This window comes from Musca autumnalis, unplaced genomic scaffold (assembly GCF_047663935.1).
Source record: "Musca autumnalis isolate F117 unplaced genomic scaffold, ASM4766393v1 scaffold_3, whole genome shotgun sequence".
NCBI classification, from domain to species: Eukaryota; Metazoa; Arthropoda; class Insecta; order Diptera; family Muscidae; genus Musca; species Musca autumnalis.
The window spans coordinates 76,922,820-77,066,998 of NW_027411866.1; the positions used below are offsets into that span (position 1 = coordinate 76,922,820).

Consider the following 144,179-nt stretch of genomic DNA (forward strand, 5'->3'; position numbering starts at 1 on the left):
TAACCATTTTAATAAGTGAAATGAAAAAGTAACTCGCCTCAAAATCTCTGTATAAATTTGAATTGGGTTTCCTTTAGTTCTACTGGCTGTCACAAACGCACCCTGTGTACAGACACATGGTGTTTCAAAAATTTGATTTTATTTTTACTGTACACAAAATTCTTTAAGCAAAGAGGTTCGTCTCCTTGCTTAACGAATTTTGTGTCAATGTGGTTGTTTTATATACTAAAACGACATTTTAATTCCACAACATTTGTACAGATGTCGCCCAAACCGATATTTATCCCAGCAAAAAGTTTGCATCCGCAGATGCAATTGAATCACTACAAGTGTACAGTACAAGTGCCCTTGGAGTACATCTATTTCTATGAATTCACTTATGAATTTTACAAGGGAGCGCGAAGCTAGGATGCACTCCATTTTCGATCCAAATTACAGCTTTTGATGTAGTCCTTTGGATTGAATTTAAAGGCACTCTTCGGATTGTGTTTTAATCAATCTAAAGATGCAGTAAAAATGCAAGCTATTGCGAAATATCCAAGAATAAATAAAATGCATTTATTATTTGTATAAAACTATAATGCAAAGAACTTTATTATATAAAAACAAATTCAAAAAAGTTTCCATTAAATTCAATCATATTTGAGTTTACTTCCTCCGTTCTCCATTTTATCCAAGCGCATCTGATTTTGCTTCATCATCCTAAAGGTTTTTTTATGTTGCCTTCCCATCACTAGTTCAGGGGCTCAATTCTGTTTCTATGAAAATGTGAAATGAAAACTTTTATAAAGGAGAAAACTGTCAAATGAAAAAAATTATAAAGGAAATATTATTCATTTCAAATTTTCATAGAACAAGAATCCAGCCCCAGCTTTCGACTTCCAACTGGACTCCACTCCACTAAAAATTTCCGTGTATTACCGCAAAAATGTTCGCAACTTAAGTTTTTATTTAATAATTTTATAACAAATTCTTAGAAATGTATACACTATCTCTTATTTTTAGAATAAGTAAATGATTTCGTCAGCGGCGGGTAGGGATCAACCAACTGTTTTTGTTTTGTTTTTTTTTTTTTTTTTAGTAGGGATCTCTAATGCAACTGCTTATAAATTGTATCCAACGGAGTGCATTTTTCTTAACTCCGTGTGTAGTACATCCAAGGGTGTTGTGAAATCATAACTCCATTTGTACAACTTCCAAAATTTTTTGCTGGGTATGTACTAGGGTTTTGGGTTTTCCCGGTTTTTATCATTACCGGGAAACGGGAATCAAAAAATCGCCATTCCCGGGAATCCGGGATTTCCCGGGAAATTTTAAAATACGAGAGTGGAAAATGGAGAATGGAAAAATGCACCTTGTTGCCCGGATTTTGCACACACTGACCGTTTTCATTATTCAAAGCTAATGAAATCGCTCTATGGATAGTGATTTGGCTCAAACAATGAAGTTAGCGGACTTGCCCTCCCAAAAAAGTTGCGCCGTCGTAACAGGGCCTACAAGTAGAACTTTTTGGAAATAATTTCAAAACGATTCGGGATGAGCTGTTAAACTGCACTTTTCCTAAATTTTGTGTTGGAGGTACCCGAAGGGCTGGACCGATATAGTCCATATTCCAACCTGATACATGACTAGATGAAATAATACGATATGCAAAGTTTGGACCAATCAGAAACTTCCTGCGGGAGTTATCTTGCCAATTTTCCATTTTAGTTTTTGCCGTGAAGGTTTCTTGGAGCTTGTAAGGCATTATCTCAATAAGTATGTGCACCAGCCAGCAAGCCGGACCCTCTTTAGCCCAATGGTTGAGGGTATAAAAATGGGACTTTAAACTAGAAAATATTCTTTCGCACTTAAAGAAAACAGAATAAAAATCCGCCGTTATAGTCCATGTTTTGGTACGGCTCTTATAACTTTTTCCCTGAAAACACTTTTGTAGATAAAAGTTATTTCCAAATCTTTTCTAATTTATTGATTCTGTAAAATCTAATCGAATTCTGATTCTATGGTAAAAAAGTCATATATATTTAATTCATTCAATATTAGTTGTGATAAATATAAAAAGATATTTCCCGATTTCCCGGGAAATATTATTTTGTTTCCCGGGAAAATCGCGTAACCAAAAAACCGATAATTCCCGGGAATTCCCGGTGCGGGATTTCCCTGCCCAAAACCCTAGTATGTACCCAGCAAAAAGTTTGCATCCACGGATGCAGTTGAATCACTACAAGTGTACGGTACATTTGCCGTTGGAGTACATATTTTCCTATGAATTCACTTATGCATTTTACAAGAGAGCGCGCAGCTAGGATTCACTATATTTCGCTTCCACAGCACACAGCTAGGATGCACTCCATTTCGCTTCCACAGCACACAGCTAGGATGCACTCCACTTTCGATCCAAATCACAACTTAAGATGCAGTGCTTTGGATTGAATTTATATGCATTCTTCGGATTGCATTTTTAATCAGTCTAAAGATGCAATTAAAATGCAAGCCTTTGCGAAATATCTCAAAATAAATAAAATGCATTTATTATTTGTGTAAAACAAGAACACAAAGAACTTTATTATATAAACACGAATTAAAAAAAGTTTCCATTATATTCCCAGCAAAAAAAATTGGAAGTTGTGCAATTGGAGTTATGATTTCACATCTTTCGATGTAGTCCAACAGAGTTATGAAAAATGCACTCCGTAACATACATTTTATAAGCAGTTGCTGTAGAGATCCCTACAGAAAAATACAGTTGGTTGATCCCTACACATTTCTTCAACAAAGATGTCAATATTATAAGATAGGAAAAGTCAATTGTGAAAAATTAACTGTAGAGGGAGTTAACCTCTGTTGCTATGATATCATAGCAACATTCTGTTAAACGAAAACTGTTACTCATTGGAATATTGACAAGAAAAACATTAAAACTGGAATTTTACGGCGCTGACTTTTGTTTTTTTTATTAAATTAAAAATAAGAAATAGTGAAGAAATAAATTTCAGCCACAAAACACGATGTTCATGTTTTCTGCCGCGAGAAATGGGAATCAAAACGATTGGCATTGCTGTTATCAATTCCAGTGAGTTGTGTAGCCATCTGCAACCAAAATGTGGAACTATTAGCATATGTTTTTGGAAAATGCATTTGTTCGGGTCTTTATTGCTATACGTCTTTGTCTTCAAAAGACAAACTAGAGTGTATACATTTCGGAGAGTTTGATATAAAATAAAGCAATAAAGTAATAATAAGTAAGTAATTCACGAGACGGAAATTGTTAATGGAGTGAAGTGCAGTTGGAGTCCATTTCGAAAGCTGAACTAGTGATGGAAAGTCAACATAAAAAACCTTTAGTATGATGAAGCAAAATCAGATGCTTTTGGATTAATTGGAGAACGGAGGAAGTAAACTCAAATGCGATTGAATTTAATCGAAACTTTTTTTAATGTGTGTTTATATTTTTTGTATTATTGTTTTACACAAATAATAAATGCATTTTATTTGTTCTGGGATGTTTCGCAATAGCTATTTTTTCTGCTCTTGAGATTGATTGAAAACACAATCCGAAGAGTGCCTTTAAATTCAATCCAAAACACTAAATCAAAAGCTGTGATTTCGATCGAAAACGGAGTGCATCCTAGCTGTGTGTTGTGGAAGTAAAATGGAGTGCATCCTAGCTGCGCGCTCTTGTAAAATTCATAAGTGGATTCATAGGAAAATATGACTCCGCGGATGCAAACTTTTGCATCCATGTGCCATGGTTTTTATGCATTTAAGAGTGAATTCAGTATTTTCATGGTATAATAAAGAGGTAGATTTAAATGGAAAATATCTATAGAACCCTTGTTTTTCCTGAATTCCTAAAACATCAAAATTAGTAAACACAAAAGCAACAAGTGGATTTGTTTACAATACCAAAGTTGAGCATTTTATAAAAAACACGAAAAATTAATGAAGGGCCAAGGTTCCTCCACATAATCGAGTTTGTGGATACGATAAAATGTTTGTTTCAATGAAAAGCTGACAAATTTCTTCCATACAAATATTCTGAAAACTATTTTAAAACCCATTGAATTCGATTGTTTTCATGGTTTAATAAGAAAGGTTAGCCAAAGCTTTTTGTCAATTTAATTTTTTTCATTCGAGTATGCCTAAAACTTCAAAACAATATAACCAAACTGTGTATGTGTGTGTGGTGTTTGAATAATATGCCAAACAATTTTAAAAACAATCGAATTCAATGATTTTGAAAATTGTTTTTAGACCATTTGTATGGAAGAAATTGGTGAGATTTGCATTGAAACAATCAGCTTATCATATTCACAACTCGATTATGTGGAGAAAACTTAACTATTCATTCATTTTTCGCGTTTTTTATAAAATGCTCAAAAAATGGATTGTAAACAAAGCCACTTGTTGCTTTTATTTTGAAGTTTTAGGAATTCATGAAAAACAAGGGTTCTATAGATTTTTTTCATTTAAATCTACCTCTTTACTTATACCATGATTGTTTTTAAAATTGTTTGGCATATTATTCAAACAGCACACACACATACAAAGATTGTGTATATTCCCTGTAGGAACCCTGTAGGAAATGTCAATAGTGAATCTATACTGACTTACTACTGACATTGTCAACAGTACTACTGACAAACTGTAGACAACAAATGTAATTTCCTATAGACATTTTGTATGAACGTGTCATTCGAAAGTCAGTACTGACAATGGAACTAGTATGTCAATAGTAAGTCAGTAGTTCCTGAGGAACCATGTGTTGACATTGGAGGTAGTGAGTCAGTATAGACATTGGAGGTAGTAAGTCAGTAGAGACATTGGAAGTAGTGAGTCAATAGAGACATTGGAGGTAGTGAGTCAATAGTACATAAAGGGTCATATGGAGACATTGGTACCAAATTATTCACTATTAAGTTTTTTGGCCTATTTGAAACTTTTTATAGATTAAAAGGCTATATAGTGTGTTTTTAAGTAGTATATTTTATTAAAGAATAACATATAATTATGAAAATACTAAAAAGTACAAATTGCGTATTACAGTCTTTTTATCTTTATAAAGGGCTAAGCCCAAGATTCCACATAAGCACAAAAATAGTAAATAAAGCCAATGTTTTCAAGATAGACTAACCAATAATAAAAAATCGTTTTCATTGTCAGAAATATCATCGTTCATGACCATAAGAATTGGTGTGATTTATCTGCTTAAAATATTTCTTCTTCTGCTGCACTTCGCTTTTTATTAGGCGATTCACTGAATATTGAAATAACTTCTAAGAATTGAAAACAATAAACATGTATAAATAAGCATAAATAAACAAAATGTCCTTAAATTTTCTTACATTATTGCCGTATAAACATTGCAAAAATCTCGCAATCAATTTTTGCCAAATAACCCTTCAACATTCTAAATCATTATTATGCCGTGTCCAAATATCAGGTGTAAGATGCGTTCATCATTTCCAGCGAGACGGGACAATATTCGTCATCTTCTCTAAAGATTCCATAAAATGTCTAATAGTCGAAGTTTCACCAGTTTCACCACAAATTTTGTCAGCCGCCTCAGAACCTGCATTTTGATATAGAATTGTCTAATTTTTCACTTGTCTGTTTATTTCCTTTCCTAATTTCCTTTGCTCATACTTGTTGTTATTAAAATTATATATTTTATTGATTTTTCACAAAAACACATTATTTTAGGCCAAACAATTAAGAACATAAAGAAAAAAAGATGCTTCGTTGGGCTATCAGTTTTCACTATAAACAATGCTTCTTCTTATTAAGGTAAAAGTATCAATTGTTGACAACCTGTTGACAAAGTGTTGACATTGTCACCATAATAGTAGAAAAAGTGGTGACATGTCGACACATGTCCCCATGCTTCCTACAGGGAAGTGTGGGGTCATGTGTTGACATGTCGCCACTTTGTCTACTAATATGGTGACAAAGTCAACACTTCGTCACCAGGTTGTCAACTATTGATACCTTTACCTTAATAAGAAGAAGCATTGTGTATATTGACAGATGATAGCCCAACGAAGCATACTTTTTTTAATTTTCTTAATCGTTTGGCGGTTGTTGAAAAAAGTGTTTTTGTAAAAATCAATAAAATATCTTGAAAACATAAGGCATATAATTTCAATAACAAGTGTGAGCAAAAGAAAATATAAAAGACATGTGAAAAATAAACAATTCTATAGCAAAGTACGAATTCTGAGGCGACTAACAACATTTGTGGTGAAATTTCGACAATTAGACATTATGTGGAACCTTTAGAGAAGATTGTGGAGCCTGATGTATATATTGTCCCGACTCGCTGGAAATGCTGTATTACAATGTTGAAGAATTATTTGGCAAAAATCGATTGTGAGATTTTTCCAATGTTATACAGCTGTAATAGGCAAGCAAATTTAAGGACATATTTTTCATTTATGTTTATTTATACATGTTTATTCTTTTCAATTCCTAGATGTTATATCAACATTCAGCGAATCGCCTGATAAAACGTTAAGTGCAACAGAAGAAGAACTACTTTAAGCAGACAAGTCATTGGTGCGACTTGGCCAAGAAAATAAAACGAAAACGTTTTTTATTATTTATATGTTGAAATGTTTAAGCAGCCTTGAAAACATAGTCTTTATTTACGAATTTTTACTTATGTGGAATCTTTGGCTTAGCCATTTAAAAAGATAAAAATACTGTAATACGCAATTTGTACATTTTTAGCATTTTCAATATTATTTGTTTTATTCTTTAATGAAATATAGTATTTAAAAAAATGTGTAGCTTCATCTTCTTATTAAACGTACTATATAGCTGTTTTATCTATGAAAAGTTGCAAATAAGCTAAACATTTTTAGTATTGAAAATCTGGTACTATTGACTCACTACCTCCATTGTCTATACTGACTCACTACCTCCAATGTCTATACTGACTTACTACCTCCAATGTCTATACTGACTCACTACCTCCAATGTCAACACATGGTTCCTCAGGAACTACTGACTTACTATTGACATACTAGTTCCATTGTCAGTACTGACTTTCGAATGACACGTTCATACAAAATGTCTATAGGAAATTACATTAGTTGTCTACAGTTTGTCAGTAGTACTGTTGACAATGTCAATAGTAAGTCAGTATAGATTCACTATTGACATTTCCTACAGGGTTGTTTTGACGTTTTAGGAACAGTCGAAAGAAGCTTTAGCTAACCTTTCTTATTAAACCATGAGTATTTTCACTCGAACAGCAAAAATACATCACACGACCACTGTTGTAAAATAAAATAATTTAATAATTTAGGTTGGTTTGGTCGAAAATAGCTCAACTAGTTCCACTATGCTCTCAGTGAATCGATCAGTTGATTGTGTTTTCCCATGTCTCATTCGTAAACAAAGGGAACCGGCCACTTTAGAACCCTGGTTCCTGGAGAAGTAACTTTTTCAAATTATTAACCCCTAACGTGTTGTGTGTCAAAGATGTCAATATTATAAGATAGGAAAAGTCAATTGTGAAAAATTAACTGTAGAGGGAGTTAACCTCTGTTGCTACGATATCATAGCAACATTCTGTTAAACGAAAACTGTTACTCATTGGAATATTGACAAGAAAAACATTAAAACTCAAGTTTGACGGCGTTGACTTTTGTTTTTTTATTAAATAAACAATAAGAAATAGTGAAGAAATAAATATCAGCCACAAAACACGACGTTAATGTTTTCTGCCTCGAGAAATGGGAATCAAAAACGATTGGCATTGCTGTTATCAATTCCAGTGAGTTGTGTAGCCATCTGCAACCAAAATGTGGAACTATTAGCATATGTTTTTGGAAAATGCATTTGTTCGGGTCTTTATTGCTATACGTCTTTGTGTGTGTTTTGGTTATTGTTGTTTTAATGTTGAAATCAAAGGTTGGAAAAGGTCAACAGTTCTTACGTTTTTATGCAAATATGGCAGGAGGACTAGCTCTGAAGGATGTTGTAGCCAGCTTGGAACAGTTTGCCCCATTGTCCTATGCAGAGAAATGGGATAACGTGGGATTGTTACTAGAGCCATATAATCAAAAGTAAGAAATGAAAATTATGAAAATTAATGAATTCCCAAGCAAAAATATGAAATATGTATAACATTTATAACACTGTACAACATAAAAAATAATTACAATTACAAGATAATTCGACCAGATTGTGAAAGAGGGCCGAAAAAAGGAAGACACGTGCATCGACGTTTTGAACGTTTACGTCGGGAAGTAACCTAAATAGGCGTGACAAGTTCCGCCAATTCCTATAGGTTTTGAAATATTCGACATCAGATTCCTTGGAATCCTTGCATTTTATGTACAAAGTGTCTTTGGCAATATTACTGACAATAATGCGAGGTATCTTTTTATGAAAAAATTAACCCTCACTCGAGTCACTAAAGGGGTCTTTTTGGTCAATTTTTTCAAAAACGTTTAAAAACTCCTTTATAATGAGATCGTATCAGATCAAAATATTCTACAAAATTATTTGTCATAAAATTTTACTATAGGTCCCCGAATACACCAAAACTCTAAATCGCACCTAAACGCCAGGAATCTGCCAATAGTAAAATCACGTTTAGGGTTAATGTTGTACTTTATCCGAGTTTATTAAGTTTTGTGCCACAAAACTTCATTCTAGATGGAAGACGTCAAAGACAATAATGATCTCCATCAAATTTCAATATAAGTCGCCGAATAAATGAAATATGTATTTGCAATATATATCAAGAGAATATTTGATGTATATATTCTCTTGATATATATTGCAAATACATATTTCATTTGCCAACAAAACACCTAAATATTTTGTAATAAATTTGGCATGAAACATGAAATTTAGTTCTAGATAAAAGGTGTTAAAATAAGAAATATTCTAAATAAAATTTCATTGTAAGTCCTAGAACAATCCAGATATCTGAGTAAAATACTTTATTAAGAAAATGACGTTACAATATTAGATATTATAGGTAGAAATTATTTGTTAAACTTTTAGAATCTTTATTAACATTTATTCCATACTGAGTCAAAATCACCTTAAAAAATCTCACTTTTTGGGGGTTGTGCCAAAAGAAGAAATTTTCCAAATCAAATTTCATTATAGCTCTGTTCCTTTACGTGCAAGAATCTTCAAGTTTTACAACTTTTTACTCGAAAAGCGTTCCTTTACTTCAGACACCATACAATTCATATGGAACCAGATTACAAGTTTTGCTACTTTTGCCGGTTTTACCACTTTCAAAAGTAAAGGAACAGACCATATGAGTCTCTAAACAAAAGAAATTTGTATCTATAAATTTAAAATCTCCAGAAGCTTTCGCTTTTCATATATGATTTAGGACCATATTCTACCGTTTTTATTCACATTTTCGTTATTTGCGGTCACAAAATATATATTTTTTGAAGTTTTTTTGATAATAAATTCTTTCAGAAGATTATGTGTGCTCGATACAAACTGCTTTTGAAATATTTATGGTGAATATATATAGGGAAAATATTGATAACCCAGATCGGACTTTGAAAAATTACGTATTTTAGAACTATAAACTAAAATAACATCATCAGGATAAGTCATAGGTTCTTGATATTGTATGTGAAAATGCGGGGATAGTCCACGGCTACTGTTCTGTGAATATGACATACGAGTCCTAACGTCCATGGTTTTGGCATGCGAAAGCTTCTGGAGATGTTAAATGTATAGCTACAAATTTCTTTTGTACAGAGACTCATAATGAAATTTGATTTGGAACATTTCTTCTTTTGACACAACCCGCAAAAAGTGAGGTTTTTTAGGAGATTTTGACCCAGTATGGAATAAATTTTAATTAAGAGTCTAAAAGTTTAACAAATAATTTCTACCTAAAATATCTAATTTTGTAACGTCATTTTCTTAATAAAGTATTTTACTCAGATATGTGGTTTGTTCTAGGACTTACAATGAAATTTTATGTAGAATATTTCTTCTCTTAACACCTTTCGTCTAGAACTAAATTTCATGTTACTTTCATGTTACATGCATCAACTCGAAAAAAAAAACAAAACAAATTTATTCAAAAAATATTTGAATGTTTTGTTGGCAAACTTGATGTATATATTTTCTTGATATATATTGCAAATACATATTTCATTTATATTGACATTTGATGGAGATCATTTTTGTCTTTGACGTCTTCTATCTAGAATGAAGTTTTGTGGGACAAAACCTGTAGAAATGGGTGGAACTTGCCACGCCTATTTACGACGTTAACTTTCAAAACGCCGATACGCGTGTCTTCTTTTTTCCCTCTATCATAATCTGTGTGGGGTTTCTTGTAATTTTAAAAAAGTTCGATTTTGTTGTACAGTGTAATTATTATATTTATAATTATAAAACTGTGTTACCTTTCTAGGCCAGTGGAGAAGATCATCCTTACAAACGATTTAACTGAAGCTGTTATGCATGAAGCTATTGAAAAAAAGGCCAATATGATTCTGTCATATCATCCACCAATATTTGCTGCCCTTAAGAGGATAACACAAAAGTAAAATCTCATAATAAAGTGCTGTTGTAGTCGCATTTTTTGTTATATTGGAAAATTAATTTTTGCAGAGATTGGAAACAACGTATCGTATCCATGTGTTTTGCCAATGCAATTGCAATGTATTCGCCTCATACTGCTTGGGATGCTACGTTGGGAGGTGTTAATGATTGGTTAGCCAGCGCATTACCAGTTAAAGATATAAAGCCCATACAGGTATTTATGAAATAAGTAAAAATTATACATTATAGGTATAAATAATATATAATGTATAATAAAAAAGCGGGCCAATCAAAATAGGGTTAAGATTCACTGGCTTAAAATAATAAAAAGTCTTTACGAACTTGACTCTTATTGGAAGATTGTTTATTGTAAAATTCGAATTGGCAGAATCTACGGCTGGACCGATTTGGATAATTTTTTTTTTGTTTTTTTGAAATGTCTGTCATAACCCAAATTATTTTTATGCAAAAAAAAAAATTTGACCAAGCCCACGTTTGTCAATTTTCAATCTTAATCTTTTCTTTCTTAATCTGTACAGGGATGAGCCCCGGTGACAATAGGCTACATATTTTGTTGAATTTCGGAAGGGGCGGAGTACTTGCCCTATAACGTATTTCTTTAAAAAATGCTATATATCTACAAAACTACTGAACCCAGTTGAAAACAGTCTGCATATTTTGTTGAATGTTTAAAACACCTGCTAACGAGGGTATATACACTTTCATACGTGCAAAATGTGCCTCATCGAAATAATGGTTTTAGGCCCCAAGTATGTTCGGACGAAATCCATTTCAGTCGATTTAGCAATGTCCGTCTGTCTTTGTGTCTGTCTGGCTGGCTGGTGCGCACGATAACTCTCGAACGGATTAACCGATCTGGTCCAAAATTTGGCTTTCGTAATATTTTGTCCAAACTTAGTTTAAGTTCGAAGATGGGCCATCTGATGTGGTCCACACATTGCACGTCGTAATACATAGATATATTGCGAATATGGAGTATATCGGTCCACTCCTTTGGGTACCTCCCCCACAAAAGTTGAAAACTTTTCGCTAAAATGGTGCGCACGGTAACTCTCGAAAGCGATAACCGCCAGCTCAGAATATGGACTATATATCGTCGGTGTCATGCTTAAGTGTTCCATACGCCATTTGCCAGTTTTGAGATAAACGCATTTTAATGAATTTTTACTAGATTTACTAGTAATAGTATATAGAACATCTATGCCAAAAGTTAGAGGAATATCAGTTGGAATATAAAAGTTATAGACATTTTTTTAAAAAAATAAAATGCAAATGCAAAATTTTGTAAATCACATGGAGCAATATCTCAGCCAGCATTTTTTGAAATTTTTAATCAAATTCGAGTCTTTTTTGATCTGACTGCACGATTAAAAAGCTGGAATACGAGCTCATTTTCTGATCATAAATGACTCCTTTGTCGGGAGGAAAACGTAACATCGGGCGACTCTTCTAAACAAATCACAAATGAGTCTTCCTCTGCATTAATTTCGAGCAATTTTTGCCCATTTTCTGATGGCATATAAAGTCTTTTTCGAGTCGTATTTTCTTCTTTGTTTTTGTTTCTCTCCTTTGTTTTGTTTTCTTTTCTGCTTTGTTGTGACTTTTAATTATCACTATAGTATACTGTTTCTTCATTTCACTTTGCAAAACCTGGATATGTGTTGTTTTTTCCTCACTACTCATAACATTATACGTTATATTTATATCAAAGTTTTGTAGAAAGTGTATTGAGAATTATATACAATCAAACCGTTATGTTTGAAAAAAAAAAACAAAACAATCAGTGTTTAATCACCTAGCTGTTCAAAATAGGATCCGAAGATACATGTATCTAATCACTTTTCAAACACCTGCATAACCCCTTTTTTGATTAAGCATTTTTCAATCTTTAGAGGATAAATATGTGACAATAAATAACGAAAACAAGTAAGAAAAGCGTTAAGTTCGGTCGGGCCGAACTTTTTATACCCTCCACCACAAATTTCAACCATTTCGGTGGATTAATGTGGCCACAACCTTCAAAATACCAAAATTCGGAAGGTACCGTTCTATGAGGGCTATATGATGGCGTAGACCTATACCTACAAATTTCTGGGGGATGGTTTTATACGCCTAAAGAAGACTAAATACCAAATTTCAGCGATATCGGTGTGATAATGAGGCTAAAACGTTCAAAATATCGAAAATCGGGAGATATTGTATTATGGGGGCTATATCAACACGTGGACCTATATAAACATTTTATGGTAGAAATGTTTCTTAGCCTCTGGAAACACAAAATACAAAGTTACAACCGATTCTTTGGTCAAATGGGTCTAATACATTCAAAATATATTAAAATGACGCGTACTTTATAAGGGGTCTTATGTGGGGACTATACCAAAACGTGGACCTATATAACCCAACTTTGGTAGGAATGTTTTCTGGCCTCTGAAGACACAAAATACCAAACTACAACCAATTCTGTGGTCAAATGGGTCTAATACATTCAAAATATATTAAAATGACGCGTACTTTATATGGGGCCTTATATGGGGGCTATACCAAAACGTGGACCTATAGAAACCAACTTTGGTTGGAATATTTTTTGGCCTCTGGAGACACAAAATACCAAATTACAAACAATTCGGTGGTAAAATGGGACAAATATCTTAAAAATTCCTTAAAACGACGACGCGTCACGCGTCATTTTGTATGGGGGCTATACGAAAGCGTGGACCAACATAGCCCGCTTTCATTACCAAAAGTCCTACGTACAAATAATAGATTTTCCCAAAATTTCATCCACCTACGTCAATCCGTTCGGACGCTAGAGTGATTTCCACAGACGAACGGACATGGCTATATCAATGTAGAATTGCACACTGATCAAGAATATATATCACCAATATTTTTGAAAATTTAACATAGCTGAAGCCAAGGTTTACTGTTTTAGAACACGCGACTCGTGATTGTATATTATACAAATTAAATGCTTTTGGATAAAATGAAATGTTTTTTTTTACGTGGCAAAAAATATTGGCTTTAAAAGATAATTTGCGTGGAAGCTGTGGCTATATTTAATTTTAACAACTGTTATTCGATTTCTTCGTACTTGATTGCACATTTTAGTTTTTTACGTTCCTGATCCAATAAATCAATCCCCGTGAAAATCCATCTACTAAAACGCGAGTTACAAAAAATTCCAAAGTAGAAAAATCCACTGCAATGAAACAACTAGTGCAGCATCTTCGTTTTAGCGGAAACAGAGATTTGAAAACTTCACTGCTAAGGAAGCTACATTCATTTTATCCCAAAAAATAGTGTTTGATGCTACATCCACGGTTCTTGATTGATCGCCATGAAATAGATATATATCGATATCGATTTTCATGGTGAACGCTGAAATCGGATGCGGACAAAATTGTATGCACTTTGCGCAAATTAGCGATATTTTATAGGTTTTTTAATGCTTGGATGCAGCCGATGCTACATCTTAGCCCCCAATGTAAATTTCGAAAAATATATATAAATTAAAAGATATGGTCTTGCTGTACATGAAAATCAGATGCGGACAAAATGATTTTGATATTTACGCGATTTACACGTATTTTATAATGCATATAAATTAAAATGGGTTATTTGACCTCTGTTTCCATTTCAGAAGCTTTGGGATATATCCTCATCAACCCAATTACCTTCCCTAATGGGAAAGCTTCAATATGAATGTCAATAAAGCAAAATCCGTCTATTTTATTGGAAGATTTAAACAAAATGAAGGAAGCATTCCTATAGATTTTTCAAATATTTTCTACTACATAATGCATGTGAAAAAATATTTTTTTCAAACAAAAAATTCTTCTTTGACCAAAATATGTGCTTATTTTGGCTGTAACACCAAACCTATAACAACAATCTGTATGATTGTAGTCTCATTTGATTCCCCGTGAAGTTTTGATCCACAACAAATTTTTATGTAATTTTATGACCACTAAATGGGCCTTAATTTTGAAAAAAGTTTACTTATATTCAATAATTTATCAATTTTATGTACATACCGCGAGTTCTGTGTAACATTTTGCGAGTTCTGTGTAACATCTACTCGCTAAAGTCACTGCGAGAGAACTTTTTTGTAACAATTGGGCTCATTAAAATAATTAGCGTTTTTATAATATTTTCTTTTTTAAAATCCGAAATAAAACTGCCATAACTTTTGTCCGCAACAACCAAAAATTGGCTCGCGACCATATTCGTACTGGGAATTTTTTTCTTAACCTACATATAAAAAATCATTTATCCTTTTTTTCTGAAATGGAAAATGAAATAATGGACAATATTCGTGATATACTTTGTGGGGTCTACAACGATTACTTCGAGTAGTTACAAACGTAGGGACAAACTTAATATACCCCCATCCTATGGTAGAGGGTATAAAAAATAGTCACATAGTCAACGCATCAATGATTTATTTGTGACTGCTACACATTTGTTGTTGTATTTTAAATTGAACGAGTCCCTCTGATCATACAATCGACTTAATTAGTTTTTGATCACCAAAAGGACTCTAGTAGACTCCGCAATGTGATTTTTGAAAAAAAAAACAGTCTTCCAAATGCTGGCTGGAATGACAAAAAAATATTTCTCATATTTGCCTCAATAAATTCAAACCTTCTAAATTGAAAATTAAAGTTTTTGGAATGTATTTTTAAAATTGTAAATTATTAAAATATTTATTACATACCTGAAAAAACATATCTCGAAAACTAGAACTATAGGCCTATTCTGTAACTTTTATCGATTGAAAAGTTGTTAAAATTTCTTTTGTTTTTGTAAAAACTACAAAACAAACAAATGAAGTTGTTGTAAAATGAACAATGAGTAAAGTTGTTAAAATGTTACAGAATAGGGGGACAGTAGTGCGATTCTCTAACTCAGTTTTTGAGTTACCGATAAATGTCGGTAACATTAGAACAGACAAATATGAATGAAAAGCTCAAATAAAAGTTGACAACACTCTTGCTGTCGGTAGAACTTTACGACTGCTTTTTATTCGTAGCTCGGCAATTACCGAAATTATAAGCATTTTAATTTTACCGACAATTGTCGGTAACTACAGATAGGAAAAAGCCGACCAAATATTAAGAAAGAGCATACGCGAAAAAAGTAAAAAATGGCGTATGGAACACTTAAGCATGACACCGACGATATGTCATCTCCTTCAAATAATTCCCACACCAAATTTCGGAAAAAATGCAGGTTAGGTCCCTTCTCTAATAGTTTTGATTTTTCTTGCAACAGGTTGCACTCAAGGCCCCTATTACGATGGTACAAGTTTTTTTTTCAGTGGCAAGTCCATACTTCTTGAGAAAATGACCCGAAAACTGTAAAAAAAACCTACGGTTAGCATGTGTAGTGGCTGGTGCGATGTCCATATCGTAATATTTCGTCGAATATTATATAAAATTCGAAGATGGTGCTTATAGCTCAACTCCTTCCTCTAGCTTCCCCACAAAAATCGAACCGATTTGGTCCAAACTTTGGATCTCGAATTTTTTTCTAAACTTTGTTAATGTTCAAATGATCAAAATTTTTTTCTGTATTTTAAATGTTTACCGAAGGTACTCCTAGAAATTCTGTTTACAACGATATCAAGTTTTTGGTAGGCAAATCCATGTTTCCATAATGGTCGAAACGAGAAAAATGACTCTCAAAATAAGACACACTTTCAAAATGGACTATGTCGGTCCATTCCTTTAGGTACCTCCCCAGCAAAACTTTTGAGATTTTGTCCTAATCCATATGGTGTTTCAATTCACACAGATGAAAACACATGAAAACAAAATTAGCTTTTGGATGGAATCCGATACATAAAGCTAAAATACGTACTCTCACAAAAGTTTAATGGTCTGTTTCACTAAGACGATTCGAATTCAAATTCGTTCGAACTACTACCAAACTTCTGTTTTATGAAAAATATTTCATTCATTTTTTGTATTCAATCAAACAAATATTTATTAAAATAACAGGAGTTTGGTCGTGATTCGAACGAATTTGAGTTCGAGTCGTCTTAGAGAAACTGGCCATAAGCTTCTACGTACACATATTTTTTGAAAACTAAGCAAAATAGTGATCTATATAGTCATTGATCTTTGCAGCAAGCACCGAATTTCGTTAATTACCGAAATTATAAGCATTTTGGTTGAAATTATAAAACAACAACAATGGGACTAAGCCAGACTATTTTGAAAAAAAAAAAAAAAAAAAATACTAAAAATCTCATGTCATATAAGATTTGCAGGTTGAAAAGGGAAAAACCACTCTCGTCGTTGCAAAAAACACATTGCATTTGAAAAATTAAAGTTCGATACCAAACTCTCTCAATTAAAATATTCGCAGTTTATTACAATAAATTCGGTATACGTACAAGATTCGAAGCATTTCCAAGAGAAGCCACTACCTACAACAAACGATGAGCTAAGTAACTAACACCGAAACCGGTAGCATAAATTGATGGTTGTGTGGGAATCTCTCCGGCTTTCCTTTTCCATTTGCAAAAAATCTTCGATCATTCAGCTCAACTCCAACGAGAAATTAATAAAAATTAATATTAAAAATGTTCTTCGCCCTAACAGGCAAAATTACAAAATAAAGAATCTTCTGATAACTGTTATATGGTGCAAAATTATGACTTCTGCATGTTAGGGAGGATACATACAGAACAGGAAGGCTATAAGTTTGAAATGTTTTAACACAAATGCAGTCGATGATTCTATAAAAAGGATTACATACGTCGAAATCGATTTTAACGTAAACGTTTATAATGACAAATCGGCTATAATGACGAGATTCTAAAGTCCCAAATTTCTGCGGCCTTTATAGTCCACACAAAACGAATATCGTTTATAACGACATATCAGTTATAGCGACCAATTCCGTCATTCCCTTGGCCGTCGACTGTATATGCCTAGTGTCGCGAGTTACTGCGGTATTGGCGAAGCCACAACACAAATGGCACGAGTGGTCGTCGGAAACTGACTCTCAGGACTGATTGTGGCGGTTAGGTGTCAATAAACTGATCTAGGCGAGTAACTTACGGATACACGTTCGTTGAAAATTATACACGTGGTTTTCCGTACCAGAAACTCGGGGCAACAAGGTTTCTTTGTCAGTAACCCTAAGCGCTTCCGGCCAGCGACTTGAGAACCTTGTTCCTACTTCTGATCTGGTCGCAAATAACTGTGGAACGAACGACTTAAACATGCTATCGAATGTTACTCCCAATATTTTGTGGTAGTTACTGGTCGGGATCAGGACAACATCGAACAATGTGTTCTGGCGGAGCGTCATTTCAGGCGACAAAATGGTGAAGAGTGTGGCAGTTGATTAAGGGCTGATATTTTCATATTCCTCAGATGGAAGAACTGCACTAGGTCAGCTAAGTAGACATTTAAGCTATCACAGAAATCATCGAATGTAGGGCCCGACGCCAAGTTCGTACCGTCATCCGCATACAATACGATCTCTATGTCGTCTGGATGGTGTGAAATTTAAGAAAGACAGAGACAGAGGTGAATCATTTCCGGAGATATCGCCCCACCTTGGGGAACTCCATGATTCACTCCATGGGTATTAGACTTCTTATTTCAGAATTCTACAAACTACTTTTTTTCCACACATATAGTTGATTATTAAACGTTTCTAACACGGCTAGAGAGAAGTCTTCTCAGTGTTAAGTGCCACCATAACTGTTCGGTCGCACCACCACTGGTGCAGTTCTCGATGATATGTGTGGATTTTTTCCGGAATCCATGCTGATGTTGGGCAATCTATGTTAATGGCGGCAAGAAGGAAATCGGCCTATGCTGGCATCTTTGTCTGGCTTCAGTAGCGGCACAACACTGTCAACATTCCGTTTCTAACACGGCTAGAGAGAAGTCTTCTCAATGTTAAGTGCCACCATAACTGTTCGGTCGCACCACCACTGGTGCAGTTCTCGATGATATGTGTGGATTTTTCCGGAATCCATGCTGATGTTGGGCAATCTATGTTAATGGCGGCAAGAAGGAAATCGGCCTATGCTGGCATCTTTGTCTGGCTTCAGTAGGGGCACAACACTGTCAACATTCCAGGGATGTGGTACAATATGGGTGGTTAACGGTAGATTGAGGACATTCGTTAAATACTCAACCACGGTTCCATCCAGTGGCTTAAGAATTATCATTGAGATACCGTGTGGGCCCAACGCTTTGGATGAATTTGCTTTTCGGATGACGTCTGCAACAGCGCTCATCGTAAATTGTGATTGTGATGGTATCCCCTTTTTTTTACATACGGCGTAGCACACTAATCTTAGCCCTATCACTCTCGAGGTGCTCTATAACTTCCTGTTAAAATAACACGCGCACCTCTTTGGGCCTCCTTTCCCTGATTCAAGCGTGATTTAATCGTTGCTCACAATTCACTTAATCCTGTACAAGTGTTTCATTGCTGATATTGTTGATATCAACAGTTTCCACGCTTCTTACAAGTGTTGTGTCATTTTTTAATAACCTCATGTATCAACAAATTTGTAGTATACTTTTAGGCGTATTACAAAATTAAATTGCATTATTTGATATTCAGTTTTTTTTTAATCTATAAAATGCGATTGAAACGGTAAAGCCGGTTGCAAACAGGAAATACATCGAGAAATAATGTGTTCACAGGATAGTACTTGAAAAACCTCTCCGCCTAATATTGTAAAAAATGACATGATGTGAAATTCAAAGTACCATGTAGTTGTCGTTCTGCACCACAATCAAACACCTTCTTCCAGAACCTGTATGAATAAAAAATGTTGGAAATTTTTTCAAGTTTGTCCTTTATATATATCAAGTTTTTGTGTACGGGAATCGACTCCCTGTTGTACCATGCCACATTCATTCTATACTGATTGAAAAAAATTTCAACGTTTATTTTGTGTAGACTGCTAATAGAATAAGAATTACAATAAACTTTTAATCTCAATTATTATTTTCTAAAAATTTCACCGCTTAACACTTAAAATTTTACTATGTATTTTCTAAAAATCTGCATATTCATTCTACATACATACGTACATACTCCCATATTTATTATTATAATTTATTTATTGTTATTATGGGTCAATACTGCCTTAAAACGTCTAACGCACGCGGAAAACAATGCCAATTTTCAATGTTAAATAACAACTCTATTGCTACATTAAAAAGAACAACAAAATACTGATTAATTAATCAATAAGCAAAAGAAGTGGCCATTAAACAATTAAATGCCAATATAACTATACCACCATAGTCTGCAGATATGACTCATGTTTACATGACATGACATTTTAAGTGCATTGACGTACATTGTATATGAATTGAATTTTAAAGAGATGAAATGTCATGTTTTTGGTTCTTTTGTTAATTAAAACTATAGCCGATATTTAATGGCACCAACAATTACAAAGCAAGATGCCGTCCTTTTCTCAAATAGCCGACTAACAGGCCTTGAATGCTAATACCTACATACATACATACGTAGAAAATGTCTTTGTTATGTCTACATTGGATTTAATAACTTTTAGTATAGATGCAAGAAAAAAAGAGAATAGAATAGACCGAGGTTAAAAGAAATAACCTTGGCAAAAAAGATGATCGGACATCTGTCAGATTGTGACAGATCCGTAGAGGTGCGCGGGCTATTGAGCACCCCGACAGCGACCCGGGGAAGATAAGTTGTTTTACGTTGTTTGCGATCTCTTCCTGCCGAGGAGATATGCAGACATATTAGTCGAGGTCTTAACCAGAACCGGACGTGTCACAGAACATTGGTGGTAACATTGGAAGTGACAAAAGCATTTGATATGGTCAGTCGAGCCAAGCTGTTCGAAGATATCGTAAATACTACCATTCGACCTCGTTTCAAAGTCATACGTGAAATTCAGAAACAAGAAGTCCATACGCTGTAGAGTGAAACAGAAAGTTCTCAAGAAGGGTGATATCTCCGGAACTGTTTAATCTTTACCTTCCAATTCCACGCCCTCCCAATGGCATTATTAGGTATTTGGAAGATTGTACACTCATGGCGTCAGGTCTCACCGATGATAACATTTGTGTCAGGCTAAATGTCTATTTCATTGATCTTGTTGAGTTCTTCCTTCGAGGAATATGGAAATAATCGCCAATAAGTCACCAGTCACACTGTTCACCACATTGACTGCGAAAATGAAGCTCCCACTGAATGTACATGTCGATGGGTGAATAATTTCGACCATTATTTACCTAAAATTTCAGCGGTCTATGGTTGAGTCCTCGACAAATATGTGTGTGCTGCTTGCGGAATCCATGCTGATAATCGGCAACTAGATAGCTGTTTCTGACACTGGGGAGGACTATGGCCTCAAGGGTCTTTGCTGCCGGCGACAGCAGCAAACCACTCTGCCCATTTTCCAGACTTCGGGAGAACTTTAGTAAGATACTACAGTCCCGGCTCTTCCAGCTGTTTCAGCATTACCATGGACATTCGCAACCTCATCCATTGTAAATTTTGGTGGTTCATCCTCAGCAGGAGATATCTAATGCGACGTAGTACTCTTCCCTGCGCCATGTCAGTCTAAGGTTACTTCACAAACTATCGATTAAAATATCTTGCACAACTCTTCCGATCAGTCATCGTAACGTCACCAAACGTGACTGAGGCCCCATCTTCCTTCTAACCAGGGATCGAGAATGGCCTAACCGTTGCCCACAATTCACTTATTCCGGCTCCAATGTTGCAGCTCTTCCACTTGTTCCGCTTATGTTCACAGACCAAACTGACAACTTCCAGTGTCAGCTCCCTGACTCTGGAGTCACTAGAGTTTGCACGACGAAGCTCACCACGCTTATTTGATAATCCCGTTACCTCTGCTGGGAAATTTGTTCTCACTTCGGGTATTCGACTAGCAGGTATGTGGCGAGCGGCTGCAGCAGTAATTATGTCTTGGAACATCCTTTTTGCTGACCGAACATCGGGGGGTTGAGCAGTTCTCTGAAGCGATGATTGGTGAACTCTCTTAAACTCGGCCAATAAGCTTTCCTATGATTGACGAAGGTGTGGCGTTCAGAGGTGATGAATTTGGCTGATGGAGACGATTATGGGGAAATGGTCTGATCCAAGAGAAATGACGGGTTGCCAGGTAAAGTCATTTGTCAGACCGAGTGACACGATATCTGGCGAACTGTGACACTCTCCGCTAATTCTGGTAGGTCCTCCTCATTAACCGTGCAAAACGTAGCGTTATCAATCCGTTCAGCCAGCGCTGAACCCCTCTGGTGATTTCCGAGAATCGATTGCCACAACTCATGATAAGCATTAAAGTCCCCCAAGACCAGACAGTTTTGTTGGGAATATAACATCTATCATTCAGCGAAATGTGTACGTTAAGCAACTATACCTCGACAGTACCACACCTGACTGCTACCCCAATACATTCCATGTACGTATGGGTCTTCTGAGCATTCTCCTTGCTCCAGTCTAACCGTGCACAGGTCACCATTTCCGTAATAGCGTACAATGATAAGATTTAAGCTCGTCCTACCTAAAATAAAATAAAAACCAGTAGTGAAGTTCTACCGATGGCAAGAGTGTTATCAATTTTTACCACTTGATTTTCGGTATTTTGAAGGTTTTACAAAAATATCGGAAATTTTGCATTTAGTCTTCTTTGGGCCTAAAAACTTTCCGCCAGAAATTTGTGAAACGATACCTCCCGAACTTCGGTTTTTTAAAGGTTAGGCACATTGTTTTACCGAACTTGCTGAAATTTGGTATTTAGTCGTCTTCATAAGCCAAAGAAAACTAATTGTTCCATTTTACTTCAATACAACTCGTGATGGAGGGTATAACAAGTTCGGCCTAGCCTTAGAAGGCTTTAAATGGTTTTCTGTTATTTTAAGATGACCTCTAAAGGGCTTGAAAGACCTAAAGAAGTCGTTTATTGACCTAAGAAGGCATCAAGAGATCATATATTATCCTAAGAAGATCCAAAGAGGTATCCTGTTATCCTTAGAAGGCCTTAAATGGTTTTCTATTGTCCTAAGAAAATCTGAAGAGATCTTCTGTTGACCTTAGAAGGACTAAATACGGCATATGATTGTCTTTAGAAAAAGCAAAGAGGTCTTCTGTTGTCTGCAAAAGACCTGACGTGGTCTTCAATTGTAGAAGAGCCTCAATGTTTTCCTGTTGTCATAAGAACATCAAAAATTATTTTTTTTTTTGAAATTTTCAAATTGGCAATGAAAAAAACCTACATATTTATGTATTTACATTGGATCTTTCGTTTAATAACATTGAATTATTCGACAATTACTCCCATCGCCAGATAAATGTCACACTCTTTTCTATATTCAGAGATAAGGCATTCAAGTTCATGTGAGATTTGCTTCATTTAACTCTTTATTTGGGATATAATAAAAAAATTCCGGCAGATTACAACCTCTCTTTTATGATTTGTTATTTTTTGATTTATTTAGCGTTCGTTATTTATGGATTGTGAAATGCTTCAACAATCAGTCTTTGAAATGATAGCCGGCCATATAAATTTCGCTGTTATTTCAATTTGTTTAGGGTAAATATTACCATTTATTTTTTACAACTATTGCATTCTTTGTAAAAATAACTAAGTAGCACATAATATTTTCTATATAACTTATCTATAAATAAAAACATATCTACAGTAGTACATCACTTCTGCTCAAGCATTATTTCCTTTTTCTCATTAATCAGAATTGCTTCGACTTCTTGATATTTGATTTTATTCTTCTTTTCGTCATCATCGCCACCATCATCTTCAACTTCTTTTGTGCGGAAAAAGATCTTCTTTATGACATAAAGCAATAGCAATGGTATTGGTGTCATCATGGAATTGGCCACCGGTACGGCACTGGTCATATCAGCCTGTGGTTGTGGCAGTGTGAAATTCAACATAAACATGGCAATACCGGTATTTTGTATTCCCGTCTCAATGGCAATTGTGATCGCATCTTTTGCCGATTGACGAAATATAATAGCCATTATCCAACCAATTAAATAACCAATCCATGAAAGAGCACTACTGGCTATAAGAATCTGAAATTGAAAACAGAACATTTATTGTTAGAATGGGTTGAGATTTTTTTGAAGAAAAAGTAAAATTGTGCGTATTGTCAAGGAAGAGGTTTTCCCTCTAAAAAAAACATTTCGTTTTTCATTTGTGCTCGGTATGTTATATCCGCATCTTCACCCATATCCAACCTTCGGTGAAATGCAATAGATGTCATCTAAGGAGTTGTTCTGCACTTGTCCACGTGAGGGACTACGACAGGGACTATGTTGCTGCGTGAACGCAGTCCCCAGTGAGTCGTCATCAGATTACGAAACTCCCTCGTCATCAGATTACGAAACTCCCCCGCAGTCCCCTCGACAGCAACCGCACACGCAGCATTTAACAATAGGCGTTGTTGTCCCAATCCCAGAAAATGCATCCTTTTTGCAATTTAATTGCAATGGACTTCGAGGAAAGATCAATAAAATAGTGAATTTTATGAGTCGGAAGATTATCATGGTCGCGGCGGTGCAGGAAACCAAGCTTAACAACAACTGCAGCTTACACTGTTGTGATGGTTACATGTACTGAGGAAGGATCGCACCGGAAGTGGGCGTGGGGGATTAGCTTTCCTATTGCACCCGCCTGTTCAATACAGACCTATCTCGCTCGACCCCGCCTCTAATGACCCTTACATGAAATGTATGGGGGTAGCAGTCAGGCGTGGAACTGCCGAGATAGAGTTGCTGGACGTAAACATCCCGCCGATAAATAACTGTATCTCAGATTACAAGCCTAACATTAGCACGCCTTTGGAATGTCAATCATCTAGTCTTGCGGGACTTTAATGCGCATCATGAGATGTGGCATTCGGTCCTCGGAAAAGACCAAAGGGTACAGCGCTGGCTGAGCAGATTGCTCGTTCAGTTAGGACGCGCCTGTCAGAATTAGAGGAGAGTGTCACAGTTCGCCAGACATAACCATCGTGTCACCTGGTCTAACAAATGACGTCATCTGGCAACCCGCCATTTCTCTTGGATCAGACCATCTCCTCATAATTGTCTCCATTAGCAGACCGCCCGATTTCACCAATTCTGAACGCCCCACTTTCGTTAATCATGGGAAAGCTGATTGGCCGAGTTTCAGAAAGTTCACCAATGATCGCTTCAGAGATCTGTCCAATCCTTCTGTTGTTCGGATAGCGGAAAGGACGTTCCGAGACATCATCACTGCTGCAGCCGCTCGCATATACCTGCTGGTCGAATACCCGAATAGAAACCAAACTTCCCGCCAGAGGCGACGGGATTCGCAAATGAGCGTGATGAGATTCGTCTTCGTGCCAACCCCAGTGACCCCAGAGTCAGACACTGGAAGTTAACATTTTGGTCGGTGAACATAAGCGGAACAATTGGAAGGGCTGCAACATTGGAGCCGGAATAAGTGAATTGTGGGCAACGGTTAGGCCATTCTCGAACCCAGGAAAGAAGGAAGATAGGACCTCAGTCACATTTGGCGACGTTACGTAGACGGAGCCGAAGAGGTGCGCAAGTTATTTCAATCAACAGTTTGTCGAGCACCCCGAGAGTGACAGGGCGAAGAGGAGAGTATTACGTCGCATCAGATCTCTTCCTGTCGAGGATGAACTACCACAGTTTACAATGGATGATGTTGCGAATGCCATGAGGAACGCTAAATCATCCAAAGCGTTGCGCCCTGATGGAATCTCCATGGTAATGCTGAAGCAGCTGGATGAGCCGGGAGTGGAGTATCTCACTAGAGTTCTTAACTTGTCGCTAGCCACCCTCATTGTTCCCGAAGTCTGGAAAATGGGCAGGGTGGTCCCGCTACGGAAGGCAGGCAAGGATGCCAGCAAAAGTAAATCGTACAGGCCGATTTCGCTTTTGTCGCCCGTAGCAAAGACCCTTGAAGCCTCAGTCCTCCCCAGTATCAGGAATAGCTATCAAATTGCTGATCATCAGCATGGATTCCGTAAGCAGCACAGCACGACAAAAGCGCTGCACGCCATCTCCTCATATATTTGTCAAGGACTCAATTAGAGACAGCCGTGTGATAGAACAGTGATGGTGGCACTTGACTTATCAAAAGCCTTTGATATAGTCAGGCACTCCACGCTGTTTGAGGACATTGAGCAGACAACCCTCCGGCCAAGCTTGAAATGTTGGATAGTCAACTATATGTGTGGACGCCAGTCGTACGTGGAATTCAGGAACAAGAAGTCCAAACCCCGTAGAGTGAAACAGGGAGTTCCCCAAGGTGAGGTGATATCTCCGGAACTGTTTAACCTCTACCTCTCCTGTATTCCGACGGCATCGAGAAATTTTAGGGGTCACATTCGACACTACTTTCAAGTCATGCGCGCACCCCACAGCTATCTGCGACAAACTGAAAATAGGAAAAGGTCCTCAAGTCCCTAGCCGGCAGCACTTGGGGTGCTGATAAAGAAACCTTGTTGACCACATATAACGCGATAGGTCGGTCTGTGGTAAGCTATACGGCGCCAGTTTGGTCCCCCGAATTATGTGATACGAATTGGAAAAAGATTCAAACCTGCCAGATTGGATGATTGGATGTTACCGTGAGAGCCACCCCAATCACCATTTTGTGGCTTGTGGCTAGGCCCGACACCTTCAGGCATATCAGAAAGGATATTCATGCTGTACAGAGGGAGGTCCAACAATATAGGAGAGAACTCCTAGATCAACAGGCATATCAAACAGGTTTAAATAGTATTCACACGGATGCAGTTGCTAAGGCCATAAGCAAATATAGTGTGAATAAAGTCCTCGAAATACATCCCCCATCTATCGCAGCTGAGGAGCGTCAGCTGCCACGACAAACTAGAGTAGTTTAGGCTCAACTACGCTCGGGATATTGCAGTCGCCTAAATTCTTATTGGGCGGAAATCGACCGCGACGTGCAAGACATCTGCCCAGTATGCGGCATGGACCCGCACTACACAAAACACCTAACTCCAGTGGATCTGTGGTTACATCCCATCGAAGCAGCCACTTTCCGGAACTGGAGTTAGATCCAGAGCCAGATTGAACAGAAGAACGTACATACAAACATAATAATAAACACTGTTACAACAACAACTAAATCTACGGCCACTCTGTTCACCACATGTACGGCGCAGATTGGAATAGAGTAGAATGTGTCGACATTACGTTCAGTCGTCCGCGCATGCCGCAGCTATCTGCGAAAAACTTAAATGTAGGAACAGGATCCTCAAGTCTCTAGCCGGCAGCACTTGAGGTGTAGATTAAAAAAAAACCTTGTTGAACACATATTACGCAATAGGTAAGCTATGCGGCTCCAGTTTGGTCCCCAAGTTTATGTAATACGCAATGGAATTCAAACTTGTCAGAATGCCGCCCAGAGAACAGCAACAGGGTGACTGCTCAAGTCTTCAGTGGACCATGCACATGAGGAGGCAAAGATTCTTCCAGTACAGCAACACAATGAGATGCTTCCAATGCTGTACTTGCTCGGGTGTTACCGTGAGAGCCATCCCAATGACCATCTGGTGGGTAGGCCCGACACGTCCAGGCACATCCACGTTCTGGAGGAAGAGGTCCAACGATACAGGAGAGAATCCCTAAATCAACAGTTATATCAAACAGGTTTAAATTGCATTCACCCGGACGCAGTTGCTAAGACCATAAGCAAATATAGTGTGAATAAAGTCCTCGAAATACATCCCCCATCTATCGCAGCTGAGGAGCGTCAGCTGCCACGACAAACCAGAGTAGTTTTGGCTCAACTACGCTCGGGATATTGCAATCACCTAAATTCTTATAGGGCAAAGATCAATCGCAGCGTCCAAAACATCCGCCCAACATGTGGCATGGGCCCTTACAACACACTGCACCTCCTGCTATTCCTACTAATCTAACTCCAGTGGATCTGTGGTTACATCCCATCGAAGCAGCCACTTACCTGGAACTGGGGATAGATCCAGAGCCAGATTGAGCAGAAAAACGAACACACAAATATAAGCACAACGCGATGAAAAAATATTGAAACCTGCCGCCCTTAGAACTGCAACAGGGTGCCTTCTCATGTCTTCCGTGGACCATCTACATGAGAAGAGAAATATTCTTCTAGTATAGGAATACAAGGGCGTGCCGTGAGAGCTATCTTAATCGCCATGTGATGGATAAGACTTCCCCAATAAGGCACGTCAGGAGGGATCTTCATGATCTAGAAGGAGAGTTCCAACGTTACAGAGAACCCCCAGATCAACAGGCCTATCAAGCAGGTTAAAAAAGCATTCACATGGATGAAGTCACAGATACCATCAACAACTATCGTGTGAATGCGGTCCTAGCATGCGGCACAGGCCCGCACGTCACACTGCACCTTTTAAGCTGTCCTGCCAAACCTACTAAACTAACTCCAGTAGCTTTGTGGTTGCAAACTATCGAAGCAGCTACATTCTTATACCTGGATAGAGAGTCAGATTTTCGGTGTTGCTACAGTGATAGCCTCAATATTCCACCGTTATGGCTGAAATTTATTACTTAGTCTTCGTTGGCGTACTAAACTTTCCACCAGAAATTTGTCGGTATAGGTTCACGCCACATAGAAGATCCCTCCCTATTTCTGGTATTTTAAAGATTTCAGCGTCATTATCAAATCGAAATGAATGACATTTAGTATTCGATGGGAATATAAAAATTCCAGAAAAGAATTATTGGTATAGGTCCACGTTTTCATATAGCACCCGTATAACCGTTACTCCCGATATTCGGTATTCCATCAGTCCAAAGATATGAAAGTCCGAAGGTCTGCCACACATGGAAACTGTGATTTTAGAATTAAATTTTGACAAAATATAATGGCAAGTAACTCATGAATATCCGATCCCGAACGATGTGTATAAAAATCGTGGAATAAGCAGATAAATAACCCGCGTACATATTGAATTTTATTTTCTTCATACTCACCTTCCATGAAAACAATTTATAGATGTACGAATTGACGGTAAACGAAAATCCCATAATGAAAACAATAAAAACTAACGCCACGGGTTTTAATATTTTCGACATCTTCTTTGCCACATTTGGAGCATATTTCTGTAGAACTATACCAATCGATAGCGGCAATACCAAGGAGAAACTCATGCTGGCAATAGTCTGGTAAGGTACAATTAAATTTCCATCCTTGAAGATGAGGGCACCCAGAGTGAAAATCCACAAAGGCATCATACCGAAAGCGGCCAAATTACTGATCGCTGTCATGGTGATGGATAAATTTAAATTTCCACTTAAAACAACGGTAAAAATATTCGATGCTCCGCCACCAGGTGTGGAACCGGTAAAGAACAAGCCCAAACGTAATTCAATCATATCACGAAACAGGAAATAACCAATACAAAAACTCAATACTGGCATAATCAAGAATTGGCCCACAAAGCCAATGGCTGGACCAATGGGTTTCAGAAGAATTCCTTTTAGAGCATCCAATTCCAGGACGGCACCAAAGTTAACATACAGCAACATGACAAAAGTGCCCACTAAAAATTTAAAGGCTACATCCATTTTGCCAACATTGCGCAATACAATTACATCCAGGGTTTCTAGGGCCGTTTCCGGTTCTTCATTGGGTCTCCGTAATTGCACATACACGGGACTGTAGCCCAAGAAAAGGCCTTCAATTGTAAAATTGCCCTTCCATGAAGTTTGTCCAGCCTTTAAATCCTTGCCGCTGATAACATTGTGGCTCATACGCAGCACTTCCATATCCATGGGTAGTATGTGAAATTCATAGTTGGATCCCCATGTCGGATCGATGTTGTCGATTTCGATTTGTATAACCTTGCTTTGGGTCATTGAGACATTAAGTTTTTCCTCTTCAAAATTAACCGTCCAAGATGGTGCGAATTCATTTGGAAAGAAGTCTTCCTCTTTTGTTGAATTTAATGGGACGGCGGTGGTGGTTGAACTGAGTGTCGTGTTTTGTGAGAAAGCAAAATGAAGAGTCTGGTTAAGGAGTAACACAAATAGAATATATTTAAGCGAATTCATTTTTGTTCTTCTTTTTCTTTTAATAAAATTTCACTTTAGATTTTTATTCACAAAACCGCAAATTTGTAATATTTTCGCGTTTCGAATTCTCATTTAGTAGGACCCTTGTCCTATTTTCGGAATATTTTACGTATGTCTTACTTCCGTCCATTCAGCCCCGAGACTGATTTCAATTTCCCACATTTTATTTTGAAGAAATTTCATTTTTTATTTGTTTTACTTTAAAATCACTCGTAAAGCCGATAAAGAACTGCCTATTTAATAGCAATTTTCTTCTGATATGGTGAATGATATGCTGTCTACCTACCTCTGCCTGCATCGTTCCTGCTTTATTGCAGTTTATCGTTACCGATATGAAAGTTGTATAATCATAACGAATATCTTAATGAATGAATAATGGTTGTGTTTTAATTTGTGGGGACCTTTTTTTTAATAAAACCTAATTGTATCTACTAAAAACTGGTTATAGTCGGAAGAAGGGACCTTACAGCTTATTGAAACTTTTGGTTATCTCACAAAGATCCCCGAAGACTTCCCTCATATCAATGAGTGCACTCCGATTCATAGTGGCTCAATGATATTGGACCTATTTTTAATAACCGAGTCCGAACGTCGTGCCATAAGACACAGCTTGTAGAGGTAGGAGAAGTTTACATGGCTTAAATTCCCAGCAAATGTTGCCATCATTACGCTGAACGGTATTTTTGTCAGAGTACAAGGCGAGAGTGCTTACCCTTGCACTATTACAAAGGTTAAACAATTACGTCTCCAGACATTTATGGCCTGTTTATCCCAGAAGAGTTGATAACACTGGTCAACACGACTTTTGTTTCAACCGAAGTTGTTGTTGTTTCTAAATGAAATCGGCAAGCTATTTTCAAATCTGGTCACGGTTTTTCTCCATCAGCTCTTGTTCATGAGATATAGCTCAAAATCGGTTTTTACGAGTTTCACCCAGAATTTCGTTATTTTCGGATACAAACAAATATTGTTTGTGTGTTTTTCGACACTAATATATTAAGAAGATGTTATACGCTCGATACAAAATGTTTTTTGAAATAATTGTGGCGAATATATATCAAAAAATATAGGAAACATACTATGCATCTTGTAAAAATTGCATATTTTGAGTACTTTAAGCTGTAATTACGTCATCGGGGGAAGTCATAGGAGCTTCATATGGCATTCCGGATATGCTCATGGTGTCTACTATCTAGTCCTGTATTCAAATATATAATACAAAATTCATAGCGCCCACGATTTGCCAATAACCTAAAAATCGTCATGAAGGCTGCTAAAGGGAAATCATTTACCTGTGATATCATTACCAAATATGCCATTTACTTTTCAATGGCAGTCTTCATGGCGATTTTTAGGTTATGGGCGAATCGTGGGCGCTATGAACTTTATATTATATATTTGGTCTTTTTGGTCCTTTTTTCGAAAATCTTTCAAAAACTCCTTTAAAATGTGATCATATCAAATCCAAATATAATAAAAATAATAAATAAAAAAATAATAATTTTACTATAGGTCTAGAATGCACCAAATCTGTAAATCTTATCTAATCGCCAGAAATCCCTAAAATTTGAAACACGTTTTAGTGTTAAATTCGGACTTCATCTGCGTTTATTCAAAATTGTCCCACAAAACATAATTTTAGAGAGATGACATCAGAGACAAAGAGTATTTATGTCTTTGACGTCATCTCTCTAAAATTATGGTTTGTGGGACAATTTTGAATAAACTCAGATGAAGTCCGACTTTAACCCTAAAACATGTTTTTCATTTTTAGAGATTTCTGGCGATTAGATATGATTTACAAATTTGGTGTATTCTGAGTAGCCGGTAAAAAGTAAAAGTTTATGACGAACAATTTTGTAGAATATTTGGATTTGATATGATCACATTTTGAAGCAGTTTTTGAAAGATTTCCGAGAAAGAACCAAAAAGACCCCTTTAATAAACCGCATGGGAGTTAAAATTTTTAACAAAAATATTGCCCACATCCTCCTCTGCAGAGTTGCCAAAGACACTATATACTCGAATATTTCGAAAAAACTAGAAATGGGCGGAACTTGTCCCGCCTACTTTGGTTACTTTCCAATGTAAACTTTAAAAGCGCCGATACACGTGTCTCATATTTTTAGCTCTACTTTCATAATCTACTCAGTTTCGACTAGGGTAGTTAACGGTCGACTAGGGGTAGTTAACGGTCGAAATAACAACATCGACCATCTTCTCAGCCCATGTGGGGCTTATTTCCATATTCTTGGCACGGAAACGATTTCAATGCCATAACGATTTCAACGCCATCTGAATGGGGTGGAAAACGGGAAGGTTAGATGATAAACATTTCCAAAGATATCACCTCACCTTGGGAATTTCCTGTGTCACTCTCCGCTTAATCTGGTACGTTTCACCTTGCAAAACGTAGAGTTGTCAATCTGCTCAGCTAGCGCTATACCCCTCATTACCGAGAACCAAATGGCACAACTCATGGGGGCATTAAAGTCGCCTAAGACCTGTCGGTTGTGGCCTTCCAAAAACGGACTAATGTTGGGCCTATACCTTGGAGGAGTATAGCAACATTTCAAGATAATACAACTGTTCCTTTATAGAGGCCTCCGTTGGAGGCTTCTATAGAATAGTAGGCCTCCGTAGGAGGCTTCTATAGAATAGAAGGCCTCCGTTGGAGGCTTCTATAGAATAGAAGGCCTCCGTTGGAGGCTTCTATAGAATAGAAGGCCTCCGTTGGAGGCTTGTATAGAATAGAAGGCCTTCCTTGGAGGCTTCTATAGAATAGAAGACCACCGTAGGAGGCTTCTATAGAATAGAAGGCCTCCATAGGAGGCATCTATAGAATAGAAGGCCTCCATAGGAGGCATCTATAGAATAGAAGGCCTCCCTAGGAGGCTTCTATAGAATGGAAGACATCCGTAGGAGGCTTCCATAGAATAGAAGACCTCCGTAGGAGGCCTCCGTCAAATTTTTTTTCGTTAAAATCGAAATTTTGACTTCAACAGTTCACTATTTTTAAACTATATATTTCAAAATTCTTTTTCGCTTAGTCAATATTTATATTAAGCAATTTTCCTTGCGGAAATTGACAGTTTGAGAGAGAGAGGTTATGCATGTGGTTACCACAACCCTATGCAATATTTTTCAACAAAAAATTCCAAAAGTAGTTTAAGATGTGCTCTTTCAGATAAAAAAAAAAACTATCTTCTATAGAATAGAAGGCCTCCGTTGGAGGCTTCTATAGAATAGAAGACCACCGTTGGAGGCTTCTATAGAATAGAAGGCCTCCGTTGGAGGCTTCTATAGAATAGAAGGCCTCCGTTGGAGGCTTCTATAGAGTAGGAGGCCTCCCTTGGAGGCTTCTATAGAGTAGGAGGCCTCCCTTGGAGGCTTCTATAGAATAGAAGACCACCGTAGGAGGCTTCTATAGAATAGAAGGCCTCCATAGGAGGCATCTATAGAATAGAAGGCCTCCATAGGAGGCATCTATAGAATAGAAGGCCTCCCTAGGAGGCTTCTATAGAATGGAAGACATCCGTAGGAGGCTTCTATAGAATAGAAGACCTCCGTAGGAGGCCTCCGTCAATTTTTGTTTCGTTAAAATCGAAATTTTGACTTCAACAGTTCACTATTTTTAAACTATATATTTCAAAATTCTTTTTCGCTTAGTCAATATTTATATTAGGCAATTTTCCTTGCGGAAATTGACAGTTTGAGAGAGAGATTATGCATGTGGTTACCACAACCCTATGCAATATTTTTCAACAAAAAATTCCAAAAGTAGTTTAAGATGTGCTCTTTCAGATAAAAAAAAAATATCTTCTTGAAACCAGTAAGGAAAGTATCAAAGTCGGGCAGAGCCGACTATATGATACCCTACACCACTGTGAATATGCAAAACATGTGTATATTGGAGCTATCTCTAAATTTTAACCGATTTCGATATAATATGGCACACTTATTTCTAGACAAAATTCCGTCACACATTCCAAATTTCATCAAAATTGGACAGGTATAGGGTGTTTAGTGCATCAAATACCACAAATCGGCCAAAAATATATATAAGAGGTATATCAAATTTTGACCAATTTCGATATAAGTTAGTTAGCACATTTATTTCTAGACCGAATGCAGTCAAACATTGCAAAATATACATCGAAATGGGACAAATATAGCGTGTTTGGTGCAGCAAATACGTAAAATCGGGCGAAAATATATATAAAAGCTATATTCAAATCTGAACCGATTTCAATATAATTTGGTACATTTATTTCTAGACAAAATTCCGCCACACATTCCAAATTACATCGATATGGTACAAATATAGCGTGTTTGGTGCAGCAAATATGTGAAATCGGGCGAAGATAAATAAAAGCTATATCCAAAGCTAGACCGAATTCAGTCACACATTCCAAATTTCATCGAAATCGGACATATATAGCGGTTTGGTGCAGCAAATACGTGAAATTAGCCGATAATACATATGGGAGCTATATCCAAATCTGGACCGATTTCGATATAATATGGCACATTTTTTTCTAGACCGAATTCAGTAACACATTCCAAATTTGTTTGGTGCAGCAAATACGTGAAATCGTGCGAAAATATACATAACAGTTATATCCAAATCTGAACCGATTTTCACCAAAAGCAATAGCGTTCTTCCTATGACCAACAAAATGATATTTCTCAATTTTCAGCTGAATTGGACAATAAATGCGACCTGTACGTTGCTAACGGAAGGATGGTCGGGCATGTATAAATCGACTCAGAAAGTGATACTATGTACATATATCCCCAAAAGGAACTACGGGTCCATCTCGTTACCTTATGCATGTTACATACAAATGCACAAAGACATAATACCCCTTAGCTTAGCGTGGTGAAGGTTATAAATATCGGTAGTTTCTTTGAAAAAAATTCATGGAAAATGAAAATGAGTTTGCACAACTAGGGATAACCCCTTCAAATATATGACTAATATTTTACTGAGAGGATTTGCCAGCGCCAAAAAAGATGATGTTATGATCAGAGATTAAAGCGTAAAACTTTCAGGGATTAAATCCCATTATACCGCGATATAATATTTTAGGGTCATTCTTCTGTGTCTCATAGGATTTGTTGTTCTCCATGATCATTATTGGTTTAATAATTTTTACACATGTCTGGAAAATAAAATGTTTATTCTTTTAATTTCCCTCTTAGTATTTAATATAGATTTTTTATATATTTGCCAATGGATTTGATAACATTTTTATAGGTCGTGCTGTTTAAATTCAGAAGTCAACAATTGTGTATACGATTAAACCCGTTCGAGGTTTTTTGCAGCTTCCCATTTATTTTTAAGCATTTAAAATAGACAGTTGTTGATGAGGTTGACAAACTGATCCCCTGATCCTTCAATTCTCCTCTACTTTATACCGATAAAACAGTTGGAGGTAAAACAAATCTTAAAATCCCTTTAATCTTCTGCTCATAAAAAAACATTTTTACTTACATTTCCTCATAGACCTTAACAAAATACAATTTTATATAAATGTCTTCGTTCTTTATAGGTACATACATAGAATTCTTTACTAATATTTCTTTACAGACGTTAACAAAATACAACGTACTCGTTTTTTTATATAAATATAGTTGTTTGTTCTTTATACATAAAATCTAATATGAAAAAATACACTTACTTATCCTATAACAATAAGTACAACAATTTGTACTAAAAAAATAAATTATTAAAAATTATTTCTTGGAAATAATCACATCGGTTTTTTCTTTATCACAAATTTCCTAATTTTTCGTTGTTGTTGTTGCTAATTGTTATTGTTGCCACACTTTCTGTTCACCCTTTTCCATAATCGCCTCAACTTCGGTACGTTTGGCTTCCTTCGTCGGTGGTTCTTCAACTTCTTCGATACTGGTACGACAAAAGATTTTCCTTATTATGTAAATGATGAGCAATGGAATGGGTGTCATCATGGAATTGGCCACTGGAACAGCACTGGTCATATCGGCCTGTGGTTGTGGCAGGGTAAAACTTAACATAAATATGGCAATACCAGTATTTTGAATACCCGTTTCAATGGCAATTGTGAGGGCATCGCGAGGTGTTTGTCGACAAATAATGGCCAGTAGCCAACCAATTAGGTAACCTATCCAGGGTAGGGCACTGCTGGCAACTAAAATCTGTAATGAGAAGAAAAGAAAAACGGTTGACTAAACATTATTTTGAAAAATTATAATGGGAAATATGTATATAAAGTAAATTTAATATGAAAGTACTATAGTAAGAATCTTAAAAATCGAAATCGGTTGGTGGAGGCCATATCGCTCATTTACTCAAAGAGTGACATAACTCAAAAATGGGTTTTTTGGGTTTTTCTTGTGTCAAGTTTTCAAGTCGATATCTCTTAAACTCAACGAGTTACAGCTTATTTTCTAGGAGTTTGGCATAAATCATCAAAAAAGTTTTTTGATGGCTATTTCTCTACAAAATGTGATCCAACTAGTTATATTAGTTTTTGTGTAATAATCTTTTTAAGTTGGGAAGTCAAATTTCAATCGGCAACTTAAAACGCGTTTTTCTCAAAACTTGATTTTTTTGAAATGTGTCACTCCTTGAGTAAATGAGTAAACGTGGATCAGTAATCGACCATTTTCTGTGGGAATGTTTTATACCGCCAACAAAGGCTACATACAAAATGTCAGCTTTTTCGGTTGACTAAAGTGCTTAAGACCTTAAAAATGTCCATAATCGGGAGGTACCGTTGTATGGTCGATATATCAAAACGTAGACCTGTACCCACAATTCTCAGCAGGATGTTTTATACCCTCAATGAAGACTTATTACCAAATTTCAGCTATATCCGTGGAATAATGAGGCTAAAATCTTCAACATACCGAAAATCGGGCTCTATGGGGGCTATATCAAAACGTGTACCATTTTCAGTACCAAACTTCTGTAACCCCAAGTATGTTTGGACGAAATCCTTTTCTAGCAATCTGCCTATCTGGCTGATACGCACGATAATTCGCAAACGAATCAACAGATTTCGTCAAAACGTTGCGACTCGTCATTTTTCCAAACTTAGATCTAGGCTGTCGCTGTGGTGCAATGGTATGCACACCCGCCATGCATGATGAAGGTCGTGGGTTTGATTCCCCGGCCAAATTTTCAACGGTGGCGAAATACCCCTCAGTAATATTGGCGGCATTTCCTGAGGATTTCAGCCATATAAAACTTGTCTACAAGTGGTGTCTTAAGACACGCCGGTGATAAACCGAAGGTCCCATATCATTGAGCTAATATGAATCGGGGTGGACTTATTGATATGAGAAAAATCTCCCTTGTCCCGTCTAGGATGTTTGTGTAACAATTATTAGATCTAGTTTGAAGCCCATATTAGTTCATCTCTTCTCCGTTTCCATTTCAAAATTTTTCTCAAAAGCGAATTTTGAGGACATGTCTAGCTTTGAATTTTGCCCCTACGACCTCAATAGCAACAGTACAATGTTTTTTCTAGGGCAAGTCCATTATTGCAGATATAATGGCGCAAATGCTCTAAAAACCCCTGCCAATACCGACAAAAATGACTGACCAATCCCACTACGACAGGAACTATGTCGCTGCATTTTGCGAGAACATAGCCCCCAGCGAGTCAGCGTCATCATCGTCATCAGAACGCGAGACCTAACAGATTGTTAGCCGGTCAATGACGTTTTGCACGGTCAATGAGAACGCCCATTCCAGAATCAGCGGAGAGTGTCACAGTTCGCCAGACATAACCATCGTGTCACCTGGGCCCTATTCCTCGAAACAACTTATCGCTTTTCATTTTGCATTTATCAAAAAGTAGTTATTTTGAAAAGTGATAACCTTTTTTTGTTCCACAAAATTACTTTTCAATTTCCCTTGCACTTAGCAAATTTGTCTATCACTGTTCTTTTAGCACAGTTGTTGTGCTCTCTTGCTCAATTTTTCCGCCATATTGGTAAGTCTCTCAGTTCTCTTGCAAAGTGTGAATGATATTTGTTCCACAAAACGTTTTATCATCTTTGCATTATTTTTTACTTGGCAATAATAAATAAGACATGTAAAATTGAGACGAGCGAAAAAATTAAAAGAAACTGATATTATTAAAAGTAAATAAAATAAAATAAAATAAAATTAAATTAAATAAATTAAACTAAATTGAAATAAAATTAAATAAAATAAAATAAAATACATTAAAATAAAATAAATTAAAATAAATTAAAATAAAATAAAATGAAATAAAATAAAATAAAATAGAATAAAATAAAATAAATTAAAATAAAATAAAATGAAATGATAAAATGAAATGATAAAATGAAATAAAATAAAATATAACAAAATAAATTAATATGAAATAAAAATAAAAAAAAATAATTTTAATAAAGATTAAATAATAATTAAATGAAATAAATTAAAATAAGATCAAAATAAATCAAATGAAGTAAAATAAAATAAAAGTAAGTGAAATAAAGTAAGGTAAATTGAAATAAAATAAAGTTAAAAAATAAATAAAATAAAAATAAGTGAAATAAAATAATCTAAAATAAAATGAAGGGAAATACAAATAAAATAAAATACAAAAAATTAAGCGAAATAAAACAAGAAAAAGGCGTTATTTTCGGCATAGAGTAATTAGTTGTCTTTCTCCACAAAGTGGAGAAGTTACTTGCCAAATCAGTCTGGTTTGAAACTTTGAAGTGATCGGTTGTGATTCGGAGAGCGAAACATTTTAACGAGTTTAATCAAAAACTACAAATCTAGAATTTCTTTCAAAATAAAAACAATTAAAAGAAGCAAATCATCATAATCATTGATTTGAAATTAGTGAAATTATTGATTTGAATCTAAGTGCTAATTAACAAAAAACCCAGAAGTGACTTTTTACATAAATTATTAAAGTATTTGCATTCCCGTTACGTAATATGGAGTGTGAAACAAGTGGAGAAGAGTCTCCAATAAAATATGACAAAACGCGAGAACTCAAAAATAAAACACCAGGTGGGAAATATTTAGTCATGCAGAGAAAGTTTGGTGGAGACTTACAAAAAGTGTCTCCCTTCTTACTTAAGAAAGTTGTGGACTCTACATGTGGCGGAGAAGTAGAAATATGTAAAAAAACCAGAAACGGACTAGTTTTAATAAAAACGAAAAATATTGATCAAGCCAAACAACTTGTGCAGCTAATAAAAATATCACCAACTGTAACCGTTGATGTAACCGAGCACAATTTTTTAAATAATTCTAAAGGTGTAATATTTTCAAGAGAATTGTTTGAGATACCAGAAGACGAGATTTTAAATGAGCTGAAAGTTTTCAATGTGATTGAGGTTAAGAAAATTCTTAAGAAATCAAATGAAGTAATGATTCAAACTGGACTTGTCATTTTGACATTCTCATCCAACGTTCTGCCAGAAGAAATACCTATTGGATATGAACATCTTAACATTCGACCTTTCATTCCGAGTCCGCTGCGGTGTTATAATTGTTTCAAATTTGGACACCCCACAAAATACTGCAATGACTCAAAGAAATGTGCAAATTGCAACAATTCCCACCATATAAATCTTGAAAATAATGAAAAGTGCGTGCTGACAGCTCACTGTGTAAACTGCAATTTCTACAACTTGGCCGACACTCTTCACAATTCGCTTAATAAAAAGTGTCCCATATTTTTAAGAGAAAAGGAGATTCAAGCTATAAAAACTGTCGAGAAGGTTGACATTAAAACTGCCCGCAAAATCTTCAATCAGAGAGTCAATCATAACTTTACTTTCTCTACTCCAAGACCAACAACAAATTATAACAGTCTGAGAATCTTTTCAAATTCCAATCATCAAAAGGAAATAAACAACAATGCCAATCAGAACCCCCCAATACCTTCTCCCCGACACCGAACACGACAACCAGCTATTGAAATAGAAGAAAACATTGATACAATATTATCATTACCCCCAACACAACAAATGTCTACACCAAAAACCGGTTTGGAGTCAATCCATCACAATCATCCTAATGAGAATCACACAGAGGAGAGTTTCGCTCAATTTGCTGCCCATTGCTAAACGAGAGTGAGGGAGATACATATGACATAGAAGAAGGCACTACTCCAACTGGCTCCACAATTTGTAAGACAAACAACACTACTAGTTTTAAGTCTAATAAAAACGTTAAGATTTTGCCTCGTAAAGTTTCCAATCGTTTAAAGCGTCAACTTAAAAGTGTTAATAATACAAAAACAAAAGTTGTAACAAAAAACAATAACAAATTTGATAATATAGCAGACGAATTCTTATAAGTTCATATAAATATTCTCTTAAAATTTTCTAAATCCTATCTGTATATACTCTTATAATATATCTATTTTTATTTAAATATGTCTCTTAAAGTAATTCAATGGAACATTAAGGGATACATCAACAACTATAATGAATTACTCTTAATAATTAAAGATCATAAACCACATATTATAACATTGCAGGAAACTCATTTGTGTTCCACTCAAAACATACCAGTCCCTGTTAATTACAAAATGTACAATGTAAACAATGCTGCGAATTCATACGGTGGTTCTGCCCTGTTAATTCACAGTTCACTCCAACATGATGTTGATATAAGTAACACAAATTTTGACACAATTTTCGCTACAATTTCATCAAAATCTAAATTTACTATAGTGTCAACATACATATCTCCAAACATGAATTTCAGTATAGAACAATTAGTAAACGTATTTGATAAAATCACAACACCTACATTATGTACAGGGGACTTTAATAGTTGGCATAAACAATGGGGATCGTCATCTAACAATGCTAGAGGGAAAACTTTAGCAAAATTTATCAATCAATCAAAATTTATACTGTTAAACGATGGGTCTCCGACCCACTTTTCAACCCATAATTCATTTTCTCATATTGACCTTTCATTTTCATCTGCAGAACTTGCAATCGGCTCTAGTTGGAATGTTCTTTCTGACCTTCATGGAAGCGACCACTTTCCAATTTGTATTACAATATTTCCTAAAGAAGCTTCAGAACAAAGTAAAATTTCCCCAAAATTTGACACCAATAGGGATAATTGGAACAAATATCAAGATCGCTTAATTTTTTACAATGACTCCCGCCCGGTCAGTACCGAGGTCAATAAAGAATCAGCAAATATTAAAAAAATAGTTCATCAAGCAGCAAATGAGTCCATTCCTCTCATTACACACCACAAATCAAAAAATGTTCCCTGGTGGAACAATAAGTTGGAATCACTGAAAAAGGAACGAAATAGGTTATGGAACAAATTCAATCGTACAATGACAACCGAAAATCTAATTGAATTTAAGAGAGCAAATGCAAAATTTAAGAGAGAACTAAAAGTTTCAAAGCAATTAAGCATAGAAAAATTTACGGGAGACATTAATCCATTAACACCGGTATCCAAGATATGGAACAACATTAGACGGTTTAATGGGTTAAATCATAATAGAGACATTCACTGCATTAAAAATCTAACAATGAAATTATAATACAAAAAAATGACATTGCCAATAGCTTTGCTGAATATTGGTCAAAAGAGTCCGAAGATACAAACTTTCCCTCAGAGTTTGTTCAAAAGAAGATACAAACTAATTCTACTATAGATTATGATCCATGTAATTCAGCGATGACCATTGAAGATCCAATCTCATTAGTAGAATTAAATTCAGTTTTATTATCTCTTAATGGGAAAACACCAGGTGAAGACCGTATAAGCTATACAATGATCTCAATGATGCCAAATGTATTAAAAACTCGACTTTTGAACTTATACAACAACATATTTAGATCATATATACCGCAGTCATATAAAACTAGTGTTATTGTCCCAATTCCAAAGCCACAAACTGACAAGACTTCACTAAAATCGTATAGACCAATTTCCCTAAACTGTTGCTTTTCCAAAATTTTAGATAAAATTATTTCAAATAGACTCAGGTGGTTTATTGAATCAAACAAACTACTTAGCAGTCGACAAATTGGTTTTGCACAAGGAAGATCTGTTGCTGATAATCTCCTCTATGTAGACAATTTAATAACAGACTCTTTATCAAAAAGAAGCCATATTTCCTTAGTTGCATTAGACTTTACAAAAGCGTATGACAAAATTGGCATACACGCCATAGTAGATCAAATGAAAGCATGGGAACTAGGAAAACATATGATCACGTATGTGTATAACTTTATGCGAAACCGGCAATTAAAAGTAAGAGTGAATAATTATCAGTCCAGATGGTATCCTCTTAACAATGGAATTCCACAGGGTTCTCCAATATCGGTTATGTTATTTCTAATAGCATATAATAAATTCTGTAATATTCTAGAAGATCATAAAGAAATAAAATTTTGTGCATATGCAGATGACTTCCTCCTAGTTAAACAGCTTTCCAAAAATACATTCCATTTCGATCTAGGCCAAATTATCTCCGAAATTAATAATTGGAGTCAGTATTCGGGAGCTGTTTTGTCTGTAACCAAGTGTAAGCATCTTCATGTTTGTAGAAAGAAAAGTTGTAACTTCTCTATTAATGCTGGCCAAGGTATAATACCCACTGAAGATACAATGAAGATTTTAGGTGTAATCTTCAATTCAAGATATTCATGGATTTCTCATATAGACTATCTATTAGATTCATTACCAAAGCGACTTGATATCATAAAATGTCTTAGTTGCACAAAATTTAAAACAAATATAAATACTATTATGTCTGTAATAAGATCAATATTAACAAGCAAAATAGAATATGGAATATTCCTCTATGGTTACTCTTCAAAACAAAACATAAATAAAATTAAAACTTTATATAATAGTGCAATACGAATTGCATTGAACGCATTTCGTACTACTCCTATTAACAATATGTTTTTTGAAACCAAATCGCCTACAATAGAAGAAATAAGAGATAATGCTACAAGGCGTTTATACAAAAATGTACTCTTTTGTGGAGAAAATCCAAATTCTACTCTAATAAAGAAGAATATTAAAGGAAAAAGGAAGAATAGAATAATATCTACAAATCATAGAATTATAAATTATTGTAGGAACAATAACCTACCTTTGAGAGTAAAAGATTTACCAACACCCAAACAATATATTAGAGACTTAAATGAATGCATAATAGACAATCTCAGCTTGAAGGAAAAAGTTTCAACTCCCAATGATACTTTTATTCAGCTATTTCAAGAGCTTAAAAATAAATATAATAACTATAGATTTATTTATACCGACGGATCAAAGAAAGATGAATTAGCTGCTTTCAGTATTACCACAGAAAATAATATCATTCACAAGGCGTTGCACAGTGTTGCCTCAGTGGACAAAAATCGAAAAATGTGTTCTTGATTTTTTTATAATTTTATGGTTTTATTTTATTGAGAACACTTCAAATAGGACAAACCTCAAAGATGTTGTCGATATTTGGTGTTACTATAAAGTTATAGCTCGTTAAACATAGAACATTTTTCGTATGTGACATTTACTAAAATGTATTTAAAAAAGAAACCCATGTTCATGGAAGTTTTTTAAAGAAGTTATTGACATATTCCACAACTTTTGAATAGGGAATTAAAGAGTGGTCGATAGTCTTGCAATTTATGAAAAAAAAGTTTAAATATAATGTGTATACATAAAGTACCGTTATGTTGATTGAAACAGTAACGTGTTATACAAAACTCACGAATATCGCTTCTTTCATGGTGTGTACCTAAAAATTGCAGCAAATTGCAGTTTCGACCATTTGGTACATGAAACAGACATCCCTTTCGAATTAAAAAATGCAAAGTTTACATCCTATAAAATCCGATTCTCGGAGCCACAACCATATCATCATAAACAATTTGTACGAAAGGAGCAAGAATCCATGTTTTGCCTCAGTGGATAAATTCACTTGATTTGACTGCTTCGTTTTATATATCCAAATATGAAATGATTTTTAACAAAATCGCTAAAACTGATCAGAGGCCCAAGCAAATATCGCATATTAAATTTGAAGGCGGTTCAAATAAAATTGGCTGAGTTATAGCAAAATCGGGGAAATATATATATGTGGGGGCTATATCGAAATCTGATCCGATTTTTAACAAAATCGGTAAAACTGATCAGAGGCCCAAGCAAATATCGCATATTAAATTTGAAGGCGGTTCAATTAAAATTGGCTGAGTTATAGCAAAATCGGGGAATATATATATGTGGGGGCTATATTGAAATCTGATCCGATATTTAACAAAATCGGTAAAACTGATCAGATGCCCAAGCAAATATCGCATATTAAATTTGAAGGCTGTACAATTAAATTTGGCTGAAGTATAGCAGAATCGGAGAAATATATATATGGGGGATATATCCAAATCTGAACCGATATGGACCAAAATGGGAATTTTTCATTCCTATGCCCGCATAAGTACTTGTATAAAAATTCATCGACCTAGGTCAACTCCTTCTATTTTTGTCCACGTTTACAAGGAAGCGGCAACACTGTGCGTTGTTACCAGAACAATATTCAACAGTATTTACAGCAGAAATACTTACAATATTTAATGCAGTCAATTTTGCTAAAAACAAGAAACGAAAATATATAATTTGCACAGATTCTTTGTCATCCTTAAAAGCAATAAAGAATATAAATAACAATGACTACTACCCGAAGTACATCAGAACAAATCTTTTAAATTATTCGCCTTTAATAATGTTGATGTGGATACCTGCACATTGTGGTATTAAGGGAAACGAATTCGCAGATCAATCGGCTAAGGATGCCATAAATGCTCCACTACAGGTAGTTAATAACTATAATTTTAGAGACATAAAACAATTTTTTAAAACTGAACTTGAAACCAATTTATTAAACAAATTATCAATGACCACATCGTGGTATAGGAAAATTAATAATAATAAGACTACTATAAACGACTACTTGAACAATGATATTATTAGGAACATGGAGAAACGTGATGTTACTAAGTTAATACGAATTAGACTAGGTCATACCAGATTAACTCACGGCAATTATATAGATAAAACGATTCCTCCAACATGTACATTTTGTAATTGTGATAACGTTTCGGTTGAACATATTTTAGACACTTGTCCTTATTTTGATGCTATCAGAAAGTCTGTTTTTGGAGATATTATACCAACATCTACACTGAGTTTCCTTCAAGATAAATGTATGTCAGATATGATCAAATATCTTAAACTAACAAAACTAATTAATTTAATCTGATTTTCTTAACTTCCCTTAATGTTTCATCTGGTTTAAATTAATCTGAATTTCTTAGCTTCCACTAATATTTCATTTGGCTTAAGACCCTCGCTGTCATAGCCTTTTTCCTTATAATTAGCTTGTAATTTTTTTAGTTATAAGTTAATTTACTAATAAATAAATAAATAAATACTTGCCAAATTATAACTAATCGTTCTAGAAATGTATCTAAAAACCTTAAAATAGCTGAAATCGGACGGTACTGCTATATGGGGGCTATAAAAAACGTAGACCTATATCCATAATTTTTTGTGGAGACGTTTCTTGGTGATTGACTGGTAATTCGGCCTGGACATGTAGCTAATAAGTTTTGGAAGCATATTATAACTAATTCGTTCTGAAAATGTAGCTAAAAACCTTAAAATAGCTGAAATCGACGGCACTGCTACATGGGAGCTATAACAAAGATCAACTTCCAACTTGATTTAAGACACGCGTGAACAGCATTTCATCCCCTATCTGTTGTAATCACGATGAGTTTCAAATGAAATGACAAACCTTATATACCCTTCATATTATGGTGGAGGGTATAGTAATAAATAAAAATAGTCTCTCAAATAGAGTTTAGTCTAAATGTAAAATCGAGAAACATCGATTTGTGAGGTTGTTCGCAGGGTGGAAGTTCGGAATGGGGTTGTTCGTAGGGTGGAATTTTGGATAGTGAGAGTTCGAAGTAGGATGGTTGATTCAGAGGGTAGAAGTTCGGAAAAATCTTTACAATTTCTTGTCATAACCGTGTTTTCATTATTTCCGAACAAAATTTTGCTTTAACAATGTACATTGGCAAAGAGAACGTTTACCTCGCAAATTTAAGGCAAACTTATCAAAATTTGATCTGCAAAATCAAAATGCAGAGTTTTCTGTGGAATGAAAGAGCAAATTTTTTTGCAAAATCTAAGCAAAATACGCTTTGCCGTTACAACTTTTCACTTAGCAGAATTAACGTTTGTGGAACAGAAATCAAAAAAAGAGTTACATTTTTGTGAAAAGTAAGCAAACTCACTTTATAATTAGCAACTTATCACTTATCAAAAAATAATGGTTCTGTAGAACACTTAACTGTGAGCATTGTAAAAAATATTGATAAGTGCAAAATGAAAAGTTGATAAGTTGTTTCGTGGAATAGGGCCCTGGTCTGACAAATGACGCCACCTGACAACCCGTCATTTCTCTTGGATCAGACAATCTTCCCATAATTGTCTCCATCAGCAGGACACCGATTCCATCACCTCTAAACGCCGCACTTTCGTCAATCATGGGAAAGCTAATTGTTCAAGTTTCAAAGAGTTCACTAATCACCGCTACAGATATCTGCCCAGCCCTTCTATATTCGAGTAGCAGAAAGAACGTTCCGAGACATCATCACTGCTGCTGCCGCTCGCTATATACCTGCTGGTCGAATACCCGAAGTTAGGCCAAATTTCCCAGCAGAGGCGGCGGAAATAGCAAATCAGGGTTATGAGCTTCGTCAAGCCAATCGTATTGACCCCAGAGTTAGGCAGCTGACACTGTAAGTTAATAGCTGGGTCGGTAACCACAAGCGGAACAAGTGGATAGATCATCTAATATAATAATTGTTTCACAAACATCCCAGGCGGGACAGGGGAGACTTTTCTCATATCAATGAGTGAACCCCGATTCATATTATCTCAATGATATGTGACCTACTGTTTATCGCCTAGTCCGAACGGCGTGTCTAAGACACCACTTGTAGAGTAGGCTGAAATACTCAGAAAATGTCGCCAACATTACTGAGGGGTATTTTGCCACCGTTGAAAATTGTTTTGATGTTGACTGGCCGGGGAATCGAACCCACGACCTTTAGCGTGCAAGGCGGGTGTGCATACCATTGCACCACGGTGGCACCCGGTGGATAGATCATCTGAATTAGAGAATTGTGGACAATGGTTAATTTACTCTCGAACCATAGAAAGAAGGAAGACATGTCCTTAGTCACGTTTGCCGACGTTATTTTGACTGATCCAAGGAGGTGTGCAAGTTATTTCAGTCGACAGTTTATGGAGCACTCCGTGAGTGACAGGGCGAAGAAAAGAGTACTACATCGCATTAGGTATCTTGCTGCCGAGGAGAAACCACCACAATTTACAATGGATGATGTTGCGAATGTCATCAGGAATGCTAAATCATCCAAAGCGTTGGGCACTGATAAAATCTCCATGTTAATGCTAAAACAGCTGGATGAGCCGGGAGTAGAGTATTTTACGAAAGTTCTCAAACTGTATCGAAGTCAGGCAAGGATGCTAGCAAAGGTGAATCGTATAGACGATTTCGCTTTTGTCGCCCGTAGCAAACTCCATCGAGGCTTCAGTCCTCCCCAGCGTTAGAAATAGCTATCCATCCAATTGCCGATCATCAATATGTGTTTCGTAAGCAGCACAGCACGACAACAGCTCTGCACGCCATATCCGCATATATTAGTCAAGGGCTCAACCAGAGCAAGACGTCTAATAGAACGCTGTTTGAGGACATCGAACAAACTACCCTCTGGTCAAGTTTGAAACGTCATATAACCAATTATGTGTGAGGACACCAGACGAAGCTGGAATTCAGGAACAAGTAGTTGAAGCCCCGTAGAGTGAAACATATTTCACTGTGCAAAACAACTGCCCAGCAAGCAGCCCACATGACTCGCTGTACCTTTTTAACTGCCCTGGGCCAAACCTACTCAACTAACTCCAGTATGGTGCTGCCCTGCACCCCTTCTCTGCTTCAACACTCTACCTAACTCTCTCACTCTGCTCCTTAAATATGCATAAATTTGACAATGTAGTTCTATTGTTTGGTAATCGATAAATTATCAAGGAATCAATCAGAATCAGAAATCACTAAAATTCTATTTTACTCTGTCGGATAGTGTAATTGCTGCATTTGAACTAATCACCGATATTCGTCTAACTATTGACCATATCAATTAAATTAATTGCGGCTTATCAATACACTATTACTACAAAAATATTTGTTTTTTTTTCGAACAATTCATTTTTCAAAATTGCGATACGATACTAATAAACGTGCACTTGACATTTTTATCGCCAAACTCATGTCGGAATAATGTCTGGCAAAAATCTACACTGTACACCAAAAAAAATTTATATAAATACCGTAGGAGGCTTCTATAGTATACATTATTAATAATACATACACTCCACGTCAGTAGAATAGAACACCTAAATTTTTGTTAATGTTAGATTATTTATCCTAAAACCAAAGAATCTACGTTTCTAGTCTTATACAGATTTAAAGTCTATGATGTTCCGTATCAAACACAGAAAAAATTATGTTTCTAGCTCTTCGCGAAATGATTTTCTGATCAATTTTCAGATAGGGCTACGAAAAACAGGCATTTATTTTTGGTCATCAGGATAGAACAGTCACTTAATTTTTGCGAATTTTTGAGATATTAACGCCGAATTTTCTTTCAGTCGATAAGGCAAGGCCTTTTAATCATTTTCGCCAAAGAAAACCTATAAATTATTCCGCGGACCCCGAAATAACAGCGTAAAAGGGTTTAAATTGACAGATAATTGAAACATCTCGGAATATCAATAGGTGTCGCGTGTTTATTTCATATTTCTTCACAATAAGATAGAATATGACACAGACAACCTCAACGGGTACTATCGAGTGCTTCGGATGCTGCTAACATGGAACATTTTCAAAATAATTATGAAAAACGTCAAAATTTCTTATAAAGACCTTGATGTTTTGTTCAATAAAATGGTTTTTCCGCGAAAAAGTCTGCCGTTTAAAGGTTTGGAAATATGCTCCGCATTCAAAGGGAGCTAATCTGATGTTAAAACAACCGCTATTTTATACACTGAGGGAAATTTTAGCACATTTTTCAAATTGAACACACGCTTTGGACTTTCAATTTTATATGTGTTCTTATTTCTGTGTCCGCGACTGTTTTCAACAGTGTTATGTTCCAATATAAATGGACCAGGTTATGCTCTCCACACCGGATTTTACGATTTAGTATTTTTTTTTAATTGAACTACATATGAGAGTTCAAGCCCCATTTTCGCGGGAAAACACAATCATGGAAATTGAGGTTTTAGGTTCCATATGCTGCTTTTAAAAAGTACTAAAATTTCCCTCAGTGTATAAAATAGCGGTTGTTTTAACATCAGATTAGCTCCCTTTGAATGCGGAGCATATTTCCAAACCTTTAAACGGCAGACTTTTTCGCGGAAAAACCATTTTATTGAACAAAACATCAAGGTCTTTATAAGAAATTTTGACGTTTTTCATAATTATTTTGAAAATGTTCCATGTTAGCAGCATCCGGAGCACTCGATAGTACCCGTTGAGGTTGTCTGTGTCATATTCTATCTTATTGTGAAGAAATATGAAATAAACACGCGACACCTATTGATATTCCGAGATGTTTCAATTATCTGTCAATTTAAACCCTTTTACGCTGTTATTTCGGGGTCCGCGGAATAATTTATAGGTTTTCTTTGGCGAAAATGATTAAAAGGCCTTGCCTTATCGACTGAAAGAAAATTCGGCGTTAATATCTCAAAAATTCGCGAAAATTAAGTGACTGTTCTATCCTGATGACCAAAAATATATGCCTATTTTTCATAGTACTATCGGAAAATTGATCAGAAAATCATTTCGCGAAGAGCTAGAAACATAATTTTTTCTGTTTTTGATACGGAACATCATAGACTTTAAATCTGTATAAGACTAGAAACGTAGATTCTTTGGTTTTAGGATAAATAATCTAACATTAACAAAAATTTAGGTGTTCTATTCTACTGACGTGGAGTGTATGTACTAAGTATTAACAATAATTCCAAATCCACATTCATACATACCTTCCATGAAAACAACTTAAACATATACGAATTAACGGTAAAGGCAAATCCCGTAATGATCACCATAAATATCACAGCAAATGGTTTGGTAATTTTGGCCATTTTCTTCGCCACATGGGGAGCATATTTCTGCAGCGTCAAACCAATAGCCAATGGTAAAACCAATGAAAAGGACATCATCGCAATGGTTTTATAGGGGACAACTAAATTACCATCCTTAAAGATGAGAGCACCCAATGTAAAAATCCAAATGGGCATCATGCCAAATGCGGCCAAATTACTTATCGCTGTCATGGTAATGGATAAATTTAGATTACCATTTAAGATGACTGTGAAGATATTCGATGCACCGCCGCCAGGTGTAGAACCGGTAAAGAATAGGCCCAAACGCAGCTCAATCATATCACGAAATAGGAAATAACCAATAAGGTAACTTAAAATTGGCATAACCATAAATTGGCCCACAAAACCAATAGCTGGACCAATCGGTTTTATTAGGATACGTTTAAGGGCATCCAACTCCAGGACGGCTCCAAAGTTAACATATAATATCATGACAAAGCAGCCAACCAAAATTTGAAATACTAAATCCATTGTACCAATACTGCGTAGCACAATAACTTCAAGCGTTTCCAGGGCTGTTTCCACCTGCCATTCTGCCTGAGAGGGTCGATGTAATTCGACACTGATTTCACCACGACCCAAAAATATGGCTTCCACGGTAAAATTTCCTTTCCACGAACTTTCTTGCGGTAGTAACTCATGAGCTTTTATTATATTGCGGCTAAGCTCTAGTAGTTTGTGATCCAAGCTCACTATGTGGAACTCATAATCCGAGCCCCATGAGGGATCTATTTTGTTTATATAGAATTCAACAGTTCTAACTTCACCCATCGACATGTTTAGCAATTTTTCTTCGAAGGTCACCGACCATGATGGCACATTTGCAAACAACATTGGATCCTCAGGATCTTCATTGTAGTGGATAGTCGAATCGGAGGTTACATTTTGTGTTAATCCACTAGGCACCAGTTGCAGGACCAGTACCGCAAAAACGAAATATTTTACTAAACACATTTTCCCCGTCTATTTCCAAAGCATTCGATACGTGAGAGACACTTGTTTGTTTTTCGTTGAACGTTTTGTAACCGCGGGCTTCCGTTTCACATCGATGTCGTCTATCGTCCAGACATATAGCTCACTAAATGCTGAGAATTGTGCAGTTTGTTTTTTATTATAAGGAAGCGTATTTAGCAGTTTTTTAGTTCTTCTTTTGTTATTGGCGTTCTTGTATCTTGATAATTGAACTTCTGTTTACGGAATTTTACTGATATGACATCCCGTTCTCATAGTAATTGCTCAGTTGTAGCACGTTTTCTTTACGAACAGTTCCTGTGCGTGTGTTTGGACAGTTTATCAATAACTGCCGAGCCGATATGATACGGCGATACGGTGTTGTAAAATGTTATTGGTCACAATAATAATCACCTTCTCCACTAAGAACAACGACCGCTTCTCTAATCGTTAATACATTCATAAAATATTCGAAATGAATTGAGAATTTTTCTCATCAAATTTTGTGCTTAGTCATTTATTTTGGCAGCGAGTAATAATTTCTTGGAATTAGTTTCTGGTTTATGCGGTTTTAATTGAAGATTTGTGGTAAGGTGTAACGTTATCGAATAAGTTTTTATCTTAAGAATTGGAAAATGGTAGGGTCCAAGGTAGCTGTATTCTTTGAAAATCTAATAGTTTTACCTATAAATTATAAATAATTAAACGGGTTTATAGAGTTTGATATATACCAAATCTGTAAAAGTTCTCTAGCAATGAATTTTCAATACTACGGTGGCGGATTGACCCGGAACCACACTACATCAGAGGTCTGTCAAGCGACTGTTATCAGAAAAACATTAGAAAATCATAACCGACTGGTAGGAGAATTTAATGCTCACCATGAGTTGTGTCATTCGATCCTAGGTAATTACAAGAGGGGCGCTGGCGCTGGCTGAACAGATTGATAGCTCCACTTTTTGCATGATCAATGAGCGCAAGTCTACCAGAATAAGCGAAGAGTACCCCACTATAATCATCATGTCATCTGGTTTGACAAATGACGATGTCTAGAAATCGACAGAGGGGTCCCACTAATGAAACCTGGCAAGTATACCAAGAAAGATTAAAGTACAGACCGATTTTGCATGGCTTCCGTAAGCAACACGACAACAGCGCATGCCGTATGATAGAACAGTAATGGTGGAGCTCGACTTATCAAAAGCTTTTGATACTTTCAAACACTCCATGCAGTTTAGTACTATCATCTGACCGGCATTGAGTTCGTAACGTATGTGGATGATTGTACGATCTTGACGTCAGGTACCTTTCCAGATGTCACCTTTTTCCACGCGAGGAATATGCGAATGTCCGCATTAATTTTACCGCCACTCTATTCACCACATGGGCGGCAGAAGTTAGAACAGAGTTGAATGTCATGGTCAATGGTAGCAGAATTCCGACCATAAACTAAGGGTCACATTCGACAACATGTTCATGTCGCCGCGCATGCCACAGCTATCTGTCACAAGCTGAGATGTAGTACCAAGGGCCTCAAGTCTCTATTGCAGCTGAGGAGCGTCAGCTGCCACGACAAACCAGAGTAGTTTTGGCTCAACTACGCTCGGGATGGTGCAGCAGTCCGAATTCCTATAGGGCAAGGATCGATGACTCCGTGCAAAACATCTGTCCAACATGCGACACAGGCCCGCACGACACACTGCACCTTTTCAACTGCCCCGTCAAACCTACTCAACTATGCCACATGCAGAGCAGATGGTGCAAGCAGATGGTCATCGATCATTGCCCTAAAGGATTTCCGACGGCTGCACCATCCCGAGCGTATCAGCTGCGACAGATGGGGAGATGTACTCTGCATTCACACGATAATTGTTTTGGTATCTGCGACTGCATCCGTGTGAATTCTATTTAAACCTGCTTGATAGGCTTGTTGATCTAAAGATTCTCTCTTGCAACATTCAACCTCTCTTTCTAGATCATGAAGATCCCACTTAACATGCCTGGGATGGGGGCTAACTACCATATGGTGATTATCCCTCAAAAATATTCCTTAGAAAATCCACGATTATTGCCCTTTTTGTCTCTCAGAGATATTCTTTATAAAATCTACAATTATTGCCCTATTTGTCCTTCAAAAATATTATTTTTAAAATAAAAATTAGAATTTTGGTATAGTTTGTGGTCGAAATTCTGCTACCATAAACTATTAGATTCGACTATGTTATCACCTCCGCCGTCCCTGTGTAGCACAGAGTGGTCGTAGATTTAGTGTCCGATATTTGGATATTCCTCTAGTGGAAAGAGTTGGTAAGATCAGTCAAATAGGAGTTCAGTATTTCACAAACGACACTAGGGAAGGTACCTGACGTCGAGATCGTACAATCATTTGCATACGTTACGATCTCAATGCCGTCTGGAGGAGTCGGAATACAGGGGAGGTAGAGGTTAAACAATTCCGGAGGCATCACCTCACCTTTCGAAACTCCCTGTTTCACACTACGGTGCTTGAACTTCTTGTTCCTTGAATTCCACGTACGACTGGCGTCAACATATAAAAACTTATCCAACGTTTCTAACTTGGCCGGCGGGTAGTCTGCTCGATGTCTTTAAACAGCGTGGGTGTACCGACGACAAAAGCGAAATCGGTCTGTACGATTCACCTTTGCTGGCATCCTTGCCAGGATTCAGTAGCGAGACCCTGCTCATTTTCCGGACTTCGGACACTATGTGGGTGGCTATCGAGAGATAGAGAACTTTAGTGGAGATTCTATCAGGGCTTTGGATGATTTAGCGTTTCTGATTACATTCGCAGCATCATCCTTTGTAAATTTTGGTGTTTCATCCTCGGCCGGAAGAGATTAACAGTCTGTTTCTGTATGTCGAAACGAAGAAAATATAGACTTGTCAAAATGCAAATGAGACAGCTCCGACAGGGTTCTTTCTGATGTCCGTCAATTGTCATCTTCTGAAACTACAGGCAAGAGATTTCTCAATTTTCAGAGTAATCCAATGGCAGGGGGTTCTTCGATACTGGATTGTCCCGGAACCACACAACACCCGCGTTCGGGTAATCTTCTGAAACTAGCGGCAAGAGATTTCACAATTTTCAGAGTAATCCAATGGCGGCGGGTTCTTCGATACCGGATTGTCCCGGAACCACACAACACCCGTGTTCGTGTTAGCGGCTGCCACGTCAGTGTCCACATGTTTGTATTTGTATATTTTTTTGTGTTTTATCAGCAGCATATTCCGGAATGTCTGCTACGGACTCTTTTGATCCGTGCCGAGATGGGGGAAACACACGCAGGACTAATTGGATGTGCTCAGTTTGTCACTTCGGCATCCACCAAACTCAAAATTTCGGCGAGTGAATAGAGTGGGTACATCTCAGGGGTCACGCAGAGAAAAAAATATGTTTGATCCAACAATATTCCAAGAGCAAAATATGTATTGTTAACATATTGTTGGATTCCTCATGTAGTATTGTAAATCCAAAAATAGTTTGTGTCAACTGAACAATATTTCTCTCTTTTCTTCGAAAATTTGTTTCTCTTCTCTCGCTATTCGATGCCGTGTTGAAAAAACAATTTTGGTGAGTTGTGGTGTGTTTGTATGACATGCTGCCTTTACCTTTCTTTTTGTGTGTATGTACTTGTGAGACTCTTGTTTTTATTTGTTTCTGTTTTGTTTCATTCTTCTTTCCTTTTCATGTTTGTTATGGTGTTTAATTATTCCTTATGTTGTGGTGGGTTCTTGTGGCTTTTTGTTTGTCTTTGTTGTCAGCCAATGCAGCAAACCATGTATTGTGTTCATCAATGATTGCAATATTATACGCGACATTTATATCCAAGTTATGCGAAAAGTGTATATGAGAAGTATATGCACTCAAATCAAAAATTTCTGGGCTGGTTTTCTGTATTGACAATACTTTTTGTAAACAAAATTAGATTATGATAGTTCCTACAATCGGTATTGTTAACGATTTTAACAATATTGCGGAAATTCGAAAGTTGTTTTTGTTTTCTATGTTTGGAACAAAAGATGGTATTTTTGGATTTGGATTACAATGTTTGAACAAAACAAATACATTTTTGGAACCAAAACATATATTTTTGTTCCAACAAAAGCGAAAAATATTTTTTCTCTGCGTGGTTGTTCTGTACTCGACCATGCGAGGGCCTGAGCTGTCTCATTTGGATTCTGACAAGTCTATATTTGTTTTTCCTGTAACTCTGGAAATTCTCTAAGTCTTGTTCGGATCTGCCACAGTTCAATCCCCAAAATTCGATGAGACTTGGTTGCTATGTTGCCGTCTCAAATAATTGCAACCTTCCGTCCGATAGTTCTGCAGACTTCCCCAAATCAGCTTTATTTAAACTGTTAACTGTTGTACTCCCTAAGTCAATAGATGAATTCCATTTCAGACATAAACGTATAGAAGACTATTTTTTCAGAATATTTTTTTAGGACATTTTCTGATAAAAATTAGTGCTCAAGTGGCATAGATACAACGCTTGTATACAAGAATACAATATTCATCTAAAATGCATTTGTGTAGAATCTTGGCACATGCAAGAATTTCCGTGATAAGGCTTAAGGTTCAGCATGTGTTCGTAACCAACATTGTTTATTTAGGATTCCATAAGGATCCAGAATTTATGTACATTTGTTATTAAAACAAATAGATAATGAATTTGTTTATGAATAATTTGAGATATGAAGTCAATCTTTGAATATTTTTGTGCAGTTGAGGATTGTTCAAAGGCACAATGCCAGCTTCTACACTAATATTCCTGATATTTAATATGGAATTTAAATGGAATGAGAGGAATTACAGATTGAAATGGAATTACGTTTGAAATATTTTAAATATATTTTAACTATAGGCGAAGTCCCGTTTCGACCTCGAACTTTATAAAAATCGTTCAATTTGATGACTTTTTAGGATAAACGACACCTTCATAAACAAGAGCTATTCCATGGGAATAAGCAAAAGATTTATTCAGGATGATTTAGCAAAAACCTTACTGTTCTATAATTTTCAATAGTTTTTTCGTATATTCTCTCTCTCTCTTCATGAATTTTTCTATATCCTCAGCAATTATAACACTTCCCGCAACTAATAAAAGCAGCTCGATAAGAAAATTTGGTTGTTGGTCATTGTTTTAAAGATATAGCGCAGTTCGCAGTTCATTATCAAATCATTATCGGTAATTTATTGAAGCACATTTAATAAAACGGCATTAGGGTCTTAGCACCACCACCTCAATACACTATCGATTAGAGTCTCTGTTATTTTTTTCACCAGTCATGACTTTCTCATACCGATCGGAAACGAAAGAAATAACGATAGAAAGAAAAATAATTCGAATATCCTTATCATTTAAAACAAAAATAATTCAATTGAAAATTGAGGTGTGATAATATTGCTATCATTTATTACTACCCAGTTAATAGCAGTGGTGGCACTTTTCACTTCTATGCCTGCGCCTACAACACCATTTCACCGTTGATCATATCGACTTGCAAACGCTTTAAGAAATCACAACAAACTAACCGTTTCAAAGTCATTGATAATGCAATAAATTATTAAAAAAAAAAAACACAATAACCATAAACACAAAGTCATACAAACGGACGAAACGGTCGACTGTTAGTCTATTGGAAAATTTTTTTACTGAAAATATTACTAACATTAATTGTTTATTTTCAAATGCTAAGCGTGCTGTTTTGTCCATTTAATGACCGTCTGTTTTTGTTTTTTATATACCCTACCCATGGCTAGAGGTGTATTTAGTTTATAAATGACTGTGTAACAAAGTATAGATAGATTGACTATAACGTGGCATATTTTTATATCCTCAGAATTCATGCTAAAAGGGGGTATATAATGGTTTTAGACCCCAAGTATGTTCGGACGAAATCCGTTTCAGACAATTTGGAGTTGATTTAGTCATGTCCGTCCGTCTGTCTGGCTGGAGCGCAAGATAACTATCGAACGGATCAACGGATTCGGCTTAAAATTTGGTTTTCGTAATATTTTGTCCAAACTTAGTTTAAGTTCGAAGATGTTCGGAAAATTTTGGCACACAATAACTCTTGAAGGGAGTTACCGATTGGTCCATACTTCGCACATCATGAAATTTCTACCAGACTTAGATGAGAATCCAATATGGACGGGTAAATGTTTAGTTTAAGACCTGTTATCTAATCGCTTTGATTTTTATTGTAACAACTTGTATTCACTGCCCCCCATACGAGGGTACAAGTTTCATCAGGGGCAAGTCCAAACTTCTTGAGAAAATTGCCTGAAAGATGCAAAGAACCCCTATGACACCGTATGTAGTGGTTGGAGCGCTAGATAACTCTCGAACGGATTTGCCGATTTGGTCCAACATTTTTCCTTCTTAATATTTTGTCCAAACTTAGTGTAAGTTCGAAGATAAGCCATATCGTTCCACTCCTTCAGGTAGCTCCACCACAAAAGTTCAAAAATGTTCGAATTCAGTCACACATTCCAAATTTCATTGAATTCGGACATACATATTTGGTGCAGCAATCGTAAAATCGGCCAAAAATATATATGAGAGCTATATCAAAATTTATAGGTATTAGTCCCATTTGGCCACTGAATTGGTTACAATTTGATATTTTGGGTTTTTAGAGGCTAAAATAAATCCCGAATTTCGGTATTTTGAAGGTTTCAGTCTCATTTTCTTATCGAAATGGCTGAAATTTGGTATTTGGTCTTCTATTGGGCTACAAAACTTTTCCGCAGAAATTTGTCAGTGTACGTCTACGTTTTGACATAACCCCCATTGAACTTCCGATTTATTTATTTTTTTATTATACCCTCCACCATAATATGGAGGGTATAATTAAATTTGTTATTCCGTTTGTAACACATAAAAAAATATACATGGGAGACCCCATAAAGTATAAAACTTTCCCCTAGAAACTTGTCGGTGCAGATCTTAGTATGGCCCCCATAGAACGGTACCTCCCTATTTCCGGTATTTTAAAGGTTGTGGTCCGAATATTCCACCGAAATGGCTGATATTTGGTATTTAGTCTTCATATGGGGAATTAAATGTTCCATATGAAATTTGTCGGTATAGGTTCACGCCTTAGTGTAGTCCCTCCCGCTTCAGTTGGGGGTATACAACATTGCCCCAGAAACTTGTCGGTATACCGCCATAGAACGGTATAGGCCTCATACAACGGTACCTCCCTATTTCCGGTATTTTGAAACGTTCCGTATGAAATTTGTCGTTATAGGTCCACGCCTTCTTATAGCCCCCATAGAACTGTACCACCCGATTTTAGGTACTTTGAAGGTTGTGGCCCACAGCAACTCACCGAAATGGCTGAAATTTGGTATTTTGTCTTTGTTGGAAGTAAACGCCTTTCTGACTGAAATTCGTCGGTATAGCTCCACGTTTCGATAAAGCCCCATAGAACAGTACCTCCTGATTTTCGTAATTCTGAAGGCTGTGACGTCAATATCCCGCCGAAAGACTGAAATTTGTTATTTAGTCTTCCATGGGGTTATAAAATATTCAAGAAGAAATTTTATCAGTATAGGTCCGCGGGTTCCTATATCCCCCATAGAAGCGTACCTCTTGATTGTCGGTATTTTGAAGGTTTTACCGAAATATCGGAAATTTGATATTTAGTCTTTGAGCCTAAAAACTTTCTGCCAAAAATTTGTAGGTATAGATGGACGTTTTGATATAGCCCCCATGAAAACTCAAAAAACTTACCTACCAAAAATTGTGGTTTCAGACCGAATACGATATAATTGGACATTTAAGGTTCGAAGTGATCAAAAAGCTTCTCCACCAAAAATTACACTGTGCGACAACAAAAAAATCACAAGGAAAACTGAGTAGATTATGAAAGTAGAGCCAAAAATATGAGACACGGAAAGTAACCAATGTAGCCGGGTCAAGTTACGCCCATTTCTATTTTTTCGAAATAATTGAGTTAGGATATATTGGAATCCTTGCATTTTAGGTATGTAGTGTCTTTGGCAACTTTACAAAGGGAATATTTTTGTTAACAATTTTAACCCTCATGCGGTTAACCAAGGGTTCTTTTTGGTCCTTTTTTGAAAATCTTTCAAAAACTCATTTAAATGTGATCATACCAAATCCAAATATTCTACAAAATTGTTTGTCATAAAATTTTACTATAGGTCTCAGAATACACCAAATCTTGAAATCTTATGTAATCGCCATAAATCTCTAAAAATGAAAAACAAGTTTTAGGGTTAAAGTCGGACTTCATCTGAGTTTATACAAAATTGTCCCTCAAAACATAATTTTAGAGAGATGACATCAAAGACAAAAATATTCTTCGTCAAATTTCACTATGGGTCACCAAAGAAATAAAATGTCTATTTACATTATAGGTATATCATGAAAATATCTGTATCAATTTTGCTGAAAAAAACATGAAAATATTTCCCAATTTTTTTTTTTTTTTTTTTTGTAAATTTTTTTCTCCTTTTTTCGAGTTGATACATGAAAGTGAAAATGAAGAAAAATTCTACACAAAATTTCACCATGATTTTCAGAATAAACCATATATCTAGGTATACAATTATCTTAAGTAAATTAGATTACAATCTTATACATTTTAGGACGAAATTATTTGTTTTAATTTTGGACTGTTAATTTTTCATAATTCCATAGTGGATCAAAATCTAACAAAATCCTTCACTCTTTGGGGATATTGTTAAAGAAAGAAATATTTTAAATCAAATTTTACTATGAGTCTCTGAATGAAAGAAATCTGTAACCGTAACATATAACATTTATAGCAGCCTTTGTTTTTGAAACAGGGTTTAGGCCATATTTTACAATTTTTATCCAGATTGTCGTTGTGATTTGTCACTATAAATAAATATATTATTGATGGGTTTTCGTTAAAAATTCATACAGAAGATGTTGTGCGCTCCAATTGAAAAGCCTTTGAAATATTTGTGATGAACATACATATATATTAGAAAAATATAGAAAACCCAGATCGGACTTCGTAAAATTGTGTTTTTTAGTACTTTTAACTTAAATTACGTAGTTAGGATAAGTCATTGGTTGCTTATATTGTATGTAAAAATACGAGAGAGGTTTACGGCTATGGTCCAGTGCTCTCATATGCACTATTTGTCGTGGTCCAAAACAATACAATGATGGCAGTTAACTCCTGTTTTGGTAACATTTCATTCATCTCTCTAAAATTATGTTTTGAGGGACAATTAACCCTAAAACGTGTTTTTCATTTATGGAGATTCCTGGTGATTAGATAAGATTTGCAGACGAAACATTTTGTAGAATATTTGGATTTGGCAGGATCACATTTTAAAGAAGTTTTTGAAAGATTTTCGAAAAAAGGGACCATAAAGACCCCTTTGGTGAACCGCATGAGCGTTAAAATTTTTAACAAAAATATTTCCCAGATCATCCTCTGTAAAGTTGCCAAATACACTCTATACCTAAAATGCAAGGATTCCAAGATATCTTAACTCGAAAAAAAAATAGAAATGGGCGGAACTTGCCCTGCCTATTTTGGTTACTTTCCGATGTAAACTTTGAAAACGCCGATACACGTGTCTCATATTTTTAGCTCTACTTACATAATCTACTCATCATTTCGAAAAAAATAATTTTGTTGCACAGTGTTATATACATAGGTCTACTTTATAACGGTATTTCAGGCATTTGGAAATTATTCTCTACATTTTCGGCCTAATACAGTCATTTGGCATTTACGATTCCGAGTGGTCAAGAAACGTATCCGCCATAAATTTTGGATATAGGCCCACGTCGTGGTGTATCCCCCATTAATAACAAATACCCAGCAAAATTTTATGGAAGTGGTTCCATGAGATGCCATGATTTCACTGGATCTTTTGCATTGGTTCAAATGAAGTCGTGAAAGATCCGATCTTTTCATCAGCACTTGAACCCATTCGAAGGAAGTCGTGAAAGATCCGATCGTTTCATCAGCATTTGAACCAATTCAAAGGAAGTCGTGATAGATCCGATCTTTTCCTTAGCATTTGAACCCATTCCATCGATCCAATAGAGATGAATTTTGTGTTTTTATTTTTACACATGTAGATATTCTTTTATTTATCTAAATATGTACGTTTAAAGCAATGTAAGATTTATTATGCTAGGAAGTCCCAATAATTGAGCTAAAAGTAGAGTCGGACTGCGCTCTTTGGTATTAGTCGTGTTCCTTTACGTGCCTGAGGTTACCAGTTTTTACCCGCAAAGTGTTTCCTTACTTTTAAAAGCATAAATTGTATGCTATGAGAGCATTTCACCACTTTTACCATTTTTGCAACAATTACCATTTTTAAAAGTAAAGGAACAGACCAATTATAAAAGTTTCCTTGCCTGCACTAGAGAACCCCGCTCAAAAAGTCGTTTTGTAGATCCCTACAAAACAACAAACATTTCCAAAACGTTGTAAAATAAAATTCACGAAATAGTAATCTACAGTTGGAGTCAATGTCGAAATCTACACTGCACTGATGGGAAGTAAAATCCTTTTGCAAGGTGAATCAAAACCTGTTGCGGAGGAAGTAAACTCTGTTGCGTGCATTGGCGGTGTTTAGACTGCAACAGCTGGGACGGCCGGAAGTCAAGTTTCTCACTTAAATTTACAACCTGTCGCTTGCCAAACACATCGTTCCCGAAGTCTGGAAAATAGGCCAGCTACTGAAGCCCGAAAAGGATGCCAGCAAAGGTGAATCTTACAAACCGATTTCGCTTTTGTCGCCCGTAGCAAGGACCCTTGTGGCTATAGTTCTTCCATCCAGTTGCCGATCAATAGCATAGGATCCGTAAGCAGCACAACAACTGCGCTGAAGGCCATCTCCATATTAGCAGAGGACTCATTCAGAGCAAGCCGTGCTCATAATCTAGAAAGAGAAGTCTAACGTTACAAGAGAGAACCTCTAGATCAACAAGCCTTTCAACCAAGTTTAAGTAGCATTCACACGAATGCAGTCGCAGATGCAGTAAACAGTTGTCGTGTGAATGCGGTCCTTGGAGAACATCTACCATCTATCGCAGCTGAGAAGCGCCAGCTGTCAGGACAAACCAGATTAGTTTTGGGTCAATACGCTCGGGATGGTGCAGACGTCAAAATTCCTATAGGGCAAGTACTGATGACACCGTGGAAAACATCTGCCCAGCATACAGCACAGGCAACCACGACACACTGCTCCTTTTCAATTGCCCTACCAATCCTGCTAAGAAACTTAAGTTTGCAGCTTTGTGGTTACAAACCATTAGATTAAGCAGAAAAATGAGAATACAAACATATTAACTACTGTTACAACAACGAGAAGAAACTGCAATTATTGATGTAAACTTTATGATGATAAATAAATTATAGTTATTTCATTAATTCCTTTGAATTAATAAAATAAAAAGATGAAAATCATTTTTCAATACAGCATTTTCCATTTTCCGAACAATACGTGAAAATTACATGCCAAAGGGTTGGTGAAAATGACATGCCAAAGATTAGTGAAAATGCTATTCTTGGGAATTGGTTAAGATGGCATGCCAAAGGATTGGTATAGATGCCATGCCAAAGAATTGTTGAAGATGCCATTCCATCGAGTTAGTAAAGATGACATGCTTAGGATCTGAAAATGAATTGCATCTTTTGGGGGTCACGCTCTTGTAAAAAGAATGAGTGAAGATGCTGAAAAAATGACATTCCATTTCACTTGCACCCATTCTTGAATAGCATCTTTGGCATCGAACATTTTGCTGGGTAACGGTACCTCCCGATTTCAGGTATTTTCATTTTTTAGCTGACTGAACTAGATAAAATTAGGTATATGGGTTTCTCAGTAGTCAAAAAAACTTCTTTAAGTAAAATTGTGACCATTTGTTCTGTAGTTACAGTAATAAAACTAATTATTTCATTTAATTCAGAATATTTCATGGAGGGTAAAAAAATTTGGCCCGGCCGAACTTAATGCTCCTTTATTTGTTAAACATAAAATTAATTTTTTAAAAATACTGTAAAATTAATTTTAATATTTTTTTGTTTCACTTAAAAACCTCTTAACTATAGAGTACACTGTCTTGTCTACCCATTCATACAATGAATCGTAGCTTTGTAAGTTTTTTTATAGTACACATTTCTGTAAGCTCAATTTGATTAAAGCTATGACTTTGTTTGTGTTTTTGTTGTTTATTTTGAATTGAACTAATCCCTGTAAACTATAAAACGAAAAATGTACATTTACAAGCGTCCGTCCATTCAAATGTTTTTCAAACATTTGTTTCGAAGTTCAAGAACAGATTATTCAACAAATTGAAAATGACAGTGAATGACAAAGCCAGTCTTGTTGGACTTTGTAATTTTTAGCATGGTAACGAGTAAAATATTTATATATTTTCATGATGCGCACAAGCAATGGTTTCTGTATCTGCATCCCAAGTGTTGCCGACCTTATTCCTACATCTCTGCATGTCGCATGAACATACTGCCAAATGTGACTGTAAAATCTTGGGGTAGTTAGTGGTCGGAATTCAGTTACCATCGATCAGGACATTCAACTCAGTCCTCATCTCCGCAGTCAATGTGGTAAACAGAGTGGCCGTACATTTCGTGGCGGATATTTGCATATTCCTCGCGTGAAAAAAGGTAAGATCAGTCAAATAAGACTTCAGCCTTAAACAAATGACATTAGGGCAGGTACTCGATGCAAATATTGTACAATCATTCGCATACATTATGATTTCAATGCCGTTTCTAGGGGGTGGAATAAAGGAAACGTAGAGTTTAAACAGTTCCAGAGATATTACCCCACCAAGGTGGGGCTTTCACTACTTCTTCCTGAGTTTCCCGTGCGACTGGCGTCCACACCTATACTTGATTATCCAATGTATCAAACTTGTCCGGAGGATAGTCTGCTCGATGTTCTCTGATAGTCTGCTCGTTTGCTCTGATTGAATACTCCACTAATATGATTGGAGATGGTGTGCGGCGCTATTGTCGTGCTGTGCTGCTTACTGAATCCATGTTGATGATCGACAACTGGATAGTTATTTCTGATGCTGGGGAGGACTAACGCCTCAAGGGTCTTCGCTACGGGCAACAATAGCGAAATCGGCCTGTACGAAATTTACCTTTGCTGGGATGACCTTCCTAACGTGGGATAACATTGAGCCTATAATCTGGAGTAGAGGTGTTTATCGACGGAATATAAGCAACTTTACGTCGACAGCTCCACACTGGACTGCTACCCACATACATTCCGTGTACATGTACGCGTCATTAGAGCCAGGCCCAAGCGAAACGAGTCTGTTTTGAACAGACTGGTGGACTCCTCTTCTGGTGGTGGGGACTTTAGTCCTGTCCGTTAGTCTGTCTCGAAACATAGATTAATTTATATGATGTACCATATCGGGCAATTCCTTGGGCTGCCACGAAGTGAGGAAGTTCAACACTTTGCGCTTTTATCCAAAAACAAATTTATTAGCAAGACGTCCGCAATCGTTAAGATAGATATTCGAAAAGTTCCAAAAAGCCCTGTATTTTAGTCGTCAAATTGATACTTCAGCCAAAGCCGGTCCCAAGCCCGGTTGAAAAAGTAGGAGAGATTGTCGCGAACCGATGAGGTGAATTGATTTGTTCCCCAATACACTTCTGTATGAGCGACATAGAATCGGATAGTGATCTCCTACACTAAATGACCAATGCAGCATATGTAGTGAAGGAGGGAACCCTGTCGATTCTTTTCCCCACCGTCCCACTGTGGGCGAATTTCAAATCCAGCGGCACAAAAGTCCGAAGAACTAATCTTGAGTTATATGAAAATAATTGATGTCCTCTTATTCTAAACATTTTGCTGAACCCAAAAATAATAAACAATTTCGTGTTTTATTGTTTTTGTACCGTTATAACGTTACATACATTTGGAGTTTTTATTCGTGAATTGCAAATAGATTTTTTATACTTGCTTTGATCGTTCAGTTATGTGCAAGAAGTGAAAGTAAACAGTGCATAATTTAATTTTTTCTAATAGTTTGGAAGAGTTAAAACAATGGTGAGCAAATTGCGAGAGACTCATGTATTTTTTACACTTTTGTGTATGAGGCCGAGCATTTCTACCCAACAGTGCTATAAAAAGAAAGTGATTACAAGATTTCTTCAAAAAAAATACTAATGCTACTAATTGCAACTCTCTATTTTATCGCCTTTTTAGGAAAACGGTAATCAAAATAAGTGGAGTCTCCTGTATCTACAGGGGAGAACAATATCTTCCACCTTCATTGACACGATATTAAAGACCCTAGTCTGGAGGAATGGGGCTAATATCAACGGTTTACGTAACATATGGGCAGGGATCTAACGCATTAGGCTATAATTATAAATAACATGTTTCTATATTTGACTCCTATGTATATCGGATCACCCATTGAAGTCTCTAGACTACAAGTCGATAGAGTACTTGTCGAAAAATTCGACAAAACCCGTAATAGAGGCCTATTTTATACCAATACTAGCAAATGCCCGCTACTTCGTATGCGTAAAGGGAACAAAATATATATATATAAACAATATTCAATACGGGAATGGGAATACTGGAGATTCTGTTGTAATAAGACCTATTTTTATTACCAATATTTTTTTCGGTTGTAGTCAGAATTTACAAAAAAACTCCTGGTTTTAACCCTTCACTAACACAGCATTCTCTTCCAGTACGAATTTCCAAACACTATTCGTAAACTTTATCTCACCCCTTTACAACAACAATCACGCACTTTTACAATGCAAGGTTCTAGCTCTAGCGGTTTCGTCCAGACCCCGAATAGGTCCGTTAAATTTTCGGCATTCAAAATGGCCATAAAAATCCACGTGTTCGTATATCCCCATATAAAATTTTTGGAGGCATTTCAATTTAGGTTTTTTTTATTATCAGGGGGTAAATTACTTTTAGTTTACAAAATTGTCGCATTGGACCACGTTTTCAAATGAACATACCAAAGCAGTCAGAACAAAAAAACATTTTTTGAAAAGATATTCAAGTTTGACTACTTAATTTCAGTACATTATTTAGAAACGCCTTTGCGTTAACATGAAATCAATGGAACAATATTCAGTACAATTTTTCAAACTCAGAATTTTGTCTCAAATTTTAGAATATTTTTCCATTTCGTATTTTTTCTACAAATAGCGTATTTTCAAATTATATAATCCCTACACCCAACACCAAATTTAGTACCTTTTTGTGTAAACAATACCTAAATGGTTTTGGTACCAACATGTTACCCAACTTTCCGTACACATAGGTAAACGTTTCAAAAATTACTTCCTTATATTCAACATATATCCTAACCCCAATTCACTTTTCCAGCTTTATCTGTTCCCCTGAAACCCATTATAGTACTATTTAGAACTTTTTGTATAAATAAGTACGAATTTTCAAAACCTCCTCCCTACCTCCACTCTAAACACCAATTTCTAATCTAATACCGAATTTCAAAATTCCAGTTCCACCCTTTACAAAATCACAAATTTTACAAAATTCTATACCATATAGCAAATACCAAACGGTACCAAATTTTGTACCATTTAGTACTTTTCGTACACGATTTTACAAAATTTACTTTCATATCTCAACTCTATCCGTTCACCTAAACCCAATTTATAGCCAATGTAGTTCCATTTAGCACTTTTCCATAAGTACGAATTTCCAAAACTACCTCAATCCTACACTCCAACAGTAATCTGTTCACGCAAATACAAATTGTAGCGAATTCCGTACCATTTAGTACTGCTTCGCGCACAATAGTACGATTTTCCAAAGCTACCTCCATATCTCGATTCTATATTCCAACAGTAATCTTAATTCCAAATTTCAGGATTCCAGTTCTTCAAATCCAAATCATACTAAATTCACGACCATATAGAACTTTTCGACCTTTGGTACATCTTTCTTACTCTTCATCAGTGATCCCCATTCCAAATTTCAGGATTCCGGCCCTATTCGTTAACCCATATCCAAATGGTACTATATTTAGTACTTTTCGTATACTTTTAATTCGAATTTCCAAAAACCTTTCTTTTTTACTCTTCATCAGTGACCGTCATTCAAAATTCCAGGATTCCTGCTCTATCCGTTCACCCAAATCCAAATTGTACTAAATTTAGTACCATTTAGTACTTTTTGTACCCTTATAGTTCGAATTTACAAAAACCTATCATTGTTACTCTTCATCAGTGACCATCACTCCAAATGTCTGTATTCCAGCTCAATCCGTTTAACCAAATGAAAATTATACTACATTTAGTACTTTTCGTACCCTTATAGTTAGAATTTCCAAAAACCTTTCATTGTTACTCTTCATCAGTGACCCTCATTCCAAATGCTTGTATTCGAGCTCTATCCTTTCACCAAAATCCAAATTGTACTAAATTTAGTACCATTTAGTACTGTTCGTGCACTTATAGTTCGAATTTACAAAAACCTTTGACCCTAATTTCAAATTTCAGGATTCCAGCTCAATCCGTTCACAAAAATCCAAATTGTACTAAATTTAGTACCATTTAGTACTTTTCGTACACATAAGTACGATTTTCCAAAACTGCCTTCACATTTTAATACAAAACTCCAACGATAATCTTAATTCAAAATTTCAGGATTCCGGCTCTATTAGTTCACCCAAATTGTACGAAATTTAGTACCATTTAGTACACATAAGTACGCATTTCTAAAATTATTTCCATATCCAAATCCTACAGTAATCTTTGTTCTAAATTTCAGGATTCCAGCTCCATCCGTTCATCCAGATTCAAAGTGTACAAAATGTAGTACCATTTAGTACACATAAGTACGAATTTCCAAAACTACGTCCATATCTCACTCCTACACTCCAATAGTAATCGCAGCTCTAAATTTCATGATTCCAACTCTATTCTTTTACTCAAATCCAAATTTAGTACCATTTAGTACTTTTCGTACGCATAAGTACTATTTTCCTAAACTGCCTTTTCAATCCTACCCTCCAACAATAATCTTAATTCCAAATTTCAGGATTCCAGCTCCATTCGTTCACCTCAAATCCAAATTGTACTAAATTTAGTACCATTTAGTACACATAAGTACCCATTTCCAAAACCATTTCCATATCTTAATCCTACACTCCAAAAGTAATCATAGTTCTAAATTTAAAGTTTCCAGCTCTATTTGTTCACTCAAATCCAAACTTAGTACCATTTAGTACTTTTCGTACACATGATTTTCCAAAACTGCCTCCACATTTCAATCCTAAACTCCAACAATAATCTTAATTCCATATTTCAGGATTCCAGCTCCATTCGTTCACCTAAAATCCAAATTGTACTAAATTTAGTATCATTTAGTACACATAAGTATCCATTTCCAAAAGTATCTCCATTTAAGATTACTGCAGGAATGTAGTCTTGAGATACATTCCTGCAGTAATCTTAAATTCCAGTTTCATGATTCCAGCTTTATTCGTTCACCCGCAATTGATATTGTACCAAATTTAGTACCATTTAGTACATTTCGTACACATGAGTTCACAACCAGAAAACAACTCCTTATATAATCGTTAGTTCTCAACCTTAAATATCACTCCAAATTTCAAGCTTTTAGCTCTATCCGTTCACATGATACCTAATGGTACCAAAATTAGTACATTTCAGTACTTTTCGTACACTTATAGTACGATTTTCCAAAAACCCTTTGGTACATCTATCATATACATAAATAGGGACCCACGTTCCAAATTTCAGAGTTCTAGCTGTACGCGTTCGCGTAATACAAAGGGTACCATATTTAGTACCTTTTGGTACTTTTCGTACCCTTCCAGTTCGAATTTCCAAAAACCCAGCCTTATCTCACCCCTACACACCAACAGCAACCTACACCCAAAATTTCAACTTTCTAGCTTTAGCGGTTTCGTCTGGGCGTTGATGAATCAGTCAGTCAATCAGTCAGTCAGTCAGTCAGTCAGTCACTCACCTCACTACTCTTTTATATATATAGATACACGAAAGTGGTACCACGGGTCCAATGGGGGGAAATATCACCGGATTACACCAAAAAACTCGTTAATTTATAGTTTGAAGGCTCGTAAGTTATGAAAATAATTTCAAAAGCAAAAATATCCATTCATTTTGTTAAAGAAATAAGAAAATTCTTGCGTTTGGCAAAAGTGTAAACTTTATTTTGACGCGTCAAATTTTGGGTTATTTTGGCAATCTTCATTTATTCCCTAATGAAACGTGGGAAGGGCTTAATATTTTCTGGATTTTAATTCACCACGAAATACTTAAAAAAGTTGCATTTATATGTTATACGTATAATATCTCTACGTCGGTGTAATAATGCAATCAAAAAAAATTTGAGAGGTGTAAAGTTTATTTTGACGCTCATTACGCTTTATTCAGGAAAAAGACTGAAGAATGTAAAAAGATTCAATACATAGCCAATCAATTAGATACATTATATTCGGACATTATATTCGGATTCTGAGGATTAGTAGAAATATGTACTTAAAATTAAGTTGTAGCATTTCTTTTTTGTTTTGTTTTGAATTCTAGTAAAAAAATGTAAATACAATGGTTTTTAAGAAGAATAAAAACGACAAAGTTATATTACTAAATTGTTCCTTTATTTTGAAGTTAAAAAGATGTTGTTCCGGTGCCGTTATATGGCGGCAATTCCAAAACATGTCCACAATTTTTGGTAGATAACTTTCTTAACCACCGGCAACCCTTAATATCAAAAATCGGCCTGAAAATGTAGCTCAAAATATCAAAGTACAGACAAATTGGTTGGAAAATTTGGCGAATAACTTTAATATACCTAAAATCTGGAGGCTATACCAAAACCTGGACCAATGTCTCTCATTTTTGGAAATAATGATTTTTACTGAAGGCCCTAAGTACTAATTTACAGCTAAATTGACAGCAAAACGTCTAAATACACAAAATATCTTATATGGGTATCTCAATTAGTTTGGGAGTTATTAATGTTTCCCTGGTAGATTTGGATTTTGCCCACAGTGCGTCCCCTCCTAATTGTCTCCATTAGCAGACCGACCAAATTTCAAAATCTCCGTCAATCATGGGACAGCCGATTGGCTGAGTTTCAGAGAGTCTACTAATCAACGCTTCGGAGATCTGCCCAACCCTTCTGATGTTCGGGTAGCAGAAAGGACGTTCCGAGACATCATCACTGCTGCAGCCGCTTGCCATATATGTATCTTCTGGTCGAATACCCGAAGTGAGATCGAACTTCCCAGCAGAAGCGATGGCATTAGCAAATTAGTGTGATGAGCTTTTTCGTGCCAACCCCAGTGACCCCAGAGTCAGGGAGCTGACATTGGAAATTAACAGGTCGGTGAGCATAAGCAGAACAGTGGTTAAATCATCTAAAGAGTTGCAATGTTGGAGCCGGTATAAGTGAATTGTGCGCAACTGTTAAATCACACTCGAACCCTGGAAAGAAGGAAGATGGGACATCAGTCACGTTTGGCGACGTTACACTGACTGATCTCAGAGGTGTGCAAGTTATTTTAATCTTCGAAGGGCGAAGAAAATAGTACTACTTCGCATTAGATCTCTTCCTGCCGAAATGAACCACCACAATTTACTATAGATGGTGTTTCGAATGTCATCAGGAACGCTAAATCATCCAGAGTGTTGATGGAATTTACATGGTAATGCTCAAACAGCTGGATGCGCTGCGGGTAGAATATCTTACTAAAGTTCTCAACCTGTCGCTAACCACCTATATCGTTCCCGAAGTCTGGAAAATGGACAAGGTGGTCCCGCTACTGAAATAGCTATCCAGTCGCCGATCAACAACTGGGTTCCGTAAGCAGCGCTGCCCGCCATGTCCACACATATTAGTCAGGGACTCAACCAGCGCAAGCCGTTTGGTGCAACAGTGATGCTGGCGCTTGACTTATCAAAAGCTTTCGATACTGTCAACCACTCCACATATATAGGATATCGAACAGACAACCCTCCCGCCAAGTTTGAAACGTTGGGTAATCAGTTATATTTGTGGACTCCAGTCGTACGTGGAATTCAAGTATAAGTAGTTCAAGCCACATACAGTGAAACAGGGAGTTTCCCAAGGTAGGGTGATATCTCCGGAAATGTTTAACCTCTACCTCTCCTTATTCCTCCACACGGCATCGAGATCATAACTTATGCAGATGATTGTACGATCCTGGTGTCAGGTACCTTCCCTGATGTCATTTGTGAAAGGATGATCTCCTATTTGACAGACCTTACCACCTTTTTCCATTCGAGACAAAGACTCTTCCAGTACTGCAACACAATGGCATGCTGGATTTTTTTCAGAATATTTTTGAGAGATAACCACGACAATAATCCTGGATTTTCTGAAGAATATATTTGAGGGATAATAATCGTGGATTTTTTAAAGAATATTTTGAGGGACAAGCACCATATGGTGGATAGGACTCCCCACCCAGGCATGTAAGGAAGGATCTTCATGATCTAGAAAAAGAGTTCCAACGTTACAAGAAAGAACGCCTAGATCAACAGGCCTATCAAGCTAGTTTAATTGTCATAAACAAGTATTGTGGGAATACGGTCCTCAGAGAACATCCCCATCTATTACGATAAATCAGAGTAGTTTTTGACTCTACTACGCTCGGGATGGCGCAGTCGTCTAAATTCTTATAGGGCAAGGATCGATGACACCGTGCAAAACATCTGCCCAGCATGTGACACAGGTCCGCTCGATACACTGCCCTTTTTCAACTGCCCCGCCAAACCTACTGAACTAACGCCAGTAGATTTGGGGTTAATCCCATTGAAGCAGCCACGTTGCTGGACCTGGAGATGGACCCTGAGCCAGATTAAGCAGACAATGAACTGAAAACATAAAATAAAACACTGCACAGTGTATGGGAAGGTGCGACAAAAATATTTATAATCGTCGGATCAATCTGATTTTTTTCAGTATATGCTAAAAATAAGTAAAAAATTCTTTAGCCAAAAAATCATCAATATGGGTCCAGGTTTTCCTATAGCCCCCACGTAGCGGTACCAGCCAGTGGCTGTACTTTGATATTTGGGGTTCCCAATGGTCAAAAACCTTCTGCGCCAACAATTTTGGTCTAAGGTCCAGGTTTCGGTTTAGCTCTCATATTACGATACCTCCCGATTTCAGGTATTTTGAAGAGTTTGTCAACATTTTCGGCCCGAATTGGTTGTAATTTGCCATTTGGAGTTTTCAACGATCAAAAACCTTCTGCGCCAAAAAATGTGGTCTTAGGTCCAGGTTTCGGTATAGCCCGCATATTACGGTACCTCCCTATTTCGGTTATTTTTTATCTGCATTTTCGGTCCGAATTGGTTGTAATTTGCTATTTGGAGTTCTTAGTGGTCAAAAACGTCTCCGACTGGTATCGTGGACAGGAAAGGAAACAAATTATTCCATTTGAGTTCAGAATATTTCATGGTAGGGGATATAATAAAGTTCGGTGCGACCGAAAACAAACAATTAAAACACCAAACAAAGAAGATACTGAGAATACAGTAATACAGCATATTCACTGAAACGAACAAAGGCATCGTCAGTATTTTTAATGTCACACACGGAAATGCAAATATATGCAGCTGGAACCAAATTTTTTGTAAACTTGACACTATTTCGAACATTCTTCAAAAAATTTGGAGAGTGGCGAAGGATGGCGAAGTTAGTAAAACTCTACTTCAATTTTTAGGACTTGAAAAAAATCCACAAAAAAGTATTATAAAAAATGTGATTTCCAGCACATTTTATGCAAATAATGTGTACTAATTTTCATGTAAAAGTAATTAGAAAACCTTGTACTAAAACTTCCATTTCGAAAAAAATAATTTTATCCTTTCAATTTTGAGGATACAAGGCACGTGTAAGAAGTTACAACCACACTGATGTTTTTAAGAGATCATACGTAAATGTCAACTTCTTCTGCTTTGTTTTGTTAAATACCATTATAAATCACAAAAACAGTGCTGGAATATTAAAATATAATATGTTTAGAAAAAATTTGGTGAATTGTCGCAGAGATTTGCTGATATAGATTTTTGTCGCAGGTTGGGACCAGTGTGCACTGTTACAACAACAACCTCTCAAAGCGCCAAGAGTAAAGAGGCGATGGACAAAAGAGACTATCAGAATGTGGTATCTTATTGTAAACGGTACGTCAACAAGTAAAAAAGTATCAGTCGGCTGTGCCGACAGAGATATAGCCTCAGCCTTTGTGATTTTATGCTTTCATCCACCTACGTATTCAGGGGGGAGCCTGGGTGGCTTGGCACCCACGAAAACTATCGTGCTCTCCAGCCACTACATACGGTGTCATAGGGTTTTTTTACGCCTTTCGGTCTGTTTTCTCAAGAAGTGTGGACTTGCCCCTGAAAAAGCTTTTACCGTTGTAATTGAGGCAGCGAATGCAAGTTGCTTCAACAAAAATCAAAGTGACTCGAGAGCAGGTCTTAAAGTGAACTTATCCGAAATTTTGTGTGGGATGTACCAGAAGGAGTGGACAAGTATAGTCCATATTCGAACCTGATCTATATCTGGTAGATATATTACGATGTGTAAAGTATGGACCAAATCGGTCACTCCCTTCAAGAGTTATCGTGCGCACAATTTTTCCGAACATTTTTGAACTTTTGTGGGATAGGTACCTGATGGAGCGGAACAATATGGCTTATCTTCGAACTTAAACTAAGTTTGAACAACATATTACGAAAGCAAAATTTTGGACTGAATCGGTTGATATTTTCGAGAGTTATTGTGCGCTCCAGCCAGTCGGACTGACTCCAAATTGTTTGAAAAGGATTTTGCTAAAACCATTATTTCGATGAGGCACATTTTACCCGTTAGCATAAATGCTGAGGGTATAAAAAGGACTCCAACAATAACCTCAAGTTTGTGAGGAAGTTCGAGAGAAAATATCTTCACTAAGCGATAAAAGATCTTCCAATTAGCGAAATTCCCACGTCGAGTGAAGGAGGGAACCCTGTCGAATCTCATATGGAAGCGACGACAGAGGACCTCCACTCCGCCCCTTGAACAAACCACACTTATTTCACATTCCTTCTCCCTTTGTCGTATTATTCAAAATTAGCTTTCTGACTTGTTTAAATTTACATTTTTCGTTAAATTTATTTCGCGCTTAGATTCTGCTTCGTTTTCAAAAACCCTAACCTAAAATATTTTTAAATCTATAAAAATATATCTTACAAAATCACAGCTCCTTCATTCTCTTCTCAGTTTTCCACCAAAAATTTCTTTTCGTCGAAACAGTCCTGATCCACTGGACGATTCCAACCGAAAATTCTCCGAACAATATAAAATATTAAAACTAGACAAAGCGATACTAATGCCGATGTGATGGGTACAACAATCAGCATATCGGCCATGGGTTGACTCATGGTGTATTCCAGTAAAACAATGGGCAGGGTCATATTCAACACACTCGTTTCTATGGCTATGGTCATAGAATCGGTTGCTGTGCGGCACAACAGTTTCGATAATATAAAGGAGAAAACATAACCCAAGAGAGGCAAGCACAGGGATAAAAGGAAAATCTAAAAATGGAAGAGAAAAATACTTTAACCAAGCTTTCGATTTTGAATATTCCACACTCACCAATAATGTGATTTCTCCAAAAATATAATAATTCAAACCCACTGTCAGAGCCACCAAACATAAACTGAGCACAACAGAGAATGGTTTCAGGAAACGGAAAATAAAACGTGTCGTTTTGGGGATACAGGTACGCAACATCACACCCACAAGTAGGGCCAAACAAAGACCCACACATCCCACCGCCAAATCGATAAAAGGCAAATCCAATGTTTGTTCAGGATAGAGCACTGGACCAATTAGATACACCCACAGCGGCAACATGCCCAAGGCCAAGATACTATTAACCGTGGTTGTGGCCAAAGACAGATTCACATTACCCCTCAGAAAGATATTGCAAATGTTGGCAATACCTCCACTTGGAGTTATGGCCGTGAAGAATGCAGCCAACTGTAGACGTTTATTGTCTTTGAACATTAGCGCAGCCAAGCCCAATGCCAAACCGGGCATTATAATATAACGGCAACAGAAACCCAGTAGGGGTCCAATGGGACGCCTAAAAATACCGATCAAACGTTTCAAATCCAAAACAGTGCCCAAATTGATGAACATCAACAATGCAATGGCCGCTGAGGTAAAGGTAAGGGTGTTATCAGCGATGCGTTTGGTACGTCTTACAATGAGCTCTAAGCTTTGGGCACTACGCTCTGTACGGCTGCTTCTAGGATCCACCAGTTTCATATATAATTCTGTGTAGCCAAAATGCAGACCATCAATGGCTACTTCACCTTGCCACTTGTCGGCAGTTTGAAAGTCGTTTAAATTTACACGTCGTCCCTCCTCCACTTTGGCCAATTTTTCATTTTCCACATGCAGCTCAAAATATAAATCCTCATTATCCTCGGGTCTCTCAACATCGTAGATTGTTATGTATACGACTTCTTTGGCGGAAGTCCACAGATCTAATGATTCCAAGTTTTCATTTTGACCATATTGAACTTTCCATTGACCTGCTATGTTGCCATAATCCTGAGATTCAACCAGCCAACAACATTGATGGACAATTAAAACCGCAAACAACCATTGTATGCCAAACTTCTTACGGCAGTCATTTTTACTTCTTATGGCCTTCATACTTCTAGAGCTACTAACAATTGCTGGAGCCAACCAGCCAGCCACTACAGTCATTTGGCCAAACAACAAAAGAAACTCTTCCCACAATTTAATTTATTTAATTTTCATATTATTTACCTTAAAGCCAATAATCTCGAACTGACCCTGATAACAGGCAATTGATTTATAAATGGAACCGTCGATTGCTAGTTTTTGTTTCTTTTTAGAAAACCCCATTATCGGTCGACTTCTTTTTCTATGCCATTGTTTGTTTATAAACAGTAGCTGGCAATAACAATGGTCAAGTAAAAGAAGCCGTTTTTTTTTTTTTGTTTATTGTGTTGGCCAGCGGTTCGTCAGTTTTCGGAAGTTCTTAACTTATCTCCATTAGTAGTAGCGAAGGTGGGTTATTCTGAACGAAAATTCTGCGTGATTTTTGTCTTTCCGCCGTTTCAACTTAAAGGAGAGAGTGAGAAAACTCACGGGGAATTTGCGTTCAGAATAACCCCCATAGTTTCCATCGTTTAGCCCAGCAGACCTATTTTATATAAATATGGCTCCTGGACTAAAACGATGTCAATTTCAGTCTTCGTGAAGGCTAGAAGAAGTTCATCAACTGCTTTGCGAGATGTAATCGTATCCAAGCCAGACCTAAGTGCAGCTTACCCTCACATGTACTTAAATGCTCTTGCCTTGAGCGTCTATTGACACCTTGATAATAAGACCTCCATTCTCCGGATTGTGGCTAATGAATTTACATAAGCTTGTCTAGAGACTCCATTCTGCCTGCTGAGCATTGTCAGAATTGGGCCTACAGGAAGCGTTGTTGTTGTAACAGTGTTTTTTTATTATTTGTTTGTAAATTCATTCTTCTTCTTAATCTGGCTCTGTGTCTATCTCCAGTTCTAGGAATGTGGCTGTTACTGGTGATTTATCGACAACTGTCGGTGTTTCTGTTTTCTCCTTATTCACAATACCATTTGGCTGATTTTGATTTGGTTTTTGTTTCTGCATCATTTATTGTTTTTTATTCATTTCTTCAATTTCAGCTTGGGTCATTACTTTGATATTTGTTCGCTCAGGTTTGGTCTAAGTTGTTTCCCTTGTCAAGGCATGATACTAATATGATTTACCATCTTCTGTTTTTGTCTCTACCCGCAATTCCAATTGCGGTAGTCCTCCTCCTAGTGGCCCACCACTGGGACCACTGAGGGCATTGTTTGACCAATTTTGATCATTTTCATCAAGCATGGGAAAGCTAAATGGCCTAGTTTCAGATAGTTTACCAATCATCGTTTCAGAAAACTGTCCAACTTTTCTGATGTTCGGATAGCAGAAAGGATGTTCCTGGACATCATCACAGCTGCAACCGCTCGAATACCAAATTTTTCAACAAATGAGCTTGATGAGCTTCCTCATGCCAACCGCAGTGACCCCGGAGTCAAGAACCTGACATTGGAAGTAAACAGGTTGACCGCTGAGCATAAGCGAAACAAGTGGTAAAATCATCTGAAGAGTTCAAAGTGAATTGTGGGCAACGGATAAGTCACACTCGAACCTTGGAAAGAAGGAAGACAGACCCTCAGTCACGTTTGGCAACGTTACGCTGAATGATCCGAACACGTGTGCAAGTTATTATAGTGACATGGCGAAGAAAAGAGTACTACGTCGCATTAAATCTCTTACTGCCCAGAATGAAACACCACAATTTACAGTGGATGATGCTACGAATGTCATAGGAAGGCTAAACCATCCAAAGCGTTGGGCCTTATAGAATCTCCATGATATTGCTAAAAACGCTGAATAAGCCGGGAGTCAAGTATCTCATAAAATTCTCAACCTGAGTACTCAAAGTTGGTATGACAACATTCGTTATCGAGTAAAATTATCGAGTTATTGAGCATAAATTTGCGAGAAATTACTCGTAGCATAGACTAATGAAGACATAGACGACGGATCACTCAATTTTTCCGCGGTCAAGTCACTCAAACCCGAAAACTCAAAAAAGTTCGAAGACGATTTTTGGGGAAAATTGCAATATTTTCTTGGATATTTTTATCTGAGGATATAGTTCCCATCAAAAGCTAACCCTATGTAGTCTTTTGTCAGAACAAAATATTTGTTAAGTTGTATTTTTGGCATTTTATATTGAGTTTCTTAGGTACCACACTCAATTCGAGAGAGAGCATTCCGACGTCTATGTCTTCATTAGTCTATGCTCGTAGCTAAATTGCCTACCGTAAACCAACAAAATGATAGACTTCTTAATGTCTTTTTGTTTAAAGTGTAAAAATTGTTGTTGTCGGGTTATAGAAGAAAAATAAACATTCCAGTTGTAATTCGATTATCCTATTTGTAATTCGTAACATTTTATTTGTAATTCGAGAATTCCATTTCTAATTCGAATTATTCCATTTGTAATTCGAATTATTCCATCTGAAATTTGAATTATTCCATTTGTAATTCGAATTATTCCATTTGTAATTCGAATTATTCCATTTTTTATTCGAATGATTTCATGCGTAATTTCAAATAAAATAATTCAAAATTCAAAATTCTTATTGCTGAATTTGTAACTGTGACTATTTACTTTTGATTCTTTGCTGCCCACCACCTTTTGTTACTATTCTAATATGCCGACTGCAAGAAGTATGAAATGTGGATCCTGTGATCAAGCTATTAACAAATCGGGCAGCATAAATTGCAAAATTTGTTCCACCTGGCTGCATGCTGCATGCGCTAAATTGTCTGAAGCTGATCTTCAAGCCCTTAAGACTGTCAAAACTAGTCTGTTTGTCTGTGGTTCTTGTGAGCAAAGATGTATTGGGGCGCAAGATGATTCGAATGTGCCTACTGGTATTAGAGATATTAAACGGAAACTCGATACTTTTATTTCTACAAATCAGTCTGAACTAATTTCCATTAAGGATGCGATTCAAGGTATGAAAAGTAAGATGTGTTCCTGTTTGAAGGAGATGAAAACTGAAATTAGTGAATGCAGTAAGCGGATTACTACTGTTGAGTCCAAGAATAATGACAGAATAAAAGGCCTAGAGATGCAGAATCATGTCTTGCACCGAAGACTTAACAGGGCTGACTTTGTGGTCAGTGGTTTGCCTGAAGGACTGACAGATCTGATTGGGACTGTTGTTGCTATTGCTGCTTTTTACAATATTACATTGATGAACAAACTAATTCTGGTTAAGTTAAATAGTGTTCAGTTACGGGATACTATAATGTCAGAGTACTTCAAAACTCGGACGCTCAAAGTATCGGATGAACTAAATGGTGATGGTAATGATGTAGACAGCAGGATTTACCTGAATGATCACCACTCACCAGCGGCAAGCAATCTAAATGCTATATGCCATAAGCTGTTGCGACAAAAGATTGTAATGAAGTTCAGTGTTCTAAATGCTGATAAGCTACAAGCTAAGTTGAAGATGCCTGATGGCAGGGATATGTACTGTAATGCTGAAGAATGTTATGCCCTTTTAAATTCGTCTGATGCTATTATTGCCTGAAAGTTCGGAGTTGGATTTTTTTCTCGAAAATTTAAGTGAACTTTTATATAGATTGTAGTTTTTTTTTCTTTAAGTGATTAAGATACTATTTTGGATCTCAATTTGTTTGAAGAATTTATTTATATATCATTCTAATTTTTTCTTAACATTATAACGATCAGTTGTTTTTTTGCATGGAAATGAGTTTTTTAATGATTGGAGAGATTACATTTGTTATTAGCATATCCAATCCTTGGTTCCCCATCAAATCCTTAAATATTTTTGATGTATTTTGATAGTAATATTGGTCCGATAATTAGTAATAACTCTGTTCTGAACTCTGAGTTGCGAGGTAGTAATGAAGTATTTAATGTGGGCCATTGGAACTGCCAGAGTATACGTCCGTCAGCTAACTCAACAAAGTTTGAGGAATTTAGATCCATATTTGCAGGTAGCCGACTTGATGCCATTGGACTGTCGGAGACGTGGTTGAAGTCTACTGTTTCTACGCGTTCTGTGCAAATACCTGGCTTTTCGCTGGTGAGAAATGATCGTAAAGGCTATAGGGGTGGTGGTGTGGGTATATACCTATCGAATAGAATTAAATATAAGGTTGTACACAAAACATCTATTTTGGGGAAGTGTGAATCCATCTTCTGCGAGTTATATTCCAGTTCGGGTACAATTTTATTCGGTGTTGTATATTTACCCCCACCTGCTGACATTGCTAAATTTGAAGAACTTCATGCTGAACTCTTTTTGAAATATAAGAATATAGTAACTGTTGGAGACTTTAATAGTAACTTGTTTAACACCTCGTTGGCTACATGTTTCCGGTCTTGTTGTGCTAGATTATGTCTCTCTGTTTTTCATAACTCAAGACCCACCCATTTTGATATCTCTCATGGGTCATCTTCTCTAATTGATTTTATGCTGGTGAGTTCTGATGTGCAAGTCTGCTTCTCAGGTCAAGCTCAGTGTCCATCGATTTCTCGTCATGCCCTTATATTTTCATCTCTTGCTATCAAGTTTGAGAGATCTGAAGAATTTGCATGTTTCTATGATTATTCGAATATTGACTGGAATGGTCTGTTATGTTACTTATCTGAGTACAATTTAGCACATTTTTTCACTGCTTGCGATGTTGATGTTAAGTGTGAACTGCTTACTAGGCTTTTGGACCAGTTGCATACTTTTGTTCCAACCGTTAAAAGGAAGATACCTGTAAGGGACGACAAGTGGATGGACTGTAATGATATACGTTTAGTGAGATCTTTGCGAGACCTGTCATATCGTGCATATCTTGATAATAGAACTCATAGGAATTGGAAGGTGTATACTAGATATAGAAATAAAGCTAAATCTATTATTAGGAGAGAAAAGAGGAAGCATTATGTGAAACACTTTAGTGGAATGGATGCAAATGGACTTTGGAGGGTTCTTAGAAAATCTGGATGTGTTGGTGGTGATGGTCTATTATATAATGGTAACTTGGATGATCTTAATTCTTTATTCTCCAATACTTTTCTTCCTGGTGATGCTTATGGTGTTGATGTTAGTATGCTCTCGGATTCAAATGGTTCTTTCTCGTTTCGATGTGTCAGTTTTGACGAAGTTGCGCTAGCTCTTAATAAAATAAAGTCAAAGGCTGTGGGCGTGGACAATGTTTCGGTAAAATTTTTAAATGTGATCATTCCATACATAGCGGACATAATTGTAGATCTAATGAATACAATTCTTACTGCATCAGTTTTTCCTATGGCATGGAAAACAGCAAGGGTAGTTCCTATACCAAAAACATCTGCTGTGCATTGTCCGAATGATTTAAGGCCCATTTCGATTTTGCCCGTTTTATCGAAGCTTTGTGAGCACTTGATGAAGGAACAGGTTATGCTACATATTGATGATTGTTTGTTTGAAAATCAACATGCGTTTCGTAAGAGTTACAGTACTACATCTTTATTGCTTCATGTTACTGAATTGGTGAGATACAATGCTAATGCGGGAAGGTTATCTTCATTAGTTTCACTAGACTTGACAAAGGCTTTTAACTGTATCTCTTATGAAATAATGATTAGAAAGCTACATAGTCTGTTCAATTTTTCGAAATCTGCGTGTCGTTTGATCTTGTCATACCTGACTGATAGATCTCAATTTGTGGAGCTGAATGGTGTGAAATCTAATATTGCTTTTTTGACGTCGGGTGTTCCCCAGGGTTCGGTCCTTGGACCGTTGCTATTTGTTATGTACTTGAATGATCTGTCGCAGCACTTGGATCCAAATATTTGTACTCCGTTCTTCTTTGCGGACGACATTCTTTTACTTTTTAATGCCAGACAAGATAGTCCTGATGTTTTAGAGGCTAAAATCAATTCTTGTTTAGAAACAACTTTGAATTGGACTAATAACAACTCTTTTACAATTAACCCCTCTAAAACGAAGGCTATTTTGTTTGGCAATAATAATGTTTCCCTGGATGTCTTTTTGGGCCAACATAGGATAGAGTTTGTTGACAGTTATATGTGCTTGGGTATTCATATAGACAGAAACTTGGATTTTGGGTTACATGTTAATCATATATATTCTAAAATTTATGGTATTCTGCGTAGAATTTACTCATGTAGCATATATTTTCCGTATTGGGTAAAATTGAGGTTGGCACATGCTCTATTGCTGCCACAAGTCCGTTATGGCCTTGAAATTGTTTCTGGAACTGGGTCTTGTAACATGCTAGGATTAAAAAGGCTAGTAAATACCGTAGTTCGTTTCGTTTATAATATTAAAAGACGAGATCATATTTCTGAACATACAAAGCGTTTTTTGGAAATTTCGTTCATGGATTATGTTGATCGTGGTAACATGCTTTTTTCCACAAGATGGTTAGAAGTGGAATACCAAGTTCTCTTCGACAAATGTTTATATTTTTCCGGTCATTCCGAAATCCGCAGATAAGAATTCCCTTAATATCTTGTTCAACCTTTGAAAGGTAATTTTTAGTTCGTGTTGCGAGGTGTTGGAACCGGCTTCCAATTGAGTTACGCATATTTTCTCACTCAAACAATGTGTTTCGAAGAAAAATTACTGATTACTTTCTAAACCCTTTGCGTATACGTCAAATAAATCCTCATTAAGAAGGGTAACCCTTCAAAAGGCTATAATATAAACATGGTCTTGGTATATGTATTCTTTTATAATCTTTGCTTTTTTATTTTCCTTGGTGCTTATTTTAAATGTTATTACTGATTCGGACTTTTTAACATAAAAAAAACTCTTTTTCTTGATGTTATCATTTGGTTGGGGAACCAGGAAATTGGAATGTATTTTGTGAAAGTTTGAATATATTTTGAGAGTGTATTTAAAAATTGGATATCTTTTTGAAGTAGTATATGTTAAGGCATAAATTTGTTATGTAATAATTTTTAATTTTGGCCCAATGAGGCTTAATTATTACATTATGGAATAAATAAAAATAAATAAAATAAATAAAATTACAAATGGAATAATTCGATTTACAAATGAAATGTTACGAATTACACATATTATTCTCGAATTACAAATGAAATGTTACGAATTACAACTAAAATGTTTCGAATTTTCAGATGTAATTCTACGTAAATTATGGAAAAATCGATCGAAATATTGGTGAAACTGACAGAGTGATAATTAACTAAAACAAACCTCAATTTTTAAGTCAAAGACCAGATCTGGACGGTCAAAGCCCAGATTTGGACGGTCAAACATATTATCAGAACGGGAGGAGCGTAACATAGTTAGTTTGGGGGTGTATAGCAGCATCTGGGTAGCCCAACTTATATTTATTGAATCGACAGTAGACAAGTATGGTAACCTAAACATCATGAAACACAATTTTAACCAAAGTGCAGAAGAACTTTTGGTTGCAACAACATAACGTTTCACAGCATACTGCCGAAATTGTAATGCTTTGGCTTCTATATAATGTCCAGATCTGCGGTTTGAAGTAAAAATTCCGATTTGTTTATAGTTAATTATCACTCTCTGTATGAACTAATATGTTCTATCCACAGTTTCACCAATATTTTGATAGTTTTTTCCATAATTTACCTAGAGAGAAAACTGCAAAAAAAATCAAAAAACTAACGGTAAAGGGTTACCATATGCCTCACCTCTTTCTCCATCAAACTGACAATTGCCGCAAGTAAAATTGCCTAATGTAAATATGGACTTAGCACTACTTTATTCCGAAATTAATATTTAATATATTGTTCAACAAATTCCACAAATACTTAAATTGTTTCATTCATAATTTTGGTTTTTAGTTTTTATTTTAAAAAATAACCAATTTTTTGGCGTCTACCTTCATAATATTCCCTGAAGCACACACAGGTTTCCATAGTTAGATTACCGGTTACTATCGAAAAAATCGATAAAACTGCTTGGACGTTTTCGATCGAGTCTTGTCATGCCGTTTATTTATAGTGTAGAAAACTTATTCACGAGCAAATTCTCGATCGAATCGAATCACGTAATTAGGCCCCAGAGCCGAATTAATCAGTATAACGAACATGTTGTTACAACAACTGTGGTGCTCAAGGATTCCTTATTCTCACAAAAGATAACCTTGACTCCCATGTAGGGGCAGCGCTTGCGAACTGCTTCTGTTTGGGAGACGATCTTCCATAACCTAGATATGCCCATTGCTTGATCTTGATGATTTCAAAAGTATTTTTATATTATTTTGGAAGTAAATGAGACATAAAAACACTGTGTTAAACATTTAAAGGTTTTTTATGACAGGCTTCTTTGATGACAGACTGCTATAGAATTTTCCTGATAAATTACCCATTTCCGAGGAATTGGCCCAATCGATCATAAATCCCGGTCCACACTAGAGTGATCTCATTGAAAAAATTGCATGAAATTATGCGTCTCTAGATTGACTTCAATAGTAGAGTAAAATCATAAAATTGCTTTAGTGGGGAATTCGATTTAAGAACGCCTAATTTCATGAAATTTTTAATGAAATTCACGCTAGTGTGGACCGGGAAAAACACAATTCACTATTTACACTAAGCGATGTATGACACCTTTGGTGTATCGGGACATTTTTGCTTCCAAAAAGTAGAGTATTAGCGATTGCTCTTTTAAAAGACAGTTGATCTATAGTTCCCGCGTTATGCTTCTGAATCTGCCAAGTTTTATTTATTTTATTTATTTATTAATCAACTTTACAATAATTCTAAGCCATCGGGCCAATTAAAATGAATTACATTATATTGCATATATGTATGTTATCACTACTCTGTGTGCATATGAAACTTTATATATGAAATAATCCTATAGTTACGAAAATAGTTGAAGCCATAAGGCAAAAAAAAATTCATACAAATATTTATATATTCCCACAGCTCACACACTATTCTTGTTTAACCTACAAACGCATTGTTCGTGGTAAGACTCGTTCCAAAATCCTCAAATTTACTACAAATAAAATCCCAAATTGTCCACTTCCTTCGCCTAAAAATCTTGTGTTTTTTCTTTCTTTTCTTTTTCATACCATCTTGAGGGGAAATTCTTTCTAATTCAAAGAAAGTTATTTCCATTTCACCGCAACATCTAACCATTCCAGCATTTCTATGAAAGTCCAGAGTTTGGCATTTTCATTTTATGTAGCCCCATATCCACACAGTGTGCTAAAATTGGGAAAACACAATTTTTTCTCTAGTAGATCCATTCTTTCCATTTTGAGCATTCCCTAGACGCAAATTAACGTATGAAAAATTACTCCAAATAAGCATTTCAGTTATATTTAGAGAATCATCTATGGGAAATACATCAAAAACATACCAAACCTTAAGGTGTCACAACAACAAAACTAAAAATCAACAGCAAAATATTTATACATATCACACTCAAGCAATTCTTTATAAATAAAAATTGGAAAAATATATAGTATTTATTCACTTGTAAATGTTTCAAAATTTACGTACCGTGTAAACGTGGCCCCATATTCACTAATTTTGAAAATATCACTAATGAATTATTCAATAACTCAACAATGGTAGCAAAAAATGATGGGATCACTAAATCTCCCACGAGGTATTGATGAATACTGAGTGTGCCAACATAAAAAACGGTACTTCTATAAATGTAAAGTATCATGTCATCAAGAATTTTGTATGTACTATATATAGGACATTGGGCTTATCTGGGATAAGTAATTATCGATTATCGCTGATTTTTCCATCTGGATCAGCTCTATCAACGAAGGTCACTCGAAGCTCGCCGTTTGGTCAGGAAAATTTCATATGGCTACCATGGCAGTGGTATCTTTCCGGATCTCAGTCTTTTGATAGCAGGTTAGGTTAGGTTAGGTTGATAAGAGGGGTGATACTAGATCACCACATGCCCATGTGGACATACACTTAAGCCATAAGTAGGCCTGTTGTGCGCTCTAATTTTGGGTTATGGAGGATTATACTTTTTTTTTTTTTTTGACTTAGTCTAGGATCTCTGTCCTATTTACATAGTCTCTGATCTTTTTGAACTCGATTGTCCTAATTTGGTCGAGTCCTGGTATAATGTCATTCCCTAGTAACTGGGTTCTCAGATTTGTGAAGGCTTGACAATGGCAGAGGTAATGTTCCAACGTTTCGTCGTCCTCTCCGCATGCTCTGCATTCACTGTTTTCTGCACAACCTATTTTGTGCAGGTGCGCTTTTAGACCTAGGTGACCTGTAAGGATTCCTGTCAGTCTACTAATATCTTTTTTACTTAGTAAAAGTAATTCTTTTGTTTTGTCCTCGTCTGGGTTTCCCCATAGGATTTTTGTGTTTTTTCCCTTCTCTCCACTACTCCAGAGGGATACATGTGCATTTTTTGCCCATGTCTTTAGTTCTAGTCGCGTAGCTTTAAACGGCTTAGCGTTTTCTAGATTTACTGTTGGTTGCTCCTTGGCTTGTTTTGCCAAGGAGTTTGCTATTCCATTACCCCTAATCCCGGTATGCCCTGGTACCCATATAATGTTTACCTTACCGTGTTGGGAGTAATTATTTATAGATTTAATACATTCCAAGACAGTTCTAGATTTCACTGTCTTGGTTGATATAGCTCTAATGGCTGCTTTGCTATCCGTAAGGATATTTACAGTGGTAGGCCTTGTGTGTGTATCAAACCAAAGCAGACACTCTGTTATCGCCCGGAGTTCCGCCTGCAGGATCGTGTTATGATCCGGCAGACGGAGGGAGATTTCCGTTTCCGGTTCCATTATATAAAGACCCAGTCCGGTTCTCCCCCCTAGCACAGCCCCATCCGTAAACCCACAGCTTCCAGCGGGAATCAGTGCTAGAGCTCCCTCGATCCACATGTCTCTGTCAGGTATTGACACTTCACACAAGGCTACTTCACTAGTTTCAGGTATACGGTCCGATACTACCTGATTTATAGATTCACCCGTTGTGACCTTTAATATGTTTTGGTGGTATGTTTGGTGGCTCTTTTCGATCCACTCGCTCATCGACTTTAGCCTTACAGCTGCGATGGCTGCCTCATACCTTACCTGAATCTCTATTGGGTGTACAAACAAAATTGTTTCTAGAGCCCTAGTCGGTGTGGTCCTCATTGCTCCGCTAATGCTTAGGCAGCATGTTCTTTGGACCTTTTGCAATATTTCCACATTGCATTTTTTGTCCATGGCTGTCCACCATACCACAGACGCGTAGGTTAGAATTGGTCTAATTACGCTTCTGTATAGCCAGTGTATCATCCTAGGATTGAACCCCCATTTTGAGCCTATCGCCCTTCTGCAGGTTGACCAACATATTTGGGCCTTGTTGGCCCTTTCTTGTATGTGGTCTTTCCATTTAAGTTTCCTATCCAGAATTACTCCTAGATATTTAACTGTACAAGAGATATTTATTGTCTTATCTAGAAAAACTGGTTCCTCGTAGTGCCCCATTTTCGTTTTCCTAGTGAATAGACATAATTCTGTTTTTTCTGGGTTGACGTTCAGACCTCTCGGCCTGGCCCAGTTAAAAGCAATTTTTAGAGCCGTTTCTGCTCTACGACAGAGTTGATTCGGATTCTTTCCCCTCAGAAGTATTATAACGTCGTCTGCGTAGCAGAGTGGGTCAAATCCTTCTTCGGTTAGGGTCCTCAAGAGACTGTTTATGGTGGTAACCCACAACAGAGGTGAAAGTATCCCTCCCTGTGGCGTTCCTTGTCCAACTTTGTCTCTTATTTTCACGTCGTATAGCCCGCAGCTTATCCATATATTCCTTAGCATGTGGTTTATCCAGTTCCTTAAGGCCCTGTCTACCTGAAACTCGTCTAAGGAGTGGATAAGTGTCTCGGTGCTTACGTTATTGAAAGCGCCTTCGATGTCGATGCATACAGCAAGTGTGTACATTTTCATTTCGAAGGTTCTTTCTATGTGGTGTACTACCTCATGCAATGCGGTTTCCACTGATCTGCCTTTAACGTATGCATGTTGTTTGAATTTAAGCATATCGTTGGGGATCTTACTCTTTATCATGGTGTCGACTGTCCGTTCCATTGTTTTGAGTAAGAATGAAGTTAAACTTATCGGTCGATAAGATTTTGGTGTTGCATAACTTGCCTTGCCAGGTTTGGGTATAAAGACTACCCTTGCCTCCTGCCAGGCTATAGGAGTGTATGCAAGTTTTAAGCATGCATTGAAGATCCCGACCAGTTTGGACGCAATAAAGTCCACTTCCCTCTGTAATAAAGCCGGGAAGATCTGGTCTGGTCCAGCTGCTTTATATGGTGAAAAGCTTAAAATGGCTTGTTGGACCATTAAGCTGTCGATCTTTGGTGCTTCTTCCGATGAGTTAATACATTCCGTCGATGCCTCGGTGTTAACCATGGTATTCTGCGGGAAGTGCGTTTTCATCAGAAGGCCTAGAGTTTCTTCTGTTGTTTCAATCCTTTTTCCATTTCCATCGACCAATTGCTCGGTCTGTGTATGGGTTTTAGATAGAAACTTTTTAATCTTTGAAACGTCATTTACACTATCCACCTGTTCGCAGAAAAGCTTCCAGGAGTTTCGTTTGGCGTTTCTTGTTATTTTGTTGTATTCCTTTAATTTTGCCTGATAGTTGTCCCAGAATACAGCTGCTTTTTTACGTTTGGCCCTATTATAAAGTCTGCGGACCTCCTTGCCTTTATTCCGAATTTCCCCTGTCATCCAGGGTTTTTCGTAGGCGGATTTCCTCTCTCGAAGGGGACAACTTTCCTCGAAAGACTTTACTAGTGCCTCAGTTAACTTTAGGACATCTCTCTCTATGTCCTCCTTACTTAGGCATTCCTCATCTGGTTGCCCAAGTCTTTCTTTTACTCGTTTTCCGAACTTTGTCCAATTTGTTTTGGATTTGTTTCGGAAGGTTATCGGGTTAGGCGATGGCCTAGCTATTTTAAATCTAATATACTTATGGTCTGAGAAGGAGTGTTCCTCCAGGACCCTCCACTCGTGTACCTCGTTTATTAAATTTTCTGAACATATCGTTATATCTAGTACTTCCTCCCTAATTCTATTAACAAAGGTTGGCGTATTCCCGGTGTTAAGTGTAATTAGGTCGTTAGTATTTAAGTAATCTATAAGGGCTTGTCCCCTTTTGTTAATGTTAGTACTACCCCACGAGATGTGGTGAGAGTTAGCATCGCTACCTACTAGTACTTCGTTACCTGTTTGCTTTATCCTTCTCACCAGTTGCTGCAATTCCGACGAAGGTGGTAATGTCGGGGAGTCGAACGGCAGGTATAATGATGCTAGGTATATGTTACCATTCCCCTGCTTCAATACTGTAACGTCCGACGATGACAACTCTGGAGAAAAAAGAAAGCATAAGTTTTTGTGGCATATAATGCAGGTCCTCGGTCGGGATCCCGTATTTGCGTAAAAAAGTTGATAATTTATATGGTTAAGTCCAGAAACCTTGTTTTTTATGGTCCAAGGTTCTTGGATTAAACCAATATGTATATTACCTTTAGTTATTTTGTCCATCAGGGCTAGTGTTGCCGTTTCGCTCCGATGGAGGTTGATCTGGATGACCTCAATCATTGGTCCTCCAGAAGGTTGGCTTCTTGGGAGTCGCTAATTTCGTCTGCTCCTCCCTCCTGAAAGCCTTTTGGTAGGTTGACCTCTTGGTTATTTGGTTTGGCAATCTCCTCCTCACCAACTCTTGCCTTTCCAACTTTGAAGTAGACCGAGTTCGAGACGAAGAATGCCTTGCCCTTGGTTTTGACGAGCCCGGCTAGCGAGAGATCGTCGATCCCCATCACAAGGAGAGTGCCGTCTTCCTTCTCCTCCCTGTGGAAGACCTCCCATCTTTCCACCTTTAGGGCCTCGTTTTGTACGCCAAAGACCTCGAGCATGCGCTCCGTCTCGAGCTTGCAGCCATACCCCTTGACGTACACCGATGCTTTGGTTAGGTGAGGAATTTCGTCTTTCCTCACCAGTTTTAGTCTGCCACCTTCCCATGGAGTTGCTATACTGCTGACTACCTCCCCGAGAGCTGCAGAGTTTGCGTGTGAGTCCAGGTGGTACAATAGGAGGTCCCCCCTTGGCTCACAGCAGTTTATTTTTATTGAGACTCGTCCTTGCAGGATTTGTTCCAATATTTTATCGTTGATCGATTTCTCGATCTCCGGTAAGTACTCTTTGTGTAGCCTTCCAGATCCTTTACTAGTATCGATTACTGCGTAGCACAGCTCGTCCTTGTAGTATCTCTTGGCTACCTTGGCGTAAGTCGATGGCGGCTCCGTTCCGGTTTCAGCGTCCATCTTCCTCTTCTGGGTGGTAGTAGGCTTCTTTACTGAGTCCTTGGCCACCGCAGAAGATTCCGACGTCGCGCTCACCTTCTTTTTGTCAGAACTCGCCTCTTCAGTATCATTTGAAGGATCCTTTTGGCAGTCTCCTTGGCTTTTGTCCTGACGAGGTTTGTTCTGGGCAATTGAAGGTGGGAAGCCCTTTTTCTTCTTACTGGGTTTTGCCACGTTCTGCTCCTCAGGAGACCTTGTCCTCTTCGCCGCTTCCGAAGAAGTGGAGGGACTTTCTGTGGTAACCTTTGAAGCAGCCAGCTGTTTTTCCTTCTTTAGTTTTGCCTGGTTCCTCTTAAATTTCTTCCTTTGGGCCCCAGACCACTGCACTCTTTTCGTCGTGAGCTTTGCGATGCTCTCGCTCACTTCTTCTACCATCTTGTGGACTTCCTCTTTCATGGGATTTTCCACAACGGTGGTGTTTGTTTTGCCGCAGCTATCGGATTCGGAATCAGGGTCGCTACCATCATCAGATAGTTGGGTCAAGTTAATCCTCCCCCTGTGCTGCCCTTTATCCTCCTCCGTTTTTACACTAGGTTTTACACTAGGTTGTGTGCTTGTAGCATTACCTTCGACCACAGATGCCAAGGCACCCACATCTATGGGAGATTGCTCACGATCGCATGATATCGACGGGGTGTGACTCGTAGGCAGATCACTGGTCCCCGCTGGCACTGGGTTTATTAGGCCCTGCACCGTAACTTTTTCTTCTTTTTTTCCTTCCATATTTGTTTTTTGTTTTAGGGGAACACCCCCATAGTCAGTTTTTTGTCCGCGGGAAACTCAAGGTTTCCAGAGGTGGATAATCCCACCTCTCTGCCCCAGACCCACCATGCAATAGGTATTGGACAGAGTGGTACGACCATCCTCCTCCCCCTATCCGCCGGTGGGGACGCGCCCGGTAGGAGAACTAACAAACTCTCGCGGTAGAGGAGGCGGTTTGGAGTCCTGGGTCCTTGGGTTGGGTCTCTTGGCATTCGGATGTGGTTCGTCCTTTTACCTAATTCTCTTCGTGTTTTTTTTTTCGTGAATGGTGTATGTGGTTGAATCCACACGGCCAGTTGTTGAGGCCTGTGCGAGTCTTCTCAGGCTTCTGCGTTCTTGGTTTATCTTGAGGCTCATTCTTTGGAGTTACATTCTTCAACTTCGAGAGTGGTTCTTCCGGTGTGATTGTAGAGCTTACCGTTAAAGAGGGTGTTGAGGTCGTCAGAGGCGACTCACCATTGGGAGACTGAACCAAATTAACAACGCTAACGATGTGGGGGCTATTGGGGTCGATGTTGATATTGAACTAAAACTTCGCTCTGTGAACATCGGGATGAGTGATATTTTGTCAAGATTTTGATTTTTCTTGGGCAAGAGATTAATCCTTATCAACAGTCCTGCCGATGTGAAGGCAGAGCCTTTCGTTGAGGGCGATGTTGTGGTCACCAAGGAGGAATAACCCACGAGAGATTGAGGCAAATCAACAACGCTGCCGATATGGCCTTTAGGGGCTATTTGGGTAGATTTTGAACTCAATTTGCCCTCTGTGGACATCGGGATGAGAGAGTGTTTGTTTAAATTTGGATTTCTCTTGGGCAAGAGATAATTATTTATTAACGACTCTGTTGACAGAGCCGTTGAAAGTGGTCGCGTAGTCGACAAGAATTAATCGCCCTTGGGAGATTGAGCCAAATCAACTACGCTATAGACATCAAGATGAGAGAGATTTTGATCGGATGTGGATTACTCTTCTTCTTTATTTTCAAATCCGTGTTCGGATATTAGCGATCATACATTTGTTTTTTGTTCATTCATTACAATACATTATTTATAATCGTTCTGTAATGGTGAGTTGTCTACATTTTGCAGCATTTAATAGATTTCTTTAACCAGAGATATGTGTCCAGTCTTGTATATTCCGTAACCATGTAGTTTTTCGTCTCCCTCTGGTTCGTTTACCCTCAATAGTTCCTTTGAGAATCGCTTGTGGAATTTTGTATTTGTTGTTCCTCATTAGGTGGCCGAGGTACCCTGTTTTTTTTTTTCTTCGGATAATTTTCTCTTACTTACTCTTAGGAAAGTGAATTTGCTCTCTCTTTCGAATTTGCTTACCAGTTTGAGATTAATCCTTATCAACTAGCGCTCTCTCTCTCTCTCACCGTGATGGACAAAGCCTCACTACCGAAAACTTTCAGAGATAGTACATCGATCTGCAATAAGCAGGGTTTAATATGCTAACGCCATATTAGCAAAAGCACCGAATATTTGATGCTTTGCCTGCTAAAATTTCTCCGAAATATGTTTAGCAACAATGAACAACGGCAACACGTAGCAACATACATATTTCACAAAAATATTGCTAGCGATGCTGATGCTATTTGATATTGTTCCTCCTAATAAAAAATAGAGTTGTATAGTTCATGAACGAACTAGTTCAATTGAACGATTCATTGAAAAGAGTGTATGAACTAGATCAGTCGATATAGTTCATTATAGTTCAATAGCTCACTGAGCGCCGACCGAAAGATCCACAAAGAACGATGAACGAACGAACGATTCACAATCTAGTTCAGCATGTCATTCACATAAAGTGACGCCGTCCTCTGTACTAAGTGACGCCTTCGTAATGTAATGAGTTTTGTTTATGTTTTGGATTAATGTGAAGTGTCATCCCCCATTGTAATAAAAATAAATTTTACATAAAGATCATTTTAAACACATCGTATCCCAATATATCGAATCCATTACCTATTCAATGTGCCTTGTTTTGGATAGAAAAAAGGAAAAAATAAAAAGAAACATACATACAGTGATCATTTCTACAAACACACAACGTAAGATTTTTTTGCCAGCCACTTAAATGAAATTGTAATTACAATTTTTTCGAAGGATGGTTTTTTTCTAAACGTAATCTTTCTTTATGAATGGAATAAAAATATCTAAATTTAATATTTTTGTAGTTTAATTATACTATTCTAATGTTTATTCCTATTTGATGTATGTATGTGTTTTCATCAAGAGAACGATTAAGATCCCGTGAACGATTCTGATCCGAATGATTGAACTGCATAGTGAACTATGAACTAGATTACTGAACTAGTTCAGTTAAAAGAGCTGAGCTATTGAACTAGATCTTTCAAATGAACTAGATTGTACAACTCTAATAAAAAAGCATCCCTGCCAACATTTTTTCAATTTTTGGAAGATTGTTCGCTTAGATTAATCTTCTGTGATTCCCCACGGCGATCATTGGGTGATTGTTTACATTTTTTTCTTACATTTTTCAAATGATCGCCGTTGGGAATCACAGAAGACTCTTCTGGAAGAGCAACAGATGATTGTTACTAACATTTTTGATTTTGTTGCATATAATTCTCATATACACTTTCTACAGAACTTTGATATAAATGGCACGTATAATATTATGAGTATTGACAAACCACACATGTCCAGGTTTTGCCAAGTTTAACCAAAAGACAACATATTGACTGAGGAAACAGTACTGAGTACAGTGCCTATAACAAATAACCACAACATAAAGGAATAATTAAAAACCATAACAAAGCAGAAAAGAAAACAAAAGCAGAAAACTAAACAACAAATAAAAGAAACAAAAAACAATTGTTCAATTCCTTTTTTTAATTTTTCTTTACATGTTGATCTTCTGAAGATCTTCCAGATGATTAATCTGCGATTCTTCCTCGCGATTCGCTTCCCGGACACAGTTACTTTATGTCGGCGATTCGCAGGTTATCATTAGGCGCGCTCTTCCGCGATTGAATTGATCTTCCCCGCGAATCGCAGATTATCTTTAAGCGATTAAAAATTTGAAAAAATGTTTGCAGGGATCGAACATGTATACTCATATTTTGCAGCACACATGATCAACACATATCAGAAAAGAGAATAAGCAACAAAGTTTCAACGGCTTAGACATGTTTTCAGCAAACAATTGTTTTTGAGATCAGGGTTACCAGTGTAATGCATTAAAAATCACGAAATAATTAATTCCACTTTTTCATTCAAAGGACATGTGAATTTTTGGTGGCCGTTCAAAATATATTTTATTATTTTTAAACAATAATTATTAATATTCTTATTAGGTCTTATTAGTTCGTTGAGCAATACAAATTCAAATTTCACATCTTTAGGCAATTTGGTAGAAGAAGTAAGATTATTGAATAATAAAAAATCATCTTTAGTGCGATACTCTAACTCATTTTTGAGTTACCGACAATTGTCGGTAAAATTAAAATGCTTATAATTTCGGTAATTACCGATGTTTCTCGGTAAGTTAGCGACGAATAAAAATCAGTCGTAAAGTTCTACCGATAACAAGAGTGTTGTCGACTTTTATTTGAACTTTTCATTCATAATTTTGCGTTTTAATTTTACCGATTTTTGTCGGTAACTCAAAAAATGAGTTAGAGAATAGCTCTACTGGTCCCGACAACCTGTCCAATTATATTATAAAAAACTGCCCTCTTTCGCTTTAGAATTTTTAACCATAATATTTAATAATTGCATTAACAATTGCTACTTGTTCCTACTTGTACTAAATTGTTCCGATCGCTAAAAAACCTGGCAACTGCGATATTAACAATATTCGCCCAATTTCAATGCTTTCGAATTTAGGGAAATTATTCGAAAAACTAATTTTAGGGAAGATGCAAAATGAAGTTGAAGAAGGACATATTCCAGAGTACCAGTTTGGATTTAAAAAAAGGCACTCAACCACTCATGCATACTGAAATTCCACGACGATGTCGTGAGGAATTTAAGAGAACGTAAATGTACGGTTGCTGTGTCACTAGATATCGAGAAAGTATTTGACAATGCTTATCATAACGGAATCCTCTTCAAATTGGTGAACCTGGGGTTTAACGGACATACTATTAACCTTCTCTGCAGCTTTTTCGATAATCGGAAATTCTTTGTGGACTTTAATGGGAATATATAAGTACACTTGAATGTATACATTGCGGGGTTCCACAAGGATCTATCTATCTTGGCTCCATTTTTGTACACCATTTTTATTCTTGACTTCCCACATATCTGTGATGATTCTAGAAGTATTTTATACGCAGATAATTCTTTGTTATATGCACATTCCGAGTCTCCCACAGAGATTTGTCGTGCCTGAAAGTAAGTCCTTGAAACTAATTTTAAATGGAAATGAAATTCCGTTTAAGAACAGTCTTAAATATCTGGGTGTTCATTTCAATAAGTTAGTCAAATTTAATGAACACGCCAGAATATTACTACGTAAAGCAAAAGGAGCTCTAGCCGGTGTTTTGTGCAATAAAGCAACGCCTATTAAGACAAAGCTCTTAATTTACAAGACCTGCATAAGACCTATTCTAGTGTATGCTTTTCCAATATGGTTTAGCATTTCTCCTTCGGTTGTTCGAGAGCTTGAGGTTTGTGAAAGAAAGGTGCTCAGGCTGTGTGTGAATAAGAATTTTCAGAATCCTACCAAAAGATACTCTAATTGTCACATTTATTTTGAATGTTCCATTATACCTATTGGTTTATATGCACTCAACTATCTTAGAAATTTTGTTGATAGCTTGTCCAATCACGAAATACATTGGTTAAAGACGTTTACAATCACCAACGTGAATTTAGCTGGTCAGATACCAACTATTTGTCTCCTGTTGGCATCATAAGGGAAAATATACGAATGATTTTAATCCAACATCTTCGCTCCTCGCTGATTTTTACACTAACACAACTCCTGGCTCTCATAGGGGTTAGTTTTTTTCTGCATCTTTAATATTTAAAAGATTTCGTTTTGTATTTTTTTTATTTAATTAATTCTAAGTTAGTATTAAGTAGAAATAGTTTTAAGTTGTTTTTATGGAAATATCCACTATTATTTTAGACAAAGTGTCGGGAGCAAACACTGGTAAACTACTTATACATGTTCATTTTTGAAAACTCTTCTCCGAAGCAAGTTGCTATTATCCTCTCAACGAATTAAAATAATACATTAAAATTTTAATATTTCCTTGTTATACGTCAAATATTTCCTTATAATTGTGTAAAAGCATCAATAAAATATATCTTGAAAATCTTGAATCTTGAAATATTGCTAGCGATGCTGATGCTATTTGATATTGTTCCTCTAATAAAAAAGCATCGAATACGTATACTCATATTTTGCAGCACACATGATCAACACATACCTATGTAAAATAATTATATGTGCAAACTGATATTGTGATATCGTCGAAAACAAAATATATTTCCAATATTATTTCTACATTGTAGTTAGTGCTTACGATTGCTTTTAAAATATAAAAGAAAATTGCGCACTTATTAATTTCATATTAGAGAAAAATAATTTATAAAAAATTTGTCATAGAAAATAATTATATGTGCAATAACGAAATTTTTTAAAAAATTAATAATAATGAACAAAATTGTTGTACATTTAACATGAAATTGTATTGTCCTTGTGGATTAGGACTTGTTGTAGCCTTTGTCGCATAGAACAGACTAGGTTTCTTAAGGTGTTAGTGGTGATATACTCCCATTTCGCCAATAATGCACATTTCAATGCTTTCAGCTACGAGCACTCTTTTGACTTCGCGAAAACTTTGGGGGATAGTATGCCCCGAAGGTCTTCAATGGGTTTGTAGCCATGAGTTATAGCTGGCCACGCCAATAACCGTACATTTCGTGCCTTTAAAAACTCCTTTGTAGGTCCAACAGGGTGATTCGGTGCAATAGCCTGCTGGAAAGTCCAATTATATCCGTACAGTTCTCCAGCAATATCTATTAAGTTGTTCTCTAACAACTCAACATATGTTTCGGCATTTATTTTTCTCGGAACAAAACTTAAATTAGGCTTTCGTCCAGCTATGAATGCAGCGCATACCATAAGAGATCCTCCTCGAAAACTTCCCAATTCTCAAATAAAATCTAACGGTATTAAATTTCAATTTTTTTCTACATTTTGTTTATGTCCTCTCACTTTTTGCTTAGTGGTAATACCTTAATTGGATTTAATTTGTAATCCCGTTAGTTGAGACATTCGATTTTAATTTACAAACCAATAAAAAATAATTATATGAGAATTATAAAACATTCGCGTCTTTCACGTCATAAAGGGAATACACTTAACATCGACGAAAGTCTACTTTATGTTTTGTTCCGACAAAAATGAGTGCCGAAACATAAATTTAGTTGTTAGAGAACAACTTAATAGATTTTGCTGGAGAACTGTACGGATAAAATTGGACTTTCCAGCAGGATATTGCCCCGAATCACCCTGTTGGACCTACAAAGGAGTTTTTAAAGGCACGAAATGTACGGTTATTGGAGTGGTCATCTATAACTCATGGCCACAAACCCATTGAAGACCTTCGGGGCATACTATCCGCCAAAGTTTTCGCGAAGTCAAAGGAGTGCACGACGCTGAAATAATTGAAATGTGCATTATTGGCAGAATGGGAGTATATCACGACTAACACCTTAAGAAACCTAGTCGGTTCTATGAGACGAAGGCTACAACAAGTCCTAATCCGCAAGGACAATACAATATCATGTTAACTGTACAACAATTTTGTTCATTATTATGATTTTTTTTAAAAATTTTCGTTATTGCACATATAATTATTTTCTATGAAAAATTTTTTATAAATTATTTTTCTCCAATATGAAATTAATAAGAACGCAATTTTCTTTTATATTTTAAAAGCAATCGTAAGCACTAACTACAATGTAAAAATAATATTGGAAATATATTTTGTTTTCGATAATAAATATCACAATATTAGTTTGCACATATAATTATTTTACATAGGTATCAGTAAAGAGAATAAGCAACAAAGTTTCAACGGCTTAGCCATGTTTTCAGCAAACAATTGTTTTTGAGATCAGGGTTACCAGTGTAATGCATTAAAAATCACGAAATAATTAATTCCACTTTTTCATTCAAAGGACATTTGGTGACCGTTCAAAATATGTTTTTTTATTTTTAAACAATAATAATTAGGCGTTATCAATTTTTCGGAATCCATATGTCATTATGTTGGGGGTATTGAGGTCCTACGTTCAGTCGGGCAGGTGTCGTCTAGGCTCCGTTCTAATGTGGTTGTTACATCAAGCCTTGAAAAATCGTTAGAAACGTGTTCGCCTGACAACATAAGAGATCACTACGTGGATAACTTTGATCTATCAAAATTTGCAGGTTATTGAGTGAAAGAAATAGTGGCTTAAAGACCCCACATCGTGTCAAAATTGTTATCCCCTACCATATCAAAAGCTATGGCTCAGTTATTGCATTTATCACAGGCTAAAGTCGGTACGCTGTTTTTTTTTTCTTCCTTCATTATCTCGCAATACCTCTCGTATGTGCTAAGTGTTGCTACTGATTGACACATCTACCCATGATTTAACGTTCCAATAGGTGATCATTGCGTTGTTCAAAGAGCGTCAAAGACTGGCTCCGTCAACTAGATAAAGCTGAAGTGTCCCAACTGCTTATTTTATTTACAATCAAACATTTTTTATAAAGCCTTCCTTTTTTCTCTCTTCTATTTTCAGCCACTTGCCAATTGTGAAGATCCCAATGTGGGATCGGGACGGGTCTTTTCAACCAATATAAGTTTGGAGAAGGCTATTAAAGCCGTGCAAAACCACATCGGTCTAGATGTTCATGTTGCAATGGGTGTTGAACACTCTGCAGCAACAACAATTCAAAAGGTGGCTGTGTGTGCCGGTTCCGGAGCTTCTCTGCTGCGTGGTGTGCAAGCTGATCTTTATATAACCGGAGAAATGTCCCACCATGAAGTTTTAGATGCAAATCATCAAAATGTATCGGTAATTCTGTGCAATCACAGCAATTCGGAACGGGGATTCTTGAAGAAATTCAAACCGAAACTGGAAGATATGTTAAATGGGCAATGTGAAGTGATTGTTTCTGAGGCGGATGAAGATCCCATAAAGACACATGTAAAACCAAAAGATAACTAAAAGAAAACATTACTACCTCTCGCTGAAGAGCATAAACGCATTTCTTTTCATGGATTGATTTTTTTTTTTTTTTTTTTTTTTGTCAAATATGTTTATTTTCGTTTTTTGTCACTTCTTTTTTTTATAAAATATGGTTTGGCTAACTATATAGAGTATGTATAAAAATGTAGATATATAAACTAAAAATGTCAAACAAAAACGGTGCACGAAATGCTGACTAACAAGTGTCTTTCAATTTGGGTGGGAAAGGTGGGGGACAAAGGAAAATAAAAACAAAGAAAATGGAATGATTTCTAGAAAAATACCACAATATTATTGTATTTTATTTTTAAAAAAAGTTAACTTTTACTTAAAACTGGTTTTTATTTGTTTTGTTTTTTAGGTTAGGTTTTTGGGCTTTTAATTAAAATACTAGAAAATACTTGAAAATAAAAATTAAATAAAATTTTGTTAAAAAATATTATTTGTGTATACACTCTCGTAAAAATTATAAAAACAAAAACAGCGAAATAATTATGAAGAGGGAGAGGATGAGGGAATAGAGGTTAAGATAAAAGAGGAATTGACATAAATGCAGTTTTGTTATTTAGAAACTCAAAGACAAAAAATATAGAGAAAATGCAAACTTAGAAAATACATTTGTAACAATTACTAGTTGTTGGGAAAAGAGGAAAGGTATTTTAGGGCTACAAGAAGAAAATAACAAGGATTTAAGTCAATAATTTTAGTTATAGAACAGCATTATGGACAGTTTAGGATTTAGAAATTATTACAAGCTGTTTTGGTATGGAAGATTTGGAAAGATTTTTTATGTTTGTTTCTTTTGCAACTTAGCATAGATTGTTTATTGTTGTTGTCGTTTAATGACTCTCTCAAGTATAGTGTTTGATGAAATCCTAGAGGTGAGATGACCTTGAAACACCCCCTTATTTTATTACACCTTTATGGACTCCTCGTCATCATTTACTTATTTATATTTGCGGAATTATTTATTTTGCGTAGTGTTTCCCAAATAAACACGAATTACATTCGTTTTCAGGCTGTTATTTTCTGCAATTTCTGTAATACTTTAAGTCCTTGTTCTTGATACTCTTGTTTCGACATCCAAAAGGCATCACGATCTTTGGTTACTTCAGCCAAAACAGCACCACCAATGAATACCATATCTTTTCTTCTGGGTGGATCTTCAATGCGAATTTTGAATTTCTGCAAAACAAAGTGGAGAAGAAGATTGGAAATTAGAAAAAAAATCATTGTATAAGAGATAATTAAATACATGTGGATTGCTTTGAGGATTTTTGGAAGTCCCAAAGAGGCCAAGAAACGATGATCTTTTAAAGATTTTTTAGAGGTATCAAAAAGGACAACAACTATAGTATCCAAAGTGATGTACAAATGTGAATTCGGAACTTTACGTCATTTTTAAAGATTTACTCGAGAAATCAAAATTACCAAGATTTTTGGAAGAACCCAAAGAGGTCAACAAGTATAAATGTATTTAATTTTTTTTAGGAAGAATCGTACAGCCTAATTCTCGCATCCGTTATAGAGTGAGTATTTGTTCAAAGGCAAATTACGTACCTTCGAAATTTTTGGATTTTTTATATGATCGCAATTACTTAAAAAATGTATCAATACATGCGGTTATGATGGCTTTAGACCTGGCAAGTCCACCATTGACCAGATATTTACCCTGCGGCAAATCCTAGAGAAGACCCAAGAGATGCAGATCGACACATTTCCTCTTTTTGTCGATTATAAAGCTGCATTCGACAGTCCCCTCCGATCAAAGGTATTCCATGCAATGTCTGAATTTGGTATTCCCGCAAAGCTCATCCGGCTTTGTAAGATGACTCTAACTGATACTAGGTCCTCAGTTAAAATTGGAAAGAACCTCTCCGAAGAATTTTGTACCAAAAGAGGTTTCATACAAGGAGACAGCCTTTCGTGTGACCTATTCAACATTTTGCTGGAAAAGGTAATACGAGATGCAAATGTCAAAAGAAATGGCACAATTTACACCAATAGCCACATGTTACTTGCCTATGCTGATGACATAGACATCATGGGACGATCAGTAAAGGAAGTAACTGATACCTTTAGGAAGGTCGAAGCAGAATCTGCGAAAGTGGGTCTGGCGGTAAACGGCGAAAAGACCAAATTGATGGTGTCGACGCGCAAAGCGTACATAGAGCTCGGACCAACCGTAGAAGTTGGTACCTACAATTTTGAGGTAGTTAAAGACTTCGTCTACCTCGGCACTGCCATAAACACAACAAACAACATCAGTTGTGAAATAAGAAGAAGAATTGTATTGGCCAACAGATGCTACTATGGATTAAGTAAGCAATTTAAAAACAAAGCCACATCTCGTCAAACAAAAATAACACTATACAAAACGCTGATACTACCCGTGCTAATGTATGGCTCCGAAGCATGGGTACTTGCGCAAGCAGATAAGGCAGTGCTTGGTGTGTTTGAGAGGAAAATTCTTCGAAAGATCTACGGGCCGATTTGCGTTGACGGTGAATATCGACGTCGTATGAACCACGAGCTATATAAGCTATACAAAGACATGCATATAGTTAAACGTATCGAGATGCAACGATTGCGTTGGCTAGGCCATATCATGAGAATGAGCGATGATGAACCCGCTAAAAAGGCGTATGAATACACGCCACATGGCGGTGCACGCAGAATCGGCAGGCCTAAGCTTCGATGGAGCACACAAGTGGATGAAGAAATGGAAAGGCGCGGTATTCCAAAAAGTCAAGCGAAAAACAGAGAGGAATGGAGATCTTTTCTTAGGGGTAGTTTACACTATATGTAAATGTCATCTGACACGAAATAAAAATATTCCATATCTACCCACGGATGCTATGTGGAGACGTAGTTTTTTTACATTTTTGCTGGTGTGGACGCACAGAGTAAATCGCGTAAGGAAAATCTCCAATATTGCACATATTAGCGAATATATAACGATGGCAAATTTCATGTCATATGACATTTACATATAGTGTAAACTACCCCTTAGTTCGGCCTATGGAACAAATGTTCTGTAATGGGCCAACAAAGTAAGTAAGTACATGCGGTTATGAAACGGAGAAATAATATGGGAAACCAATGAACGGAAACAAACAAAACTATTCCCGTACCAATCACACAAAGCCACAAACTTTTCAGCTTCTCTGAATCGTTTCATTCTCACAACCAAAACAAAAACACAAACTTTTCAATGTAAAAAGATGGAAACCGTACGATTGCGGAAATGTAACTTCGGTTATGCTTTGCCGAGTTGTTTCATTCACCACCGAAACAAGAAGTATTTTTGGGAAACGTTTGCCGTGCGTATTGTCAATGACACACTCAGACACACACATGTGATGCTTAACAACCCTATAAGATAGCATCAGCATACCACAGTGAATTTTATCAACCACCAATCAGCATACCACAGTGAATTTTATCAACCACCAAACGTTTTTGATTTATTCACATGTGTTTAGTACTATTCCGTTTTCTATCTGTTCTTGTGGAGTTGAGTACTTTTCGTTTTGTTCGCACTCACGAATATAAACAAAACAAAACTAAACAGCGAGCTCGGCCAACGAGGGTTATGTTTCGTTTTGTATTGTTCCTATGGAAAATACGAAACGAAACGATTGGAAATGTTATTTAAAGTATTTTTACGTACTCTGTGGGAAACACAAAAAATACAAACAAGTTATTGTGCGGCAAGTTTCTCGTAATAAGAAATGAAAACATGAAAATTGTATAAAATAAAGAAAATTGTGAATAATTAAAAGTAATAGTATAGTGACCCGAAATAAATTCCACGACGTAAAAATATAAAAATCGCCTTTTTGCATTGCAAAATATATTTTTAATTTTTAGAAACAGTCCCTTTTGTCTATTTTTTTCTACTCATTTTATTGGAAATCATTAGTATGAAATTTTGTTTAGTTTTATTCCAAAATTGTCCATTAAAGTTCGTTTTATGCCACAAAAATAATCATTATGACAGCAAATGTGTGGCTCGCAAAAACATGCAACATTCCACTCGAAAGTGTGTTCGATAACGGATGCCGTAATCCAAATTCTGAAAATATCGATCGAAATAGCTCGATCTGCGAGAATTAGGCCCAAAATCAACTAACGCAGATTTGTTTAAGTAACTGTAGATGGAAACGAGAGATTCAAGTGAGTCTGTTTCTCATAATCTGTCAGGTAGATGTATTCTCAGTTGCTAGCGGGAGAACTTTCCCAATATCAAGGCACATCACCCGTTGTGGTCCTGTGGAGAGTGAATCAACTTGAGTATTTTTGAGGAATTTCCAGACAAGCATTTGGCATCTCTGAAGGGCTTCATGACTAACCTCCACATTCATTATAATCACAATAAAATATCTTGCACTTCTGTGTACTTACCGCCAATTTATCGATGTCATTTTTCAAAACTCTTTCCAAATACAATTGCTTAATTTCACGTTCCAAACGACTAGGTAAACCGGGATACATGGTTGAACCACCCGATAACACTATATGTTTATATAATTCTGGTCTCATATCAATATCAGCCGCTTGAATGGTATTAAATACCAATTCAGCAATACCCTGACCTTCAACATTAATTAAATGTGGCTGGAAGAGAGCTTCGGGGGCCTCAAAACGTTCACCGCCAACTTTAATGACACGACCATCTGGCAGGGTATATGATTCTACCAATACTGTCGTTTCCAAGGCCAGCCTTTGTTCCATTTCAATATTGTAACCAATATAGCAGAGTTTTTCTTTCATCATGCGCACCGTTTCGAAGTCAGCGGAATGATTAAAGGCATAACCACGTAACAGAAGAAGCTGGGAACGGTAAAACAAAAATCAATTAATTAACATACTTAGGAAATTTGAAAAAGGCCCTGCGACATACCTTAATCAAATAGCGGGTAATATCACGACCGGCAATATCCAAACGCCTTGTTAAATGTGGCAAAGCAAATTCTTCATATACCGGACATATGTGGGTAACACCATCACCAGAATCTATAACAACTCCGGATATCAAACCTTGAGCATAAAGGGTGAGTACAGCTTGTATAGCAATGTACGTTGAATCAAAGCCGTATTTTTCAAACATGACCTGACAAAAAGAAAAATAATAAATTATTCACTTTATACAACAACAAATACTAAATTCTTACCTCAATCATTTTCTCGCGATTCTTCAGAGGATTCATAGGGGGTTCTGTGAGCAATATTTTGGTATTTGTTGGATCGATATTCATTTTCTTGGGTCCAAATGTATAATCCCACACATGACACATATCTTCCCAATTTCGTACAACACCATTTTCCATGGGATATGATACCTCTAGTAAAGAACGTAATTGTGATGCTTCATCACCTACCATTAAATCCTAAAAGTATTCCACAGTAAATTATTTGTTTAAATCAGATTCAATAGCAAAGACATTCTAAGTAACGGAACATATCAAAGTTAAAAACTAAAAAAAAATATTTGTAAATAAATAGAAAAGGAATTAAAATAATAAAAGCAAACACTAACAACAAAATTATTTCAGCATTATTGGTAGGTAACTGCTAACCACATCTAAATTTGACAATAGCTTTATTAAAGTTGAGGCCAGAAAATTCACTAAAACCAGATGATGATAATATATTTCTATTCGGATGTTTCTAAAAATAGTCTAGAAGGTGCTTTAAATGATAAAATGTGCAGGATTTATTTTGGTCTAATTGAAGTCATAAAGACTATTTCCGATATTCTGCTGATCTGCTGTCATTTTCTTGAACTACCTTAATAATAAATATCAAAAGACACTACAGAGTCAAGGTGGAGGTTCCAAATTATATTATAGGGTGAAGAATACTGCAAATGTTTTCGGTGTGTGAAATGAGTTTCCACCTACGTGAAGCTATGTTTTTGCAGCATACAAAACTCTCTTATTTTTTTATATTTTAGACGCCACACATCCAATATGTTCAAACATTTTTGGCACAAGTTCAAATTTTGTCCATTGGGCCCCTGAAATTATGTCGAGTGGCATTTCTGACTACGTCCCTGCCGCACATGCAGCATTTAACACCAGTCGTTGTTGTTCCAATTCCTGAAAATGCATCTTTTTGCGCTTTAAGATCGAGGAAATAGAGGAAAGACTTCATAAGTCGGAAGAATAACAAGGTCTGCAACAACAACTGCAGCTTACAGCGTTGCGATGGTTACGACGTACTCAGTATGGATCCCAGTCTGTTCCAAATAGACCTATCTCGCTTGAGCCTGGCCTGACCATGGTCATAACCATCTGGTCTTGGAGGACTTTAATGCTCATCATGAATTGTGGCATTCGGTCCGCGGAAACGACCAGAGGGGTATAGTGCTGGCTGAGCAGAGTGCCACAGTTCGCCAGACATAACCATCGTGTCACCTGCTCTGACAAATGACGTCAGCTGGCAACCCGTCATTGCTCTTGGATCAGACAATCTCCCTCCCTCCCCATAATTGTATCCATCAGCAGACCGCCCGATTTCATCACCTCTGAACGCCTGCACTTACGTCAATCATGGGAAAGCTAATTGGGCGATTTTCAGAGAGTTCACTAATTACCGCTTCAGAGACGTGCCCAAGGGTTCGACCATGATGTCCCAGAGCATCCTTTCTGCTCCCCGAACATCAGAAGGGTTCGATCCTCATCACCGACGCTGTCAATGCACTCCGAATACTGTGCTAAACGTAATGCTGGATATCGCTAATCCGGTAGCAGTGTCTCGAGGCTTATCAATCTGGTCAGTTATATCGAATCGTAGTACATACTTCTATATTACTTCTACCCAAAAGGCCGATATCAGAATTGCTAAAGCAGTCGTCAGCAGATACTGCTATGTAAGATCCACTTTTTGTTGGTTGGATGAAAACAATGACGATTTTGGCTGCAGTTTTTTTTTTCACTTTCAAAACCCAAATCTCCAGAAATATGCACTTCCCACAGACAGAAAAATTATTTTTGTGTTCAGGACAATAACCCCTATCTGTGGTAAAAATTTCAAAGAAATCGCAGGGCCGCGACTGAACCCTGCTAAACCACAGAATTTTCTTTTATTTCACCTATAGCAGGCCTTCGGCCTGGTAAATAAGGCTTTCTTGTTTGGACAGGTGCAAAAGTCTGCTACGCGAACTAAATTTTCTTATAAATTATAGGACTTGCACTGCAAGGCCTATATCCAGCGTTGCCGACAGTTTTTGATCGGAAATTGTCAAAAAATCGTGAAAAAATATAGAATTTGGAAAATCGGCAAAAATCGTCCTCGCTTTCACCAGATAAGAGTTTTACCTATGGAAGCATTATGGAAGAGTGGTTTTTTGAAATGGGCTGGGTGGGAGCGAATACCACAAACACCTGGCAATCGACCATAGAAGCTGCACCCGAATCACAAATGATGCCTGCTAAGGTCCTAAATGGTAATGCCGGGCATACACTATGGGCATGCACGACAGCATTTGTAATAGTATTAGTAAATTTTGAAGTTTTTGTCAATGTATTTGGGAGTAGTTTTGGCAGGATTGAAATCAAAATAGTTTTGATTTTGTAAATGAACCCCTTTCAATCCGATGAATTTTGTTTATTTTCCAAGTAACCAACAAATAATTTTTGAAAACAACAAATATTATTTGTGAGGAAATTAAAAATTTGGAAAACTTCAACACAAAATCGAGTTCTGGAGGAAAATTCATCATTTTTTGCAATATGGATTGAAGGAATGCCACACACTATTCAATCACACACGTACACAAGGGTTCATTTGGCAGTGCAGTTTGGCAGTATAGTGTATGCCCCGCATAATGTAAATTGGAAAAAATATTTTTTGGATTATTTGGAAAAAATATTTTGGAAATTAACGCTGCAGTTACACATGCCAGTAAATTGATGCCAGTTGAGTTCATGTATTACCCAATGATTACACATGCAAGTAACTTGCAGACAGTTGTGTATACATACATATTATAGTCGAAACTTCAATTTTTTTCGAACCGAGACTTGCATGTGTAAACGTTCGGAAAAAAATTGATGTTACCTAAGGATTACACATGCAAGTAACTTGCAGACAGTTGTGTATACATATTATAGTCGAAACTTCAATTTTTTCGAACTGACACTTGCATGTGTAAACGTTCGGAAAAAATTGAAGTTACTTTCAAAGCACTTACATTGATTACTGACAAGGAAATTTTGTCGGCAGTGAGGTTGTTAGTTGGTGTGGCAGTGAATATGTGTGAGTGTATTGGTATTTTTCGAACTGTCACTTGCATGTGTAAACGGGGGGTTACTTTCAAAGCACTTACATTGATTACTGACAATGACATTTTGTCGGCAGTGAGGGTGTTAGTTGGTGTGTCAGTGAAAATGTGTGAGTGTATTGGCGTTTTTCGAACTGTCACTTGCATGTGTAAACGGGGGGTTATACTCGAAAATGCCGAAAAAGTATTCGAAAAAGTGTGTTTCTTGTGTGTTTACACATGCCAGTGCAAGTTCAATTTCAAAATTATTTTAAGCAGCATATAACACACAAAATTGCATTATATTTTAGATTTAAAACACAATCCACAACATATTTTATTATTTTTATTTTATTTCGTTTTAAAAAGATTGTTTTCAATCATAAACATAATGAATCTGGTATTGCCGTCTTTTCAGTATTGTATAATCCCAGAGGGGAAATTATTTGTCAACCTATATTTTCATGAAAAACATCAAAATTATGACTTTATTTGCCACTAATATATTGCAGTTACCGAAATGTATTATTTGTGTTTCATAACCTTTTTGAAAATATGCATTAAATCTTTGCATTCTTAAAAGAAACAAAAATGGACATGGATTAAAAAATAGTCTCGCAACTCTTTTTTCAGTTTCGACATATCACTGGCAGCCAGTTCAAAATTTTGCTGGCATGAAAAATCTAGTGCCAGTGGAGTCGACAATTCAAAATGTAATTGTGATAGTAAAAAATTGTGTATGTATTGAATTTTTCGAACTGTCACTGGCATGTGTAAACGCTGGGTAAGGTTTAATTAATTGGTTTAAATTTGACACTTGTACCCATCCGTATTCTGATTCTAATGATATATTATTTTTCTCTAGGCCTGTTTTGACAGCTTTGCTCAAATATCAATCACGTGATTAAGAGCGTTGCTGTCCATGTACATTATGGTTGTTGGAAATCGGGAAAATTGTCATTCAAAGCTGACTGACTAACTGTCCTCTTAAAGATAGATAGACGATTTTCATCCTTTAACAATCCTAAACGAAAAATCCAACTGGCATAATTCGAACGTGAGGCAAAAAAGCTCAAACTACCGGTATTCCCTTCCCGATATGTACCTAAAATGCTTAAATTCTTTCGTTAAATGTTAGTTAAAACAAAGTTATCTTTTTTTATTTCATGCAATTTTGTGAAAAATCGTCATTTCAGGCCATAAAATCAAAAAAATAAATAAAATAAAATTTTCCAATTTTGGGACAAAAAATCAAATTCGGCAACACTGCATATATCTCGGAAATATGGACTTCCATAGATAAAATATATATTGTTTTACTCAGGACAATGAGACCTGCCTGTGGGTAACATTCAGAAGAATCGGAAGGTCGCACATAATCCCGACTTATGCCAAACGACATTATCTTTGAAGTAGTATTTTTCTCTTTCCTAGCTACCTGCTGTCTATTCTATTTTTCTCTTTCATTCTATATTTTCATTCATTATACATTTTCTCTTCTCGTTGCAGGATGAACACATAGGACGTTTGCTCATCAGGGGAAAGCTGCTACCTTAATTACAGTCGTGCGTGCTTAAACCTAAACTTAATGGAGATAAACTGCTGCAGTGAAGGCGGCTCAAACAAGCTGCCTAATATACTCTACACCTCCATCTCTAGTTTCAAATGCTGTTGCCACTAAATATTGATTTTTAGTACATACACAGGTATAACCCAATCATAATATGGGTATTTTTGCAGTCAATTGGGTCCTAATCTACAAGCAGGAAATATGTCATGAACCGATCCAGTAAATACTTAAAATTTTGCACCATCCTAAACTGAATTGTTCTGACCGCTATGAAAGAAGAGCTCTTGAGTGGAACATTGAATTTTGTTCTGATGTACGGGGCTATATTTTATATTTTGATCTGTATTGTAATCAAATAATGCAATCATGACACTCTTATCAAACTTGTTTAGAGATTTTTTTGGATTGGGTACACTGTTTAGACTTTCCTCTTAGAAGTGACGCCAATAGCAATTGAATCGGACTGTGTTCATCATTCGCGAAATTAAATATTCCCATGTTAAGAGGACACATAAACCTCCAACAATGATTCCAACTGTTATTCACTGTATACGCCCAAATTATTTTTCAATCTTTCCGGCTATACCGTCTGCTTCAGAAGCGCAATGTTAGTCGACATCGTTCTTAATCCTTTCTTTTCTTTACCTTCTGCAACACATTGAGCTATACAACTTTGTCAATTTTTGTTCTACTTGTGGCATAGTTGGGCATTTTGCTTTAATTCTGTTGTTATATTTTGAAGCTCTGTTTAATTTGAAACCACAATACAAATACAATTGTCATGCATTCTAAAAAACTGTTGTGTTAGTAGGTAACAAAAGAAACAATAAATAAAAAATAAAAAGAAAAATATATCTGGAACAACAAACATTCATAACAAATAATAATGAAAATTACAAAATTGTAAACTATTTTTAAGCATTCTAAAGAGAATCAAATATTAAATGCAGAACATATTGTAGCTTTCCATTAAACAAAAAGGGGATAATTACAATATAAAAACGAAACCAATTAAAAAACTGAACATAGAAAAACTATAACAACAATTATCGCTAAATTTAGTTTTTTTTTGGTTAGTATACGAAGAAACGGACAGCTATTTCATCAAATCGAAAAGGCAACAAAATAAAACAATTCGGTAAAAATTGGTAATTGAAATTAGGAGACTATAGACTTACATCAACGTGTAAATCCTGTAAAAATATTCAAAAAACAGATTTATCCAAAACAATTTGTTTATTTTTTACATATAAATAAAGAAGAACGAAAAAAAGAGATTTGTATATAATGTATTTTTTGTTGTTTGTTGTAGGTATTATTATTATATATTCGTATATAATAGTATATTTTATTATCATAATTCACAAAACTAAACTAATTGAAAAAATAGCAATATAATGCTATATATTTAATAAAACGAAATTTGAAATTTGATTGATTTGTAGAAGAAAACTTACCTTAACTTCAATATCGCCAATTTTGTTGACTGCACGAATGATTGGCCTGCCAACCATAGAGGGAAATATATGCGCGGGAAAATTACTACCGGCATAACCGCATTTGACAAACTGAAATGGAAAACGATAAATAGTTTATTTGAGAAACAATATCAAATAAGCATAAAAGAGTGTGAAAATGGCCTACTAACTACAACAAGATACTTCGCATCACATTCGATAGCATGTGAAGGTCATCTGTCTGCCGGGAAGTAGGAATAAGGGCACCAAGTTCCTAGTTGGTTGGTCTGCGGTCAGCTATGAAATTCTGATTCGCGAATTCGGGTACTATCCAATGAAAGAGCACTCAGACGTGTTAGAACGTCATGAGAAACACAATGCCCGCTTAATAATCCTATGGAATATTTACATAAGTATACTAAGATTATTACATTACGTCAGTGCCGTTGGAGTCATCCTAATCATCTCAAGGTGGAGGGGTCCCTTCACATAGTCTTCTCAGGAAGATTCTAAATTGACCGAAACCATAGTGTTTCGGCCAATTTACCACAGGTAGGTCTCGTTTTCCTGAACACAAAAATATATATACCATCTCTGGGAAGTCCATACTTCCCGAGATATAGGCCTTTAAAGTTCCAAAAATATGTAGGCGAATGCCGGCTAATTAGAAAAATTAATAATTAAAAATAAATAAACTTTTGCTTCCGTTCCCTAGATTTGCACTTGTCCATAGGAGAAAGTCTTAAGTCCCCGGCCGAAGGCCGGCTATTTAGAAAAAAATGTAATTTAAAAGAAAATTTTGTACCCGTTCCTGAGACTTGCACCTGTCCATAGGAGAAAGTCTTAAATCCCCGGCCGAAGGCCGCCTAATTAGAGAAGAATTTATAATTTAAAACAAGTGAGCAAAGGCTATAGTCGGGACGGGGCCGACCATGTGATACCCTACACCACTACCCCTCTGCATAATCTTTTCACTCGTGAGCATTTCCTTTAGGGAATATAATCCAACTATCAAAATTTCCTGACCATCCGATCAAAATTGCGACCTGTAACGCAAAAAAAGGCTTTACCGTTGGAATACCCCTACTAGAAGCCGATGTATTCACAAAGAATAAAACTTTGATTTTGTCTCACCATAAGTTTTTCCCCATTCCGACACCTAAATATTATCCGACTATCACCAAAATCAATAGGCTTTTTCTTCTTCATACTTTGCATCAATATAAAGGAGATCTTTTCTTCTTCCATTGACGGGCTATCCTTTTGGAATACTCCTACCAGAAGCGGAGATATTCGCATAAGAAAAACATAAAAAACGTTGAGTTTTTTTCCGCATAAGCTTTTTGCTTATTCCGACTTCTGAATATTATCCGACCATCACAGATCTTTATATGCTTCTTCCTCTGTGGGTCCCGCATCAACTCCCAAAAATTTCGTGACGATCCGATCAAAATTGTAACCTGTAGCGTGATTACAAAAAAATCGGAAAATGGGATACATTACCAACTATTGCGATATCTCTGTTGTTTGACCACCTTCGACAACCTACTATACATCGTTGTAAAGGTGATATTTTCTACTTTCTGTGCCATGTTTTGCTTTGGATATACCTCTTAAAGAAACAGATATATTGACTTTGAAATACAACGTTGTTCTTTTCTCCAAATACGTTTTTGCCCATTCCGTCCCCTGAATATTATCCGACCATCATCAAACATGATAGGCTTTTTCCTCTGTGGGTCGCCCATTAACCCCCAAAATTTCGTGACGATCCGATCAAAACTGAGACCTATAGCGTGATTACAAAAAAAATAGGAAAATGGGATACATTACCGGCGATTGCTATACCTCCGTTATTTGGCCACCTACGCCAACCTACTTTGCATCATTGTAAAGATCGGATTTTCTACTTTCATACCCAGACTTTGTTTTTGGAAAGACCCCATCCAAATCTGTGATATTAGCCATTATAACTGAAATCGCAAAAATGAAAAGTTTGGTTCTATTTGCGACTATTATGATATCTTCGTTGTTTGATCTTTTAGGACAACCTACTTTACGTCGTTAGAATGGTGATATTTTCTACTTTCATTATCAGGCTTTGCTTTTGATATACCCAATATAGATGCGGAGATATTCGCTTTGGAAAAAAACGTTGACTTTTTCTCCAAATAAGTTTTTTCATTTTTTTTTTTTTCATTTCATTTATTTACTATGTAATATAAACAAGCCAATATGGCCAATATCTTATATTAACAATATACAATTCAAATAAAATTAAAAAAAAAAAAAATAGAAATTAAAAACTAAAATTAATTACCTATCATATATATAAAAAAAAAATATACTCAGTTAACAAAATAGGCATCCTGAGACTATCCCAACGCCACTGTACCTTTCTAAGCCAATACTTAGAAAAGTAGAGCAAGAGAAGGGATCAGGAAGAAATAATCATTCCCTATAATTCGCTCCACAAACATGGAACAAGTATAGCACTACAACACAAAGTGAATATAAAGATAAATCTAAGCAAATTTAACAATGCAAATATGGCTCCCCAGCCCAACAAAACAAATAAAATTAAAAAACAAAAAAATATATAATAACCCATAATTAAGTAAAAACACAACTCATAAAATCATAAGGAGTTATTCCGCAAGTACTCAAAGCACCTTGCTCTATATTCTCCTGTCAAACCATTAAAGCGTCGAAGCTCTAGCGGCAACTGATTCCATAATCTATCAACCCGAACAACAAAAGATTTTTCACCAGTTCGGGACGAAAATCTGGGGTACAATAATTGAGGGTTACGCAAAGACCTCAATCTTACAAAATCACTACGTAGTGGGATATCAGTATTCCTCATTATACTATAATAACACTGAAGAAGGCGAAAATTTATATAGTTTTCAAAGGACAATCCAAGAAAATCAACAACATACAGAGATACATGGTCCCAACGACACAAACCATACACATAACGAACAATAGAGTTAACAATTCCAGAGATTCGTTCGACTTGGCCAGAAGATGCACCAGATATAATTTCCAAACAATAGTTCACATGGGTCATCAAAAGCGACTGAGCCACTCTCTTCCTAATATCCAAAGGCAAATATGCACTAAGGCTGTACAATTTCCGAAGCTGGAACCTCACACGAGATAAGAGCATATCAATATGCACATTGAAATCCAATCTACTGTCAATAACAACACCCAGACATTTTATGCAATCAACAAGCTCAACATCCATCGAATTAACAGAAATCCTTAAAGCAGAATTAACGTCATGATTATTAAAAACTACTGCTTTAGTTTTAGACCAATTCATTACAAGCCCATTAGAATCAATCCACTGGGACAACGAGTTAAGATTTACGTTCACCAATGCCTCCAGGTGAGAAAGGCTATCGCACTTAAAAAACACATGCACATCAACTGCATACAAAAATAATTTACATCTCTCCAAAGAAACAGAGCGAACAATATCATCAATATACATAATGAAAAGTAAGGGTCCCAGGACAGATCCCTGAGGAACTCCACACCGAACACTACGACACTCAGACCAACCACCATTATGAGATACAAATTGAGATCTACTGCTAATTCCGAGCCCTAAATATTATCCGAGCATCACCAAAATTAATAGGCTTCTTCCCCTTCGGTACCCCCATCAACACCAAAAATTTGGTGACGATACGATCAAAATTGCGACCTGTAGAGCAATTTCGGGAAAAAATGAAAAATGGGATGTATTACCGACTATTGCTATATCTCCATTATTTGGCCACCTAGGCCAACCTACATTGCAACATTGTAAAGCTGGGATATTCTACTTTCATAGTTTGGCTGTGCTTTTGGAAGCTCCCCAGACAAAGCTGTGATATTCGTCATTATGATTAAAATCGCAAAATTGAAAAGTTGGGGTGTATTAGCGACTATTGTGATATCTTCGCTGTTTGATCACCTACGAGAACCTACTTTACATCACTAGAAAGGTGATACTTTCTACTTTTATTGTCAGGTTTTGGTTTTGGTATACCCCGTATAGAAGCTGAGATATTTGCTTTGGAAAAAAAAGTTGTCTTTTTATCCACATAAGTTTTTTGCCCATTCCGAGCCCTTAATATTATCCGACTATCACCAAAATCAATAGGCTTCTTCCCCTCCGGGACTCTCATCAACATCCAAAATTTGGTGACGATCCGATCAAAATTGCGACCTGTAGCGTGATTACAAGGTTTAGATGGACAGACGGACAGACGGACACAGATAGCCAGATCGACTCAGCTCGTCGAGACATTCATTTTGGTATATATATGTATGGGTCTACGACCATTATTTCGATGCGTTACAAACTTTTTGGCCAAAACCAACTTATAATACCCTCCCCACATAGTGGTGTAGGGTATAATAAATTTATGTTTCCGTTCCCTAGATTTGCCCCTGTCCATAGGAAAAGTCGTAAATACCCGGCCGAAGGCCGGCTATTGCAAAAGAAAATTATAATTTTAAAGAAAATTTGGAACTTTAATGGCCTATATCTCGGGAAGTATGGACTTCCCAGGGATGCTATATATATTTTTGTGTTCAGAGCAAAGAGACCTATCTGTGGTAAAAATCGGATGTCCCGTCTTATTCCCCAACGGCTGCCAAACCAGCATCAAACCTTCCTCTGCCTACCAAAACAAAATACATTTTTTATTAAACTAGGGAAATCAATAACAGTTGGTGTGGGATAACGATAAGGTTCACCTAACACACACTAACAACAAGTAACTAAATTAAAAAAGATAACAAAACAAAAACACATTCAAAGTATGAGTAATCGTCGTAAAGGGTAAAAAATACTTGATAGGGTGGTGGTCGTTATTCGAGAAAAACAAATCACTTCACTGCACCCTCCAGGAAATGAAAATAAGCACAAACAGTAGGTAAAACAAACAAAATGCGTTTAAATGCCGGGCAGGCCGTCAGCATGGCAGATGTTATTTGATATCCAGAAAAAAAAAACAATTGAAAAGTGTGTCACTGGTATTTGCTGCTTGCTGTGTCTCTCCTCTTTTTGTTTTAATCCTCTTGGCGCAACAGAAAATATGCATAAGAATGTCATTTCTATTTTATATGCTTGGTTCTACTTACACCGGTACCATTATCGCAAACTATAACGTTGCGTCCTTTGCTATCCATTTTTAACACTTGATATTCCCCTGTTTTGCTGCTAACTCCGCTGCTTTACTTCTTTCTGCTTGCCAATCTTTTTAAGGTGTGTTCTTTCACTGTGTAGTTTCTTGATATCTCAAGAAACTCTTTGACCCGAATGCACTTAGCGGTTGTTAATTATTCTCTTTTACTTTTATGTAAATTTGTTTTGTCCAAATATCACCACAGTATTTTTATATTTTTGTTAATTTTGCAAGATAAAACAAAGTTTAGAGTTTTTTCTACTGTTGAGTGACGAATAATGTTGCGGTGACATTTCAAATGTAGGGATTCATAAATCGATTACTTATCGACATATCGATAGGTGTCATACTCTACAGTAGAACCGTGGCGGAATATCCTGCGTTCATAAATGACAGGACAGTTGACTTCATGTATTGATTGTCAAAATCCCACAACTTGCCTGTGTGACGTAGGCGTCCAGACAACTGCGAACACAGTTGCAAAATTATGAATGAAAATCATTTCTTTTCGTTTTCAGTTCAATTATTTTGTTTTGTACATATTCTTTTCTTTTCAGCACATTTGAATTATCATCTCACTTCTTTTTCACAAAAATGTCAAAAATTTGTTAACCCAACTGTCTTTGAAAAAAATGATGGACAGCTGGGAGACAAACGACAAATATATGTATGTGTTAGTAAATCAGAGTTGTATTTGAAGAAAAACTGTCTGTCAACATTTGTTCACAAACCCAGCAAAAGGTTTGCATCCGTAGATGCAGTTAAATCACTAGAACAATTGCCGCTGGAGTACATCTTTTCCTATGAATTCACCTATGAATTTTACAAGATAGCGCGCAGCTAGGATGCACTCCATTATGCTTCCACGGCACACAGCTAGGATGCACTCCATTTTCGATCCAAATCACAGCCTTTAATGTAGTGTTTTGGATTGAATTTAAATGCAGTCTAAAGATGTTGTAAAATGCAAGCCATTGCAAATATCCCAAAATAAATAAAATACATTGCTTATTCGTGTAAACAAGAATATGAACTTTATTACACTAATACAAATTATAAAAACTCTCCATTAAATTTTATCATAACTGAGTTTACTTCCTCTGCTCTGCTTTTTGTGACACAGCAACTGATATTGCTTCATTATCCAAATGGTTTTTCATTTTTCCTCCAACTCCAGTTCAGATCTCCAAAAAGAACTCTAAAGCTGAAAACACATACAACTATTGCGACTATTGAGATATCTCTGTTGTTTGACCACCTATGACAACCTACTTCACATCGTTGTAAAGGTGATATTTGCTACTGTCCTTGCCTTGCCTTGAGAGATATTAGATTTGAAAAAAAAACGTTGGCCTTTTCTCCAAATAAGTTTTTTCACATTCCGACCCCTGAATAATATCCGATCATTATCAAAAATCAAAAGGTTTTTTCCTCTGTAGGACCCTTATTAACCCCCAGAATTGCGTGACGATCCGATCAAAATTACGACCTGTAGCGTGATTACAAAAAAATGGGATGTATTGCCGACTATTGCAATATCTCCGTTATGTGGCCACCTACGCCAACCTACTTTGCATCATTATTATTAAAATCGCAAAAATGAAAAGTTGGGTTCTATTAGCGGCTATTGCGATATCTTCGTTGTTTGATCACCTACGAGAACCTACTTTACGTCAGCTTTGTTCCTTTACTTTTTTAATGGTAAGAGTGGTAAAAGAGAAAAGTGTCAAAATTGCTCAAAATTGCTCTCTCAAGAACATTTTTACCAGAAAAGTTAAGGAACGGAAAAATTGTAGATCTGGCAGCAATAGGTATGTACGATAACCCAAAAATTTGTACAAATTCGTACAAATTTTTACTGAGTGCTGTTCGATAACAAAATTATCCAGCAAAAGAGAGCGAGTTTGGAGAGATTTTTGGAGAGTTTTGTGACTGAGAACTTGCAAATTTTTGCTGGGAAAATTTGTCCCGAAAAAATTTGCAAGTCTGATCAGCTGTCTTTTAATCACCTGTTCAATGTAAACAAATCGAAATGCTAACATTTTTGACCAAGAAAATTTCACAAATGCAATTTTTTTAGATTCTAAAGCCTTGTGGATAGGATTAAAGCATCAAATAAGTAAACTGCAATTTTAAAATTTATGTTTTTGTTCTGTTTGGTTTAAAATATCAAAAGAAACAAAAACAAATTTTATGCATTTTCGGAAACAGCTGACTTTCTTGCAAGTTTTGGCGAAATGCTGTTCGATAACTTTCTGCAATTTTTGTTGCTTGAGAGAGTAAAATTCACTGAGAGAGGTTGCTGGAACTGACTGAGTAATTATTGCTGGGAAAGTTATCGTACACACCTAATGTCAAAAAGAAACATTAAAAATTAATTTTCGTCTTTTATTTCACAGTTTTTAATTTAGTTTTACCAGCGTTCGACTTTTTCTTCTGTTTTTCGTCCATTTTCTTCTTCATTGTGAAATAATCGTCAAACTAAAGTCGAAAAATCAGTTCTGCCATTTTTTACCTGCAGAAATTTGTCAGGTAGCCTGTGGTAGAAGAGAAAGCCATCTTCGCTCTCTCTCCTCTCTCACTCTCTTAAAAATTGCTTCCAGTTTTGCCACTTTTCGGGGTTAAGGAACGCTTTGCAGGTTAAAAATGGTAACAAATGGTAAAAATGGTAACCTCAGGTAAGTAAAGGAACACAGCTATCATTAGAAAGGTCATATTTTCTACTTTCATGGTCAGGTTTTGCTTTTGGTATACCCCATATAGAAGCTGAGATATTCGCTTTGGAAAAAAGTTGTCTTTTTATCCAAATAAGTTTATTGTCCATTACGACCCCTAAATATTATCCGACCATCAACAAAATCAGTAGACTCTTAAAATTTCGTGACGATCTGATCAAAATTGCGACCTGTAGCGTGATTTCCAAAAAAATGGGATGTATTACCGACTATTGCGATATCTCCGTTATTTGGCCACCTACGCCGACCTAGTTTGCATCATTGTAAAGGTGGAATCTTCTTCTTTCATAGTCAGGCATTGCTTTTGGAAAGTCTTCAGCCAAAGCTGTGATATTCGTCATTATTATTTAAATCGCAAAAATGAAAATTTGGGTTTTATTTGCGACTATTGTGATATCATCGTTGCTTGATCACCTACGAGAACCTACTTTACATCGTTACTAAGCGTTTACACCAGACAGTTTGTCTTCAAATACAACTCTGATTTACTAGCACATGCATACATTTGTCGTTTGTCTCTCAGCTGTCCATCAGTTTTTCACAGACAGCCGGGTTGATAAATTTTTGACATTTTTGTGAAAAAGAAGTGAGATGATAATTCAAATGTGCTGAAAACAAAAAAATATGTACAAAACAACATATGTGAACGGAAAATAAAAAGAAATCGGTGATTTTCATTCATAATTTTACAACTGTTTTCGCAGTTGTCTGGACGCCTACGTCACACAGGCAAGTTGTGGGATTTTGACAATCAATACATGAAGTCAACTGTCCTGGCATGTCTAAACGCAGGGTTAGAAAGGTGATATTTTCTGCTTTCACCCAGCAAAAAAGTTTGGAAGTAGTGCAATGCAGAGTTATGATTTTAAAATTCTAAGAATTTGCTTTATAAAAAAATAAAGAAATACAAACTAAAGTTATGAACATTGCTGTAACTCACGAGACGCAAACTACTTTTGAAGTGGAGTTGAAAAATGAAAAACTATTTGGATGATGAAGCAATATCAATTTCGATGTCATAAAAATCAGAGTAGAGGAAGTAAACTTAGTTACGATCAAATTTAATGGAGAGTTTTTATATGCTCTGTTCCTTTACTTGCCTGAGGTTACCATTTCTTACCATTTTTAACCTGCAAAGTGTTCCTTTACTTTAAAAAGCATACAATTTATATGAGAGCAATTCACCACTTTTACCATTTTCTGCCACTGTTACCATTTTTAAAAGTAAAGGAACAGACCAATAATTTGTGTTAATGTAATAAAGTTAATATTTTTGTTTTACACGAATAAGCAATGTATTTTATTTATTTTGCGATATTTGCAATGGCTTGCATTTTATAACATCTTTAGACTGCATTTAAATTCAATCCAAAACACTACATCAAAGGCTGTGATTTGGATCGAAAATGGAGTGCATCCTAGCTGTGTGACGTGGAAGCAAAATGGAGTGCATCCTAGCTGCGCACTCTCTTGTAAAATTCATAGGTGAATTCATAGGAAAAGATGTACTCCAGCGGCAATTGTTCTAGTGATTTAGCTGCATCTGCGGATGCAAAATTTTTGCTGGGCATTGTCAGGTTTTGCTTTTGGTATACCCCATATAGAAGCTGAGATATACGCTTTGGAAAAAAAACGTTGTCTTTTATCCACATACGTTTTTTGCCCATTCCGACCCCTAAATATTATCCGACCATCACCAAAATCAATAAGCTTCTTCCCCTCCGGGACCCCCATCAACATGAAAAAATTCGTGAGGATCCGATCAAAATTGCGATCTGTAGCGTGATTACAAGGTTTAGATGGACAGACGGAAGTACGGGCATAGCCAGATCGACTCAGCTCGTCCAGACATTCATTTTGGTATACATAAGTATGGGTCTACGACCATTATTTCGATGCGTTACAAACTTTTTGGCCAAAACAAACTTATAATACCCTCCCCACATAGTGGTGTAGGGTAAAAAAATTGTCCATTAAAGCTTTGTTCCTTTACTTTTTTAATGGTAAGGGTGGTAAAAGAGAAAAGTGTCAAAATTGCTCTCTCATGAACATTTTTACCATAAAAGTAAAGGAACGGAAAAATGGTAGATCTGACAGCAATGTCAAAAAGAAACATAAAAAATCGATTTTCGTCATTTATGTTTTTTCAAAATAGTCTGGCTTAATCCCATTGTTGTTGTTTTAATATTTTAAAACAACTATTTTATTAGTGCTTCAAATTGATGACACTGGCACGACGTGTGTTGTTTTTGCTGTAAAGCAGACCAACCAAATTTTGGTGTGTGCATTTGTCGAAATTCGACAACACACACAAGTGGAAGAGGTTTGAATTGTTTCGCAGACACTTTCGTCGGAGTTGTATGAGGTTGCCAAGGAAAAACTTCTCATTGAACTTTTTTCTTTGCTTACCTTTATACTTCGAGCTGACGATTGATGTTTGGGTATAAAACGTTTCTTGTTGAAGAAGTTATTGAAAAATAACTTCGGTGGAGAATATCCACAAACAAGAAACAAGGGAACTGATGAGATCCAGTGGCGTGGATCGAAACTATAGTATTCCCTGCCTTACCCCTTGGCGAACAATGCCAAATCTTTTCCACTAATAAAATAGTTGTTTTAAAATATTAAAACAACAACAATGGGATTAAGCCAGACTATTTTGAAAAAACAAAATTGCAAACGATATCCCAATAAAAAAACGCCACAATGCTTCAAATTTCGTCATTTATTTCACAGTTTTTAATTTAGTTTTGTCATCGTTCGACTTTTTCTTCTGTTTTTCTTTTTTATTGTGAAATAATCGTCAAACAAAAGTCGAAAAATCAGTTCTGCCATTTCTTACCTGCAGAAATTTTGCTGGTAGCCTGTGGTAGAAGAGAAAGCCATTTTCGCTCTCTCACCACTCTCATTCTCTTAAGAATTGCTTCCAGTTTTGCCACTTTTCGGGGTTAAGGAACGCTTTGCTGGTTAAATGGTAACAAATGGCAAAAATGGTTACCTCAGGTAAGTAAAGGAACACAGCTTAAATTTAATCGTGGCTGATGCTTGGTTTACATGTACGAAATCCACTCGATTTCAACTGTCAATTTCATTGGTTAAATGTCAAATGAAATCCAAAGGATTTCAGATGAGATTTCATTTGACGTTTGAGCAATGGAATTCACAGTTGAAATCGAGTGGATTTCGTAAATGTAAACCAAGCATGAGTTTACTTCCTCTGCTCTGCATTTTATGATTTTGCTTCATCATCCAAATGGTTTTATATTTTTCCTCCTACTCCAGTTCAGATTTCCAGAATAACTCCAACTCTACTCCAAAAATAATTTGCGTCTCGTGAATTTCGCAACTTTAGTTTGTATTTCATTATTTTTTTAAACAAATTCTTAGAATTTTAGACACTCCTTCTTGTGTTCAGAAAAAAAGACTGCGACATCTTTTGTAGGGATCAAAAAATTGCCTTGCTTGGCTAGGGATCTTTACTAGGCGTTTACACCAGACAATTTGTCTTCAAATACAACTCTGATTTACTGACACATACATACGTTTGTCGGCTGGCTCCAAGCTGTCCATCATTTTTTCACAGATAATAGAGTTAACAAATTTTTGAAATTTTTTTGTAAAAATGTGTGAGATAATAATTGAAATGTGTTGAAAAAAAGAACATGAACAAAAACAAAATATATGAACGGAAAACAAAAAGAAATCGACGATTTTCATTCATAATTTTGCAACTGTTTTTGCAGTTGCAACGCCTACGTCACACAGGCAAATGCTTGTTTTTTTCGTAATATTTATAATTTTTTACATACAAATCAACTGTTTTGTAGGATCTAGAGGGGGGGGGGGGGGGCAACTGCCCCTCCCTAGTTATTCCTGGCTACGCCCTTGGACGTAAACGCAATGTAGTTAAAGTACAGTAATGTATACTGTACCCATTTTGGAGAGTCGATTTTTCGCAGTTATGGATAACTGTCCAACCGTCCCGCAACTACAAAATATTTTGCGATTGCATGATGAATGACAAAAATGAACGGTCATAGTAGCAACCAACTCTTATTTGAGCAAAGCTGTCATTTACAACTCACAATAGGTGTGTTCGTTTACTAGTCGTTTACACCAGACAATTTGTCTTCAAATACAACTCTGATTTACAACACATACATACATTTGTCGGCTGTCTTCCAGCTGTCCATCATATTTTCAGAGACAGTAAGGTTAACAAATTTTTGAAATTTTTTGTAAAAATATGTGAGATGATATTTGAAATGTGTTGAAAACAAAAGAACATGAACAGAAACAAAATATGTGAATGGAAAACAAAAGAAAACCGATGATTTTCATTCATAATTTTACAACTGTTTTTGCAGTTGTCGGGACGCCTACGTCATACAGGCAAGTTTTGGGTTTTTGACAATCAGTACATGAACTCAACTGTCCTGTCATTTGTAAACGCAAGGTTACTCAATAGTTTGTACAAATTTGTACATGTCCAGTAACCCTGCGTTTACACATGACAGCACAGTTGAGTACATGTATTGATTGTCAAAAACCCAAAACTTGCCTGTGTGACGTAGGCGTCCAGACAACTGCAAAAACAGTTGTAAAATTATGAATGAAAATCGTCGATTTCTTTTCGTTTTGCGTTCACATATTTTGTTTTTGTTCATATTCTTTTATTTTCAATCAGGCAAGGCAGCTTATGTACGCTGGCCTTTAGACTATGAACTTATACTATTATTTAAACCATGGTTTAATTAAAAAGGTTAGCTAAAGCTATCTGCCAATTTAAATTTTTTCTTTCGAGTGTTCCTAAAACTTCAAAATTATATACACAATCTGTGTATGTGTGTGCTGTTTGAAAAATATGTCAAACAATTTTAAAATCAATCGAATTCAATGATTTTTAAAATTGTTTTTAGAACATTTGCATTGAAGAAATTCTTCAGCTTTGCATTAAAACAATCATTTCATCATGTCCACAATTCGATTATGTGGAGAAACTTTGACACTTCATTCATCTTTCGCGTTTTTTATAAAATACTCAAAAAATGTATTGTAAACAAACCCACTTGTTGGTTTTGTGTTTAGTAATTTTGACGTTTTAGGAATTCAGGAAACCCAGGGTTCTATAATTTGTTTTCATCTAGATCTACCTCTTTACTTATACCATGATTTAAACTGTCAATCCCATACAATATACGTCAAATAAAATCCAATGGATTTAGAACTACGATTTATTTGACGTATATACTATGGAATTGACATTTGAAATCGAGTGGATTTGTAAGTCTAACCCCCATTATTATGAGTATTCTTTTGTTATAGTTTGGAATTACCGAACGGATATATTGCGTTCCGGTTAACGTAAAGTTAGAAGTGATGAGTGGATTTCAAGGAGGAGCTTCTTTGCCTTAACTTTCAATGTAAAAATTATATTTTTAATGCCTCTACATTGGTTTATTTTTCGTTTTACTATCTGATGAAATTGAAATCGCAAAATAAACCAATTTGTCCTTGGTCACACTAGCTGGTTTCATTTAAACAATTTCATGAAATCCAGGGTTCCTAGGTCGATTTCCATACTGGAGTAAAATCATGAAATTGCTGTAGTGGGGACTCGATTTAAGAATCCCTAAAAGTTACAATGAAACCACTCTAGTGTGACATTCGACTTTGTAGGCATTAAAAATAGAATTTTTTACATTGAAAGTTAATGACAAGAAGCCTCTCCTTATGGGTACTTTACACGATATGTTTTTTACATATGAGTTGTCACTTTGCATATACATTTTGTACGGGAGAAGTGACAACTCATATGTAAAAAACATATCGTGTAAAGTACCCATTACCCTGCGTTTACAAATGACAGGACAGTTGACTTCATGTATTGATTGTCAAAATCCCACAACTTGCCTGTGTGACGTAGGCGTCCCGACAACTGCAAAAACAGTTGTAAAATTTTGAATGAAAATCATCGATTTATTTTTGTTTTCCGTTCTCATATTTTGTTTTTGTTCTTTTGTTTTCAACACATTTCAATTATTATCTCACTTATTTTTACAAAAATGCCAAAAATTTGTCTTCCTTACTGTCTGTAAAAAAATAATGGACAGCTGAGAGACAAACGACAAATGTATGTATGTGTTAGTAAATCAGAGTTGTATTTGAAGACAAACTGTCTGTTGTAAACGCCTAGTTACTTGGCGTTTACACAAGGCAGACTGTCTGCAAATACAACTCTGATTTACTAATACATACACACATTTAGCTAGTTGCCTCGGCACTGTCTGGTAATTTTCTTAGACAGTAAACATGGACATTTTTGAATAAATGAAAACAAAACTATTTCAAATAACAAAAAAGACATGACGACTTCGATGAAACAAAACAAAATATGTGAAAGGAAAACAAAAGGAAATTGATGATTTTCATTCATAATTTTACAATTGTTTTTGCAGTTGTCGGGACGCCTACGTCACACAGGCAAGTTTTGGATTTTTGGCAATCAATGCGTGAACTCAATTGTCCTGTCATGTGTAAATGCAGGGTTAAAATTCAATCATCACTTTTAACTTTAAGTTAACCGGAACGCTATAAATCTGTTCGGTAAATCCAAACTATAACAAAAGAAGACATATAATAATGGGGGTAAACGTACTATTACAATATCGTTAGACATCTATCGATATTGAATTCTTAAAAAATCATCGATAGTCCCATCGATTTTTTGCCAACTCTATTCGATGGACGGCGGCGGTATCGGCTAGAGCTGGCAAACCATCGACATTCCCAACATTAGATATTTTCGATATAATGTTTTAAAATATCGATTGCAATCTATATTATCTTAAGTTGTCATCGCCATTAATTTGGAGATGAAAATGGCGGAAATGTCAATAATTATCTTGAAATTTTGCAAAAGTAGGTCACAGAAATGTAAAGGAGAACTGCTTTTATTTGTGGTCTGTTGTACTACTGCAAGAATCTACTAATTTTTTTCGATATCATAAAGGAAAAATTGTTATCGTAGTAAAAAATAGTAGCTTCTTGCAGGTTCTGGAACAGAGCATTTATAAAAAATGTAAAAAATACATTTTATTTTACCGAAAAATGTGTACGTGTGACTACGGACTTACTTTCTTACACACATAATAGCCCGTTTCCACGGTATGTCGTTCGTTCTCTATTCGTTGTTCGACCTATAACTACGAATAAATTAGCTTCGTTCACGTACTTTTTAATAGTAAAACTCGTAAAAGAGAGAACTGCAAAAAATTTGTTCTCTCACACAAGTTTTTTGAAATAGTTCGGGAACGGAAAAATAGAAAATACGTAAAAAAACTGGAACAAATGTCAAAGTCGGAGTATCAGCCAATCAAACGCAGGGAAACAAGTTACTATTTTTTTACTCGCCCAAATTTGTCGCGTAAAAAGTTTTTACAGAGAGCGTCATTCAGCGCCATTTTTTGTTTAAAGAGAAGTGAACATTTTACAACTTTTTTGTGTACGGGAACGCTTTTTCGGGTAAAATGCGTAAAAGTGGTAAAAATTGTAAAAACTTTTTAGTTCTGGAACAAAGCTATTATTTATTTCCCCACACAAAATTCCATGAACGAACGAAGATTTTTCTACGTTGTCCGATTAGAAATACTCTCTGAACGAAGAATAAGGATGTCCCATCCCTAACAAATGAGAGAATTTATCGAAAAAATTAATTATGACATGTCTAAATACAAAATTGAAAATTTTTTTGAAAAAACACAAATTTTTAGGAAAAAAGGAAAAAGATGAATGGAAATTAATGAACTAACGTTTATATAGATTCAGAAGGAAGATGGTTGTGTTTCTTTCTTAATTGCACACACATTTCTTGTCCATCGCGTAAAAAATCAGAAACGAAAAGGAAAGAAATAACTGAAAGTTTTTTTTTTTTGACACGTCTCTCTTTAATTTTGAAAATAGAAACATATAACATATATTGAAAATACAAAATTATTCAGAATTTATGTGTGTAGTTAAATATAGAAGATACATTTGAAGGAAAGTCTATTGCTTTTCCCATTCATTTAATGTATATTTTATGTGTTTTCGGTTCAAATTTTCGTGAAAACAAGGAAACAAAAATCAAGGAAATTTTGTTTATGTTTCTGTTAATTGCGAATGGTGTCGTGGAAACGGGTTAATTCGTGTACGTCGTTCGACAGGCGAACAACGTAATTGAATCGCTCGTGTGAACATGACATTAAAGGTAGCTCCCCAAGAGGCACCACGGGGAAATTTTCAATGGATTTCAGGTTAAAGCTGTTCTACACGGTATGTTTTTTACATATTTGTGCATACCAACTGTCACTTTTTACAAATCTGAATTTTGTACACATGGTGTGAACCATACAGAAATTTCAATGGATGAAGGTGTTATGTGCATACATATGTATATTTTTCGAATAGAACGCGCTCTATTCTCGTCTGTACAACCAAAGGTAAACAGCTGTTTTGTTTGTACGCGGAATAAATAGAGAAAACAACAGAAAACGAATGAAAAATAAAATTTTGCCGTGCAGAAGGAATCACATATGGGCGAAAAAAAGTGACAGTTGCTATGCATGAATCATGGTAGAATGATAAAAGGTAGTCGCATCTGTCAAATTTAGGAAAATACAACCCTGTATGTCTGTACGGGAGCGTGTCAAATACAAAACAACAATAGTACATGACATTTCATAATATAAATAAAATACATATATTTGTTTACCATTACATTTTGTGTTTCGAAAAAAAATAATCATTGGACATTTCAACAAATACGAGTACTCTGACTGGTAAAGCGCTAAAAAACACTTTTGACAACACCGAATTTAAACAATCCCACATTATAGATGCTATGGAACAACGATTCTTGGAACATACACCACAATAACAACAAAATCTAAAGGAACAAAGAAATTACAACAAATGCGTTCCTGGATCAAAGGATCAACCCCACACCAAACACACAGGATTGAGTGAGGATTTATTTCTTCAGAAGCAGCAATAATCATCAGTGAAAACAGAATTCTCAATATATGAAAATTGGGTCGCAACCAACATCTCTACTACAACAACAGCAACAATTATCCGTGATTAATATTGAATGGAATCAGTAATAATCGTACTACAATCGTACCTGTAACAAAAAACACATACATACATACATATGTATATAAGGACAATATTCACGGTCATTCCAACAATTGACGGGGCAAATCTACAATATTCCAAGGTTCTAGTATTACAACCAGGCCACGTAATTTCTGACAGCTGACAAATATTCTATGTAGCTGTTTCTTTCCTATGGTAGTGGCAAATAATTCCCGACATTTGTATTGATATAAAGTTGTGTCACATTTTATTAATAAAAACGCCTTAAAATATAACATACATGTAGTTTCGCTTGATTAAATCTATTATAATAAATCAGAATATATAATTGTAGTCCGGTCGGGTTGTTGTTGGTGGATTTGATCATGAACAGCTTAACCGTTTTATATGTGGTGTTCCCTGAAAGAATCCAAAGTCTGTTGTTGTTGTAACAATTTTATTATATGTTTGTAAGTTCGTATTCTGCATAATCTGGCTCTGGGTCAATCTCCAGTTCTAGGAATGTGGCTGTTTCGATGGAATCTACTAGTCATTTGAGCATACGTTTTGCGCGGTGTCATCGATCCATGCACTATAGGAATTCAGACGGCTGGACCATACCGAGCGTAGTCGAGCCAAAACTACTCTGGTTTGTCTTGCAGCTGACGCTCCTCAGCTGCGATAGATGTACACATATTTGGATCCAACGCTTAGATTTCTTCGCAAAAATTATCTAATTTAACAGCCGTAGCCCTTAAGGCGCTTTCCTTCCTTGCCGATTTTCAACAAGCAAACATTCACCAAATTTGTTGTGATAATCGGCATTGCTCAATAGGACTTTTTTCTTTAAGATTTCTTGCAGATCTTGATAAATATCCATAGCGCAACCAATGGTCAACAGTAATTTTTAATGTATGTATGTATTTCTCGATTGTGTTTGACGACCGGAGAAAATTTAATTTTTAAACAAACATTTTTCGTTTTAGTTTAAAAATGGAAATTAAATTTAAGCTGACATTTTTACATACATACAAATGTAAACAAACACACATACATGTAAGCATTCAGTGTCAATTTCTTTTTGACAATGAACGTACTTCAAATTTAAAATTTGAAAAAAAATTTAAACAGCTGTTAGCATGAAACTACCTTTCTTGTTGTACCATGTGCATGAATATGTAAAAAACATACCGTGTAGAAACCCCATTATTAGGGATTTTTGTTCCGATAATATCGATAGGCAAAACTATCTATCGATATTGGATTTTTAAATAATAATCAATATTATCGATAGTGCCATCGATTGTTTGCCAGCTCTAGTATCGGCATGTCGACTTTGCTTTTTTCGTCGTCTGCTTCACACCTCATTCTCATCCAGTTGCATTTTGCATCACACCTCTTTCGTTTTGTTCGTTGAACTCCTTATTCATCAAAGTGAACCAATGTCTTGTCATTCTACTTGTTTCGTTTCGTGTTTGACCGATGAAAAGAAGTTAATAATTGTTAAAAAATACAAATTATCTGCTCGTTGTATGACAATTTAGGGACAAAACGCGATGATAAACAAAAGTTGAAGTGAATGAAAACGAAATACATTATAATCTTATATTTTTTTTGCAAACTTGGTCTGAAAAAATTTTTGTGGGAGAGAGGAAAGTGACGAGGAAACTACCGAACTTGCTTGTTATTCGCAAAAAATAAAATACAGAAAAGGCACAGAGGAGGTGGTCCCAAAACTATTCACAGCTGAATTATTAGAAAGTTAACAAGTGCAGTAGAAAAATTCAACAAACGGAAAACAAATAAAATAATTTGGAAAGAAACATTAATTGTTCAGTGAATACATACGTTCTGAGCTCTACTCCAAAAAAGGTGGTGAGAGTGTAAAAGCAGAAGGAGAAAAAACGAAGATTTTCTTCGAGTTGAGGTGGAGGTGTGTGGAGTAGTCAAAAAAGTATAAATTTAGTCAGAGGTGTTGGTGTACCGAAAACATATTCATTCACAGAAAGTTTTCTTGGCTATTGGAAAGGAAGGAGTTAATATGTCTTCGAATAATAAAACATCTGTCTCACAAGGTGGCAACCAAAGTGCAGCTGGACAAGGAACTACAAGTGCCGATCAAAATCCTACAGGACAGTCTAATCAAGACAGTCCAACTCGGAGTATTTTAAGACCTACAGGCAATACGACAGATCGTGTTGTTGACAATGTGCCATTTCCACCAAGTCATAAACTGACTATGTCAGAAGTGTTTCCTGACCCCCGGACAGGTAAACCCAACCATGAATTGTTAAAACAGCATTTTATTTTAGAGGGACGGATTGAGGAAGCGCCAGCATTACGAATAATACAAGAAGGAGCAGCTCTGTTACGCCAGGAGAAAACCATGATCGACATAGAGGCACCAGTCACAGTGTGTGGAGATATCCATGGCCAGTTTTATGACCTTATGAAGCTATTCGAGGTCGGAGGTTCTCCCGCCACCACAAAATATCTATTCTTGGGAGATTACGTAGATCGAGGCTACTTTAGCATTGAGTGTGTTCTTTATTTGTGGTCACTTAAGATCACCTACCCCAACACTTTGTTTTTGCTGCGAGGTAATCATGAATGTCGTCATCTTACCGAGTACTTCACCTTTAAGCAGGAATGTAAAATTAAATACTCTGAACGTGTCTACGACACCTGTATGGAGGCCTTTGACTGTTTGCCCTTGGCTGCTTTAATGAATCAACAATTTCTGTGTGTACACGGTGGCCTATCGCCCGAGATTCACGAATTGGATGATATAAGAAGATTGGATCGTTTCAAGGAACCTCCTGCCTTTGGACCAATGTGTGATTTGCTATGGTCCGATCCATTGGAAGATTTCGGCAATGAAAAGAATGCCGACTTTTATACGCACAATTCGGTACGAGGCTGTTCATATTTCTACAGCTATGCAGCATGTTGTGACTTCCTGCAAAATAATAATTTGCTTTCGATAATAAGGGCGCACGAGGCCCAGGATGCTGGTTATCGTATGTACAGGAAGAGCCAGACCACAGGATTTCCCTCGCTTATTACAATCTTCTCGGCACCAAATTACTTGGATGTATACAACAACAAAGCTGCTGTTTTAAAATACGAGAATAATGTCATGAATATACGCCAATTCAATTGTTCGCCCCATCCCTATTGGCTTCCCAACTTTATGGATGTATTCACTTGGTCGCTTCCATTTGTGGGCGAAAAAGTAACCGAGATGTTAGTTAATGTATTGAATATTTGCTCCGACGATGAACTGATGACCGAAGAGAGTGAAGAACCCTTATCGGATGATGAGGCAGCCCTACGAAAAGAAGTTATACGCAATAAAATTCGAGCCATTGGTAAAATGGCACGAGTATTCTCCGTGTTACGGGAAGAATCTGAGTCGGTGTTGCAATTGAAGGGTCTGACACCAACTGGAGCCTTGCCATTGGGTGCATTGTCCGGTGGTAAACAGTCTTTGAAGAATGCAATGCAAGGCTTCTCACCCAATCACAAAATCACCTCGTTTGCCGAAGCCAAAGGCTTAGATGCTGTCAATGAACGTATGCCTCCGCGACGCGACCAACCACCTACACCCACAATTGAGGAACAGCAGCAGCAACATCAAAATCAAACCGCATCAGGTAGTACTAACAATAATAATGTCTCTCATAGTGGGTAATCATTAGGTCATTAAGCAATATAATTAGAAGAAGATACCAACAAGATACACCACAGCAAACAAACAGGCAAACACAACACCTACAAACAAAACACACATATATACTAAATAATACACAATACAAAAGGATAATATTCGAAGACAAAAAGAAAACACACACACACAGGATATATTTATTTATAGTTGTTCCAAAATAATGACAACAAGTCAATCGCTGTCTCTTAAATAGTTACATTACATCTCGGACTGAATGCAATTGAAAACCTCCAATATGTATGTAATAATTTGTATAAATTTTTTGTGTGAACTCCCCCCCTCATCAGTAATTATTACCAGTAAGAAATTTAAAAAAAGTTATGTTCAAAGTTTTATGATTTCGTATTTCCAATTTTCTAACGTACCAAAAGATATTCAACAGACTTTTAATGAGACTTTTCTCGCTTTGTTAGTAGCTTCTGAAAGTATTTAGAAACGACTTCAGTGTGAAACACATGCAATTTCTCAGACATCAAAGTTTTGTGGATGATCTTTTTCCTATGAATTTGAAAAACCATCTTAAACTTTAAACAGTTTTGAATTGGAATTTAGTGTTTTTTGGATAAAAATAAAGTGATTTAACGATAGTGTTCTGGTTAAGAGGCCCGACTTGCTCACAAAAGGTCATGATCAATACTCCGAAATAAACATGATACATGTTTGCTTTTTACCTGCGTTAAAAATTCGTATTTTTGATGTTTTGAAACACGTAGCTTCGTAGTTGTTAATTGCAACGTCGTTAATAAACATAATACTTGGCACATTTTCAGTCATTTGTAAAACAACTGACGATACAGACGATACAGTTATCGTATATTTCAGTTATGTCTATATTCTCTACAATGGGGGTTCGTACTATGTTAAACAATCCGTTTGGACCCAAGTCACGTATGTTTGAGTTAAAAATAGGACCTGACTCTACTCTATGATTTAAAATCGCCTAATGTCCATCCTTGTTCCCACCTATTTTTCTGCATTTTGGCGAAGTATGATTAGAATTCTTTTTAACCTATGCCTGCCTATAATATAGGGGCAAGTCAGTTTTACGCACGAACTTTGAAGGCCCATATCTCCGGAAGAATGGTCTTCAAGATAATAACCATATCTGTGGAAAATTAAAGGCTGCTCCTAAACTCTACATAAGCCGAGGTCGCATGTAAATCCGACGTATGCCAAATCTGGGCTACAGGTCCATAGCTCAATTAAAAGTAGTGGAGAGTACTTATTTTAAATGTGTATAGCTCTCTTTTCATAAGAAGTAAACACAGGAATATGAGGAAATTCTAAAGAACTTACCCTCATATGCGTCGAGACGATCTTCAGGTGGATAAGATATTCCTCCCAGGCACTGAACCTGCTCAAACGAAAGACTCTAAAAAGCGACGAGCAAAAAAGTGGAGAACAGAAACCTGCTGCTGTGGTGGAGAAGGTTAAAATCCAATTCCTAAAGCAACGAGATCACTTGACGATGGGGTCTGTTTCTAAGTCCGTCTCAAAGACAAATGTAAAGCGGGGGGAGACCGTCAATCAATTCGGTAGTCCATTCATCATGAGAAAGTTAAGGTCTTTCACTGTGATAACAAAAAAATCAATATATTTCCTTCTTCATGCTGTTCGAAATCACAAAAGGATATTTTTCTAGTGATGCGCGATTTTAAAAGTTGATCTTCCATCACTGTGTGATGATTTTGATGTCGGTAGATAACATACCAACAGGAATTATATAAACAGCAAAACATTTTGTTGCTGCGCATTCTGGTTTCCTTATAAATGCGATCGACAGTGGATGCAACCGCTACAATTTGGGTGTCTTGATTTGTGTCGTTTGCAGATTTCTCCTTCCCGGCGTCGTCTATTTTTCATTATTTATTATATTTTTGTTTAAATCAATTCGAAGATAATTTCGATAATTTCTTTGATGTCAAGATAGGCCTTAAATTGTATTTTATGATCAGGATATAATACATTTTGTTATCATTCACTAGACGCTTGATATCAACTATCAGGAAATCTTTATCTCAATAATTATTTTATCTATAAAAACTACATACATATATACAATTAATTAATTGATTGTTCATTCGATTTTCATAGATTACGAATTGTCTGATGGCGAAAAAAATGTGCGTAACCAAAACTGTTCTAAATTCGTCATATTAGATATGTTATCCATATTAATGGGATATGAATACCCAGCAAAATGTTGGATGCCAAAGATGCTATTCAAGAATGGATGCAAGTGATATGGAATGTCATTTTTTTAGCATCTTCACTCATTCTTTTTACAAGAGCGTGACCCCCAAAAGATGCAATTCATTTTCAGATCCTAAGCATGTCATCTTTACTAACTCGATGGAATGGCATCTTCAACAATTCTTTGGCATGGCATCTATACCAATCGTTTGGCATGCCATCTTAACCAATTCCCAAGAATAGCATTTTCACTAATGTTTGGCATGTCATTTTCACCAACCCTTTGGCATGTAATTTTCACGTCTCATTTTTTTATTATTAATTCAGAGGAATTAATGAAATAACTATAATTTATTTATCATAATAAAGTTTACATCTATAATTGCAGTTTGTTCTCGTTGTTGTAACAGTAGTTAATATGTTTGTATTCTCATTTTCTGCTTAATCTGACTCTGGGTCTATCAGTCGTAAGAATGTGGCTATTTCGCTATTTATATTTTTTGTAACCACAAAGCTACAAACTTAAGTTTCTTAGCAGGATTGGTAGGGCAATTGAAAAGGAGCAGTGTGTCGTGGGGGCCTGTGCTGTATGCTGGGCAGATGTTTTCCACGGTGTCATCAGTACTTGCCCTATAGGAATTTTGACTACAAAACTACTCTGGTTTGTCCTGACAGCTGGCGCTTCTCAACTGCGATAGATGGTAGATGTTCTCCAAGGACCGCATTCACACGATAACTGTTTACTGCATCTGCGACTGCATTCGTGTGAATGCTACTTAAACCTGGTTGAAAGGCTTGTTGATCTAGAGGTTCTCTCTTGTAACGTTAGACTTCTCTTTCTAGATTATGAGCACGGCTTGCTCTGAGTGAGTCCTCTGCTAATATGGAGATGACCTTCAGCGCAGTTGTTGTGCTGCTTACGGATCCTATGCTATTGATCGGCAACTGGATGGAAAAACTATAGCCACAAGGGTCCTTGGTACGGGCGACAAAAGCGAAATCGGTTTGTAAGATTCACCTTTGCTGGCATCCTTTTCGGGCTTTGTGTTTGGCAAGCGACAGGTTGTAAATTTAATTGAGAATCTTGACTTCCGGCCGTCCCAGCTGTTGCAGTCTAAACACCGCCGCTGCACGCAACAGAGTTTACTTCCTCCGCAACAGGTTTTGATTCATCTTACAAGAGGATTTTACTTCCCATCAGTGCAGTGCAGATTTCGACATTGACTCCAACTGTAGATTACTATTTCGTGAATTTTATTTTACAACGTTTTGGAAATGTTTGTTGTTTTGTAGGGATCTACAAATCGACTTGTTGAGCGGGGTTCTCTAGTGCAGGCAAGGCAACTTTTATAATTGGTCTGTTCCTTTACTTTTAAAAATGGTAATTGTTGCAAAAATGGTAAAAGTGGTGAACTGCTCTCATATAAATTGTATGCTTTTAAAAGTAAGGAAACATTTTGCGGGTAAAAACTGGTAACCTCAGGCACGTAAAGGAACACGACTAATACCAAAGAGCGCAGTCCGACTCTACTTTTAGCTCAATGATTGGGACTTCCTAGCATAATAAATCTTACATTGCTTTAAACGTACATATTTAGATAAATAAAAGAATATATACATCTGTAAAAATAAAAACACAAAATTCATCTCTATTGGATCGATGGAATGGGTTCAAATGCTAAGGAAAAGATCGGATCTTTCACGACTTCTTTCGAATGGGTTCAAATGCTGATGAAAAGATCGGATCTTTCACGACTTCATTTGAACCAATGCAAAAGATCCAGTGAAATCATGGCATCTCATGGAACCACTTCCATAAAATTTTGCTGGGTAGCCATAATACTCCATAAGTTTCATGAAAAGGAAAATAGCGAATAGGAAAGATACGAACATTTGCCATAGAAACTTTCATAATTTCCTCATATGTAGTTTGAGGGTTTTAGGCAACAAATTGTGCCTTGATCACATCATGCTTAGCTATGGAACTTCGCAAATGCAACATCTTAAATCTTTTCATAATTGAATTTGTTCAAAATTGAATCGCCCTCCTTCACAAAAAAATCGTTTCTTATACAATTCAAATCAAGTGCTGCATTCAACAGACTTCGGCCTGTTTGCTCTCCTTATTTTTATTTGTATCCTAAGGCTGCATTTTCACATTGCCCCGTAATGCAAACAAACGAATGCAGCTTTTTCTTCATAACTGACCTTCCACAACATGTCTATGCCTAATTGGTCTGCAACAAATACTTTCCCCACATTGGTTTGTTTTGTTTGTGATTATGTGTGCGTTCGTTCGTTCAGTCATCAAATATGACTATGATACTTCAACTCATTTTTATTTACCTTCACCTTCATTGTGGTAAAAGAAAGACTAATACAATACCACTATTTGCAAAGGCCTTTGATGTTTTTTTTTTTTTTTTTGTGATGTCTAATACCTTTACATAAGTATATTTAATTTATTCATTTATCCTCTTAGCTATTGTTTATGGGAACTTTGCTACCTTTTTTTATCCTTAATGAAACTGACTACAAAATCAAAATATTTTACATTTTTGAGAGAAGGTTAGACCAAGGCTATCTCATCACTGGAGACGATATACACGAGTTGAGCTGAGCAGCAAAAGTTCACACATATTGGTGGCGCTGGACTTGTCGAAAAATTTCGACACAGAAAACCACACAATTCTCCTGAGGGACGTAATGCAGACTTTCCCGCGGTCACAAATCTCCTCCCAAGAAGAAAAAACATTGAGAACCCCAAGGGGCGTACTATCTCCCATTCTCTTCAATCTTTCTGAAAACGTGCACCTAATATCTTATGCCGACGATTGCAAGAAACATCAAAGATATAGAGGCACACAAAAAGATAGGGTTCCTGGACTAAAGCGATATCAATCTCAGACTTTGTAAGGGAGAGAAGGAGTTCGGCAGCTGCTGCTTTGCAGTGGTGCAGGTTGATCTGCACCACGCAGAGGCCCTGTTGTCTACACTCCTTACTGAGGCTGCGGGAAGCGGAACCGAAGCCAACACAACCCGAAGTTCAGCTCTCCTTTACAAGCCTTAATGAGATCCGCACTCGAGCTGTCCTTAAGGTACCTCCCCGTTCGGGGAAGGAGCTCACTAGTTTCCAGCTGCCAGTCTGGATAGGCCTATTCTGTTTCCGAATAAGCTTCAGCACGTCTGCCACATCCGAATTCGGATGTTGCCGCCACAGTCCTTGATGGGATTTCATGAATAGAAATCGCAGCCAGCCCGCAGCCGTCCCACAGAGAGTCAGAGCCATTCACTGTTTGAATGAGGAAATCTCGCGATTCCTCATCCTTGCAGTTAATGACATTGACGACTCTGTGTATGGCTGCCCTGCCAAAGCTGGTCTTCCTCTTGTCCACATCGTCGGATATTATGACCCTTCACCAGCAACCAATGATCATCATTGATCCTGCCTTCAGGATCAGACCTATCAATGAACGCTACCAGAAGGTCATCCGGGGCTGTCATTTTCGCGGGTCTGTGTGGCTTCCCTCCAACCGGTTTCGGGGGTTTTTGACCCGGGCTGCCTTTGATTGAGTTCCCTTAACCGGTTGACGTGCTGCCACCTTAGCGAACGACGCCAGTTGGCTGGTTGACTGACGATCCACCATCCTCTTGGCACCTGGGTGTGGATCCTCAGAAGACCTCACTCTCTTCACACCTGGTTGTTGTGAAGACGTTGCCTTCTGACCACTGGCCATTTTCAAGGTTGATGGACCTTCATTCTTACCCGCCACACGACATCCCGCAGCCCCATCACCGTTCCCCTTCGGACTAGCGCTGGTTTTCCCCGAGGGGCCGGAATTGTTCCTCGCCACTGGTCCCGCTGATGTCTGTTTTCCAGACTTCCGCGAACCAGCAGCTCCAGAACACTTCCCGCTCCTATTTTCCCCAGCAGCTTTAGCAGCACTCACAGACGAGGCCGTCGCACTAGCTGGTGCCTTGTGCGGCAACCCCGTCCGTGCGTGCTCCTTAGGCTTCTCCGACTTCGGGGATCGTGTCGGGTGGGCCGGTGAGGTCCGGGTGTCTTTCCCTGCCGCAGACACCTTAGGTGTCCGCAAGGGGTTCGACGGACCGGAACTACCGGATTTCCAGACTTTGCGGGCTTCGGAGAAGTCAAACCTGTCATTGGGCTGGTGACTACCTTCGGGTCAGGCCGCGGAATTCGTTCGATTGGAAGCGGAAGCTTCTCAATGTGAGGGTATTTCCAATTCCGCAAATCTAGAGCAGTAGTTTACTGCTCTTTTGTAGCCATGCTTAACTTTTCTTTCCAAGCAACCGAGGGGGACATCTCTCTGTTCTGAGATGGGATGACCGTAGTGTCCATCCCGTCATCAGACAGGGGGATATCCTTCCAATTGCTTATGGGAGAGCTTTCCCGACTCAGATGTAGGAACGCACTTTCCCTCAGGAGATCGAGCAATTCCCTGCTATGCGTGTTAATTGAGTCGCTAACTCTGTCCAGGGTCGGTATGGAACAATCGTCCCCGCCCAAATTTGTGTTAATTGCACCGGGTGCAGCAGTGTCCGTGGTCATAGCAGGGGTCGTTATCAAGGGGGTTTGATTTTTGTTTTTTAAGTAATCATCCATAGAGAGATTTTTGACTGAGGGAACTGAGGACAATCATGGCATAGCCCTCCACTACCATGATTAGGACTTGACAACTAAGCCTGCTACTCGTTGAGGCGCCCAGGTATCAACGAGGCTCCGTTATAATACAGTCGGTACCCTGACTACAAACCTGAAACACCGATGGGCACGTGGTCGCTTAACACCCCGGTGTTAGGGGATCGCGAATTACTTTGGTAGGAGATCAGTAACCAAATATATGTCACTCATCCCAAAGATACACTGTGTGATTACACTGCATTTTGTTGGTTTGCGACAAAAAGAATGGATAACCTTTGGTCAGTCACAACCCCCCAAATTCAACACTCAGAGAAATTGTGGCGTCAGGCCCCCGCATTGCGGCGGGATTGTTATCCCCGACGAATGCACAGTAATGTGAATCGACGGAGACATCAAACGTAACGGTACACAAAAAATAACTATCTTCCCACACTCAAACACGTCATCGACATTTAAAATTATCTGCTCCAAAGTTCACAGCTACCATCTTGTCATAGTGGACTAAAGAGGTAAACTCAGAATTAGACAATTTATCCCGACGGCCAGAACCCTAAAATATTTGTCGTCGCTTTTCATAATCTGTTATGTTGCAAATATGATGGTGGGTAGGAAAGTAGGGAAAGGAAACAAAATACTAAAAGCGCTAGTTGTTAGTACCTGGGGAAGAGACAAGGAGAAAATCGTTACCACCTATAACGCAATAGGCCATCCCCTAATGCACTAAGCAGCCACATTATGGTCCACAGGTATTAGCAACCCCCATTGGTGAAACCTCCAGACGGTTCGGAATACTGCACTGCGAATCGCTACCGGGTGCTACTCCAAGACCCCCAAAGAACATATACACCACGAAACCATGCTATAACTCATTTATATATTTTTTTGTATGATTGCATATATCCGTTTAGGGGATTTGCAAATAAAGAAGTGTTTAAGATTAAATCAACTATTTAGTGACTGTTTACTCTGATTTTCGTTAACTTAATTCACTTATGAACCTTAGAATTTTGAATACTTAAAAAGCTACTAAGAACAACGGTATTCAATAAATTGGAAAAGTGAACGATTTAAACTTTGTCATAAACAAATTATACAAATCTTATTCATGATATTTTCTATTTTAATGTTTAAATTGGCATTCCAAAATTTTGTTCAAAATTTTCTATGGTATTTAAATCAAGAATTCCGAATGTATTTTTTTTATTGTTTTATTTGTAAATTTCTTTACCATTAAAAAACAGAAATGCAATATGAATTTTTATTATAAACGCTAACACATCACAAAAAGGAGGTTTTGAATTCTATTACTATTCAATATATAGATTATGTTTTGATAAACAAAAATTTAAATAATGAAATATTTAACACTCACACTTACCTTTCCATCAAAACCAAAACTCTCCCAAATAAAAAGTGAAGAAAACATCATAACAATAGAGATAACAACCAACATACCTATTTATGTAACTCTTAATTTAATTGCTTTTCTTTTTCTAAAATTTATATTCAAAGAAATTATTTTTCGTTCTAAACGAATCTATCATGCATTTGCTTTACTCTCAAATTGTTAAACAATTCATTATATACTATTACAAATAACAAAAACAACAACAACTGTATTATCATTACAATTATTGTTATGTGTATGAATTAATTAACTATTATAATTAAAATTATTATTAATATTAATTAATTAATATTCGAAAATGAAATGATATATAAATTATATATATCGTATTTATATATAGCTAATATAAATAATGAAATAAATATTAATAATATATATGTGTATTTTTGGTAGTTTATTGTGTTCCTTATTAACATGTAATAAACAACAACAAAACAGCAAAAACATACAAAGAAAAAATTACAAAAAAAAAAACAAAAAAACTTAAAGCAAACAATTCTATTATTTTTTCTACTCTCCTCTGTATAGTGTGTATTATATATTAAGTTTATTATTATAAATAAATTTGTACCTAAAGACTTTTTAAGTTTATTTCAAACAAAACAAACAAAAAGAAAGCTATCCGCAGAGATTCATTCGGTCATAATTGTGTTTACTTTTTTGACAAAAATATTGAGCATTTATTATTAATCGTTAATGTATAAAACAAATTGAGAATATATAATTTCAAAATGAATATTATAAAAATATACAAAATCGGGAAATGAATCATAATGTAAGTTTCTTAAAATTATAATTTATTCCAATCGAATTGTGTATTTATTTTTTACAAAGGTTTTGCTTATTATTCTGTATAGGTTTTTCAAGACATTTTTAGAGATGGACAATGGGTTAATACCCAAGTTGTAAATACCCATTGGAAGTTGGAAAGTCCAGGAGTTTTCTCAAAATGTGGGGTTGAAGCCAAATACCTTTTTCTTTGATATAATGATGCAGGATATGCTTATAAAATGCCACTTTGGCATACGTATCAGTAATACCTCGAGAATACTAGGCTCTGCCTGTCCTTTGTGAAAGTTGATTATGTTACGCCCATGTTTATATTATAGCCTTTTGCAGGGTTAACTTTCTTAATGAGGATTTATTTGACGTATACGAAAAGGAATTGACATTTGAAACCCAGTCGATTTGTTAAATCCGGTTATATATAAGCAACTATTAATATTTTGGAAGGAGGCATAAGTCAGGTTGTGATGTCACGTATTGTCATGATTTGTATAATCTTCGTGACCAGAAAAGAGACCACAGTGCAATATGTATGAGCGCCTGCTTAAGTTAGGTTTGTAGATAACTTATGTAAAGTGTGGTGTACTTCTGCGAACAATCTTCAATATAGGCCCCATGAAATAAGCCATTGCGTAAAGCATGCATAGAAAGGCAGGGATAAATAGTGTTTCAAAGTGTTTACCTAGAGCTTTTGGGGAATAGAATATAGATGGTATTATGTAGTATTTTGGAGAGATGAGGAAAGAAGTTCTTATATTTCAGTATAACCTCCAAGAAAATTATCGTCACCTTGCATTTGGGTTAATTAGTTAGATCTATGCATAGCTTATCTATTTTTCAAATGATGTGGAATAATTGTTGGTACATTGATACTTCTATTGTGATTGTTAATTAACACGAACCAATTTGTAAACTTCTTTACCTTACAACAATACTATAAATTTGGCGAGAGGAGGGAAGAAGTTCTATGACGCAATATAACCTCCCTGAAAATTACGCTTATCCTGCATTTTGGTTCATTAGTTAGATCCATGCATATCTTATCTATTTTTTATTGTTACAGGTGTACTACGAGCAGTCTTAGAAGGGTGCTTAATGATTAGGAAGACCTAAACAGTTTTCCATCCTCTAATTCTTATAGTCTTTTGTGGTGAAATTTGTTTCGTCTTCTCAGAAGATGATATTTTTTTGAATCGTCGCAACCACCTTTACTTCCTTATCAGCCTGTTGACGTTCCTACAACAGATTCTCCTTCCCCATTACCCTTACCTTTCAGGTTTGAGTCGGATTTAGAATTGGGATTGATCTTATTTACGGATATTGTTTAGGGGTGGGTTCTTCAGCCTTCTTCATTTCCTTCGGTTTAAGATTTGTTTCGGAAATGGATTAGACTCCATCATGTTATTTGGAGAGGCAGGCTTCGCCTTTTCCACTTTTATGCTCGTCGTCACAGCTTGAGCAGCTATAGGATCTGGAAGAAAAATTTTAAGATCGCGTCGAGGCACACAAGGGTAAGTTCTTTCGAATTTGCTCATGTGCATGTTTACTTCTGACAACGAATACCTACTTGTTAGAATGTAAATTCGGATCCCTCTCATGAAATTTGTGGAGATACTACTAAAGTGATGTAGCACTTTGTATTTTTAACGTCTTTGGCACTTCTGTCCTTAGACATCTCGACACCACTTCGAAGGGCCTATGGACTATAATTAAACATTTGTAAATTTTCAAAAAAAAAAAAAAATTCTGATAATTTACGACGCCGGGCAGCATCCAGATTGTGTGTCCAGCTCATCGCATGATGGGGCCGAAGGCAGGTTTTTGAGGCAAGCTAGACCTTCAAAATTTCGTGCATATGTTCATAATTGGCCTAGAAACTAATCTGCCAAATTTGGTTGATATCGGTTCATATATTGACATAGCTGTCATATATATGTTCGCACGATTTCGAGTAATTGATGGACCAAATACGAAAATTCTGTCCAATTATGATGATATTTGGAATATGTGGCGGAATTCGGACTGGACTAAGTTTGCCAAGTTAATTTGAAATCGGTTCAGATTTGGATATAGCTCCCATATATATTTTCGCCCGATTTGAGGTATTTGGTGCAACAAACACGAAATTTCTGTCCAATTTCGATGAAATTTGAAACGTGTGACAGGATTCGGTCTGGAAATATGTTTGCCAAATTATATTGAGATCGTTCGGATTTGGATATAGCTCCCATATATATTTTCGCCCGATTTGAGGTATTTGGTGCAACAAACACGCAAATTCTGTCAAAATTCGATGAAATTTAAAATGTGTGACGGTATTAGGTGTAGAAAAAAGTATGCCAAATTCTATCGAAATCGGTACTGATTTGGATATAGCTCCCATATATATTTTCACCCGATTTGAGGTATTTCGAGCATCAATCACGCTATATATGTCCAATTGTGATGAAATTTAAAGTGTCTGACGGAATTTGGTATAGAAAACATTATTGAGACACCATATTGAAATCGGTTCAGATTTGGATATATCGTTCACAAATTTTCTCTGTCGAAATTAATTGTTTTCTCATTTTAGTTGGTTGATGCCGAACTTCCTTGAGAACATAGTTTATATATTTTTGTTTTGACAAATTGGCCGAAACAGAGGCAGCATGAATCAAGAGCTTGTTATTGTTGCCGTGTTCATAGGAGACTTCCGAAGCAAGTTTTCTTCCTTCACTATAATCCATATTAGGGCGCCCCTCTTCTTTGTATCATTACCTTGTTCTAGCGTAAATAAGTACAGTGTCGCTAGCTAACCATAAGAACCATAAGCTTTCAAATTGTAATACACGATTTGTTGACCTCCAATTTTTTATCCATTTTTGGCTAAGGCGTGCACAAATGTTATAAACTTGTTTTTTTTAACTCCCGTCAAGAAGTTGTCTTTAACACCTCGATTAGATTTCGCAGAAATCCAGTCTATAACGTGTTTAGGTTTTCGCTGATTTTCCAACCAAAAATTAAAAATATCCAAAATCTTAAGTTTTACTAAATCTGGAAATTGATAATTATTTTATTCGCAAGTATACGCAAAATTTATTTTCAAAATCTGTTAGCCGGCATTGTCACCTTTCACCAGATACATATTTTTACGAGAATACACCCCGATACCGAAAGTTCAACTCCAATGAACACATGGAAGATACCACAGACTACATCAAAAAACATCACTTAGTACCGGTCCCAACTAGCGTGAATTTCATTAAAAAATTTCATGAAATTAGGTGTTCTTTAATCGAATTCCCCACTACAGCAATTTTATGATTTTACTTTACTATGGAGGTCAATATAGAGACACATAATTTCATGCAATTTTTTCAATGATATCACTCTAGTGTGGATCGGGACTTACTGACACAACAAATTATTGACCACATCTAATATTACATTTACATTTTTAATAATAATCTTAATTTACATTTTTTGGTTTTGGAGGTTTGAAAGTGTTAAGAATATAATTTCGTTTTTATTTGATTTCAATCACTGACTTGACGACTCGTGCATCGTCGGTCATGCTCAGAATGACTAGCATGTCATCCGAGAAAATGTCTGGTTCACTCTTTTGGAACAAGTATTTTCTTATTTACAAGTATTTACTTTAGTTCTGTCGGCCCTAAAAGAGATCGCTGGTTCATCAACTATTACATGGCTGACTTCCGTATCGTCATTTGCTTTGTGTTGTTTAAACTTCGTCAAAATATTTCAGTTGCACAATCATACATTATTCCTCGAAAAAGCAACTAAATGTATCAGAAATAAAAATGATACATATTTGCTTTTTACCTGCGTTGAAAATGCATAGCTTCGTAGTTGATAATTGCAATGGCGTTAAGAAACATAATACTTCGCACATTTTCAATCATTTGTAAAGCAACTGACAATACGGAAGTCAGACCATCTTTGGATTGTGATGGGCTGACTTTTTCTTAACGCCGTTGTACTTAACAACTGCGAAGCTACGTGTTTCAAAACGTCAAAAATACGCATTTTTAACGCAGTTAAAAAGCAAACATGTATCATTTTTATTTCTGATACATTTAGTT

The 144,179-nt window shown here is 36.5% G+C and overlaps 6 protein-coding genes across 21 annotated transcripts; 2 read left to right on the forward strand and 4 right to left on the reverse strand.

Moving 5' to 3' along the window:
* Window positions 1-7,486: 7,486 nt before the first annotated feature.
* On the forward strand, window positions 7,487-99,174 carry LOC141396428 (NIF3-like protein 1). The gene is made up of 4 exons (XM_073971893.1): window positions 7,487-8,072; window positions 10,415-10,546; window positions 10,615-10,759; window positions 98,525-99,174. Exons 1-4 carry the CDS (start codon window positions 7,840-7,842, stop codon window positions 98,951-98,953), a joined length of 939 nt encoding a protein of 312 aa, XP_073827994.1. The 5' UTR covers window positions 7,487-7,839; the 3' UTR covers window positions 98,954-99,174.
* LOC141396422 (hepatic sodium/bile acid cotransporter-like) lies at window positions 23,143-29,829 on the reverse strand. The gene is made up of 2 exons (XM_073971871.1): window positions 28,585-29,829; window positions 23,143-23,658 (listed from the first exon to the last, which is right to left on the reverse strand). The coding sequence occupies exons 1-2, from the start codon at window positions 29,662-29,664 to the stop codon at window positions 23,275-23,277; spliced, it is 1,464 nt and encodes a 487-aa protein (XP_073827972.1). The 5' UTR covers window positions 29,665-29,829; the 3' UTR covers window positions 23,143-23,274.
* LOC141396423 (hepatic sodium/bile acid cotransporter-like) lies at window positions 35,212-56,614 on the reverse strand. 15 transcript variants are annotated; one of them, XM_073971882.1, is made up of 4 exons: window positions 56,367-56,483; window positions 51,335-51,581; window positions 49,847-51,238; window positions 35,212-35,868 (listed from the first exon to the last, which is right to left on the reverse strand). In XM_073971882.1, the coding sequence occupies exons 3-4, from the start codon at window positions 50,921-50,923 to the stop codon at window positions 35,503-35,505; spliced, it is 1,443 nt and encodes a 480-aa protein (XP_073827983.1). In that variant the 5' UTR covers window positions 50,924-51,238; window positions 51,335-51,581; window positions 56,367-56,483; the 3' UTR covers window positions 35,212-35,502. The 15 variants fall into 15 exon arrangements, with proteins under 15 accessions (XP_073827983.1, XP_073827975.1, XP_073827979.1 ...); XM_073971874.1 differs by adding an exon at window positions 51,802-52,003 and having other exon boundaries at window positions 49,847-51,604; XM_073971878.1 differs by having other exon boundaries at window positions 51,335-51,604; window positions 56,367-56,475.
* Window positions 74,096-75,740, reverse strand: LOC141396425 (ileal sodium/bile acid cotransporter). The gene is made up of 2 exons (XM_073971888.1): window positions 74,619-75,740; window positions 74,096-74,557 (listed from the first exon to the last, which is right to left on the reverse strand). The coding sequence occupies exons 1-2, from the start codon at window positions 75,687-75,689 to the stop codon at window positions 74,237-74,239; spliced, it is 1,392 nt and encodes a 463-aa protein (XP_073827989.1). The 5' UTR covers window positions 75,690-75,740; the 3' UTR covers window positions 74,096-74,236.
* A 67-nt stretch (window positions 99,175-99,241) lies between the features above and the next one.
* On the reverse strand, window positions 99,242-115,790 carry Arp2 (Actin-related protein 2). Of its 2 annotated transcripts, XM_073971891.1 has the most exons (7): window positions 115,416-115,754; window positions 110,271-110,381; window positions 109,992-110,006; window positions 104,152-104,367; window positions 103,881-104,090; window positions 103,382-103,810; window positions 99,242-100,159 (listed from the first exon to the last, which is right to left on the reverse strand). In XM_073971891.1, exons 1-7 carry the CDS (start codon window positions 115,461-115,463, stop codon window positions 99,989-99,991), a joined length of 1,200 nt encoding a protein of 399 aa, XP_073827992.1. In that variant the 5' UTR covers window positions 115,464-115,754; the 3' UTR covers window positions 99,242-99,988. The 2 variants fall into 2 exon arrangements, with proteins under 2 accessions (XP_073827992.1, XP_073827993.1); XM_073971892.1 differs by lacking the exon at window positions 109,992-110,006 and having other exon boundaries at window positions 115,416-115,790.
* Window positions 115,791-128,720: 12,930 nt separating this feature from the next.
* Window positions 128,721-139,313, forward strand: LOC141396406 (serine/threonine-protein phosphatase 2B catalytic subunit 2-like). The gene is made up of 3 exons (XM_073971851.1): window positions 128,721-129,244; window positions 129,317-130,967; window positions 133,136-139,313. Exons 2-3 carry the CDS (start codon window positions 129,353-129,355, stop codon window positions 133,282-133,284), a joined length of 1,764 nt encoding a protein of 587 aa, XP_073827952.1. The 5' UTR covers window positions 128,721-129,244; window positions 129,317-129,352; the 3' UTR covers window positions 133,285-139,313.
* The last annotated feature ends 4,866 nt before the right edge of the window (window positions 139,314-144,179 follow it).

Coding starts and splice junctions, on each gene's coding strand:
- LOC141396428 (XM_073971893.1), top strand. CDS start 7,840: ATGCATTTGTTCGGGTCTTTATTGCTATACGTCTTTGTGTGTGTTTTG. Junction 8,073..10,414: donor CTAGAGCCATATAATCAAAA/GTAAGAAATGAA, acceptor TTACCTTTCTAG/GCCAGTGGAGAAGATCATCC. Junction 10,547..10,614: donor CTTAAGAGGATAACACAAAA/GTAAAATCTCAT, acceptor TAATTTTTGCAG/AGATTGGAAACAACGTATCG.
- LOC141396422 (XM_073971871.1), bottom strand. CDS start 29,664: ATGAATTCGCTTAAATATATTCTATTTGTGTTACTCCTTAACCAGACT. Junction 23,659..28,584: donor ATAAATTGTTTTCATGGAAG/GTGAGTATGAAG, acceptor TTTCAATTTCAG/ATTCTTATAGCCAGTAGTGC.
- LOC141396423 (XM_073971881.1), bottom strand. CDS start 50,923: ATGTGTTTAGTAAAATATTTCGTTTTTGCGGTACTGGTCCTGCAACTG. Junction 35,869..49,846: donor TTAAGTTGTTTTCATGGAAG/GTATGTATGAAT, acceptor TTCTCATTACAG/ATTTTAGTTGCCAGCAGTGC.
- LOC141396425 (XM_073971888.1), bottom strand. CDS start 75,689: ATGAAGGCCATAAGAAGTAAAAATGACTGCCGTAAGAAGTTTGGCATA. Junction 74,558..74,618: donor TTGGAGAAATCACATTATTG/GTGAGTGTGGAA, acceptor TTCCATTTTTAG/ATTTTCCTTTTATCCCTGTG.
- Arp2 (XM_073971891.1), bottom strand. CDS start 115,463: ATGGATAGCAAAGGACGCAACGTTATAGTTTGCGATAATGGTACCGGT. Junction 103,811..103,880: donor TTACCCGCTATTTGATTAAG/GTATGTCGCAGG, acceptor TACCGTTCCCAG/CTTCTTCTGTTACGTGGTTA. Junction 100,160..103,381: donor ATGACATCGATAAATTGGCG/GTAAGTACACAG, acceptor TTTGTTTTGCAG/AAATTCAAAATTCGCATTGA.
- LOC141396406 (XM_073971851.1), top strand. CDS start 129,353: ATGTCTTCGAATAATAAAACATCTGTCTCACAAGGTGGCAACCAAAGT. Junction 130,968..133,135: donor TCAAAATCAAACCGCATCAG/GTAGTACTAACA, acceptor CGATTTTCATAG/ATTACGAATTGTCTGATGGC.